Source organism: Magallana gigas, chromosome 9 (genome assembly GCF_963853765.1).
Source record: "Magallana gigas chromosome 9, xbMagGiga1.1, whole genome shotgun sequence".
Classification (NCBI taxonomy): domain Eukaryota; kingdom Metazoa; phylum Mollusca; class Bivalvia; order Ostreida; family Ostreidae; genus Magallana; species Magallana gigas.
The window spans coordinates 35,223,566-35,327,579 of record NC_088861.1 but is presented as its reverse complement, the minus strand read 5'-3'; the positions used below and the strand labels follow the sequence as shown (position 1 = coordinate 35,327,579).

Here is a 104,014-nt window from a genome sequence, read left to right as displayed (position 1 = left end):
TAATCTTAACTGCAAATTGGTATTATATTGCAATCGAGACAAAATGCTAACATTAAAAATGTCATTTTTATGAAAGTAAAAAATGTTTCAATAATCACTTAAAATCACTTTTCACATAAAAAAACGAAACGAAAGATCGCTCGGATTTTCTCGTCAAGTCTCGACTTGACGGAAAAGACCGAACGATGCTCCGATTGTTGAATAAAGCTAGCAGTCACCAAAACATGCCCCGCCTTAGTTACATGTACATGTATAACGTAAATACAAGTATTTCTTTTAAAGGAATGATCAGCATGTGATATAATCAGTCAACTTCATGATAATGTATTGGGAAAGAATATCATATAATAAACATAATAAGGTATATCGCGCTGTTTTGTTGATTTCCGAAATAACGAGGAATATATAAATTTGACTGTTAGTAAGTGAAATGTATTTCCGAATAAGATTATATGAAGATAAACGTGATTTGAATCATTAAGATACTGTATAAATGTTCTAATCTCAAGGCAAACACATAAGAATAATGTGTTTTAGTAATCTACAAAATGTTATAATAATTGAAGATTTACACTAAACTGTCACTGCATAGTAAACAAAGTAGACTAGTGTGATGCGCAATGCGTGCGCACATAGTAAAATTTGCCGGAAGCCTCATACGACCACAACTGTGATCGACCAATCCAATCACATGCAAACACTTTTCAAAATTCGTGTCTTCAATTTCAATCATAAATCACATCTGATTATCGGTTTTGCGAATACATCAGGCACGTAGCATCGTTTTTGAAAGGGGGGGGGGGCAGACTTATCCAAAAAATCTTGACAAGCAAAGAGAAAAAAAAGGAAAAAGGAAAATTTAAAGTTCCCAAAATCTTCAAAATCCTAATCCGTAGGGGGGGGGGGGGGGGTATAATACTTCAATTTCACTTCTCCTTTCCTTCCTTTCGTTATTTTCATACACATTTTTTAAATACTCCCAAAGAAGTGAGGGGGCCAACTCCATGATCATTCAATTTTTTATGTGTAAATTTAAAAAAAAAATTGTTGCTGCGAGATAAAAGCCTGCCCCCCCCCCTAATGCTACGTGCCTGTATATACTAGTAGGAAGATCCATGATTACACAGTCATCCATATAAAATCCACACTAGATTCATTAAGAAAAAGAAAACTATAGGGTAGATGACTTTTGAGTTGAAGTGACTTTTAAAATTAGTACGATTTGTGGATTAATAAATAAATTAATAGGACCGGAATCTTCTGATGTAAAAAAAAAAAAAAAAAAAAAAAACTGGAAAAAAAAGGAAAAAAAGAACAGAAAAGAAAACGTCTTATCCGAAGGTGTGTATGCCGCCGTAAAGCTACATGTACATTGTATAGATTTAGCGCGCTAGTTTTGCCTATCTTAATTTTCAAACTCATTCTGTTGAAATATTTAGTACTCAATCTTTCCCAAGACGTTTTAATATTCATAGCATTAATTGCTTAGCTTGCCTTAATATTTCTTTTCAACAAGCTCGCCGATCTAGAAAATTGAATTGTGTTAAATCCATTGGCAGATCTTCAGTCGCTATCAAGTCAACAACTCTACTTAATGGTTATTACGAGAAAAGATCTCGTTATTACGGGTTAATTTTCTCGTTATTACGAGTTAATTTTCTCGCTATTACGAGTTAATTTTCTCGTTATTACGAGAAAAGATCTATATAAAGTGGTGCGTTTCTGAAAAGAATTTGATTGGCTCACCCTTTTAGTCTATCTTTTTCATTACAGGAACGTTGATTCAATTTTGATTGAAATTTAAAAATAACAACGATCATTATTCATTAATTTCTACATATCAAAATGATTGGATTTGACATTTTATCTTATATGAATAAAAGGAAAGAACTTCATGTAATTTTACTATTCAACTTATATATACATGTATTATAATCCCACTCCGAAGTAAATACCAGGTAGTCCTATAGTCGTAAAAACACAATTCTATTAGTTACAGATAACTTTAATGACTATATAGTTTTAGTCATGGATATGGATACACAGGATTTACCCGAATTTGTGTTTTATATGTTCATACACAACCTTCATGTACATTGAAAATAATTGATAAAATATATTAACATTTTGGAGTCTGAAAACAAATTACACGTATCCTTTTTAATTATTGATATATAGTTCAATGAATTTATTAATCAATCTGCTTTGCTACTTCTTCTGAAATTTCTTTAAAACTGCTTAGTCCGATTTAATATCTATTTATGCGTACGCTTTTAAACGATGATTATGCTAAGTATGTGTATATTAATAGACATTGCAGTAGTTCATACACTTTACATAAAAAGAATAGAATAATGAAACGCGCCATTTTAAATAGATCTTTTCTCGTAATAACGAGATAATTAACTCGTAATAACGAGATCTTTTCTCGTAATTACGAGAAAATTATTTCGTAATAACGAGATAATTAACTCGTAAAAACGAGATCTTTTCTCGTAATAACGAGATAATTAACTCGTAATAACGAGATCTTTTCTCGTAATTACGAGAAAAAAAAATTTATGTGGCCCTATTCGTCTTTCGTAGAAATGGGTTGAGAATTTTTTGATGTCATATTAATGTAGTGTGATCTTGAAAATTGGGTTACTCAGTCCAAATCAAGCGCGTTTTCTTGTTTGATATAAATTGCAATATTTTTGCATAGTAGGGGCGTTTAAAAAAGTTTAGAGGCAATTTAAGATACGGTATCTTTTAAAAAAAGGATTATGGACTTTTTAATAACATATTCAATAATTATGTAAATATTTACAAAAATTAGGTTAAAGTTCAAAAAAACTAGTGCGCTTTAAATTTGTGTGCTCTCCATTGCAAGGTTGGTTTTTTTTACAAGTATTTGTTTGGGAGGAACTGTAGCGTTACGGCAAGTCAAGTTGAATGATATAATGAAAATTTGAGACTTCATATTTCAATCTTCATACGATTACATGAACACAGCTTATTCAAATGTCAATTTTTAAGCAATATAGAGCTCTGTCATTCACACACCCTTTTGTTTCTTTTTCTGGCAAAAAAGACACAAAATATAACACACCTCTCTCTCTCTCTCTCTCTCTCTCTCTCTCTCTCTCTCATTCATCATGGTCATTATCTTTAAGTTAGTCGTTTTTCTAAGCCACACTATGTTAAATGATTTAAAAAATTCTGCAAGGAAGTGTGAAACACAGAGTGAACAGATTATATACTCAGTGACATATGAACCAATATTTATATTTTAAGTGAACGTGGAAAATCATAAAAAATGAATATAAACAATGAAGATGGGTGGATAAGGCGTGTGAAATGCCCATACACGGTCGGACAAGCTACTGAAAATTCAAAATATCAATAAATCTGATATTTTTTTTAAATCATTTAAAACAATATACATTTTACATATCATTGATTTTAAACCTATAAACTTTTTCAATACTTGGACTTTGTTAACTCAAACAGGCGTATACGTATCAAACCTGCAAATACTGTCATATTTTAGAACTTCAGGGCATTCTCTTTTATAGAATGGGTCTGTGCTCCATATTTTATTATAGTCTAAATAAGGTCTAATGGAAAACAAACCGATTTTAATCAACAAAAAACGTGGAGAGATGACCCACTATACATTGAAAATATTTTGTATCCTAACAACTAAGTGGTCAAAGTCACACATAATATTAAAACAGTCTACATTTTTGTGTCTGAAATGGCTCAGTGGTTAGAAAACCTGACATAAGCTAACCTTATATTTCTAGGGTTTTTATGTTATGGGTTCGATAACACTAAAAATTATGGAAATATTTTTTTTCTTATCTTTTGTTATGTATATTAAAAACTGAATATAGTTAGAAATTGTGCTTTTGCAAACTCGTATTATAATGTATCTGAATAGATTTAATTGGGAAAAAATAAATTCAAATTTGTATTTCACTACTAAACCGAATGGGCATTTGCGCCATCTTATTACTCCATCTTCTTTGTTCTCTGAGTTGCATTATGAACAACACTTAAAGAGTATTTCTTCATACCATATGTCCATCACAATATGTTTATACACATGTATAAAGATTAATCGAAAGTAATCGAAAAAGTAATTATAATTACACTGAACTTTTTAGCTGTAATCGATTAAATCACGATTACAAGTACTAATTGAAAATCTCTTCGATTACAGATTACTGTAGATTACTTAAAAAAAAAGCAATCATTACAATCGATTACGATTACTCAATTACGATTACCCCATGCCTGATGTCAACCCGAATTTTCCCGCAGAGTTACTGATCTGCAGCTATTTGTATTCAAACTTCAGGTGCAAGTTTTCAATTCAATTAAATATAGGTAAGTGTGTATTATTATAAAACAATTACTACACGTAACTTCGGTTATGTTGCATTTTTCGTACAGCCATTTTGTGTGTGGATTATTAACCTTACTACCCGCAATAGCCGATATTATAATGGTTTTACACTTAAAACTGGCGCTTTATTGTGGCAATATGTAAATGATATTTTGGTGTTCAATTCTAAAATTATAATTAAACCATTTATCTATGCATGAAATACGTTAAATTTCGTGGTATTTCTACTGTTTCTTATTTTCTATTAACTGTCAAATCTAAGACTTATTTTTTTAAAAACAGTATTCTTAAAAATCCTATAAATTAATTTCACTTTATAGTAAGAAATTAAAGTTTTGTTAAAAAATCAGTTGAATTAGATATGCTAAAAAAGTCAAGAGAGTTTCGACACTTAAATCTTAATTCCCCTATTTAACAATAGATCCCTCGCGGTTCACGTAAAAGTCTTCTTGAGGCCAATGACCGTTCTAAAGTTGAACACACATTGTTTAGGAAACCTTTAAATATGTCATGAAGGTTGATTTCTAGGCCTTCACGCTCCTCTAGACCCTTTTAACACATTTAAAGTGCTTGGAATCTAGGGCAACGTCCTCTGATATATGCAAGCTTTGTGTCGTATATGACCTTAGAATTTCTAAAAATAAAATTGAGTCGTTAAATTTGATTTTTTTTACTGATTAGAATTTAAAAAATTATAAGATGATGTTTAGTACAACGTACGTTTTGAAATATTAGACCGACACATTTTTTTTTTTTTTTTTACAGAATTCAAGGGTTTTATTCTGCTTGACACAGTTGTAAATTACATGAATTATAGTGCAATTAAATGATTTCAACTTGAGGGTCGTGATTTGTTATTTTAATAGTATATCCTATTGATCGTAAGCCCTTAACCCTATCTGTCTCACGATACAGGATAGTGACCTTTTATCACATATATGCCATATACCACGGGTCATTGAACGGAATCCAACATGATATGCCAACGATCCAGAGTGGTATTTAACTGGTTGTAGCACACAGTCTGATAAACATGTACACAGAACAGGTAGGCCTAAATTTTGTCTAATAATCCTTATTGACAGTTATTTTTTTTGCGAAAAAATTGTATTCAATCTATATTGCTCAATAGGGTATTCAATTTGGTCAGCAAGGTATCACATCAGGTTTAAATCTAGGTCCTGTGGTTACCCAAGTGTAGATTGTTATTTTGCACTCAACCCATTCATTTGGCACAAAGAAAACCTCTAGAACACTCTCTCCTATTGTCAGCTATTCTATTGATAGACTTTTAAAAAGAATGTTCACCTGGACAGCACTGGATTCTATAGAGCATCAATTCTGCTTGGAGTAATTTGAGTTTTGTTTTTCAAAAAATGTAATTCAAAAGACATTTCTGAAGAAACAAACAAAAGAGAAAAGCATAACCTTAAGAATTACGGAGATATTTTTTCCTGCAAAAAATCATTAGACATTTTGGTTCTCCAGTTCCTGTGCAACATACAGCACTAAGAGTATTTTTGTGCTGTGACTGTTTAATTAGTTCAGACTTTTATAGCAGTAATGTAGGATAACAGGGAGAAACAAAAAAGGCCAAAATGTGCAAATGTTTACTAGATTAACTCACTTTATCGCTGTCATACCTGAGTAATCACATGACCTAGATTTAAACCTAATGTGATACCTTGCTGACCAAATTGAATACCCTATTGAGCAATCCAACAAGCTATTGAAAACTCTACCGGTATTCTGTAATTCGCTATAACTTGTTGTGACGCTAGAAACGGATGGTTACATGCTACTGAAAGTCCAAGGTTGTGTTAAAATGGTTCTAATTCAATTCAATTAGAATTCCTTATTTTCAGTTTAATTTATTACATGCTCCGACAAAAGTGGAGGGGCGGCAAATCCATATTTCCTTTATTATATATATATGAAAAGTTAAGAAAAATGCCTGCTGCAAAAGATGTGGGGGAGGCAGTCTCCTCCCCCCCCCCCCTTCACCCCCGATGCAACGTGCCTGTGATGTGTACATACGGTTTGTTATGAAGTATGCGCTCAAGAACTATGAATGAGATATTATGGCGCGAAGTCCTGTTTTACCATTCATGCAACGACTGAGATCTTGATCCGATGGTTTGAATGAACTCATCCATTGGCACTGATCCATTGGGAGGGGTCAAATGAATTGTTACATTTGTTTTGTAACAAATACATATTATTATATTATACTTTGGTTCGAATGTTTTGAAAGAGAATTAACACACACACGTACACTTGACTAGTATTTGTTTAATGAGTAGAAACGCGAGTTATATACCCTTTTCAAGATGAACGAAATCGCCCAATCGATCGAAATTTCGGTAACACCCCGCTTCGGCGATTTAGTTCCTCCAGTAAACATTCCAGCTAATAAAAAGTATATAATTATGTATTAGTTCTAATCCAAACTGATGATTCTTTGGCAATGATGATAATCCAACACCAATTACTACACATACATTGTACCGTAATAGACAACATGTAACAACTGGTTGCGATCCCCCTCCCCCCCCCCCCCCCGTTCAAATATGGTGTACATCCCTTTAAACCTGAAAACTCTTGCTCACTGTGTTATTACATCCCATTTAACATTTTCATCAGTTGTGAATCCAATTGCCGACACATTAACCATGCATCTGTTAATATTTTTTGTTAAAAATCTTTATATTGCTTGCTCCCATTGTCTGCACTGTTTCGGAGAAGGCAACCTTCAATCGTCATGATGTCAGGCAATAAATTACTATGGAATCATTAAAATTAGTGGTTGCCAAATTTCGTAGATTGCTTGAATTTTATCGGTTCGCGGGGAAGTATGTTTTGTTTGTTATTTTATATACCTACAAAAGGAAGTATGACTCTTTTATCCTACTTTATTAATTCTTGGACGATGTTAATTCATAGATGAGAGGTTCATGTACCCAGTGCACGAATTCCACGAAAATTTTGTCACCACGAAATCTATTGATTCCACAGTAGGTACACATAAAAAGAATACCAAAAGCCTGACACACACGCTGTACTTGTTTTATTAAGGTCAAGATCGAGTACATGGCAGATGGCTACCAGTTGGTGAAATCCAAGAAGTAAATCCATAACAATAGCTTTGTTTGATATTAGGGTCTTTCGGGGCTTAAATTATTGGTAAACACAATGAAAAATTATGTATCTCAGTATCTCACTGTCACTTTAAATGAAATATGAAGGAAATAAGTAACACATCTCAGAGTTTTGTTCTTTTGCGCAAATGAATTATATCTAGAACGTCTACAGTCTCTCCAAAAGCGGGATTAAACCAGCCGTTGACTTCCTCTATGAAATTACGTCAAATTGAATACAGGTGTCGGAATTTTAAGCCGTAAAATACGGGAAAAAGATTCATCAAATCAATTATCACAGTAATGGTTCTAGTAACATATATATTATCATAATATATTATCATTTATTTAGATACCTTTTACATTCGCTTGCCGTTTCGTTAAGCGTCCGCTAACCATTCATTGTTTGATATAAACAAAAACAAAAAACAAACAAACAAAAAAACCCAAAACAAACAAACAAATAAAAAAAAGCCCCACAAAAAACATTCCACAATTATATTACAAACATCAATTCGACTTATTTAAATAAATGTATGTACATTTTCCCTATCGTTTGAATCTAAAAATAATGAAAAACAAAACAGGTTTGCAGAACATCGTCTATCATCTGATCCTATAAAACAGATAGATAGACTCAGTTACAAATTATTCATTTTATGCAATTATTAATTGAATATCTTAAATTTACCGGTAGGGTGTAAGTATTTTACAAATACGACATCGTTGTCATATTGTAAGTTCTGTATTAAATCTTAAATCTTGCATCAACAATTTTTCGGGTAATAAATCCAACTGAATTAGTTTATTTTTCTCTATAATGCATTTTGAGGCACACATTTATTCAGTGTTTGGTTTAACGTTTCAGAAGTTGGACAGCTTTTCATAAAAAAACCCTAAAATGAAGACGATATTCGAAAGAACCCGAGACAGGTAAGATAGATTTGTTTCCTTGCAGTGTATTTCATGTTAAGCTTGACAATTGACTGATTTAAGTATTATACGTGAATAAGGGTATACATTACTCGAAAATATTGAATTTCTCGTTCATACTAATGGACCAATCGACACTTCTCGGGCCTTTCCGGCAAGCTCGGAAAAACACCGAGCTTGCCGGAAAGGCCCGAGAAGTTGCGATTGACTAATGGACAACTTGGCATAGAGAAGGGTTATTTTTTTTAACCAGTACATGGAATTATATCCAAGGACATTTAACAGAACAGTCTTCGAATTTTTTTGCGATCTGTTTTAGATAATACCAGAATAAGCAAATTTACATTTTTTAAAAGCTGCTACCCACTTCCTCTAAAATAGCATGTATGCCATTAGGAAACGCACATTGATGATAATTTCCAGGTTTTTTAAGGGGAGGGGTCTTCGATTTTTAAGTCTACAGTTTTTTTTCAAATCAAATGAATTTATATTATAATATGATATCACCTGCTCTTTGCAAAAACTCAATATTTTCCTATTATAATAAGTGTGTGTAAAAAGCGGAGTTTTAATCATGACTTCAATGTACAGTGTTTGGGAAGTTGCTAAGTATTTGAATATTTGTAATTATCTGTTCAACAGCCACTGAAGTAATTATAATTCATAGTATTTTTGTTTGTTTGGCGCGTCAGGCTTTCGACAGTGCTTCAATCGCACCATCGTAATTCTTCGCAAACATTCAATGACATTACGATGGTCAAGTCGTTCCAAAAAGTTCCTGGACCTAAAGGGATTTATAATTTACCATACATAGGACTTCTTATCCTTGGACAATCACTAGGTATCTTTTACCCATACAATTTAATACAATATAATAGTATCTTAGTATAGAATCTTGTCTTAATACAAATTTATATTTTCCAAACATTTTTTAAATCGAAAAATTAATAATCCATGTAAGAATTGAAAATCTTGATTTTTTTCATTATTTTTTTTTATTAATTTTAAAAAAAGAAACATTACAGATTTCAAACCATTAAGATTTTATAGAATTGTGTTCAAATTTATTCACTTTATCATCAAAGTCATACTGTATATCTATGTTTTATTTTGCTATTTTCTTAAAGGATGAAATTTTGTTACAAGTATCCGTAAAAATAAATTCATTTTTAAATTTTAAAGGTGTTCTGAACAATTTTGAATACCACAGATTTGCCGCTTGTATTCAAAAACGATATGGTGACTTTGTAAAATTAAGAATTAAAAACAAATGGGCCTTATTTGTGTTTCATCCGGACACTGCGAAAGAAATTTTGTTGAAGAAATCAAAATATCCGATAACTGGGAGTTTGGAGGTTTACAGAGTCTACAATGAACAAAAGAAACTTCACCCACCGATGATTAGTTTGTAAGTTTATTCAAGAAACAATACTTTTTCGATAACATTTGAGAATTTTACATGTATCTTTTCGAATTGTTTATAGATTGTGAGTTTTGAAAAAAGTAACATAATTTGCCGGTAACGTTCACTGCATGTATATTTCTTAATCATTGAATTCACCAAGCTGACCCTGCACCATACATTTGCTTGAAAGACACAGAGTCGGCAACATTTAATCTAAAAGTCCTGTCATATTCATTCTTATCTTTTAAAATGTCTCATAAGTGATGAAAAAGACACGAAACAAGTAAAACTCCCAAAAGTGAGCCACCAACGCAAATGTTAACAACAAGTCAAACTTTACCGTTGAAAGCAAATATTCTGTAAAACACTTGAAATGATATGAAAATATCTAGTGTGTCGGTAAAATCAACACCGTTTACGTTTAGGAAGGGCGAAGCCTGGGTCAATCTACGAAGACCAACTCAAGAACAGATGTTACGACCCACCGCCGTGTCATCGTACGTCAGTAGCCTATCTGATGTGGCCAGCGATTTTGTGGATATGTACCAAAACGAGGGACAAATTGACGATCTAAAATCAGCAATGAGCAAAGTCGTAACAGAAAGTATTTCTTAATTTTTTTTTTTTTTTAAATTCATAATTGTTTAAAATTCAGTGAAGCTAATGTTTGGTTTTTTGATACGTCATTTGGAAGCTTCACGTAAATGGAAATACGAGAGACAAACCGTTTTATGATAAACTCAGGTTTTTCTAGAAATGCCACAAAAATTGAGCCATTACTTATATCAATAACATTGCTCTATCATGTCTTATATATCATTATACGTTAATTTATTAGTTTTCCTCATTAATCATAGTTGCCATATACTTCTACGCTGTGATAAAAGGAAAATACTAATTTATCATCTAGAAAATGTCTCTTTTTTACCAAAGGTACCGGGATGCTGTGTTTCAACAAACGTTTGGGGTGTCTGGAGGGCGCCTCCGTGATTGACAGTGCGTATGTGGACGATATTTTTGAAGCATCAGAAAAAGATTTGAAACGATTCGGACCAGGTCTATATAAATACATATCAACGCCTCTTTACAGAAAATTCGAAAGAGCAGCTGATCATATTTTTGGGTAACGAAAGTAGATAGCTTGCTTTCTGTTAATTTATTAATGTATCAACCGATCTTTCCAATATATGTTATTGTATCAACCGATCTCTCCAATAAATGATATTGTATTAACCGATCTCTCCAATATATGATATTGTATTAACCGATCTCTCCAATATATGATATTGTATCAACCGATCTTCCCAATTTGTGTTATGGTTTCAACCAATCTCCCAATATGTGTCTTTGTATCAACCGATCTCCCCAATATGTGTTATTGTATCAACCAATATTCCCAATAAGTGATATTGTACCAATCGATCTCCCCAATATATGATATTGTATCAACCAATATGTGAAATTGTATCAATCAATCTTCAAATATGTGTTATTGGATCAACTGATCCCCCCATATGTGTTATTTTATCAACCAATCCTCTGATGTGTTTTACCGTAGATCAACTAATCTCTCCATATATGTTTTTGTAAATTGCAGACTGTAGTTTTTCTTAAACGTACTGTCTTATTTCACTCTCGGTTGATTAAGGAGGCTATGTAAGTGCATGATCCACAAATTCCCTACTAGGTCAACGTTACGAGTCTTACTATGATATTTTTGTGGCATTTACTATAATTTTGTAACATAAAGTCCCATATATATATAAGCTTTAAAATTTGATAAAACATTCACATCTTTATAGACTTTCTGTACAGACCTTATATATATATATATATATATATATATATATATATATATATATATATATATATATATATATATATATATATATATTTGGGGGGGGGCATGCAGTCTTAAAATGGAAACAACTAAAACGCCTCCCTATAATTAGGTAAACATCTATTCGTATTTTATTTGCATGAGACTTGACTTTAGTATTATTTTTACCTCGTAGTGTAGCAAATACTGAGCTTAAAGAAGCCACTGGGAAAATAGAACAGGCCAAGGCAGAAGGGCGGCTTCAGGAGTTCGTTAAGGGGCCTAGCCTGCTCTACGCTTTGCTGACTCACCCAGACATGACACCCGAGATGGTCCAGAGTGTCATTTTAGACCTTTTTGTCGCCGGGGTTGAGTCGGTATAAATGTACATAATTTGCATTAGTAAAGTTCATAGGAGTTGCTCCTTTTTCTGTAAACAGAAAAGGCTCGGTGCACAAATATTTTGACTATGAAGTTGTAAAAAAAATATCTCAATGCAGTAGTCAAATTTTCACTTTAAGAAGTTTCATATACACATACAGACGTAATTCAATGTATACCTTTTTTTCTTCAGACCACGAATGTTCTGTGCTTTCTATGGTATGAGTTAGCCAAAAACCAAGATAAGCAACAAAAACTTCAGGAAGAGATAGCAACCTTCGGTGATAACAACGAGATTACAAAAGAATCTCTGTTGCAAATGCCATATCTCAAGGCATGCGTTAAAGAAATCATGAGGTTGAATATCTAAAATAATATTAAACATAATTGTAATATTTAAAAAAAAAAATCATCTAAATCAGACGTATTTATTGAAATTGGCATATATATAGAAAAGGAAATAGTTCAAATTTTATTTGCAATTACAAACGATTCATTTGTTGACTTCCGTAGACAGTACCCACCGAGTCCCAGTATCTGTAGGCAGTTAGAAGAGGACACAGTCATCAACGGATACAATGTCTCCGCAGGGGTCAGTGTCTTTAAATACCTGAAACATGAAGAACCTTAAATTTGCCTTTTTGACTGAATAACAAAACATTATGCAATGCACGATCAACAGTTTTTAAATATAGCTAACTTATTTTGAATTATCTTTCTGAAAGAGTCTATATTTTTCAACATTCAACACATGAAGAATTTTTGTTATCCAGTCAACTAATAAGTGACTCAAATAGATCTAAAAAGTGGCTGAATTGCATAATTCTACAGTTCAGTCACCATTCCAGACATTTCAGTAAGCTTTTAGTTGTCTGAATGGCAGAGCTTAATCACGTGCAGAGAGTTTTGTAATTTATCAAACTTTTATTGATATATTAATAACAAGGAATACGGCGTGTTATGACATAGCTATATTAGAATAAAGAAGATACAGAAAAAATATCAAAAATTCCATAATTCTAAGTTTAAAAAAACGTATCAAAGTATGGATATTCAATTTAACATCGATTTGTACAAGTAAATCTTTAACAGGTTTAATATTTGGAATCTATAGATTTTAACTTTTGTATGCGTACCAACGTCTTCTAAAAGTATCAGTTTTTCAAAAATATTCTCTCTGCTTTTTATTTCATTGAGTGGCTCTGTGCTACCAGAAGGCTCAGTGGCTAGAGCACCAACCCGTTGTTAAACTAAGGCAAATTGGCTTCTAAGGTTGAAAGATCGACACTACCAAACCTTGAGGAATTTAAAAATGTTTTTCTGTTTGGTTTGTTAAAATTAATAGACTTAGAAAAAGAATAAATTGTGCTCTTGTGAAATTGAATTATTTTATTAAATAGATTCTGCAGAAAAAATTCTTATGAATTTTTTTTTACGATTAAAGCAAGGGCTATTTGCGCCATTATTTTTCCCATCGTCTTTATAAGCTTCAAAACTATGGAATCTCTAATTTACTGGGTTATAATACAATTACTTTTACCGACATTTATTTTGATTTATCAATGTAAGAGCAAAATTTACGATAACATTTTCCTTCTAAGAAGACAAATTAACAATAATTTATTTGAAATTTTTCTTCACATTTATCTACACATCTACGCAGAAATCGACTTGAAATAAAATTAAACGATACAGATGTTCTTTTTTTGAGAATAGAGATGCTTGATATCGATTGATAGCGCAGACAAATGACTTAAAATGTTTTTTTTAAAATTAGATTCATTGACAAACCGTCCATCATTCTATCTAAAACACATTTTTATTTGATGTTTTAAAAGCAGTATGTATAAATACTACTAAAACCCTTAACAGTGGTATAAGTGCATGAATATAAAAAAGATAATATTTTTTAAATTATATGAATGATTATAAAAATTGACATAATTGTTCTTGTACTAAAATTGTTGTCGTAAATAATTACCCAGGAAAAAAATATCTATCTTTTATGTCTTTATTATCTTCATAGACGGAAGTACATTTACTTCTCCAAAACATCTGTGAAAATCCAAAATATTTCAAGAATCCAGACGATTTTCTTCCGGAAAGGTTTTTAAGAGATTCAGATTCAGGAGACAACGACATGAGGAATTTGTATCCCTACGCCACACTTCCGTTTGGAATTGGTGCAAGAAGCTGCCTTGGTCGAAGATTTGCCGAAACAGAAATGTACATGATCACAGCAAAGGTGAGTATTTCTTGTTAATATTGTTAAATTGCACGAGTGGTGCTACGAAAAACTAGCAGGAAAATCAGAAAAAAAAACAAACTTATACAAGACTCATAACCTCAGAGAAAGCATACACAAACTATATTAAGGTAATATTAATCTTTGTGATTATGTCCCTTGGACTCAGAATAGATGATCAAAATTTCATTTTCTCTACTCCCATACACTTGTGAGGAAATCTGAATTCATTATTCTGTAGACCAGGAAGTCCTCTACCAAAATTTTTAATTTCATGTACCCCGAGGTAGGGTTTCTGACTCTAGGGCGAGGCCAAAATTGTCCTGTAGTGTAAATGCATTTAATATTTTAAAAATCGTCTTCTTTACTTCTGTTGATACTGAATAAAAGCTGACTGCATATAGAGAAAGGAAATAAAGTTATGTGAAGAATGTGTGAAAAAAACGAGCGGAAACTGCAAATAATTGAAACATCTGCAAAGAAAATGAACGGAAACTGCAATTAATTTGAATTTTTCTACGTCCAAGGGGCATAACTTTGAACTGTTGAAAAAAGCTCGATCGTACCCAATATCAAACTCGGTCTTGATATTATCAAAATTAACCTGTATACCAAATTTCATATCAATGTGTTAATCCCCTGCAAAGAAAATGATCGGAAACTGAAAATAATTGGAATTTTCTACTGTTTTGCTGTAAAACAGTAAGCTCTCCCTTCTTCGAATGGGGCATAATAAAAACATTCTGCATATTTAGAAAAAAAAAATAAAGCTGTCTTTAATAAAATTTTATTTCACCTGCGTGAAAGAAAAGGGGTACGTCGGGGGGGGGGGGGGGGTATATTTGTCTTACTATTTTATTTCGCTCAGGAATTTCAATAAAGGAAATGAGTAAATTCACAACTGTAGAAAACAGTGTAACAGATAATGGAGTTACATGTATCTTCCATTGTTTCTTCATATTGGAGTTATCTTCCTTTGCTTGTTTATATTTAGTGATTATTCATTGAATATAATGAAATTTGGTAGTTGTATGATCAAAAGAGTTATGCAAGTCTTTCTGACAGGATAAAAATGAGATACATATTCACACAAATAATCGAAGAGCTGTGGAACTTACAAAATTGCAAAACATTATGTGTTAATTTGCAAAAAGGTATGCATATATATATATATATATATATATATATATATATATATATATATATATATATATATATATATATGATTGCACAGGCATATATGTGCAAATAATATTTTTGTTCTAATTTTATTGATTTTGTAGTTTTTTCAGCGCTATAATGTGTCCTTGCCCTTTACGACCAATAAGAAATTAAAAAGAAGATACCGAATTTTTGCAACACCCGTTGAAGAAATTAAACTGAAAATAAAACAAAAGAGCAAGGGATCAAAGGTGATCGATTAGTTTTCTTAACGTAATCGTTATCTAAATGCTATGCCATAATGTAAATAAAACCTATGTAATTTGTAGCTGACACATTTGAGTGCAGATAATTGGAAAAAATGTATGTATCATTTATATTTTCATTCAATTGATGTGCAATTAAAACGTATTTTCCAAGAGCATTTTTCGGTAATTATGTTGTATTGATTATTTGATTGATTTTTGTTGTTGCAAATAATATCACATATGTTAATGCATACAGTTTTTGTACGTTTTCGTACAATATTTTTTAATCAATTTCATCAATTTGTTAGAAATAAACATATTGCAATGGGTGTAACTTGCATTGTCAATTAAATCATACATGTATCATTTCTCAAAATGCCCATTTTCAAGAGGGTCTACATCAAATTTACGTGCATGTATTTGAGGAAGAATAATACCACATGTGCATTGAATGAATATATCTTACGATATTTTTTATCAGATAGAGAGCAGTATTTTTGAAACAAAAATTATTCCATGAAACGTGAAGAAGTTTTGATATAGGAAAAATTCCCTCGTATAAATACATATTAATATGTAGATTGGTCACTACTTAGTATTTGTAATAATTTTGATTTTTTTACATGAATGCTATGAATTGATAATAAAACATTTTTATTCATAAAGTTACAACCGGTGGTTTTATCCATTTTTTTTCTATATCTATGTTTATATTTATACATTTTTAATTTTTCATTTATTTATTGTTCTTCATAGTTTTTTTTTTATAGCTATGATGAATATGTACTGCTGAATTGGGATCAATGCTATTTATAATTATCTGAGAAGACTTTCTTATTTGTTAGTAATATTTATTATCAATAAAGATTTATTTGCATTATTACATTCTGTATTTTACGTGTACATTTATATAGGTATGAACTTTCATCCATATTGATGCATCTAAATACAGGTTCTCAAATGTGAGCAATGCTCATTCAGCTTTGTCTTGACACCGCAATCGAAATGCAGATAGTGGATAACATCGAACAGTTATACCAAATTACAAACTGTGGGGTTGCTATGATATATAATTAACGCTTATTTATTTCATTTTTTGTGCCAGACACCTCAAATTGAATTGCTTACAATTAAAATCAAAGTAATGAAGTACTGATGGGAGCTGATTTTATTGATAATTATCTATTTTCAAATTAATGATTCTCACATGGCGGGTTGTTTCTTAGCTGCATTTGAATAATTACCGATATTTTTGTAATCTTAATTTTCGAGCTTTTCTTTCAAGAATTTCGGCCTACCTACTGAAAACCCCATATAAATCATAATGTGTATCAATTTAGGATAGAACTAATACCTTCATACTCAATGATGAATTATGTGTCGTTATCTTAATAATATTTCTGGAAAACCGTATCCAATCAATTCAACAAACAAATAACAAATAAAGTCTACGAAAGTACTTATTCTATCTTTAGATTGAATAGTCTTCCCATGACTCAAAACGCTACTTATGTAGAAATAGCACTTTTACAGTCAATAAAAGCGATAATCGTTGTATTATGGCGTAGGAATACATATTACTACAAAAAATTATTTAGTTTATTTGTACCATTTGAAATCTACTTATTACGAGAAAAGAATCTTGAAGCAACCGTCAAAGATATCGGGCCGCAAAACTTTTAAGGATTCTTTGAACACTGATGTGAAATATTTATTTAGATTTTTAGGTCACCTGAGTCACTCAACTGACCTAATGCAATTGGTCTTCGTCCGTCGTGCAACGTGCGTCTTGCATTAAAATTTTCACATTTTTATTTTCTTCTTAAACAGTACAAGGCCAAATGTTACTATTTTTGGTGTGAAGCATCTCTATTGTAAGCAATATATAAATTGTGAAATTTACTTATTCCCTTTGTGTTTTTCTGAATTTCTATATAATTTTCTTTTGGATTCAGCAATAACAAAGATCAAACTTGATTTATAAAATTGGATTTGAGTAGAATTTTAACTGCATGTCGTTGAGTTAAATATATCAAATTTAAACTTCCCCTGGTGATATCTATATACTATTCCTGTTTTGTTGTTTTAGACTTCAATACTTTTTAGGCGAAAGCGCCCATTGCAATTGCTTTCATGACCTTCTACGTCAAAGGTCAAACTCCTGAAATTGTGGTAAATCTATCGGATGTTATTTAAACTAAGAGCAAACAACTCTCTACCCCCACCCCAAGCTGCTCACCATTCGACCCCCGTTTAAACATCGTTTTTGATAATAGAACTGTGGTATGTCTCTAATTTTTTTCTTTATCGTTTTTAATTATCCATTGAAAATGCCTAATAGCAAAGATAACAAGTGGTAGATCTATAAATTTACGTATTTGATAGTACAGGAACGAACGATAACTCTTGCGATGGCATTCGACATAAACAAAGGATAAACACGGAGTCTGATGCCTGTAGATAAAATTGCGAAGGAAAAAATAGTTCAATTTGAAATTGCGTGTTTATGAGTACAGAAGGAAAATTAATAGGGAAACAGGTAATAAATGGTTTTTAAAAAACCCCAAAAAACAACGGTGTGTATAATTCTATTTAAAAAAGATAATTAGAATGATTCAATGCCAATAAATTATTTGTAAACATACCAACGTTTCGCGTAGTAATCTCAGACAATACTGCATATGCAGTGTAAAATTTTTGTCAACAAACCCACGTTGAGAACAACTGGTGACTGTCCATCTTCGACATACGTAAGGTAAGTTAGGTAACCAATGTGTTATTTCTCATTGTACAAACGTTTGCCTCATCATTTTAGATTTTCATGTTCAAATCATGATGATAACGTTTTCTAATCGAGGAGCTGGTATATTCTTAATCCGAAATTCCTCTGACTCTAATCCCCGCTTGTATATTGTGACGAGGGGGGGAGACATGTCACTATATAAAAACAGGGGTTGGAATCAGAGAAATCTCGGATAAGTACATACATTTTATGAAAGATTTTATATTGTTTGTGTTAGGCATTCATCGATAATTTTGAAATTTCGGTCGATAGTTATGAATGCTGTACAAGGCGAGGCGTATAGAATTTCTTTAAAGATTAAAATTTAGCACTGTAACAATAGAATCGCATAGAACGGAAGACAACGTTTCCCTTTTTTAAACCTTTAATATTTTTTGACATCTTTGCAGATCTATATGTTCATATGGTGATTTTATAATGCGTAACATACTGCACTGTATGATATAGGGTTCATTCATTTTGCAAAAAATTACAATATTCAGCTTTAAAATGACTCATGAATAATGTAAATGGATTTTCTCTAAAAATATCTCAAATATAGCTTTTAAGTATCAAACAAGATGCAATTGATAGGTTAATATAATAGATATTCCAGATAGGCTATTATAAAGATAGTTAATTGAACATTTAAAAAAACCCACATGATTTATCCTTTTACCTATTGTACTCACTTGTATCTCAGAATTACGTTATCATTACTCTATTATGATAGTGACTAAAATTTCCTATGAAAATTTCCTTAGATCATAATTTATATGATAATTTTGATGACTGCATTTTTTTAAAATTTTAAAATTTTCAATTCATGAGAACTTGGACTATATACCGGTATGTCTTTGATCTACCATGTTCATGATTAATTGCAATTTCAAAAAGACTCAATTATATACCTGAGAATGATTATAGATAATGACCTAACATATATCTGTTTGTTCTCTATATATGTTCTGTCAGATGAATGTCAAGAAACTGATAAACATAAACTGACAAAAGGAGACAATGAGAGCCCAACATCATTCCTAATTTCTGGTGAAGGGGAGAGTTGCTAAATTTGGGTGCATAGCAAAATTGAAGCAAAAAAGGAAAAACTTAAGACAGATGCTATAAATGCGGTGTTGGTTACAAGCTCAGCACTTTTAAAGAGGGACAAACATTGCACGTTTGCAACTTCTAAATGGAAGCAGGGCATCTAAAATGTGCTTGAATCCTCATCTTAATGGTCTTAACACCATTTCAAGGTAAGTAATTATAACTAAATTTAAATACGATATTCCTCGTGGTTTTCTTGTTTGAGTATGAACTAATTATATCCATGCTCGGAAGGAGAGCGAGTATATTGTTTGACCATTGTGTGTCTGTTTGTCTATAACACAAATTTTGTCAAAGATATCTCAGCAACAATCGCAGATGCTTGAAATGTTAACCCAGTCTTTGTTAAGGGATTCCATAAAGTAGGGTTCATTTTTCAAAATATTTCATGTCAACTTCCCGTTACATGCAATGTTAGCTATGCTTTTTTGTATACACATCAGAGCAGGGGTATCACTGGTGAGCATTGAAGAATTTTAAAGAGAAAAAATTAAACTTTCATTTACAGTTCAATCACTTCATTTTCCATTAATTGTATGTAATACAGTAAAACTCGTTTAGTACGAACACGGATATTGCGTATTATCGGATATAACAACGTTTTTTAGAGTCCCCGGTCAAATTCTTAACAAATCTTTGCAAAATTTTACGGCTATAACGAATTCGGATATAACGAACTTACGGATATAGCAAACTGATTTTGAGTCCCGTAGAATTAAACAATAACGAAATATAACAATTTTATAGCGAATTTCTTTACAGTTTAAAAAATGTGCACTACCATTTCCACATATAAAATGACTTTGAAATCATCTTGTTACTGTTAAACTTGAGAATATATTTTAAAAAAACTCTATATTGATTACCCTTTTTTCACTACACATTGACCAGATATTTTGTGTATTCTATAAAGCTGATTTCGCGATGGCTATTGCTTCTCAGGTAAGCAAAGCGACACACAGACTTCTTGATTGTGTAAAATACTGTAATCAAGTGATGTACAAATGTAACTTCTGTATTTTGGTGAAACATTATTGTAAAGAATTACCTACAGCAGTTTCAGAAGTTCAGTTTACTTAATTCTAATACTATAATACTCTTTCATTAATTTTATGTCAAAATGAACATTTTAAATAAATCGGCATAACTAATGAAAATGTATACCTGTAATTTCAGCTTGCATATCAGTATCAACTGTTATACGAATGTACTTAACAAAATAAACGTTTTGATGTTTAAATTGCTTTTCTCATTTAATCTTTATTTAAGGCATGATCCAGATTAATCTAGTGCAGTAACTGAGTATTTCCACATTTACTACATGTAGATACCTTATACAGCATTATTGTAAATAATAGCATTTATGTAAATTGTGATATGTTATTTTTATGCTAGTACCAAAAATAGAAGTCTAGTCATAATATAATTGTAATTCTAATTTTTGAGTACTTTTGAGTATTTAGCTGATCTTCCTTTTTGTCTACATTAGCCAATCAGAGTGCGGCATTTAGTCGCGCGATGTTTTGACTCCGTCGCTTTAACTGTCAGCTGTCAACAAGTTTGTAAATACCCACAGTCAACCCACCCTCCTTCCCCTTCATCACCTTTGTAGTTGGGGATTTAATTTGCAATGTATTACACATGTATGTTGCTGTTAGTGTGAAATGCTGTTTTTGTTCAACAATATTTTTGTTGCATGTATATTTGGTACATGTTGATAATGTATACATCTTTGTTTAATAAGGGGGAGGTCATTTGCGCACCTTTTATAACTTACATTCAATGTCTGGTTATTGATATTATGACTGTTTGAAGACCTCCCCTTATTGCCTATTATTTCTTATTAGCAAAAATAAATGGCAGTACATACACACAACCATGTTTTATATTTTTCTATCACCTAGACAGATCAACAATATTACATAAATTGACATATTAGAATAGTGTTGTCTGTTATCAAACTAAGTCTGAAGGAGTCTGAAGGAGAAAATGGTTATAATAACACAATGTCATTGACAATCATGCTTCCGTCTATCAGTACTTTCATTACTTTGATTTACCGTATTGCCGAGCTGTGTGATATCAATAAACTGATTACCAGAATGTATGTACTATCTTTTCTCATGGTTCACTGACATTGTATCCCTGTATCCCTAAGGATATGTGTAAAATTTGCATAGCATTTACAAGCTTCCATCAAAACACTTTTTCCTACTAATTTCTTTACATCATAGTTAACAAACAAAAGAATACAATGAAGCAATAAATGAAAATGGTACGGGAAAAAATCTTTTTTTCATAATCAACAATTTTCTTTTGTTGATTATGCTAATTTGTTGCTCCAGGCAGGATTTGGGTTATGGACAATGGAGCTACTACAGTTAAATTTATACAAAAACAGTATATATTTTTGCGCACACAAAGATGCCAGGCCTTTGGACCTATAAAAGTTATTCAGGATTATATTTCGTAAATATTTGTATATCAACAGATTTTCGAGACAGTTCACTATTTTAATACTTAAAAAACAACTTAAGTTCTAATATATAAAGTCAAATGTCGCAATGAAAATTTGGCATTCAATTTAATTGGCACAGAATATAAAACTAAATTAGTTTTTAAAGTCCAACTATGTTTAACATATTTAACATAACAAACATAGATTTTTTTAATTTGTTAAAATGAAACTGTAGATCCACGGTCCCTTCAATTTTAACATCCCCTGGAGCTTCACTACTGTATCCAGCAAATCTCAGAAAAAAAGAAAAACCCTCCTCCAATAAATTCAAAACCAAAGAATGCCATTTGAGTGAGACCCAGCTAGATGAACGTTTTACAAAAGCAGTTACTATTCAAATTTATGTCACATGCTAAAGATTTTAATCGGTGAAAATGTTTTCGATAAGAAATTTTCCAAATTCTGTTTATTAAGTCATATTCAAGATATTACGCCAGTAAAACGTTGAAGTTAGAATGATTATTATATAATGCCTAATACAGTGAAGTAGCTGCTAAGTTCACAGATATCAGTCAGGTTCAACTGTCGTCCATCGTTCGTCATTTCATGTTTGTTTTCGATTAAATTGTGAATTGAAATATAATGAGAGATTTATATTTCATGAAGATTTTTTGTTATTATGAACAGACCACACATGTACAACTAATGTCTTCAAGTTTGTTTGCGTCAAAGTTTGCTTACAGCCAACAGGTAAAATGATATGGATAAACTTGTTGACTGGTGTATACCCAGCCTCTGATTAAGGATGATCTATGAGTGAAAGCTCTGGACTAACAAAGTGGCGTTATACATGTAACAGTCGCACCTTCAGTGTTTTTCGGAGAACTTACATCAGTGTTTTTCGGAGAAATTATATCATCTTGTTTCAGGCAATCACGTTTTGCACTAAATCATACATCCTCGCTATCAACGGTTTTTCGATTCACCCCGCTCCACAAAAAATAATCTCCCGAAACAAGATGATGCCGGTTCTCCGAAAAATACAAAAAGGATGACTGCTATGACATGCGCAGATCCAGAAAATGTTTCAAAGGGGGGGGGTAGCATAGTAAACCTTTAACCTTAAAAAAAAAATATCAAACCTAGAAAATTAAACAGATTCCCCAAATCATGATATTCACATTCCATGAAGAGGGAGGGGAGGGGGGGGGGGGGTGACGTAGTATACCTACTGCTTCAAATCAATTCATACCAAAAAAAAAATTCCTTAAATCCCAACCATCTCTAGATCCGCGCATGTATGATGTCACTTAATATAATCATAATTATAATTGGCTGAATAACCAGTTTGAGTAATCAGTGTTGACTGTATTTAACCCAACGCACTGATTCATAAACTCTGCATAAACGAGAAACATTACCATGCGATAACACGTCGTAGGGTAAGCGTTTATGAATCAGCGTAAAAATGTTGCTTAGACCTGTTTGGATTGTTGCTGCTATTAACATTGTGATTGTCAGCAGTTTCATGACAAGTGAGTACGACTCCTTTATCAAGTCATATCTAACATATTTCGCCACCAAACGTCTTTAAGTTGAACTTTTCTAAACTCGCATTACAATTTGTTTCCCATTGTGCACAATTCTTCGATACACTATAATTATTTGAAAATTATTTATTCTAAAGATAGAACATTTCTATGACTGCTTCTTTAACTTTTATAAAACGGGTTTCGAGATGTGATGTTTGGCTATTCATCATTATTAAAAACTAATCTCTGATATTGCAGTACATAACAACGCTAAATTTATTTAAGTCTATAAATATAGAATTAAAAAATAAAAAAAAATCCCTGGATTTTGTGGATAAAAGAAAAATTCCATTTTCTTATTCACAAAACATGAACAATTCATACTGGATAATCGATATATCCGTGCATCGCTTCAACTCTTTAACACTGTGTGTCCCCCAAATCCCTCTTTCTCTTGTTGTTTAGCATTTTTCGTCAGGTTTGATTGCAAATTTAATTTGTGTTTCTCTGAAACTCCATCTAATTTTCTTTTTGATTCGGCAATAACAAAGATCAAACTTGGGAAATAAAAATGGATTTGAGAAGACTTTAACTGCATGTCGTTGAATTAAATATATTACATTTAGAATTAACCGGGTGATATCTATATATAATTCCTTTTTTGATGTTTTACACTACCACATCATTACTTTTTTTTACCGTATTATCGAGCTGTGTAATTGCGAGAAATTGATCACATGAATATCTGTTCTATCTTTTCTCATTGTTCATTAACATTTTATCGCTAAGGATAAGTGTAAACATTTGCATAACGTTTACAAGCTTCCATTAAAACACTCTTTTCTACTAATTTCTTTACATCATAAGTTAACAAAAGAAATACAATGAAACAATAACTGAAAATGGTACGAAAGATAAACTCCCTTCTTATCAAAATTAATTTTCATTTTCTTGATTTTGCCAATTTGTAGCTCCAAGCAGGATTCGGGTTTATGGACAATGGAGCTACTACAGTTAAATTCATACAAAAACAATATTATATTTTCGCACATAAAGATGCGCAAGCCTATAAAGGTCATTTAGGATTATGTTCCGTAAATATTTTTATATCAAAAGATTCTGGAGATATTTCACTATTTTAAAACTTAAAGACCACAAACGTACTGATATTTAACGTTAAATATCGCAGTGGAATTTTAGGCATTAAATTTAATTTGCACAGAATATAAACGAATATAAACCTGAAGTAGTTTATAAAGTTTATTAAGTCCAACTGTGCCTAACATGTTTTAGGTAACAAACATATTTTTTTTATTTGTTAAAATGAATTTGTAGATCCACTGTCCCTCAATTTTATCTCCCCGTGGAGTTTTACTACCGTATCTAGCGATTCTCAGAAAAAATAACTTTCTCCCAAATTCATAACCAAAAGAATGTCATTTGAATGAGACCCAGCTAAATGAGCGTTTTACAAAACCAGTAACAATTTAAATTTATGTCCCATGCTAAAGATTTAATTAACCTTAATCGGTGAAAATATTTTCGACAAGAAATTTTCCAAATTCTGTTTATCAAGTCGTATTTAAGATATTACGCCAGTAAAACGTGTATGTTAAAATGATTATTATATAATGCCTAATACAGTGAAGTAACAGCTAAGTTCACAGATTTCAGTCAGTTTCACCTGTTGTCCATCGTTCGTCCTTACATGTTTGTTTTCGATTAAACTGTAAATTAAAATATAATGAGAGAGATATATTTCATGAAGAGTTTTTGTAATTATGAACAGACCACACATGTACAACTAATGTCTTCAGGTTTGTTTGCGTCAAAATTTGCTTACAGTCAACAGGTAAAATGATATGGATAAACTTATTGACTGGTGTATACTCAGCCTCTGATTGAGGATGATGGATGATCTATGAGTGAAAGCTCTGGACTAACAAAGTGGCGTTATACATGTAACAGTCGCACCTTCAGTGTTTTTCGGAGAACTTACATCAGTTTTTTCGGAGAAATTATATCATCTTGTTTCGGGCAATCACGTTTTGTACTACATGTATATAATACATCCTAGCTATCAAAGGTTTTTCGCTTCACTCCGCTCGGCAAAAAAAATTAATCTTCCGAAACAAGATGGTTCCGGTTCTCCGAAAAATACGTTTGAATGTTATGACATGCGCAGATCAAGAAGATTTTTCCAAGGGGGGGGGGGGGGGGGGAGGGTTGGCAGCACTTGCGTCGAAGCAAATTGAAAGTTGGAAAGAAAAACAACTTAATTCCCGAAATCATGAAATTCCTAATCCAGAAGGGGGGGGGGGGGTTAACATTGTATACCTTTAACTCATAAAAAACCCCCAAAAAACCATACCTAGGAAAATAAACATATTCCCAAAATCATGAAATCCCTATTCCATGGGGGGGGGGGGGGGGGGGGTAGTAACTCTAAATCAATCAATCAAACCAAGAAAAAAAATATATTCCGAACCCCCCCCCCCCCGACCTCTAGATCTGCGCATGTATAATGTCACTTCATATGATTATATAATAATAATTGTCTGAATAACCAATTGAGTAATCAGTGCTGATTGTATTTAACCCAACTTACTGATTCATAAACTCTGCATAAACGAGAAACATTACCATGCGATAACATGTCGTAGGGTGACCGTTTATGAATCAGCGAAAAATGTCACTTAGACCTATTTTGATTGTTGCTGCTTTTAACATTGTGATTGTCAGCAGTTTCATGACAAGTGAGTACGACTTCTTTATCAAGTCATATTTAGCATATTTCGCCATCAAACGTCTTAAAGTTGTACTTCTCTAAACTCGCATTACAATTCGTTTCACATTGTGCACAATTCTTCGATACACTATAATTATTTGAAAATGATTTTTCTAGAGATAGATCATTTCTTTGTGTGCTTCTTTTTATAATTCACAAAACATGAAAAATTCATACTGGAATTTTAACTGCATGTCGTTGAGTTAAATATATTACATTTAGAATTACCCGGGTGATATCTATATACAATTCCTATTTTGATGTTTTACACTACCATATCAGTACTTTATCTGTGGATATCTTTCTCAATCTTTTCTCATTGTTCATTAACATTGTATCCCTACGGATATGTGCACAAATTTGCATAGCATTTACAAGCTTCCATCAAAACACTTTTTCCTACTAATTTCTTTACATCATAGTTAACAAACAAAAGAATACAATGAAGCAATAAATGAAAATGGTACGGGAAAAAATCTTTTTTTCATAATTAACAATTTTCTTTTGTTGATTATGCTAATTTGTTGCTCCAGGCAGGATTTGGGTTATGGACAATGGAGCTACTACAGTTAAATTTATACAAAAACAGTATATATTTTTGCGCACACAAAGATGCCAGGCCTTTGGACCTATAAAAGTTATTCAGGATTATGTTTCGTAAATATTTGTATATCAACAGATTTTCGAGACAGTTCACTATTTTAATACTTAAAAAACAACTTAAGTTCTAATATATAAAGTCAAATGTCGCAATGAAAATTTGGCATTCAATTTAATTGGCACAGAATATAAACCTAAATTAGTTTTTAAAGTCCAACTATGTTTAACATATTTAACATAACAAACATAGATTTGTTTAATTTGTTAAAATGAAACTGTAGATCCACGGTCCCTTCAATTTTAACATCCCCTGGAGCTTCACTACTGTATCCAGCAAATCTCAGAAAAAAAGAAAAACCCTCCTCCAATAAATTCAAAACCAAAGAATGCCATTTGAGTGAGACCCAGCTAGATGAACGTTTTACAAAAGCAGTTACTATTTAAATTTATGTCACATGCTAAAGATTTTAATCGGTGAAAATATTTTCGATAAGAAATTTTTCAAATTCTGTTTATTAAGTCATATTCAAGATATTACACCAGTAAAACGTTGAAGTTAGAATGATTATTATATAACGCCTAATACAGTGAAGTAACTGCTAAGTTCACAGATATCAGTCAGGTTCAACTGTCGTCCATCGTTCGTCATTACATGTTTGTTTTCGATTAAATTGTGAATTGAAATATAATGAGAGATTTATATTTCATGAAGATTTTTTGTTATTATGAACAGACCACACATGTACAACTAATGTCTTCAAGTTTGTTTGCGTCAAAGTTTGCTTACAGCCAAGAGGTAAATGATATGGATAAACTTGTTGACTGGTGTATACCCAGCCTCTGATTAAGGATGATCTATGAGTGAAAGCTCTGGACTAACAAAGTGGCGTTATACATGTAACAGTCGCACCTTTGTTTTTCGGAGAACTTACATCAGTGTTTTTCGGAGAACTTACATCATCTTGTTTCGGGCAATCACGTTTTGCACTATATAGTACATCTTCGCTATTAAAGGTTTTTCGATTCACTTTGCTCGGCAAAAAATAATCACCCGGTACAAGATGATGCCGGTTCTCCGAAAAATACAAAAAGGATGACTGTTATGACATGTGCAGATCCAGAAAATTTATCCAAGGGGGGGGGGGGGGGTAGCATAGTAAACCTATAAGACCAAAAAAAAATCATACCAAGAAAAATAAACATATTCCCAAAATCATGAAATTCACATCCCTTGGAGAGGGAGGGAGGGAGGGGGGGGGGTGTGACGTACTATACCTACTGCTCCAAATCAATTCATACCAAGAAAAATCCCACCCATCTTTAGATCCGCGCGTGTATGATGTCACTTCATATAATCATAATTATAATTGGGTGAATAACCAATTTGAGTAATCAGCGTTGATTGTATTTAAACCAACGTACTGATTCATAAACTCTGCATAAACGAGAAACATTACCTTGCGATAACACGTCGTAGGGTAAGCGTTTATGAATCAGCGTAAAAATGTTGCTTAGACCTATTTGGATTGTTGCTGCTTTTAACATTGTGATTGTCAGCAGTTTCATGACAAGTGAGTACGACTCCTTTATCAAGTCATATTTAGCATATTTCGCCATCAAACGTTTTTAAGTTGAACTTCTCTAAACTCGCATTACAATTCCTTTCACATTGTGCACAATTCTTTGATACACTATAGTTATTTGAAAATTATTTATTCTACAGATAGATCATTTCTTTGTATGCTTCTTAAACTTCTTTAAACGGTGTATTCGAGTTGTGATGTTTGACTATTCATCATTTTTTAAACCTTATCTCTGATATCGCATTACATAGCAACACTAAATTTATTTATGTCTTTAGATATTGAATTAAAAAATAAAAAAAATCCCTGGATTTTGTGAATAAAAGAACAATTCCATTTTCTTATTCACAAAACATGAAGAATTCATACTGGATATACGATATATCCGTGCATCGCTTCAACCCTTTAACACTGTGTGTCCCCCAAATCCCTCTTTCTCTTGTTGTTCAGCATTTTTCGTCAGGTTTGATTGCAAATTTAATTTGTGTTTCTCCGAAACTCCATCTTATTTTCTTTTTGATTCAGCAATAACAAAGATCAAACTTGGGAAATAAAAATGGATTTGAGAAGACTTTAACTGCATGTCGTTGAATTAAATATATTACATTTAGAATTAACCGGGTGATATCTATATATAATTCCTTTTTTGATGTTTTACACTACCACATCATTACTTTTTTTTACCGTATTATCGAGCTGTGTAATTGCGAGAAATTGATCACATGAATATCTGTTCTATCTTTTCTCATTGTTCATTAACATTTTATCGCTAAGGATAAGTGTAAACATTTGCATAACGTTTACAAGCTTCCATTAAAACACTCTTTTCTACTAATTTCTTTACATCATAAGTTAACAAAAGAAATACAATGAAACAATAACTGAAAATGGTACGAAAGATAAACTCCCTTCTTATCAAAATTAATTTTCATTTTCTTGATTTTGCCAATTTGTAGCTCCAGGCAGGATTCGGGTTTATGGACAATGGAGCTACTACAGTTAAATTCATACAAAAACAATATTATATTTTCGCACATAAAGATGCGCAAGCCTATAAAGGTCATTTAGGATTATGTTCCGTAAATATTTTTATATCAAAAGATTCTGGAGATATTTCACTATTTTAAAACTTAAAGACCACAAACGTACTGATATTTAACGTTAAATATCGCAGTGGAATTTTAGGCATTAAATTTATTTTAGGCATTTAATTTAATTTGCACAGAATATAAACGAATATAAACCTGAAGTAGTTTATAAAGTTTATTAAGTCCAACTGTGCCTAACATGTTTTAGATAACAAACATATTTTTTTTATTTGTTAAAATGAATTTGTAGATCCACTGTCCCTCAATTTTATCTCCCCGTGGAGTTTTACTACCGTATCTAGCGATTCTCAGAAAAAATAACTTTCTCCCAAATTCATAACCAAAGAATGTCATTTGAATGAGACCCAGCTAAATGAGCGTTTTACAAAAACAGTAACAATTTAAATTTATGTCCCATGCTAAAGATTTAATTAACCTTAATCGGTGAAAATATTTTCGACAAGAAATTTTCCAAATTCTGTTTATCAAGTCGTATTTAAGATATTACGCCAGTAAAACGTGTATGTTAAAATGATTATTATATAATGCCTAATACAGTGAAGTAACAGCTAAGTTCACAGATTTCAGTCAGTTTCACCTGTTGTCAATCGTTCGTCCTTACATGTTTGTTTTCGATTAAACTGTAAATTAAAATATAATGAGAGAGATATATTTCATGAAGAGTTTTTGTAATTATGAACAGACCACACATGTACAACTAATGTCTTCAAGTTTGTTTGCGTCAAAATTTGCTTACAGTCAACAGGTAAAATCATATGGATAAACTTGTTGACTGGTGTATACTCAGCCTCTGATTGAGGATGATGGATGTTCTACGAGTGAAAGCTCTGGACTAACAAAGTGGCATTATACATGTAACAGTCGCACCTTCAGTGTTTTTCGGAGAACTTACATCAGTTTTTTCGGAGAAATTATATCATCTTGTTTCGGGCAATCACGGTTTGTACTACATGTATATAATACATCCTAACTATCAAAGGTTTTTCGCTTCACTCCGCTCGGCAAAAAAAATTAATCTTCCGAAACAAGATGGTTCCGGTTCTCCGAAAAATACGTTTGAATGTTATGACATGCGCAGATCAAGAAGATTTTTCCAAGGGGGGGGGGGGGGGAGGGTTGGCAGCACTTGCGTCGAAGCAAATTGAAAGTTGGAAAGAAAAACAACTTAATTCCCGAAATCATGAAATTTCTAATCCAGAGGGGGGGTGGTTAACATTGTATACCTTTAACTCATAAAAAACCCCCAAAAAACCATACCTAGGAAAATAAACATATTCCCAAAATCATGAAATCCCTATTCCAAGGGGGGGGGGGTAGTAACTCTAAATCAATCAATTCAATCCAAGAAAAAAAATATATTCCGAACCCCCCCCCCCCCCCGACCTCTAGATCTGCGCATGTATAATGTCACTTCATATGATTATATAATAATAATTGTCTGAATAACCAATTGAGTAATCAGTGTTGATTGTATTTAACCCAACGTACTGATTCATAAACTCTGCATAAACGAGAAACATTACCTTGCGATAACACGTCGTAGGGTAAGCGTTTATGAATCAGCGTAAAAATGTTGCTTAGACCTATTTGGATTGTTGCTGCTTTTAACATTGTGATTGTCAGCAGTTTCATGACAAGTGAGTACGACTCCTTTATCAAGTCATATTTAGCATATTTCGCCATCAAACGTCTTTAAGTTAAACTTCTCTAAACTCGCATTACAATTCCTTTCACATTGTGCACAATTCTTTGATACACTATAGTTATTTGAAAATTATTTATTCTACAGATAGATCATTTCTTTGTATGCTTCTTAAACTTCTTTAAACGGTGTATTCGAGTTGTGATGTTTGACTATTCATCATTTTTTAAACCTTATCTCTGATATCGCATTACATAGCAACACTAAATTTATTTATGTCTTTAGATATTGAATTAAAAAATAAAAAAAATCCCTGGATTTTGTGAATAAAAGAACAATTCCATTTTCTTATTCACAAAACATGAAAAATTCATACTGGATATACGATATATCCGTGCATCGCTTCAACCCTTTAACACTGTGTGTCCCCCAAATCCCTCTTTCTCTTGTTGTTCAGCATTTTTCGTCAGGTTTGATTGCAAATTTAATTTGTGTTTCTCCGAAACTCCATCTTATTTTCTTTTTGATTCAGCAATAACAAAGATCAAACTTGGGAAATAAAAATGGATTTGAGAAGACTTTAACTGCATGTCGTTGAGTTAAATATATTACATTTAGAATAACCCGGGTGATATCTATATATAATTCCTTTTTTGATGTTTTACACTACCACATCACTACTTTTTTTCACCGTATTATCGAGCTGTGTAATTGCGAGAAATTGATCACATGAATATCTGTTCTATCTTTTCTTTTATGTGCACAAAATTGCATAGCGTTTACAAGCTTCCATTAAAACACTCTTTTCTACTAATTTCTTTACATCATAAGTTAACAAAAGAAATACAATGAAACAATAACTGAAAATGGTACGAAAGATAAACTCCCTTCTTATCAAAATTAATTTTCATTTTCTTGATTTTGCCAATTCGTAGCTCCATGCAGGATTCGGGTTTATGGACAATGGAGCTACTACAGTTAAATTCATACAAAAACAATATTATATTTTCGCACATAAAGATGCGCAAGCCTATAAAGGTCATTTAGGATTATGTTCCGTAAATATTTTTATATCAAAAGATTCTGGAGATATTTCACTATTTTAAAACTTAAAGACCACAAACGTACTGATATTTAACGTTAAATATCGCAGTGGAATTTTAGGCATTAAATTTAATTTGCACAGAACATAAATCTAAATTAGTTTATTAAGTCCAACTGTGCCTTACATGTTTTACGTAACAAACATAGATTTTTTTTTATTTTTTAAAATGAAACTGTTGATCCACGGTCCTTTAATTTTAATTTTTCGTGGAGCTACACTACCGCATCTAGCCAATGTCAGAACAAACACCCCCTCCCCCCCCCCCCCCCCCCATGAAGTCAGAACCCTAGAATGTGTTAATTGAATGAGACCCGGCTAGATGAGCTTTTTACAGAAGCAGTCAAAATTTTTCAAATTCTGTTTATTAGGTCATATTCAACATATTACGCCAGTAAAACGTTTATGTTAGAATAATTATTATATAACGCCTGATACAGTGAAGTAACTGCTATGTTCACAGACGCCAGTCAGGCGAACTGTCGTCGATCGCCGCTTGTCAGTACATGTATGTTTTCAATAAAAAATGTAAATTAAATATCAAGTGAGATATATATTTCAGTTAGAGCTTCTGAACTTAGAACAGACCACCCATCTAATTAATGTCAACAAGTTCGGTTGCGTCAATACCTGCTCACAGCCTGTAGGTAACATGGACAAAACTTGTTGACTAGTTCACCAAGCCTCTATGGTTGATAGATGATCTATGAGTGACAGCTATAGAGTAAAAAAGTGAAATCATAACAGTCGCACCTACAGTGTTTTTTCGTCGAACTAACGGCATCTTTGTTCGGGTCATTACTGTTTTGCGCAGCACTATTGGGTCTACTAATTAATCGCGACTACCAAAACGTAGGTAAATGTTAACTATGACCACACAGACGTCAATAAGTCATTAAAACTGTACAAAAAAGTAATACCCGAATGTCATCTATGCGAATACATTAATTTACATTTAAAATTACTTTCGCGTGTAATTTTGTATTCAAGTAAGTTCAGGGACGTTTAATATATTAAACAACTGACCAATCGCGGTACACTTGTTAATTTGACATCACACTTTCCTTTTTGGAGGCATACAACATGTGTGTAAAGAAAGAGTTGAATCAATCAATTTTTTAACATTTTGCATTTCATAAATAAATGGAGCATAATCTTCAAACAATTACTATACTCTTAAATGCAAATCCTTATAAATATTGTAATTTAGCTTGCAATTTTTTAAGCGTATGTTTTTTTTCTAGAGTGTTTAATTTACAACTTTAATGTGTTTGACATCGGAAAGCATACCTAAATCTGGTTTTTTTAAATACAATAAACAAATCAGTAAGATCTTCCGAATACAAATTAAGGGGGTGATTCATTTTTTTTTAAGTGCTGCTACTTCAATAAGATATATAAAATGAAATCACAAGTACGTGGAAATTAAGCAAATGACATTCAAATTTCAACTTGTGCTCATTTTGCATATCTATTGTTACTAATAAAAGATGAAAATCTACTTAATAAAGGCAGAATTTAGCTTCCATTAATTATTTTTACAAATCACGGGTGTACTCGTGCAAAAATAATAACCATTGAAATTTGTTTCTAGCCTCAATGCGGGGGAATTTTTAATAAGTATTACATGACTGTCAATTTAGGAAACCACAGTAACATTTTTTTAAAATAAAAGATGCAACAGTTTAGGAACGTTTAATTGCCTTGATATTTTAAAGGTAAACAACCGAGAGCCAGGCCATATTGCATGTAACTCTTACCGTTTTCATAAGTGACCATCGGACTTTTTAAATTAAAACTTCTTAAAAAAATAACGCAGATAAACATAGTGTATTTATTCAAACTTATTTATTACAAACGTAATTCTCTGTGATTGGAATTCTTAAAGCCTCTACATATATAGTTCAACAATTACCATTTAATTACCGATTAAAGTTCAAGTTATTATAGCAATGTTAATTGTTCATGTGATATCAAAATATACCATGATTCTTGCAAAATGTTTGGGTCTTGATAAATTTACTGTGATCTGATTAATTGATGCTGTTTTTAAAAAAAGAAAAACTTTTTCAATGGTATCAATGGTTCAGATTCTACAAATCTAATTGTATTGTATTAATTTATTTTTTTGAATTTAACATCTATGATAATGTTAACACTGTTTTAATTTAAATGTATACTGTTCAGTTCATTTCAAGGAGTAATTCAACCAAAAGCCTTGATATTCCTTTCCATTCAACTATTTTAGGTGACCTTGCATGTTCAGGCGGCAGTGCAGAAATCGAGATTGATGGCTACGATCCAAGGGGTTTCAGATTTCCACCTAAAGGTTCCAATGGCTTTCCTGTGTAAGTTTTACAAATATTTCGCTTCTCATTGTTATAAGTTGACCTGAGACAAAGCTCTAATATAAAATCAATTAGAAATTATGTTTATAGAAATTCAATAATTTTTAAATAGAGCAAACGGAAATTGCATGAAAATAATTTCAACGAAATATAAAAATATATGTTTTCTTTTTCAAAGTAAAAAGTTATTGGTATAAATTGTTAGAAATTGTATTCTTTTCTTACCATTAAGTTCAATTCAAATGGTTAAGACAGATTTGAAATCATTAATTGAGATCAATCATGTTGTTTCGAATCGATTAGCATTTTAAGATAAACATTTAAAATATCAAAAAAAAACTATTGAAATAAAAATAGCTTTAAATCTATTTTACACATTATATATAGATTTATTTTGAAATTTGGTGCAAATGGCATGTTGATTGAAGTTGCTTGAAAGAATTTTAATATGTTGATATTTGAAAATCATAAAAAATAGAATTAAATATATTGGAGATATAGGCCATTCGTGCTTTTCTTGATGAATGACATATGTAATTTACTTATTTATTTAAACTCCTCAAAACATTAAACAAAACGAATAATTAATAAGCAAATTTTAAAATCATTAAAGCCACAACGGAAACTCGCGTTGATTGATAAATAATGCTTACACATAAATCCCCTACTTCAAAAATATGCTTTTTAAAAAGTAAAGGTACATTATCTTAGGAATAAATTAACAGAAAAAGTATATATTAGTATTCATATAAATGGACCGGACTCCCGGAACATTGGTCAAAATGAAGCATTGCAATTCTAATAGAAAGTGCAATTTGGCCAGGAGTTCCCTGTAATTTTAAATGAATATAATTATTATTAATGAAAGGGTACATTAATTTCATGCATATTTTTTACAATTTCATTTTTTGATATGCGATTTTAATCATATGTTATGGTATTTCATTGTAATGCTATGAGATTTGTATGCTATGCTTGAGAAATTGAAAAGAAGGGCCTAATAATATGATGTTCTATGCTGTGCTATGACATTTGAACAAAAACGTCTCCATACACAGAAGAGCTCCACATATTTCGAATTAAAATGATAAGAACTTAAAAATTACTACTTATCTGCAATGTGAACATTTATTTAAAAACACACTTAAAACCGAGTTAATAATCATGTTGTATGATATGCTATGGTGTGCTATAACGGATGAAATTCTATGTGATTGTATGCTATGGTATGAGATTCCAATGCTATGTTATGAGATTCCATTACAATGCTTTGACATTTCAATGCTATGCTTTGTTATGGTGTATGATGTAAAAGATATGCTTAAACTGACTGTACATGTATATGGGAATAACTTTCTCCAAATGTCCGTCCGTCTGTCTGTACAAAATTTGTGTCCGGTCCATGTCTTTCTTAAGGATGAACATTGGAAGTTCTTACTTCACACAAGGATTGCTTATGAACTGAGGGTGTGTAATGACCTTGACTCAAGCAAGATCAAGGTCACTGGCAGGAAAAGGGGACAGTTCGTGCCCAGTTCATATCTTTCTTATGGAGAAACATTAAAATTTCTTATCACACAAGGATGCCTATATATGACCAAAAGGTGTGTTCGAACGTTGACTCAAGGCCATTTGGTATAGGCTAAGATCACTGGCAGGATAAATACAAATTTAGTGTCGGTCATACCTTTTTTTTTACGGAGAAACATTGAAAGTGCTGATTTGTTAATATTTCTTAACCTGAGCTTTGGTAATCTTGATAAGTTCAATGGCACTATAAGGAAGCATCTATAATTTTCATAAACAAAAATACTTGAGTTATTATTCTTTTCTTAGCGGGGGTATCATTGTGAGCTTCCTCACAATACCTTTAGTTTAAGATAAAAATTGAAGCAATATTCAGATGTTTAGGCTCTGTTTACTCGATTAATAAACTTTTTATATCATTTATACCTAGATAGGAATGTTCCCAAAGTAAATTTGTGCGTTTCCCTCGATGAATTATGATAACAAAAACTAAAGTTTGAGAAGTTTTCAGTCAACTTTTTAAAAAATATCTGGAATTTTTTTTCTATTCTGGTTCAAAATTTAATACAATAAAGAGAAATGATGTGTTTATTTTAGGAAAAAAATTTTGCTTATATTCCTACCCCTTATATCAGTAAAAGCGTGCTTGTAAATCAAAAGATATTCAACTTGATTTTTAAAAAAGATATGTAATTGGTATAATTATCTTCAGAAACAACTGCAGTTATGTGCATACTATGTTTTTTTGGGCTGAAAATATAAAATTAAAAAAACTATTTTAACTTAAAAATCATAGCAAACAAGCGTATCAATTGTTTTAGAAATATCTACTGGATGCGACAATTACCTTGGTGTGAATATCGTAATATGACATAGAGTTATCCTTGTAATCAAATGGAAAGTCTCGTTAACAGTGTCTTAGCTCATTTGATTTGAAGGATCTCCTGTTGTCCGTCGTCCGTCAGTCTGGCTGTAAACTTTTTTTTAATCATTCTCTAGAACCACTAGGCCAAATTAACCAAACTTGGTACAAAGTCTTTTGATAGGGAAGGCAGTTCTAAATATTTTTTTTTTAAATTAAAAGTGCCTTTCTTGAAACAGTGAAAATAGGGTGGATGTCTTTTTAACAAAAATCTTCTCAAGAACTAGAAATGCCAATATTTGCATCATTGTTTGTCTTTATAGTGAAGATTTTTAATTGAAGATTAAAATTGTTATCGAATACGGGGACCCTAAAAAGGTTCAAAGTTAAACATACAGACCCTGAAACGCACTTAGTCTGCTACACCATATGCACGTTTATCGCACGCTCGCTTCTCATACGCTATACGGTTTGTACAATACAATACGTTTATCGCACGGCACGGTACGTTTTTCATATGATACGATACGTTTCTTGTACGATACGATACGTGTTCTGTATGCTTTCCATACGGTTTGTACGGTTTCTGTACGATATGAATTAATGACCAATTACATGTAAGAATCAAAATTCGGTGGCCACGCATAGTCACGGATTTTCCTCGTACTTGATAATTTGATAGACTTTGGTTAGTAAAAAAATGCCATGGTAACCGAGGGTAAAGATGTAAAAATGGCATTTTAATGCTTATTTGAGAACATATTGTGAGTAATGTGCAGAACTTGGGGTTTCCAGGGTAGAATATATTATTAAAAATAGTTGTCATTTTTCAAAAGAAAGAAAAAAAAATTCATGGAGAAACGTATATTTTTAGAGTGTTTCCATGGTTACCTACCAGAAATTTTAAAATCTGTTTTCTTCATTTAATTTGAATAAAAAGTGCAAATCTTGGATTTTTTGGTAAACACTAATATGATTGTGCAATTAAGAATTTAAATATGAAAATTGAGAACCGTTGCTATGGTAACAAGCTTAAAAATAAGGAAAATTATAATATTTTTAGGCATAATTGAATGGATATTACTCCCTTATAATGAATAAATATATAAAATCAAATGGTGAGAAAAAATAAAATGTCCTTAACTTTAATGACACTTGAAAAAAATCTGAAATTTTCTAAAATTAACTGCCGTTGATATGGACCTTTCAAAAAGTAAGAATACTGTGTGATTTTTTACGCATCTTAATTTTCCATAGCAACAACAATTCTCTGTTGCATAACAAAGCTTTTTGTGGTATATAATTATAATTTAGATATATTTTAACAAGTTCCAGCTAAAACAATTGCAAAAAAATTCTAAAACTGGGAATTAAAGCATATCAAAATCATCTTCAATTTCTTAGTTTTTTCTATTTTTTCGCCTTGTTGCCATGGCAACGCATGTCAATTTTCATAATAAAATATATAAAGCATGGACATTGATATGAATGTAAAAATAAATTTAACAGTTTCTTATTTCGGCTTATTAAAAAACCGCAAAAAACTGATTTCAAAAATTTGTAACAGTTTCCATGGCAACATTTTAAAAGTATTGGTTTCCCAATCAATTTTCTGATATAATCAAATAATTGTAAATAGGACAAAGTCTGTTTTATGTCTTTGGTATTTTATATTAGTGGGCAAAACCTTCTAATATGGCTTCAAATTTTTACGTTTTGCTATTTTTCCATCTTTAACCTCGATTACTATGGCAACGGTTACCCCTAGTAACCAACTTTTAGTGCTTTTTTGCGTTTTATACCTAGGTGTGTCCATGTATGAAATATAAGGAAAATTGGTGACTATGCATGGCCAGACCCTTTTATAAATCGTTGATTCTTACATAGAATTGATCTTAATTTCTAATAAAAAAAACCCCAAAAAAAAACCAAAACCCCAAAAACATCTTATTCACATTAATTTTAAAGTATTTAGAATTATCACAAGTTTGAATAAATAATTTATATTGCAATAACAATCTTGAATATGGCCTTATAGACATATACCCGTCGGATAACGTAGCTGTAAAACTTGCGGGACCGGATTCATTACAACAAATGTATTTACATGTAAAAGCCGTGCATAAACAAAGGAAATGTCTCAATCTAAAATATAAAATCCATATTTCACATGATATTGCTATATTTAAAATGTTTAAATTGATAATTTTGATGCTGGTTTTCTGGGAAAATGCATTTTGATTTCAAATACTAATCGGTTTTATATATCAGGACTTTTATTCACTTTATTAGGATGTTAGGATAAACATTTAAAAACTACTTTTAAAATCCATGTATCACTCTTCTCTTGTAGGGTTTTGTCTTACAAACGACTCTATATTTTTCTTAAAATTAAATTACACGCAAACATTACAAGATACATGTAAGAATTCTGAAAAAGGACGAATGAAGAGAAATGCGCTATGACCTGTCTGTTTTAAAACAATTTTTGTTAAGTCACCTGAGTGGAAAAGTTTTGCTAATGATCAAAAGCTACAATGTTTCTCATTCACTTTATTTCTACAATAATTTAAATATTAATTTTCTCCGTTGAAATTGTGGTGCTGTGTACAGGGTTTGGTGTGGGTCCAATTGCACCACAAAGCCGCGGGGACAAAAAGCACGTCCGAGACTTTCAAATCTTTATTCAGAACCAACAGATAAACAGTACGCCGAACCCGATGTTCGAGCCCGACACAAATTACAATACATGTACTACACTTCTCCCCTTTTTCTAAGGAAAATGTCACACAACAAAAGTGTACTGAAATGAAAATTAATCATTTGCTCGAGGATAATGAAACATCACCATCAGCTAAAATAAATATAATTTAAATGTTCAAATGATAATGTCATTTTAAAACGCATATCTGGATGGAGGTTTAATCTTCCTTTCACGCCTAGTTGTGGTATGCGTGGTCGTCCAGTCATCATTCACAATAGTGTCTCGAAACTACCCTGCATAATCGTCTTTTAAATTCATGTCCTCGCCAACATTAGGTATTTTTGGTATGAACTTGACCTCAGTGTTTTTACTTTGGGTGTTTTCCTCACCGTGATTTTCAAGGTCCTTTAGTTGGATTGCCTGCTCCCTCCTCTCATCAAACTCCATGCTGTATTGAAGCTGTCTTCGAGCTTTCGAAATCCATATAGGCACTGTTTCTAAAAGGCAGGGCTTTAGACGATCATGATGTAGTATTGTAAAGCCCTTCTTTGTAATGACTTCATATAATACTGGGTCAAGTTTTTGGGCAACAACTGCTGGACCCTTCCACAATGGCTGTAACTTACGGCTCTTTCCAACCTTCTTAGCATCATCCTTAATGTATACTAGATCACTATGATTGTACGACTAATCGTGTGTACGCAAGTCATTTAAAACGTTTTTGACCTTTCGATGTACTTTTCAAGTTTTCCCAAGCTATATTCTCACACCTTTTCATAGACGATCGCAGTTTATCTATGAAGGGAAAGTCATCTTCCTCTACTGGGTTTAAACTAAACATTACCTCCTGTTGAAGATGAACCTCACAACCCAACATTAGTCTGTAATGTGTAAGGCCAGTGCTGGTGTGAGGAGTACTTCTGTATGCTCCAGCAAGCAGAGGGATGTGTTCGTCCCAATCATCTTGATTCTGGCTGACAAAGCATCGCATCATTTGGAGAAGAGTCCTATTAAATCTCTCTACCAACCCATTTGAGGAGGGATGGTATAGAGTTGTTCTTGTCTTTGCCTAGCAAATTAACTCTGCTAGTCGTTTTATCAATTCACCATCAAAATTCCGCCCTTGGTCTGTGTGGAGTTCTAGGGGTACTCCAAAATGAGCAATGAAGTCCTTCACTAGAACACTGGCTATAGACTCTGGAGTTTGGTCAGGTAGTGGATAACACTCTGTCCATTTAGAAAACTGATCAACTAGTACAAGAATTTATTTATGTCCTTGTTTGGATATGGAGAATGGTCCTAATATATCCAGCTGTATTCTGTTCATCGGTGATCCTGCATTATACTGTTGCATCGAAGACCTGTTTACTTTGTAAGCCTTTTTGGTTAGTGCACACCTTTCACATGCACCCACAAAAGTTGTCACATAATCTGTCATGTCATGCCAGTAGAAAGATTGTCGAAGGCGCTGTATGGTCCTTTTATTTCCAGGGTGTCCTGATAATGGTGAGCAGTGAGCAGTTTCCATTACTTCGACCTTCATTGCTTCTGGCACTATAAATAGTTTCCGGGTTTCTTCAGGAAATTCCCATCTGTGGAATAAGCAAGTATTGCTCAACAACAAGTTTTCTCTCATCAGCCAAAAGTGCCTTAGACCTGGTGACTCGGTAAACATTTCCTCTCGATTTTTTGGAAAGTTTTGCTCTATCCACTTAAAAATTTTACATAGCTCTGGATCATCTCTTTGTTCCTGTCCCAAGTCTTCACTGGTGTAAGCGTTGAGGGATATGTGGGGACCAAGCTCCTCATCATCATCACTATCATTAGATTCATCCATCCTTGTTATTTGGCAAACAGTTTCTGTTTCTTTCATCCTGCTTGGGGACACTGTGTCCTCCAGAGCAAGTATCTGGGTCAGAGACATCACAAGATGGATTCCCATGATTTGTTTGGTTTTCCAAAAGTACTAGATTGCTATCACTTTTGACTGCAAGGGGTATGACATCATCTACATCAGAATGAAATCGAGACCACTCCTGGTGAATTTTTATGCAGTGTTTACAAACACCACAAAGTAAGTCAGAAAAGCTTGATCCAACAGTGTAACAGTCACACTTTGATTGTTTTGAAGGGTATCTAGACAGGGCATCTGCGTTGCCATGGTTTATGCCTTTTCTATGTTGGAAAACAATGTTGAATTGGCTTAGGTGTTCTAACCATCGCGCAAGCTGCCCTTGAGAAGTCGTAAAACGATACAGCCACGTAAGGGAGCCATGGTCAGTACGAACAATGAACTGTGTGCTCAAGAGATAGTGTTTAAATTTCTGAATGAATAGCAAGAAGTTCCTTGCTTGTAACACAGAACTTTGATTGTGCTGGGCCAAGACGCTTACTAGCATAGCTAATTACCTTGTCTGAGTCACCCTGCAACTGTGAAAGTACTGCTCCAATTGAGTAGTTTGAGGCGTCAGTATCTCGAATGAAAGTAATCTTAGACAGTGGGAAAGCCAAAACAGGTGGAGAAACAAGCTTCTCTTTTAGAACATCAAATGTTTTCTGTTGCTCAGTTCTCTATTTGAATGTCACGCCCTTCTTTTTCAATAGCTACAGTGGTTCGGCAATATCCGAGTACTTATTAATAAATCTGCGATAATAGTTTGTGAGTCCTAGAAAGGATTGTACGTCCTTGACACTCTGGGGCTGAGGCCAATCTTGTACTTCCCGAGTCAGTTCAGGGTTGGCCTCTATTCCATCTGCGCTGATCCGGTGCCCCATAAACAATACGCTTCACTGAAAAAATGGCATTTAGATGGCTTTAGCTTTAAGTTGCTCTCTCTAAGTTTTTGAAGCACTTCCATGAGGTGCATGATGTGCTCCTGCATGTTGCGGCTGGCGACTTTAACATGATCTAAATAAATCAATACAATATTCCATTGCAGACCTTTAAGAACACACTACATTGCTCTCTGAAATGTTCCCGGGGCTCCACACAGCCCAACGCATGTGCGTGTACTCGAAAAGCGTATAGCTGGTTATAAAAGCGGTTTTTGTCCTATCTGCTTGATCCACTTCAATTTGATGATATTCTTGCTGGAGGTCTATAGTTGAAAAGATGGTAGAACCAGCAAGGGTGTCCAAACATTCTTCAATAGTAGGGAGTTGATACGAGTCTTTCCTGGTGACATCATTCAATTTTCTATAATCGATTCACCATCTCACTCCGCCATCTTTCTTTCTGATCAGAACCACAGGTGATGCCTAGCATGAAGTTCAAGGTACTACAACTCCACTGTCAAGAAGACTCTGCAAGTGTTGTTCTTCCTCTTTTTGAAATCATAGGGTTGTTCGCCAAACTGGTTGGCGCACTGGTGACGCATCTCCTGTAACAATCCGATGGAAAATCTTGGAGAAGCATCCGACATCACTGGCATTTTTGGCAAAAACATCGTGATAATTCAGTAACAATGTTTTTATTTCCTTGGTCTCTGCCTCTGAACATCCCTTTGTTTTATTTTCCATTAATTTCTCTAAATGTAATGGTACAAGTCCGACACTTTCTTGACCCTGTTGACTGCCTTCCATATCACTGGGTGGCTCATAAGAGTTGTTTTGCTCTGTCTCCGCCTCCACTAACTTACCTAAATGTGTACCTGCAGGCAATTTTAGTTCTTGGGGGTTGGGTTTAGGATTTGAGCAGGTATTCGCTCATTTATTTTCACTAGTAAGGATCCAGTGTGAGCACCATTGTTTAAAGATACTGGATCAAGTACTCATACTAGTTGTTGATCGGGTTTATCAACACATCCACTTAGTACTGTCTCACTCATTTGGGGCAGAGTGGTATCTTTTTCAATGGCTAACTCTTGCTACATGCATTGTGTTTGGTAAATCTATATTTCCAATTACGAGTTCACCCCTAATCAACAAATCACCTTGTCTTGTCAAAACAACAGCATCAAGGGCCATCAACAAATCTATCCCGATCAACATCTCATCACGTATGGGTGCAATGCAGACCTTCCAATTAATGGATGACCTTCCCAGATCAACTCACAGTCCAACATCAGTAACTGCAGACATCTTGTTGCCACCTTCTGCATTTATCAGCGTTGTTGTTTTATTACCACCAGAATACTCTAAGCTTCTGTTTCTCACAAAGTGTTCTGATAAGACAGTTACTTCAGCTCCAGTATCAATCACTGCGAGAGTCTGCTCCCCATTTATTTGCACTGGTACTCTAATTGTTTTCCAATTTTCACTTCCAGTCTTGAATAGTTTCTTTGACGTGTCCTTCTCATTTATATTTCCTTTTTTTCTAGGAGATTGTTATAGAGATGTTGGACAATCTCTTTGAAAATGACTATATTCTCCTTACTTAAAAAACCTCTTCTTGGGATGAAGATCTTTGAGATGATATCATTTCTGCTGTTCTGTGCTCTATCAAGGCCTTTAATTCCTGAACTGCCTCATTTAGTGTTTTCTCCTTTGCTTCAGGGGACGCTACTGGTCGCACATTCTCACAAGAACTACCTTCTTCAATGTCAATATTACAGAGATCATTTGACTAGGAAACTCATTCTAGAATGGCGCTGAAATTGAACATTTTCACGACCTATTGTAGCTCTGAAGTTTTGTTGTAGCTGTATAACAAGATCTAAGGCTTCAGTTATAGTTTTCGGCATTTTGTTTAATGCTTCATATCCAATCTTAGCATTTTTATAACCATTTCAGAAGGATTCTGCAGCTATTTCCTCTTGGGGTTCAATGCTTAAAGAGGGAAAAGCTTGCGAAACCAAACCCCGCACAGTCTCAGCAAACTCATTATCAGATTCTCCCTTACTAGTCGTTTTCTTGCAGTAGCAGGTGGGTCCTTTCGGTTGAATCTATCTGACTTAAGTTTTAATAACTTCGGGTAGACATTCTGTACAGATTTTAGTATGCTGCATAGATATTTTGATGCTTGGCCTCTCAAGCATTCTATGAACCGTTTAAGGTGTTCCTCATCACCCCATTCATATCTCTGTGCTGCTCTATTGAAAGGAAGATGGAATCCTTCCCAGTCTCCACTCCCATCAAATACTGGTAACTTTTGCCTTGGTATATAATCATTTTTTGTGTTCATAGATCATACGCTTCAGCTAGACTCAAACTGATTTATTGTATCCAGCACTGGCTGGAACTGTTTGTTGCTTGGTCCAGTTATGGGAGTCGATATAGGTTGTCTGAAGCCATTACTTGTCTGCAGGTTTCTCTGCAAATTTTGACCTGAATATGATGAGCTATAACAATTGGTGTTTGTATTTCTATGGGGTGTTGAAAACCCAAACCATTCTAAAGCATTAATTGTGTTGTCGTTTTCCTTCCTCATCATGTTGGTACAGTCTGGGGCTGTCCCCTTGACTGTTCAACATTTCTGTCTTGTGGTCCTGGTATGCGGGTACCTATCTAGGGCTGTCCCCTCGACTAGATGAACGCCCCAGGACCTGTGTGAGCCCTTCAGTCATGTCCGAGAAAAGTTTTTCTTGTCTCCTAACCATCTCTTTCTGACTCTCTATCGATTCAGACAGAAGTCGCTCTTGATTCTTTGTAATGTTTAATTGTTTGTCTATCGTAGCAGACAACAGCTTCTCATTGCTCATCACCAATTGCATTTGTCTATCTAAAACTGAATCCTGCTTACTTATCATCAATTTTGTTGCTTCCTCTAATTTGAGGGTGAGGCTACCTAAGCTCTTGTCAACTTTTTCTAAAACCAGGACAATACTTTGTTCTACTGAAGGAATTACTAAACAAGGATTATTGAAGTCATCATTATCTGTTGTAGCAGTAATTGTGTTGTCAAGTATGTTGTTGCTTTCTGACATAATTGTTGATATTAATTTTATAAAGTCAGTATGTCCTGTGGGTCAACATTCAATGTTATCACATCTGGTGTTGCATCTGACCAGCACTCATTCACTATGTCGAATTCAAATCGCCTTAACTACTTTTCAGATAATCGGTTATCAGGATGAATTCCGTCTTTCAAGAGGTTATAATTAAACGACTGTCTTCCACGACCTCTGACCTTTACAATACTGAAGTGTATTACGACCTGATGAATGATTAAGATCATAAATTTGCTGGTTGAGGCCATTTATTTCCTTAATCAAAATCTTGTCTGTAGTTTCAAAGTTTTCAGAATTAGGGACACCCTAATCCTGAAAGCTTTGAAATAGGAATTGTACAGTTTTGCAGAGAACACTGGAATTGTAATTAATTTTAGAAAACCTTGTTTTGAAATGACAAAATTCTTTAAAACTGTTCTGAAATGTTTGTCATTGCTGTGCCTAAAGAATTATAAGTTAATTCAATTTGCCTTTGTTTGTGACCAGAGCCCCTGTGTATTTTCTTTAATATCACAAACACCTAACCAAACATACACTACTAAAGGCTTGCTACCCCTTGAGAGCTATTACTCTATCGATAGCCACTGCAGATGTAGCTCTTGAAGATGTGAAAAAAGGAGGGGTATTCTACTGTTGTGATGCACTCTTAAACAATTTTCTAAGCTATTAGACACCAGTACAGGCAACTTGGTAATGGGACTTGGAGGAACTTGGAATGGGTTTTTGTCCAGAAATTTTGTGATACTTGACAAGCTCTTTAATAAAAATAGTCCCACTTGATCTATTTTATCTTCTACTTTTTTTTCTCTAAAACCACAAAATCGAGAAATGACCCCTAACAATATTGTAAAATTGCTGTTGGGGGGGGGGGGGGGGGGGGCAAGATAAAAAATAATGATCCCTAGAAATAAAAAAGAAAGCATCAAAAATAAAAATACAGATGAGGATTCTCACAATCTGATAACAAGTTTAATATACAAGAAAGCACACAAAGAACAGAGGAGTGGATTCACACTACCCTGGATGCATGCACGACGTCAGAACTAACGCCGATCAATTCCTACAATTGAAGTGACCTAATCTCGCACAGATTCCGACAAAACTTACAGTATGATTAAAACGCATTTCTGACACCAGTGTGGTGCTGTGTACAGGGTTTGGTGTGGGTCTAATTGCACCACAAAGCTGCGGGGACAAAAAAGCACGTCCGAGACAATCAAATCTTTATTCAGAAACAACAGATAAACAGTACGCCGAACCCGATGTTCGAGCCCGACAAAAATTACAATACATGCACTATAAAATTACTTTTTTCGCATTGTGAATGAGAGATAGAGAATGAGAGAGAGATAAAAGAGGGAGAGAAACATGTACGTACATGTATTAAGTTTGACACGCATTCGTTCAGAAGGGAACATTACATTTGTACGATATCGAATCAGATTACATTGTACACCACTGCGAGTTTATCCGTTGATGAATAAATAATTTCTACTAAGGTTAAACTGGGATTAGCATTATAACAATTGGAAGTTTCCGTAAAATAAACGTACAACGTTCTCTCTCTCTCTCTCTCTCTCTCTCTCTCTCTCTCTCTCTCTCTCTCTGAAATTCTTTTCTGCAAATAAACCTTCTTACTACATGTAACAATGTTTAACCTCTTATTTTTGCATTTTTGTATTTTTTCTGCATTTTCGCTACCTCGGCACCGGCATTAATCACCAAAATAAGCATTTTATTTTCCGAGATTCTCAATAATTATTTCAACGTTATAAAATGTCAGTAGAATATTCATTTTGTGTTTTTACATTTTCTTTTAAATTCCATGAATCCAAATACATCTCATATGCCATCACTATATGGGATAAGAGTTCCCAGTTAATTGGTAATCTACATCGCATTTACTTGTGTATATCTAAAAAGATGTGTTCCTTAAATTGGTCTGGATCAACAGAAACTACACAACATAAACACAACAGTATACACACGCTGCTACACAGCAGTATACACACGCGCCGCCGGGCTTGTAAGGTGAACAGGTGACCGCGGCCAGGTGTAAAAACCGGGAACTTGTGTATATTGTTCTTAACCTGAAAAGTTGGTATCTTTACAAAGATAAAAATCACATGAAATGAAAGAAAATCTAGAATTTTCTTTATGTCTGCATTTTTTTAAATAGTTAGAATGGAAATTTCAGCTCATTGACCGGTACTGGTCTTTTATGCATGTTTAAAATATATATATGTTAAGAATGAACTTATATTTTGTGGTCAAATTAATTTATCATTTTGATATTTTTTTAAGCAAATGCAGAAATAAAATTCTCCGGCCATTTTACACACCTCCCCCCCCCCCCCGAATTGTTGTTATTCGTTACGTACCGGGAAGTAAAATTCTCATAAAAAGCTCTTATTTTCTCGCACGCTTTTTATACGGCTCTTATACGCTTTTTACGATAAAATACGTTTCTTATCCGGTATCGAACTTTTTTCATACGATACGATACGTGTAACAATATGAAGTATATTTGATCGGGCTCGATGTTTGGCTATATTCTGTAATGGACCTACCTGAATAAACGTAGTTTAGAGTTAACACAGACTTTTGTATATTGTATGCTAAATACGATAACGCAGCAATATTGAAACATGGTGTCAGAAGTCGAGAACCTGTGTGTATCACCTGTGCTTGCGGAACATTTGTGTAACTAGCCACATTAAGTGATAAACATACATTTCGTTATTCTTGAAAACGCGCCAAAACCGAAACAATGGAAAACGTACTACAACCCCCCGAAACGATGGATTTCGATGGAAAAAGTGGAAGGAAGAAGTCCAGCTATACGTAGATATTAGCATGGATAAAAAACCGGAAACTCTAATGGTAAAACTCCTGCTGTACCTCCGAAGCCGCAAGGAAAGGGAAATACACAGTACAATGAACTTCCAAACAACAGACGAGCACGGTAATAAAGTCAACATCGAAGAAAAACATATAACAGTAAAAATGATCCTTCCCGAATTTGACAAACATTGTGATCCAAAGAAAAATTAGACAGTATAGCGGTACAAATTCTACAGCCGAAGTCAACAGTCGGGCGATACATTTGATAAATTCTTGGCAGACATTAGAATCTTGGACAAATGCATACTAGTATGCAGATTAACAGGGATCTCAAAGGCCCAGAATAAGGACATAGAACCTCGGGCAGCTGGCACATCCGTATATGCTGTGAATTTTCATAAGAAGAGCTTCAGCAAACCAACACCACAGCGACACCAGCCACAACACTACAGACATGATCCAATCCAGTGCAAGTACTGTGGGAATCGTCATGACAAAGCATGTGGACACCAGTGTGGAAAATGTCACAAACCCCACCACTTTGAGAAAGTGTATAACTCAGTCAAATCAAGTGTTCACCATATCCAAGAAAAGGATGACAATTCTGACTCAGACGACTACTACTCCAATTACAGCGTAGACCTTAGATACAGCAGTGAATCAGTTAATGCCATCAACCAAGGAAATGAAAATAAAGTATTTGCCTCCATGTCAGTGAATGGACAGAATGTTAAATTCCAAGTAGACAGTGGTGCAACATGCAATATCATACCCAAAAGCTACTTGAATACCATCAATGTCATCACAGAGACTGACCAAATATTATCGATGTACATCAATACAACCATCAAACCACTGGGAAAATGCAATATGAAATTCATGAATCCAAAGAATGGGGGAAAGTACAAAGCAGACTTTGTTGTACTGGATGGACCTTGTCAACCAATTCTTGGTTCAAAAGCATCACAAGCATTAGGACTGATCAAGGTTCAGAAGGAAAACATCATTGAAGTAAAAGAATCAGACACGTTGACAAGAGAAAAAATAAGCAGCGCATATCAAGATGTCTTTACAGGATTGGGGATCTTGGAAGAAGATTACCATCTGCGAGTGGATCCAACTGTAAAACCGGTCATCCATGCATCCCGCAAAGTCCCACTTGCTTTCAAAAAGGGGCAAAATGCTTCAGCGTTCTCGATGCCAAGGATGGGTTCTGGCATGTCCGCTTGGACTACGAGAGCTCCTTTATGGAATCAACACAGCACCGGAGGAATTTCAGCGTCGCCAGCACCAAGCACTAGTGGGGTACTGGGAGTCAAAAGCATACTCGATGACATACTTGTGATAGGAGAGGGAAAAACATTGGCAGAAGCCCAAATAAATCATGACAGAAACTTTATGCAGCTCATGGAAAGATGCAGAGAGAAACAGTTGAAGCTCAACAAAGACAAAATGAAATTTCGCCTATCAGAGGTCAAATTCATCGGTCATACTATAACAGCTGAAGGATTAAAACCAGACCCCAAAAAGGTAAAGGCAGTCCTTGATATGCCAAACCCAACTGATGTTACCAGCGTACACCGATTCATAGAATTTGTCACATACCTAGCTAAGTTCCTTCCAAAACTAAGCGACATCTGCGAGCCTCTTCGAAAACTAACACAGAAAGATATAGAATGGCATTGGACCTCAGAACATGAATATGCAGTGAAGCAAATTAAAGATCTAGTCACAGCCAAAACTGCGCTACAGTATTTCAATCCAATAACGTAGTTTAGAGTTGACACAGTATATTGTATGCTAAATACGATAACGCAGCAATATTGAAACAATACGTTTCTCACACGATACGATACCTTTCCGGTACATCATGATGAGTTTGAGAGTAGCTAGGCTATTGTGTTGTAAACCCTATCTAAGAAAAAAGTACTTAACAACTTGTTATTGTCTGCCACAGGGCGAAAAACCATCTTTAAGCAAGTCCTTAAAGGTGGCTTAAAGGTGACTTAAAGGAGCTTAAAGGCTATACAACCTTTAAGCCGCCTTTAAGTCACCTTTAAGCAAGTGCTTATAGGTCCTTAATGTCCAAACTTCTTTAAGCCACCTTTAAGCCACCTTTAAGCCATCTTTAAGCATCTTTAAGTGGCATTTACGCTCTCTTTACACTGCCTTTACACTGTCTTTAAGTGGCCTTTAAGTCAATATTGATCAAGCTGAACAATAAAAACAATATTAAATGCAAAAGCTCTTTTATAGAGATGGGAGGGGGTCATCCGAGTGATAATATAATTTCCAAGGAAGGGGGGGTGTTCCAGGCGGTTTTAATCGTCGCTCCATTAAACACAGATCGCTATCATCAGCACCGCTCCGATGGACACAGATTGCCGTTATAAAATTCTTTATAATTTTTTGGGGGTTTCAAAATTATTGTAGGAATGAGCGCAGCCTCTGTATCTTAATATGTGCATAAAACTAATTAAAGTATGTTTGTTTCCTATTATAAATTAATCGGTGAAAAATCTCTCTCTCTCTCTCTCTCTCTCTCTCTCTCTCTCTCTCTCTCTGTTCCTCCGGTTATTAAACAAAATAAAGATAATGAACCAAAAATGCATGATTTAATTTGATAATCGGTTTAAGGTTTGTATTTTTTTTTTCAATTTTCATTATTTCTAACTCTAGATCTGCTAGATACATGTTAAAGATGAAAAGACTCTCAACTGCCTTTGTTATATCGGGCAGGATATTACTGCTTTGTTTGTCTAGACATAGTTTTGTTCGTTTGTGTATATCTAATTAGAGTCTATTGTTTGTCCAACTTAAGAAAACCCCTGGAACTAACACAGAATATACAAGATATACACAACAGTTGTGTCGTGTGCCCAGGTGCATGTTTGTGTATATCTAATTAAAGTATATTGTTTGTCCAACTTAAGAAAACCCCTGGAACTAACACAGAATATACAAGATATACACAACAGGTGTGTCGTGTGCCCAGGTGCACGTCAGGGTTTCTAAAGGCGTTGAAAATCTTAGTATGTACGAGTATACGATAAGTCTAGTGAATAAAAGTTAATTTACATTTGTAATTCATTTTCAAAGTATTATTTCCTAGCTCTGGGTTTCAAAGATGTTACGTCTACAAATTAACGATACATGTATGTAAGAGTAAAATCTTGAGGCTAATTAATTAATGTACCGGTGATCATAAATAGTGGTTGATTATTTAAATATATGTATAAGGGTAAATATGTCAAATATACCCGGCCTGGCACATCATACAATTGTATATACAAGTCAATTGCAATTGCCACATGCAGTAAATACGTCACCGGTAATTGGTAATTTTGTTTGTTATAGAATTGATAGTTTAAAAATCATGTACATACAATTACATGTAAATATTTAAACATATTTGAACGGCGCCGCGATCATGAAAACCGGGAAATTGCGGGAAATTGAACAAATACCCTAATAGTATCAATGCATTTCATAAAAGAAATGATTTCATTTTCTTTCTTACATTTTTATAGCTATAAATTAGATGAACGTATATCTACTCGGTTTAAATTTATTAACTAAGAAAGCCTACTATAGTGAACCTAACGGTTTCCATTTAGGTATAATATATTTTTGTTCACTGAAGACCAAGTTCCGTATTTCATTCTAAATACACGCATGCATGTAATTTATAAATTAGATATAATTGATTGTTACAAACTGAATGGTTTGTCAAAATCTTTTCAAGTAAACACATTCAATACAGTGATTCAATATCCACTGATATATAGGATATAAAAACGCTCAAATATATGTAAGTTGCCGTGGCGCAGAGGAAGTGTGGTGATGCTAGTAAATTCTCGCCGCGGCCGGGTTTTTATTTGTGTTTTTTTTTTCATTTTTCTTTCTAGAACAAAAACCGTTTTAATACCTTTTCTTTCATAAAGTAAATACATTTTGTTGGAAATTAAGCACACTATTGAAATAAAATTTTTTCAATGGCTTAAAGGTGGCTTAAAGGTAGCTTAAAGGTGGCTTAAAGGTGGCTTAAAGAAGTTTGGACATTAAGGACCTATAAGTTGTCCTTAAAGGTGGCTTAAAGGTGGCTTAAAGATAGTCTTTAAGCTGCCTTTAAGCCATCTTTACGCTTTCTTTAAGCCATCTTTAAGCAACACATATAGCTTAAAGGTAGCTTAAAGGTGGCTTAAAGATCGTCTTTAAGCTACCTTTAAGCATCTTTAAGCTATCTTTAAGGAGAACTTAAAGATGGTCATTCATCCTGTGTGCCTTCTTGTCACATGGTCACATTTTATATTGGCTGCTTTCTTTTCCTCAACAGCCTCCCGTGTGCGTACATGTACATGTAACTCCTGAGTATTGACAGTAGAGATTTCGACAGACATGGTAGAATAATATTGCTTACCGTAAAATATGATCAGAACAATTATAATGTAATAGCACAATAACAGACATCAAATATGAATGAAAGTCTTTAACCACAAAAATCTTATCTACGCAAACAAAAAATGCTGAAGTATGAGGAAATTATTTCTTGAAGGTGCCCCAAACCAATAAAAATTGTAAAAGAAATATTTATTAATGTGTAACGGTTTTTCAAGTTACAAATAAAATAATCAGTTTATAATTCGTGAGTTCGCTTAGGTTTCCTCCCTAAGAATCAAGTAAGAATCAACAAATGCAACGAAGACTTCAACTGCCAATAGAACACGCAGTAATAATAGGATTTTCCTAGGGCCTACCTTGGCTATTTGATTGTAGAACAACTAACAAGAATCAACATACAAAATTAACCTATAATCAACTATCCGTAGACTGTGGATTTAAACAAACAATTCTGTTTGCTACCACTGTGCTACACAACCACTATCAATTCACCAATACACGGTCAGTCGAAAGTCACCAAGACACAATCGAAGTCACAAAGACACTATCAAGTCACTAAGACACAAGTTACAGAAGCAGGGTTAAGAACTGAGTGGTCTAGCTAACAATTATGTTGCTTTCCGACACAGCTCAAATCCCTGTTCTGTAGAACTCTAACCGAAGAGTTTCGCCAGAAGACCGGTTGAGTCGTTCAACGGCAGAGGACTGACTAAGAATGATAGGGTGGCTGTATATATACCCTGCAAGTTCTCACTGATTGGTCTAATCATGCATCATTTCTATTGGGTATACTGATTATCACTGATTGGTCAAAAATGGGGGCATCTGATTGGTTAAACACATGATACATTTCAATCCGGAAGTAAAATCATTACATTACCCACGCCTTCGAAAAAATATGCGTCCTCGCATTCCAAAATAAAACATAAGTGTCAGAAAACATTTATTAAAAACTGATATGATAATAGTGATTGTTTAAAGGTGCCTCCTACTAAACATTCGTAATCTTTAGTAATAGTCAAAACTGTTTTAGTCATCTGGTGTGCCTGGGGAAATCTGTTTGAACAGAAGTACAATGGTCATTTCATTGTAGACTCTTCCCTGAGAGTTAGCTTAACTTTAGGCATGATCTACAAAGAATAGAACTAACATGAACAGTAGTCATCAAGATAGGCTGGTCGTTTTGTACGTCTTTTATTTGTTGTCATGTCACTGTCACGTTTCTTGTCGTCAATCTGATTGGAAGCGGCTGCTTCTTGCTTATTAGAGGTAGCTTCTTTGTATTGCTCTCCTCTCAAAATTTGTTTCACAACTGGTCGGATTCGATCAGTATGTATGACCTGATGTGTTCCTCTGGCACCACAATTGACTTTGTATGTTACGTTTGAACATTTTTCAATCACCTCAAAGGGACCCTGCCAGTAAGAAAAGAACTTAGGCGATGTTCCTGCTTTTCGCCTTGGAAAATACACATAAACTTTATCGCCTTTATTAAATGATTGCCAATTGAGTTTCCTGTCGTGGTACCATTTCTGCCTTTGTATATTGTCGTTCATCAATTTTCTCACGATGGTATGGGCCTCTTCTAGTTTTTCCTGCAGTTCCCAAACCCATCTGTTTTGAGGAATTCTTTTCATGGATGATGGCATCTCATAAACAATATCAAGAGGTGTAGCAACTTCTCGACCTAACATCATCATGTTTGGTGTCATGCATGTAGTTTCGTGGACAGCTGATCTGTAGGCCATCATTACGTATGGAAGGTGATCGTCCCAGTCATTGTGATGTTCATCAACATATGCAGATAACATATTGGCAAGAGTTTTATTAAATCTCTCAACCATACCATCCGATTGAGGGTGGTAAGGGGTTTTATGAGTTTTCTTGATGTTAAATAATCTGCACATTTCTGAAAACAATTGGCTTTCGAATTGAACGCCCTGATCAGAATGGATCACACTGGGTGTCCCATATCTTGTAATGACTTCTTCCACAATTATTTTAGCAACAGTTGCTGCCTCCATATTCGCCATTGGAAAACTTTCCGTCCATTTTGTAAAGTAATCCGACACAACTAGCTATATCAGTGTCAACTGCTTGTTTGTCCTTCAACGAATCATCATCTTTAGATGGTGGGCATAAAATAGAATTCACCATACTCTTTTCTTCAGGGCACACGTTTTTCTACAGGGTATTCTGCTAAGTGCGTCTGCATTTTTATGCTTGTTACCCGCTCTATGTTCAATGATAAATTGAAAATTACTCAGACTTTCAAACCATCTGGCAAGTTGACCCTCCGGATTTTTGCAGTTCAATAACCATTTTAGAGAGCTGTGATCTGTTCTCACTAGAAATTCTTTACCATACAGATAGTGTTTGTAATATTTGGTAAAGTAGACGACAGCTAAAAGTTCCTTCTTTGTGACGCAGTACTTGCGTTCTGCTTTTGACAATGTTCGACTAGCGTATGCAATTACCCTCTCCATACCATTGTGTACCTGGGAAAGAACTGCTCCAATTGCCACATCACTCGCATCTGTGTCCAGTATAAATGGTCTTGAAAAATCAGGATGCGCAAGAACTGGTGCTGAGATGAGTGCTCGTCGTAATGAATCAAACGAATCTTGACATGGTTTGGTCCACACAAATTTTGTTCCCTTTTCCGTCAGTCTATTCAAGGGTTTTGCTATTGTAGCAAAGTTTGGTATGAATCGTCTGTAATAGCTACAGAGCCCTAAAAAACTCTTTACCTCAGTAAGGTTTACGGGGATTGACCAACCTTCTACCGCTGAAATTTTAGATGGGTCTGTACTGATCCCGTTTTCAGAAACTACATGACCAAGGAACTGTACAGTTTTGTGAAACAGATGACATTTCTTCGCCTTTAGTTTTAAATTTGATGACAATAACCTATCAAATACTTGTTGGAGGTTGTCTAACATGTTTTCAAATGTTTTCCCAATAACAATAATGTCATCAAGGTAAACTAAACATATCTGCCATTGCAAACCGCTCAATACTGTCTCCATCAGCCTTTCAAAGGTTGCTGGGGCGTTGCAAAGGCCAAATGGCATTACGTTAAAGTGAAATAAACCCCTCTTTGTTGCAAAGGCAGTTTTCAGTTTGTCAGAGTCATCCATGTTAACCTGCCAGTAACCCGAACACAAATCAAGGGTTGAAAACCACTTTGAACCTGAAAGACTGTCTAAAGAGTCATCAATTTTAGGCAGTGGATAGGCATCTTTGACAGTGGTGGCATTTAATCGCCTGTAGTCCACACAGAAGCGAAATGATCCATCTTTTTTCTTTGCCAGAACCACTCCTGAAGCCCAGGGACTTGCTGACTTTTCTATTATGTTTTTATTCAGCATTTCATCTATTTGCTTGTTTATTTCACTCTTCAAGTGATAGGGAACACGTCTAGGGGGTTCCTTCAAAGGTCTAGCATCTTGCGTGTCGATAGTGTGTTTTACTATTGATGTGCGTCCAAGATCTTTGTCTGATTTCGCAAATACCTCAGCGTATTCGATTAAAAATTTCTTTAAAGCATATACTTCCTTTGTTTTTAGATGCACCGTTGACCGTGCAAAGAGGTCCTGCAAATGTGATGGTAAATCGTCACAGACCTTTTCTTTAGGTTGAGAGGAATCAATCACTGATTCGACATTACTTAAATTGGCAATAAATGTACCAGGAAATATTATCTGGTTGTCTTCGGAAAGGTTCATCATTCTCACGGGGATCTCACCATTTTTCAAGTAGCCAACTGACCTTGCTACTAAAGCTTTTCCAGATTTAACAAATTTTTCAGCTGGTTCCACTAAGCCCAATATTTCTTTGTTCTGATAGCTCTCAGGGAACCCCGTAACACAACAATAAGTAACGACTTCGCTTCTTGGAGGTACCACTACTGTTTCTTTAGCTGCTATTCTAAAACAGCCTATCTTGCCAACAAATTCAACTTTGTAGCACATGTCCTGCACATTGAAGTACCCGTTTGGTACATCAACAGTACATTTGTATTTTTTCATGAAATCCAATCCTATGACCCCATCAACAGATAAGTCCGTAACAATAACTTCCTGGGTGTCAGTTGTATCGCCCATACTGATGTTTATCAATGTTTTCCCAAAAACTGTAAGGTTTGTTCCACGTGCTGATGAAACTACGTGATCAGTGTGAAACAATACAGGTTTTGTTTTGATGGTTTCATATACTCTACTTGATAACACAGACAGTGTAGCCCCTGTGTCAACCAACAAATTTGTGTTAACACTATGAACGAGTGCTTTTACATACATGCCAGCTTCGGGATCATTTTGATGAATCCCAACTTGAGAACACCTAGACCTGATGCTCTTAAATGAGTTCTGTACAGGACGTCTTTTACCATAGGTATTGTTTCGTCTCTGAGACGATTGTGATCGAGAACTTCTATCATATCTAGCAATATTAACATTTCCCTGTGGACACTCTGCCTGTAAATGATACTTTGATCCACATACATAACAGTTTCTGTTGCCAACAGGATTGGGTTTTTTGATATTTGTGGACGTTTGGGATATGTTTGACTTCATTGCATTCTTTTCGGAGGTTTACTATTTCGTTCTTAAGTTCTTCAAAAAGCTTATTTGAAGGAGAATCTGCAGATGTCACTTGAACACTTTCAGACTTATTTGTTTGCAATGGTCTTAAATGAGACTCGGCCTCTAGCATTTTACGATCTGATTTTACAAATGCTTCTAATTCTACAGCATGCCGAATCGCATCATTGAGGTTTAATGGCCTTGCTTGTTTTACCCGTAACCTCATATCGGAGTCTATAAGAGCATCTATGAATTGCTCCTTTGCCAACGTTTCTCTAACATCTCCTGGATCTGTAGGATAAGCTAGGTTAGTTAGCCTTTTAATTGACTGTCCGAGCTCTGGCAAAGTTTCTGCTGCTATCTGTTTGCGTTCCCTCAATTGGGTTCTATAGAGATCGTTTTGATTTGAGGGTGAGAATCTTTCTTCAAGGGCAATCACTAAAAGTGCATAATCGTGTTTCTGAGTGTAAGGCAAATTTCCTAAAATACCCTGAGCCTGACCTCTCAAGGAAACTGCTAAATAGAGTCCCTTTTCTCGCTCATTCCAATTATTAAGCATGGCACATGCATCAAAATGTGAACGATAATCCAACCAGGATCCTGTGCCATCAAATGTTGCAGGTTTGATATGTGACTGAGACTTTTTATCTCCTAAGTCTCTCGTATTCTTATTTTACTCAACTGCATTAAACCGACCAGATTTTCTGCGATGTGTAATGTTACTTTCTGGTTCGTTTTGTGATAATGGGGTTGACGCAAAATGATCTTGGTCGTATTTGTCATAAGGCGACCTTACACCCGGCATCAACTCATCTTGCCATGATACTTTTGCAGTAGGGCGTGTTTTAGGCTTTACATCGCCGTGATAGTCTATAACTGAAGAATCCGACACAAATCCCGAATCTCGTGGTTTTTTATTCGTTTGTGGCTCATGAGTGTCAGAGTTAACTTTATCTATAGCACTAGCGTTATGAATATTGAAACTTTCATCTTTTAACTCTTGAAGTTTTTGTTCAATAAAAGATATCTCTTTGTCTATGTCGTCTATGTTAGTCATAGCCATGTTTTAGATAATGCCACCATAAAATGTCATAAACAATCGTCGATAAAAATGAAACAATTACATGGACTTTATTCAACAAATTATACAACCTCTTAACTTCACTAGCATAAAAACATCTAATAAACTGAAATTTACTTCATATCTATTTCACGGCGATCACTACGTTTGAAATAAAACAAGAGATTTTACTTGATATACAAACACCGCTGCCACCAAATTTGTAACGGTTTTTCAAGTTACAAATAAAATAAGCAGTTTATAATTCGTGAGTTCGCTTAGGTTTCCTTCCTAAGAATCAAGTAAGAATCAACAAATGCAACGAAGACTTCAACTGCCAATAGAACACGCAGTAATAATAGGATTTTCCTAGGGCCTACCTTGGCTATTTGATTGTAGAACAACTAACAAGAATCAAAATACAAAATTAACCTATAATCAACTATCCGTAGACTGTGGATTTAAACAAACAATTCTGTTTGCTACCACTGTGCTACACAACCACTATCAATTCACCAATACACGGTCAGTCGAAAGTCACCAAGACACAATCGAAGTCACAAAGACACTATCAAGTCACTAAGACACAAGTTATAGAAGCAGGGTTAAGAACTGAGTGGTCTAGCTAACAATTCTGTTGCTTTCCGAAACAGCTCAAATCCCTGTTCTGTAGAACTCTAACCGAAGAGTTTCGCCAGAAGACCGGTTGAGTCGTTCAACGGCAGAAGACTGACTAAGAATGATAGGGTGGCTGTATATATACCCTGCAAGTTCTCACTGATTGGTCTAATCATGCATCATTTCTATTGGGTATACTGATTATCACTGATTGGTCAAAAATGGAGGCATCTGATTGGTTAAACACATGATACATTTCAATCCGGAAGTAAAATCATTACAATTGTTATTCATATAAGTGAATTTGATACAATTTACAATTTAATCATTTGCAGGAAAAAAGCAACTTCAATTTTCAAAATGAAAGTACTTTTGAATTTCAGTCATGTGTTTCTGTCTTCTTCAAAGGCATTTCAAAACTGTAGACACGTAACTATTTTGCATGAGTATTGCGAACAAAATGAAAAAGAACTATCAAGACAATTTATCAAAACGTTAAACAAAATAATCGAAAACTTTCAGAAATCAAAGAAAACATGTATAACTACATTTATTGAATATACACAAATCAAACAATCGCAAAGTGAAACCTTTCCGACACGGCTCGGACAACCTATGGATCTGTCTATATTGTAATAATTCAAACAATTCCGAACCCGATGACATATATTTAATCTGCCAAATTCGTCCTTGTGGCACAAATATGGTTAAAAAGTGCCGGTGGATCTTGCTACGATGCGAACATAAAATATGAATACTAGTAATAAATGATAAAACCATATGCATTGATTTTTATCCTTCTGCTGTGCAAATATTCGATTGGTTAAAAATCTAAATTGTATTTTATACACAGGACAACGACATGTGTCTGGAAATTCATTACAGAAGCAGACCTGCGAATTGTTCTCGGTGTTACGGATATAACGAAAGATGCAACGGATACAATAACTCTGAGAGATTCAAACGGTATGAACTTTAAATATTTATTAAGAAAATGCATCATCAATAGCGTTGTTTCTGGTTGAAGGTCGCTACAAGAAAACATTTCCACAACAAGGAATGAAATGTTATGTTTTAAATAATAAGTCTAACATTTTAGTAAGTCTAGTGTATAGTCAAGATTACATGTATGTTCAAATTATTTTGATTTTGATATCATACCGGTTAAAACAAATATACCGGTATAAATATAATTTGATTTACTCGGTAAACATCAAATCTATGAATAAGCTCGCGTAGTTTTTCAGGAAATGCGTTTTTTTTTTAGAGTAATGCTATATCTGAGAGGTTTAACGTGGCGATTGCGATTATTGTTTTCTCCTGATCTAAGTTAATCTAAATCATTTTCATGTGTTTTGTTTTAGCAGTATAATGTAAACTTTTCCTGTTTTATCATGTCATTTTGAATAACTTTGTAAAGCGCTTAAGAGTTATATTATAGACATATGACATGTATCATTTTTATTAAGCTTGACATCGTACAAAGTATTCATTAATTCTGACTATCAGGGGATATTTTGCCAACTACATCTGTCGCTGTTGGAACAAGAGAAGGTTTCGAAATTGTTACCTCCACTGGAAATTCTATTTCCGTACAGCTCGACACAAACGACTCTTCTAACGACGAAGAAATATATATCTACGTCATTTCTGGTGTTGATTCTGGTATGTATGCATAAATGAATAGAATACGCGTATATATTCTTTATACATGTACATGTATGTATTCCCGATATTCTGTAACATTTCTTGTGTCATCAAACATTTGTAAATCACACCCCTCCTTAAAAAAACCCCTACAAATCGAAGTCTAGGATTATCTTATTGAACCCCCTCCTATTTCAAATTCTTTTTTGAAAGAGGGTTCAGAATATTCTGGCTGCGATATATTGATCCCCCTTCATACTTCCAATACCAATTAGTAAATGGGTTCAAAATATTATGGCCGCGATGTTTTTAACCCGTCTCCTATTTCCAATTCCCTTTGGAGAGGGGTCCAAAAAATAATGGCTGTGAAATATTTGAACCCCGACTTCTTTTCATTGCTATTCAGAAGGGGGTTAAAAATATTTTGTTTGCGATATATTACAACACCCCCCCCCCCGCATCTTATGTTCATTGCTATTATGGCTGTGAAATATTTAAACCCATCCTAATTCATATTCCTTTAGGAGATGTGTTCAAAATATTATGGCTAGAGAATATTGAACGACACCCCATTTATTTCAAATTGGAGAGGTGGATCAGGATATTGTGTCTATGAAATTTTTTAAACCCCCTTAGATCTTATTAGAAACTTCATGGTTTTGGTATACTCAGTTACTCTATGTTTGTCACCAGGTGGGAGAAAGAGAGTTAACACCTGTGTATTGTATATACACAGGGTTGGAAAACATTCAATTCCCATACAACCATTATAGTATCCCTAGTATGTAATACCAGTAATGAGGGTTTTCAAAATATTATAGCTGCAAATTATTTAATCCTCCATTGATTTTGAATTCCCACTAGAGAGAGGGTTCAAAACGTTATGACTGTGAAATAATGAAAACCCTGCTTTTTCTTTGGCTATTGGAGAGGTGGTTCAAAATTTTATGGCCATGAAATTAGAATAATTGCCATCTACCTCCTTGATTTCAAGAGGGGTTTCAATATATAATTGTATTATTATAGCTTTACGTGAAGTATTGAAACACTTTCTTATTTTGAATTCTCATCAATGACCCCCCCCCCCCCCCTCCCTCCCATACCAACTTCAGGCATATACATACAAAAAAGGGCTAAATTTGGAATTCCTTTTTTTTCGTTTTGGGTGGGGAGTCAGGTAGTATAATGGTGGGTTTATTTGTCAGTCTGTAATAAATTAAACATTTTATAAATACCAAACGTATTGTTTTGGTGAATCTTTTTATTACAAAGAACAATGAATGTCCTGCATGGAAGATATTCTAAATGGTTGTCCTAAGGTGGGAGAAAATGGGGCTAACACCTGTGTATTGCGTATACACATCGATGTTAGGTAAACATTTATCAGCTCCCATCATAACTGACATCAGCCAGTATAGTATCCTAGTATAGGGGTATATATCGCGGCCTGATATTTTTCACCGCTTCTCTACTCTCCTATTGGAATTGGAATTAGGAATATATAGATTAAATAAATTGCGGCCATAATATTTTAAACCCACTCTACAAAAGCAATTGAAAAGCAGATTCGTGTTCAATATAATTATCGCTGCCATTATATTTAACCCCGTCACCAATAAGAATTGCAATTTGAAGAGGGGTTGAATATATCGTGTCCATAATATTTTCCACCCTCTCTCTTATTGGAATTTCTAACTGGAAGTGTGTGTGAAAACGCGGCCATCATTTTAAAACTCCACTCCAACTGAAATTAGAAATTGGATGGGGGGTTAAATATATCGCGGCCATACTATTTGGAACCCCCTCTCCAAAGAGAATTGAAAATAGGTGGGAGGGGAAGTTCAATATATCACTGCCGTTATATTTGAAACTTCCTTTCAAATGGGCGTATTAAATAAGTAAGGGGTTTAATATATTGCAGCCATAATGTTTTGAACCCCCCCCCCCTCCCCATTGGAATTGAAAATAGGTGGGATGGGGGGCCTCAATATATCGCAGCCATAATATTTTGAACCCTCTCTCAAATTGCAATTGGAAATCGGGGGGGGGGGGGTCAATATATCACATCTTAAACACTTTGGACCCCTTTTCTATGAAATTTCAATCGGAATTGAAAACCAGAAGGGATAACTATATCGCGGCCAATACAATTTTTAACGCCCCTCTTTACTCCCCAGTTGGAATTTGCAATAGGAGGGGGTTCAATGAATCAAAGCCATAATACTTTAAACCCCCTCTCCAAAAGCAGTTAAAAAAGCAGAGTTATGTTCAATAAAATTATCGTTATTATTCTTTTTTTTTTTGGGGGGGGGGGGTCAATAAAACTGCAGCGATATTTTGAATATATCACAGGGTTCAAAATATTATATGACACCGGTATACGTGTTGTATCGTTTTGAGTAATGCAACCCGATTAACAATGGCCTTTAAATACACTCTGTGTGTTCCAGGGACATGTCCGGGCACTTCCACAATATCAGCGACAGATGAATATCAAATAGTAACCTCAAGTAACTTTCCAGACAATTATAACGGGTAAGTAATTCATACATTCTTTACAAGCGCTGTATTTGTTCTTTTAATCTTAAAAATACATTCATGAACAAAAATGTTTGTATTGTGTTCTTTCGTAGAAATGTGTTAAATAAATGAATGTGTTGTTTTACAGAAACGAAGTATGTACAGTGTCGATAACAGCCGACGAAAACAAAGTTATATCGTATGAAATACTTTTTAAACAAATAGAAGACTCAACAACGTTTGATGAGTGTTCTGAAATTTTTGAAGTTTTCGACGGTATGTTGGCTACTCTTATCCACAGACAATGTTTTACATGATACCCCCTCCCCATCATTTTACCTGATTAGAAACATCCAAGGCCAACTAACACTTATCTTTTATGTGCATAATATTTAATTGCTGCTGTTACTTATTCGTCTTTCAAAATAGGGTTTCGCGACGGACACTTAAAAAGAGAAAGCATGTATCTCGTATGCATCAGCCGGTTCCGTTTATGTACAAATGACGTTCCAAATAACATTACAGACACAATAACATCCGAAACTTTCGAGAATGTTTTGATGCTTATAATCAAACATAAAAATTACGTATCTTAAAACCAAAAAAAAAACCGAAGCCCCATCATGCTACACAACATAGCTTCAAGTTTATTACATTATTTTTTTAGCAAAGTTTAAGGATCAAGAAATGTCCTAAAAGACATAGTTACAGAGATAAGAAAGTTAACAAGAGTTATCATTCTTTTTTATTGACCAGCTACATGTAATACACTCGAACAAGATTTACAAAGATATCAATGATTAAATCGATAAATTTCAAAATCGATGTCACTTTCAAACAGAAAAAAATAATACCGAAAGAAAAGAGAAATGTTTTTCAAATTGTTTGATGTAAACATTTTCAAATTTTGTCCATGGTTTCAATATACAATTACAAAGAATATAGGCGAGGAAGACAGGGATTTGTGTCTTTTTTTAATATCATATAAAAAAAACCATGTTTAATTTAAAAAATGCCTCACTGTCTTTAAAAAATATGCAAAACAACTACCGTTTTATAATTAAAAAGTTGGAGTCTGCCTCTCTCTTAGCTCACCTGAGCCAAAACTGTCGTTGTCATAAACTTTTCTCTTTTTATCTTTTTCACAACCATTTAGCACAAAGAGGGTGTGGGGGGGGGGGGGAAGGGGGGAGGGGTTATATCGACTAAATAGAGAAAACTTAAAAATATCTTCTACTAAAAAACTGTAACATGAAAAGAAGCTCAATTCTACCAACCGCTCCCGGTCTGGAAAAAAACGCAAATAGATGAAAATGAGAGTTATTCAACATGTGGCTAGCTTTTGTATATTCTTTTCACACAAATTCTGTTAAAAAGTGATTATTATTAAAAACAGTTTACTTCTGGTATTGTCACCTTACTTGCATCGGACTTTCTCCAAAACACGTTACATGTAACTGACCTTGGAAAAAGAAGTATGCAAAATGCACGTCGACATCGAGAGCCGCAATTTTTACATGTAGCCAAACGGCACCATTTCACATTACGGGGCCGGAGCTGGTGTCAAATATTAACAGATGTAGGTAAAGTGACTGTAGTAAAATGGCCGAGAATTGTTTTAGAATTAAATGTTTCTACAGAATTAGTGTGGAAATAAGATATCAGTCCAAAACATTTTTTTGCGCCGTATATTTCCAATTTATTTTTTACTTTTGGGGGCACTCTGGCTCCCAAGTCGTCCATTCGATTTTTTCATACCAGGAGCTACAGACCTGCAGCTAAATTTTACTTTAAATTTACGTGAAGAAAGTTTCTTTTAAAACCTTTATTAAACAAGATATTTTCTAATAATTTGTCCAGATTTACTAGCGGAAAAAAGAAACTGTGCATTATAAAATTTAGTATAATTTTTCTATATCTATTGTTTGTATTTATAAAATTTAAACAGTCGATAATGGTAATTTTTTGGACAATATCGGATGGTAACCGTCCGGGTGCACGGACTTTTTCATGGTTAGTAAGCACCTGTTGTTTATTGTAGAATTTGTACGCACGAGTTTTACGGGCCAATACCGTTTGGAATAAGAACCGTTAAGGATTTGTTTAAACTGTTTATGTTAAGGAAATCATGTTAGTTTCAACAAAATGTACCCCTATGTCATGCCACAACTTAACGAAAACCAACGTAATCGTACTGTTGGGATGCTGCAAGCTGCAATGGCACAACATACTGTAGCAAGACTCTTTGGAGCTCATCGGAACACCATCCAGTCATTATGGAGACGTTTTCAACAATCTGGAAACACTCAAGATCGACCGCACTCTGGACGACCTCGTGTGACGTCACGTCAACAGGACAACCACATTAGACTTGTGCATCTGAGAATTCGTTTTCAGACAGCAAGTTTGACTGCCCGTAGCATTCCAGGGCTTCGACCAATTAGTCCAAGAACGTAATCGTCTGCGCGAGCAAAACATCAGACCAAGACGTCCAGCGGTGCGCCCAGTACTGCTTCAACGACATCGTATCGCCAGACTAGCGTGGTGCACACGACATCTGCCATTCAGAATACAGGACTGGGCCAATATTCTGTTCACTGATGAATCCAGTTTTCCTTTGGATAGCAGTGACGTCCGTTGTAGGGTATATCGTCGCGTTTGGGAGCGTTACCAGGACACTTGTGTTGTGCAACGTCGACAATTTGGTGGAGGTAGCGTTATGGTGTGGGGTGAAATATCAGCACGTGGAAGGACCCCTCTACAAATTGTCAATGGAAACCTTACCCCCGTTTCCCCCGATTTGTTGCCGATCGAGCACGTCTGGGATGAAATGGAAAGACGTTTACGCCGTTTACCAAATCAGCCAGTGACATTGGCTGATTTAGGCCAGACTTTAACCAACATCTGAAACAACATCCCTCAAGCATTTCGGAACACTTTAGTGGCATCGATGAGGCGTCGCTGACAAGCATGCGTGAACGCAAATGGTGGTCACACGCGTTTTTAATTTTGTTAATTCAATTTCAAATAACAATGACTTTAGAGTGTGCTGAAATTGACGTTATTCGACGTTGACATTCATGTGTTATGAGACGTTGTTACAAATAGATTGTTAACAGTATTTCAAAAAATAAAATTGGTTCATTGTAGTTTTTAAATGTTTCTTTTCATATATTAAATAATGCACAGTTTCTCTTTTCTGCTAGTATATTTTGCATTTGATTATCTAAAGACGGTATAAACCTTCCATGACCACTTTTGGCTTCTATTGCTTAGGTCAGCGATGTCTTGTCTTAAAACCTAAATTAAATTTAAAATACAGGGGGGGGGGGGATAATGTTTTTAGCAATTATTGGGATTAAAATATTAGAACGAAGTACTTGAGCGATAGTAAGAGCACTGTAAATTCCTTTTTTCACGCGAGCACTTAATTCCGCGATTCTGCTGTTTTGTATCAAATCGCGATCACCAATTCATTGTTATTATTTCCTATAGCTCAATCTGTCTGAAAAATAAAAGCGAAGTTTTAAAACCCGCGAGGGTTGCTTTTCGCGATTTTACGCGGAAATTAGTTCCTTACGTTTCATTAGTAATCTACAGTATCTTTTTATATCCCCTTAATTTCTACTTTACCAAGTTTACAACTTAATAAGCGATTTTCTTAATTTTTTTTCTCGTGTATAAGCGTGATTTTGTGTTAGATAAATATCTATTAATCAGTTGTAACCTTTACAGGGTCAACATTGGAAAACAGAATCTTTGATACTTGCAACCCATTCTTACCCGGAAGGTTATCCAAATTGAAAACGACAAGTGTTGGAAGAACTCTAGATCTTCGATTCGTTTCAGATTTTTCTGACGAAAAACGTGGATTTGTGTTGCTTTTTAAACAAGAAGGTATTTATTTAATAGCTAGTTAAAGATCAACAAAACTTCCTTGTCTAACCTAACATTGCATTTCCTATTCGAATTAAACACTTCTGAACCGTATATAAAAAAATTGATTTATAGAATGGAATCTGTTTTGATCTACATGTATTACAAGTGATCACATCCATATTGGGTATGTCTCAGGACTTAAAATAAATGTTTTAGACACCTGAGACGCCCACATTACAATGCTTTGTTGTAAGGGAAGATAATTCAGAATGATTGAAAGTTAATGTTAAAAGAAGGGGAAAACTGGGGGGTTCTGGAAAAGTGTCCTTCCATAGAGTTACTATGAAGTATCCTCCTGGTATCCTCCGAGGGTGTGAGGATACCTATGACGTCATCTAAGAAGTTTAATTAACGACTGTTAACTAACCCCTAACTGTAGACTACCCCCTGAGTGTAGACAACCCCTTGACTGTACACTACCCCCTGACAGTAGACTAACCCCTGACTGTAGACTACCACCTGACTGTAGACTAACCCTTGACTGTAGACTACCACCTGACTGTAGACTAACCCTTGACTGTAGACTACCCCCTGACTGTAGAATACCACTTGACTGTAGACTAAACCCTGACTGTAGACTAACCCCCTGACTCCCTTTGGCTGTGAACTACCCATTGACTGTAGACTCCATTGAACGTGGCCTCGTTTGTTTACATTAAGTCGCTGTAAAGCGAAACACAAGTGAACGCAATGTGTGTTGTTATGATTGATATCGCAACATCTATTTATAGAGTACACATGAACCGGTAAAACTTGTCACGACAAGTATAATAGACAAGATTAAACTCGTTCAAAAATCAATTATGTGACGCCATGTTGGATATTTATTTTTCTTCTAAATATGCTTTTAAAAAGTTTCATTTTCATGCTGTTTATTTCAAGTCTGTTTATTTAAATTGAGCTTAATAATGATCATGAATCCCCACAAGTGGATCGTAAACCCTTGGCTAGCGAAGAAGAAGCTTTCTAAAAAGCAGATCGGTTATTTTCAAAATGTAACAGTGGCATTATTACGATGATTTATCAAATATGAGCAATCTGTAAACAGTTTATGACATATATTTCTTAAATGTGATATGGCATACCAGTCAAAACGTTAATCCAAACTATACGTACAAAGTTTTATTCAGGATTGTACTTAAAATTGCCACACAAAAGAAAATATCGGGCACACTTTTATTCACGACCTTAATGTATTGAAATGAGTGAATCCAAGCGTGACCCCTGAAAAAGTATCTAATCTCGATAGCTGGTGATTCAATCTGATGTAGTATAACTATCTTAGGGTTAACTTTGTTTAATTATCCAATCAGATTTAAGATTTTATACAGTCACTCGTACGGCTATAAAAAGACTGAAGATAATCAAATTCATCACTTTGTGGTGGGCAAGACGGTCAGGTAAGTCATTGTTTTCTTTTTAAAATTAGACCAAGGATAATTTAAAAATACAAATTAATCATATTTTGTAATGTTAAGATTAATAAATTTCTCTAAATTGCGGTTGTAAATTTTAAAACTTTAGATATACGGATATGCTTTTTTCGGATTGGTGGGGAGGGGGGAGGGTAATTATTTTAGATAAATAATGTGCTCTTGTATAAGTTCCATTTCAACAATTGGAAATATATTGAATTGTTTCATCTATATTTTGTAGAAACAGCCTGTCAGAGATATTCCTGTATCTAACTCAGACGTCAGACAACAGAGAAAACATTGCTCAGTAGTCTAAGTATTACAAATCACATATGGATATGAGTTTTAAAACTGGATGATTTAAATATATATAGATTTATAGAGAGAGAAGTAAATTTTAAAATATGAGACATCGCTGCATATGAATGCGGTGTACCTATATAGGGCGGTGTTACTGGCTCACAACGGACAGGAGAGCGTTAATGTCTTCTTCATTACTGGGAAGACCTGTCCGACTTACTTCATATGAACCTACTTCGGTGGATGGAGCTCCGTTTCTGGTGACAGGGATGTCGATGACCGTGCAATTGTTTTGAAACTGCTGTTTCTTAATCAGACAACTTTCGTTTCCTTATTCAATATTTTTACTTAATCGAAATACTTCGCTAAAATTATATTATTTACAGTATTAATTTGATTTTCAGAACAACAAACCATTTTTTGCAATGAAGTCTATCATCTGTAATTTGTCTGGGACATCATTTACCCGTTCATCATATATGTATTGACACTTAAGATCAGCTTATAAATGTTCTAATAGAGATGCATATAAAATTGTGGGACCAGATGACAGTCTTAAAGAAGATCATGTGACATATCGAGGAGATAATGATACATATGTATGCAAGAATTGGGTGCAGATCGTATTTGCGACGTTGCGACGTTGCCATGTTACGGGAAGGTTCCAAGGTGCCGCACATATTGCTTGGAACCTTAATATGAAACAACTGGAACGTATACCTGTATTATTTCACAACTTGAGAGGGATGTGACTCTTGCATAATCATGCAAGCTATAGGAAAAATGAAAAACAAAAAGCTGAACTGCATTTCACAGAACCATGAAAAGCACATATCTTTTTTTTATGGGAAAACTGGATTTCATTGACTCCTTTCAATTTCTGTCAACATCTCTAGAGAAATTTGTGCCAAACCTTTCAAAGGAAGGCGTAGAGAAGTTTAAGCATCTCCATCATTACATTGAAAAGCGGCACCCAGGTCACATTAACGAATGGATGAATTCACTCATGCGCAAAGGGGTGTACTCTTACGAATACATTGATAGTATGGAAACATTAAAAGAAAAATGCCTTTCAAGGAAATCAGCATTTCACTATAGTATTGACAATCGGGAATTGTCCGAAGCCGAATATTATCACCCACAATTTGTTTGGAAAACAATTAAGACATCCAGTTATGGAGACTACCACGATCTCTTCATGGAAACTGACGTCATTCTTTTAGCTGATGTATTTGAAAACTTTACAAATCTCTGTCTTCGTATTTATGGACTAGATCCAGCACATTTTTACACAGCACCAGAACTGGCATAGCAAGCGGCTCTTAAAATGAAAGTCATTCATTTAAAACTTTTTTTACAGATCGTGACATGCATCTATTCATTGAAAGGGGTCTAAGGGGAGGTATTTCTATGATATCGCAAAGATTAGACAAGGCTAACAATCCATATATAGAAGATTACAATCAGAGCAAACCAAACAATTACCTCATATATCTAGATGCAAACATCTTATACAGATGGTCGATGAGTCAAGCTCTTCCAAGACATGGGTTTACATGGCTTTCCAGGCAGGCAAAAAGATTCGTTCGATACTAACCATATCAGTGAAAATCAGTGAAAATTCCGAAGAAGGCTACATTTAATCAGTAGATCTTGATTATCCAGCAGAATTGCATGACCTTCACAGTTATTATCCGTTAGCATCAGAATCATTTGAATTAAAACCAAATATGCTATCATCCTACCAGCAAGAGCTACTTAAAGATCTCAATCTTCATGGAACAAAAACTCGGAAACTGGTTCCGAATCCACACAACAACAAAAAATTACGTTATTCACTACAGGAATTTGCAACTATATTTATCACTTGGAATGAAGGTCACTAAAATTCATCAAGTGCTTGTGTTTTAACAGGAGCTATGGTTGAAAAACTATTTTGACTTTAACACGAACATGTGAAAAGCAGCTAAGAATTACTTTGAGAGAGACTTCTACAAATTAATGATTACGGTGTGTTTGGAAAGACTATGGAGAATCTCAGGAAAGGGGTTGATATTCAGCTCATTCACGTGAGTAAAGGCTTCTCAAGGTCACTGAAAACCAGGGTTCAACTAATTTAAGAAATTTTGCCTAAAATCTTATGTTTGGCCTCATGATTTACAGCGTCACTTGAAACTGAAACACCCAATCAAAGAAAAGGGACATACCACAAGTTCCAACCAGCAACAGGAATCTACCATGTTTATTCAGCAGCAGCAGCAGCAGCAAAAATTATACATCACTTCAAACAAACAACTGCAAGAGGGAGCTTATTCAACACAGCAAAAGATATATGACACAAAATAAATACCAGGAAACACATCTCAAGCAGCAGCAGCAGCAACAACAGAGTTACTGCAAATGTATCTGGACCTACCTCATGTGGAAAAAACGTATTTTGTCAAATTGCTATTTCAGAATTGTTCAACTAAAATTGATCCCTCACCAGAGCGAATAATTTCGCTGTATAAACGGTGGCAACCTATAAATGACGTCATAAAGAACACGGTTTCCCCCGGTGTTGAATTCATTTAAGGGATACTAATGGATCTGGAAGAGGATTTGTTTCTTAATCTTCGGACAAGGAATGTACTGATTTTAGATGATATGATGTCAAGCGCCTCCAAGGAAACCCGAATCAATGAATTGTTTACGGAAGGGAGTCATCACAAAATCCTCACATTCATCGCTGTTAACCAGAACTTGTTCTATATGAAGGATCCAACCCAAAGACGAAATAGCCATTATCTTGTTCTGTTTAAAAATTCGATAGGTAAACAACAAGCAAGGACATTGGCTCAACAGATGTATCTTGATAAATACCAGAATTTGATAGGACATTTCAAAGAAGCAACGGAAAAATCTTATGGATATCTTTTAATAGATTTAACACCAACAACGCCTGAATCGTTGCGCATGCGTACTGACGTTTTTATTGACATGCTTATAAAAGAACACAAACCAGAGAAAAAAAGAAATTTGCAAAGATCATCCAGAGAACAAAGGACGCAACTAGATAGCTCTTGTGAAGTAAAGAACCCAACTTGTGAAATCACGGATTCTTCTTTGGGTTCTGCGATGGCATCTTGTGGACTTGTATTTGATAGTTCGCATGACCTTCAACAACAAATTAAAACATGGTGCTCAGAGAACGAAAATCGTAAACGACAACTACCTCTTGATGTTTATGAGAAACCACTAAAATGAAGCCACGAATCCTTCAGTCAGATGAATACCGAATGAACCATGAAGACGATTTGATTATCCTATTATATCACTCACTTACTTATCATTTACTCGAGGAAATGATGTATTTAACAGATGATGAAGAAACAGATAACGAAGAAACGGATGGCGAAGATGATGATGAAAATGATAACGTAGATTCTTAGGATGAAACAGGGAAGGTGGTGAATGAATTGTCTATAAATCCTTGTGATATAGTACTGTTTATTCATTTTGTTTCTGTGGATTGACGAGAAAACATGTCATGGGAAAACTATTTACATGAAATTTTTTACAATCCAAAGAATGCTGGAAGATTTTTGAGCTAGACAAATTGTCTCGGTATGTGAGAAAAAGATAGTAAATATGTTATAAGTGAATATGAAATCAGAAAATGGTTGCAAAAACAAGAGGCTTACAGCTAAGAAAGACCCAAACGTATACGTTTTCAACGAAGTAAAATTATGGTGACTGGCATAGATGACCAGTGGTCTGAAGATCTAATGGATATGACCAAGTTTGCTAAGTACAACAATGGATTTATGTATGTACTGGTCGTCATTGATGTCCTATCAAAATATTTGTGGATGCGTTCATTGATAGACAAAAAGGGAATATCCGTTGCCAATGTGTTACGGGAAATTTTTCTAGAAGGTAGAGTGCCCAAGAGAATACGAAAAGATAAGGGACAGGAAGTTTGTGCTACGGAAGATGAAAAGGTTTTTTTTTAATGAAATAACCCATCTATATGCTCAGAACGAAACTTAAGCTGCGATTGCAGAACGTGTCATTAAAACTGAAAAACAAGGATTTATCGTTTTATGACTTATCAACACGGGTATCAATATACAAACAAACTTCAAACATTTGTCAAAGGCTAAATAAAACATATCACTGAACAGGTGGGATGGCGCCTAAAAGTGGTAACAGTGGAAATGAAACAGCCGTATGGTGGATAATGTATTGGCCAAGGGATCATACAGATATAAAAAAAACAAAGACTGTAAGAAAACCGTTTTCATTCAACATCGGTGATTACGTTCGACTCACCCATCTCAGAAATCCATTTTCTCAGAAATACTGTTAATTCCTTATATTACGCGAGTACTTAATTCCGCGATCCCGCTGGTTTTTATCAAATTGTGAGAATATAAAATTGCGAACGATGAACTTTTCTCCTTATGTCTTATAGTTTTTATCTCTTAGAAAATAATGGCGAGATTTTAAAATCCGCGAAGATTGCTTCTCGCGATTTTACGCAGATATCAATTCCTTGCGTTTAATTAGGAATTTACAGTATGATGAAAGGTGAAAGGGTGAGATATTTGTGATTTCTCAGAGGATTTTACGTGGTGGTTTGCCTGTCTATAGAGTGCAGGATTTTGATAAAGATGAAATTAAAGAAACTTTTTATCAATCAAAACTTCAGAAAGTAGGTGTAAAAGACGACGACCTATGGAAGGTTGAAAATATTTTAAAGACCAGAGGAAAGGGAAGAAACAAACAATTTTTTGTCAAATGGCTTCATTATCCAAAGAAAATCAATTATTGGATTATTGGATTAACGCATCTGATGTATCTAACCTATGAATAGAAGAGTGTACTACCCTGGAAAGGTCCAACTTCAGATTCCGTTATATCGAAAAAGCCTACATGTACACAGATTGCTAATTATGATATGAAGGATGGTAGACTCCTATAGTAAATTTTGATATTGTACATTATAGCTTTTGGTGTATGTAATCGTACAATGGACGTGGGGTGACTCTCCAACTCATGCTTCATTATTGTAACGGGGAAAAATATCATACTAATAAATGTTGTCTCTTGTATTTTGTTGTGTTCATGTTTGAATCAATTTTGTTGTATCTATTGGTTTCAGCGAGGAATTTGTAACCACATCCTAGGAGTTTTCATTATAATATTAATTTAGAGGTTAATTCAAACGATCAATAATAAGAACATAAAGAACATAAAAGTGTTTGAAGGTTACTATAAAGTTAAAAAATTAACTTTGTATTAGACTCTATGAGGCAAAAATCATATCAGTTTGAAATTGTTAAATTAATAATTTCAATTTAATTTTTTTTGTTTATCTTATTAACAAATAAGATCAAATTATAATTGAATTAATATTAATTCTATTTATTTCATTTTAATTTTAATTAATTAAAAACTATTAAGTTTTAAAAAATATAAACTGGCGTCATAGGTATCCTGACACCCTGGAAGGATACAAGGAGAATACCCCAAAGTAACTCTATGGAAGGACACTGGTCCAGAGTGGGTTCTTTTAATCAATAATCAATAATCATTAATCGAATTAATTGACACCTGTCTCAATTTTATTTAATAATTCATTACTCATAATCAATCAATTTGTCAATTTGTTAATTAAACTCATTAGAAGACGTCATTGGTATCCTCGCACTCTGGGAGGATACCTGGAGGACACTAGTCCAGAACCCCCAGTTTTCCCCTACTGTTAAAGTTGAACACCGCTCGTAAAAAAAGCGAAGAAATATATGGACAATAATGGTTAAAAACTATTAAAACACCAATGGGCAAGAACAAATGTCATTTTTGTAAGTATCCTCTTACACACATACACACACACACACACACACACACACACACACACACACACCACACACACACACACACACACACACACACACATATATATATATATATATATATATATATATATATATATATATATATATATATATATATATATATACAGCAAATGGAAGTTTACTATATTTGAGATCCACCTGCGCCCAGGGGCTTGAACGCACGACCTATTGAACCCAATCTCCTAGCAGTGAACGGCCACTGTTCCAACCACTAGGCCATCTTGGCAAGACAAAAATCTTGCTTTCAATAACGATTGTAACCTAGCGTGCGGATCGCGCACTACGTGGTCGTCTGGGAAACGACAATTTAAGAGGATAGGGGCGAAACACATTGCATAGATATGTATAGATATGTACATATAATTAATACAAAAATTGCAATAACTCTCAAATTTACATTGTTATTTTAATTTACAAGTTATCCAATTTGTCAATACCTACTTTTACAAATTGCATTGTGTTGAATCAATCTTTTAAAGAAAAGTCCCTGACAAATTGAACTATCATTTGCTTTTAATTTTGTAATGCTTTATCAAATGAGCTACATTCACATATAAAAGAACACAAAAAATAAATTATTTATATTATGACGTAATAAATGACCATCTGGAACTAGTGTCAAGACTCTCATTACGTCATTAATGTAATTATAAACAAAGTAAGTCCTCATATGCATACATTATTTGAACAGCAGCAATACGCACCCGTATTTATTATAGCAACAGCTGACTCCCTTGTTAGCTCACCTGAGCTGAAAGCTCAAGTGAGCTTTTCTGATCACAGTTTGTCCGTCGTCCGCCTGTCCGTCTGTCTGTCCGTCCGTCTGTAAACTTTTTGCATTTCAAACTTCTTCTCTAAAACCGCTTATCCAATTTCAATTAAATTTAGCACAAAGAAATCTTATGGTAAGGCAAATATAAATTGCAGAAATGAAAGACCTATCTTTATTCAAAGCTGAGAAAACCTTGAAACTGTAGAAAAAGGGGGGTGCATTTTTAAAAATCTTCTTCTCAAGAACTACTGAGTCAAATTCAACGTAGTTTAGCATAAACTATCCTTATGGGGAGGAAAATATAAATTGCAAAAATTAAGGGCTAATTCTGTTTTGATTTATTTACGGAAATGATAATAAGACAGAGAGAGTGAGGGTCAATCAGTTTAACTTCGGGTTCGGTATTCCATATCTCAAAACCCTCTTTGAAACAAAGAAAAGGCCATTTTGAACGTATAAGAAATGGGTCAATCTGACAAAGATGAATTTGGTTGTTATGGAATAGTTTGATTGCGAAAGGAATATTTGAAATGTGCAAGATACATTAATGCCAATTTTGTGAAGTAAATTGAGCTTAAATATTCCAATGCGTTGACATTTTTACCTTTGACGGTGGTTTTAGCTTGTTTTGATTTTCGTTTCGTTTTCGTGAATTACGGTTTGTAACTTAGGGGAACTATCGCCTGTATTTTGTAATTTTTACGTACCAATCAAACATAGACATCGGAAAGTACCTGTAAGACAGCTGACTGTTACTTGCGGAAAATAAGATACATTAACAGTTACGGCACTTTAACAACTAGAATACAAATTCTAATGGTAATACGGTATGGTTTTTGCGTAAAAGTGGATTACTGCAATGTGTTTTAGGCTAGATGTAAGTATTTTTCGTCTATTCAGTCTAAACGGAGATTAATTTTGCTGATGGAAATACTAAGTGCGTGTACATGTAGCAGAGACATAAATAATTGTTAGCTCACCTGAGGTGAAATATCACAGGCACTTGTTTCATACAGGAGGTCTATTAACTATACACAATATTGTGTATAGTTAATAGACCTCCTGTATGAAACAAGCGCCTGTGTGAAATAAACAGAGAAATATCTTTAAAAATATTCTTCTCAAAAATCAATCGGCTAAAAAGCTTTAACTTGTGTAGAAGCATCCTCAAGTAGTTAAGATTCAAGTTTGTCCAAACCATGATCCCCGGGGGTACGATGGGGCCCGAATGGGGGATCAAATTTTTAGATACAAATGTATAGAGAAAAATCATTAAAATCTTCTTTTCAAAAACCAGTTAGCCAGAAAAGCTGGAACGGCATGTGGAAGCATCTTCAGGTAGTGTAGATTCAATTTTTTTTCAAATCACGATCCCCGGGGGGTAAGGTGGGGCCACAATTGGGTGTCGAAATTTTTACATAGGAATACAGAGAGAAAAATCTTCTCAACAAAAACCAGTAGGCCAGAAAAGCTGTAACTTGTTTGGAAGCATCCTCAGGTAGTGTTAGTTCGAATTTGTTCAAACCCTGATCTCGGGGGTGGGGTGCAGCCACAATGGGTGGTTCGAATTTTACATAGGAATACATAGCGAAAAATCTTTAAAACATTTTCTTCTCAAAAACCAATTGGCCAGAAAAGCTGTAGTTTTTGTGGAAGCATCCTCAGGTAGTGTTAATTCATTCTAGTTTTTTTAAAACATGATTTCAGGGGATAGGGTGGGGCCACCATGGGGGGGTCAAATTATGGTGGTCCGTGTAATTCGGTATTATCTCTACGTAATAGTTGATTAATGCAACATGTTCTATTAAGATGTTCAGCAATTTAAATTTAAACGGAGATAATTTGAGTTTTCTCTTTGTTTTAGTGCAGTTTTCTCTTGTTTTAATTGTTTACAAATTCCTATAATTTTACCAACCTGAGAGTCAAGCTTCGAGTTATAAGCAAGATACAGAGCTTTGCGCACAATGCTACTATATGTGTGTACACAAAGCTGAGGTCATCCTTAAGTTTGTTTATATTTTAAATGCAGCTATGCTGAATAGGAAATACCAAGTTTAAAATGCTTAAAGCTAACATGAATTCATAAATACGCATTATTTCCCTTTTATCTCCGATTACCGCCATATTAGTTGTCGATTTCTATTGTTCTGCTCATCGCTACACACCCCCTATATAAGGCCGAGAGCACTATTCATGCTTCACCGTATTCAGGAATTTCAGACATCCGATCACGTTACCTTGGACGAAAAGACTTGTAAAAACGCGTTTTGAACAAAAATAATATGACAACCACTGCACTAGCAAGATATATCCAATAAACGACGAAACCAGACAGACTGAAATCCAGGCGCAGATACTTCGAAAATTCCTCGATAATTGTAGACCGTTTTCCTGTGTATGTTAAAACATCGCACATGTGCAAACCACACACTGTGGCAGATCGAGCAATGTCAATTATCTCATGGATTTTTGTAGGAACGGATGGAAACGTTGTTACTTTCTTGGATATACTATCATTTAGCTACTGTGTTCGATGTAGTGTCGCCGGGGTTTTATAGAAGATGCAGACGTTATGCAGTCTGTATGAACGACACACGTGTTTGATGTGCATGCGAAGTAAGGCAGCACTGTCTGTGCAATATATTACGGATACCTTGAACATACTTTCAAAGAATAAATATATTTTGTATTTCATTGATTGTTGTTCTCTTTATTCTTTATTACTACATTTTACTACAATGTGTAGTTCAAGCATTTAGAAGTCCGTGCAACGTGAGTGCCTCGTTCGGAAAGCAACCGACCGTAACTTTATCAACCGGTATATATACCCCAGAGGCAGTAGAGGAGCGATCTAAACTAATATGGCGACCAAAATGCTTTTATTATTCATGTCAGCTTTAAGTTGAATGTAATAAACTCATGTGAACAAAAACATGACTCAAACCAAGCTATGTATCTTGCTTATGATTCTGCGATTGACACTGAAATTTTGGTTGATCAATAGAAATGTCTTGCTAAAAGGATGATATGCTGTAATTACTTTCTGGTGCCCCTTCTTCAACGATGAATTGCATAAAATCCACACAAATTTTTGATAGTTTTTCGAACACAAGTAAATGAAAACAATGCCTTTTAAACAGTTTCCATAGGCCTGACAAATTATTATTATGAAAATAAAAGCATTATCGGTGTTCTTAAAAAAATATTGGAATGGAAAATCATCTTTGTTTGTACACATTTGTTGTTTTTTAATAAAGATAAAAAAAATGGATGGGCCTTGGTACAATAGAGCGACATGCCTGCCAATACATTAATTTGAATTATAGCTCTTTAAGATATGTGACAACATTTTCAATTAAGTTTATTTTCTTCAATCAAGTGACTCAGGATATGAAAGGTCATACGAAATAAATTCATGCCTGGTAAATGACAAATGTCTATAATGGAGAAGGCCAATTAAATTTTTCAATGTTTTTGACTCGAGGAATTGAGCGCATTCATTCTGGTGCATTGAAGTACACTTTTCTTCTTTGACATCTAGAATTTTTTAAAATACAATAGGTAGCAAGTAGTGGATGGAGAAAATGTACTTTTATGCTCTCATGTATTTTAATCGTTTTATAAAGTGATGGGGGGGGGGGGGGGGGCTTAAAGAAAGGGAACTGGAAGTTAACCGTGAACACCAACTGAAAATTTAATTGTTTATATTGCATATGATCTTATTTTCGGTAAAAATGGTATTCCGTGAAGGTGAATATGTCAAAGATTAGGTATATGAAAAATAAGTGAAAATTCGGATATTAATTTTTAGTTAATCTACCCAGGGGCCACATGGAACAATATCCTTTGAACGCCCATATAAAGCAGTGTTGCTCAGGTGAGCGATGTGGCATATTGGGCCTCTTCTTTTTAAATCAGATCAAAAAATAAGCAATTTAATTATGTGGTATATAATGCACGGTGTGCATTAACATTGTTGTACCAAAAAATGTTTACAAAATACTTAGCCAAAACTTCATAAAATCAATTTGCAGCTCGTTACTTTCACGTATCTATTGGGCAAATTTTTAGACGCTACAAAGATATCTCATAAACCAGAATTTAATATTGCAAACGCCATTTATCAAATAAAGAATTGAACTCTATAAACAATATACAGATACAAATATTTTTTAAGGAAAGGTGAACGTTGTCATTGTGCTTTTATAACGTTATGATAAAATAAAACTTTGTAGGAGGACTGTAAAAGAAAAACTAAAAAAAAACGTATTCCGTTGAAATTTTATACATTGAGTATGCTATCCTTGTGGATATTTTTCTTTATTTTTTAATGTATCCATTATACCAAATCAGTCGACAGTTATAATACTCCAAATATATAGCAGTATTTGGAACCCTTTAATACTCAGAGATGACCCTACTTAAAACAAGACTTATATTAGAATTTAATATTTCTTACAAGTAAGTTACAAAATGACATTACTTATCACATATTACAATTTGAGATACAAAGCTACTGTATTATTCTTTACTCTGCTTCGAAGCGCGGAAAAAGACTTTTTCCTATACAGTGGTAGCAACGTTATTGTTCACAAACGACACGCACGATTCTGATACACGAAGGATTACGCACAGTACACAATCGATTACATACGATACACGGACGATCACCATCTTACTGAATTTTCACGATACACAAACAATAACGATAAAACACAAAAACGAACGATTATATACCATTAAACACGCAAAAAAAATTTAACTTTTAAGATTAGAATAGAGAAAACGTATTGCTTTAATTTCTACTACAATATGCCTTTGTGTTATTGAACAGCGGCAGGTATTTTTTTACGAGTAAACAATATTATATAGGATTCAAACACAAATAATTTTTTAAGTGTCCATAACCAATTTTAACTTATACCATAAGTTAAAGAAAATTAAGAGTAAAAATAATAAAGACGATACATGAACTACACAATTTTTTTTACATACGTGTAAATGTTTATGTAATCCAATTCCCCTACGTTCAATTTATTTATGCGAGAAACAGGTAAATTGTTTTCCCTTATTCAAAAGAATATCGATTTTACACATCCCATATTTCCATAATTCACGGTATATTATTTATTCTAAATTTTAAAGCGTCTAAATTGAATTTCTTCCAAATGTTTATACAATGTACCAGAGAGGAATGCGTATCGTGTTCTCATTTGAAAGAAAACTTAGGGGATAACTGTTAAGTTTTAAACGGGGAATGGGTAAGTGTTAGGATGTGTGATTATGCATCCTGATGAACTTACATAAATCAATATTTTAAACAAAATATTTCATAACAAAATTAAAAAAAAAAATTAACAGAATATTCAACAAGAAAAAACCAAATAAACAGAAATATACAAATTAAATAATTAAAGGAAGAAAACGTCTATTTGGTCAGCCCGGTTCCGGCGCACGTGGTATTGAAGAACCCTCAGGTGAACACGTGGTTACAGTCAGGTATAGGTATATCGGCAACCACCAGAATTAAGTTGAAGTAGAAAGTTCACATGCTGCGCGGGTCTATCGAGGCTGCATTAGACGAAAGTTTTCTTTGGTAATGTAAATGACCCATGGCCTAGTCCATGCTGATTGGAAGTTTCTTTCAATAAACTCAATATGCAAAATATAAGTTTTCAAATGACACAAATTATATAAATATCAAACTTTCACAATTTTAAGTTAAAGCATGTATTTGCATTGACGATCAATAATTAGTAAAACTGCGAGGATCACCCTCAGGTATAAAGTAGTTTTAGAGACAGTTTTAGAGATGTGTCGAAAGGGCCGCCGTAGTTCATTCACTCACTGTAGAACAGCAATCTCTGAAAAATATCCCATTAAAATGGAAACGGCTACTTATAAATACAGGAGACGGAAATATTTCAGCACCCAAGAACCCTCCTTCCCTGACGGGTATTGAAGTTCTGTCGGGACGGGAAATTTAACAGCAAAATAATGCAAAAGAGTCCCTGATAAAATAAACAAAATGAAAAACATACTACCGAAAAGTTATTCAAACACGTGTGGTTAAAACGTACAAAAATGGGTTGTTTAAATACCTGATGTTTTTCTAAAACAGGCCCCTGAGCACTAGACGGGATGACGACCACGTCTATCAACTGATGTTCCCGGGTACAACCCATGCATACTTTTACCAACTATTTAAGGTATCAACGAGGGGCTCCCCACAGGATTGATATGTTACCACGGTAACCAAGGGTCAAAATATGAACACAAGAGGGTCTCCAAAGGGTAAAACGGAAGGGTGAATCAAGGGGAAATATAATTATACACAAAGAATTTAAGTTTGTTACAGTAAGGTTGACTTCTTTCTTTCAATTAGTCTTTCTTGCTTATATGATTAAAATTATGTGTCAAGATATAATAAATGCTTGATCATGGTTGTCTCTAAAAATTGAAGTAGAAGGAAGAAATAAAAAAGTAGAAGGTGGTCTGGGGGTCTAGCTTATAGCTAGATTGTGTTTGGAATGCAAAAATAGCCGGGTAAATAAATCACTTTAGGCGGGGGAATACCCCGCCCCCGGGTCTTAGCGACAACCCTGCTTGTGTAGGCTGATACAAAGGTATGCTTTACTAACTCGACCGAACAAAGGATTAAATGAGTTGTTCAATTACTTACTATTTAACGACGAAAAAGAGAATATTTCAAAATGATCGGCTCTGAAATGTTACACACCAACAATTGTCAATGTTTTTTTTTTTTTTTTATATAAAAAAGAGTTTCAAATTCCAATGCATTGTTGCATTCTTCAAATAAAAAACTACGTGTTGTTGTTGTTAGTGTTAATCTTGGAATTCCTTAAAAAAGTTACAAATCGAAAAAATCAATCACACACGCTCGCTCACGGTAAATGCACAAACTAATTTTTCTGATACACGCACGATCCCGCACGTTACATGAACGATCACCCACGTTACACGAACTATTTAACACGATTGGCTAGTCAACAATAACGTTGTTACCGCTGTATATTCCTACATTAATTGTACACTTTAATATAATTCTTAAAAATAACCAGATAGTCGATTTTTTTTAACCTTTCAAATTAACTAGATTTAATGTAATTTACATATGGTTAAAAGATAAAGAGTTTTGCTATTATGTTTTTGCTGCAATAAAAAAAAGCTTAATCGGACCACTTATGTTATGTCTCCAGTTTTAATTGTGAAATTCACTGCTCATGGGGCAGACGTTACTGCTTACTGCAGAATAAAGGGGACAAATATGGACATATATAATGAACTTTTATAACTTTTATGCTTTTTATGTGACTTAAGTCACTTGGATAACCTATTACCGTGGGTGTCCATGTGCGTTAATAAATTTAAAGATATGGTGCTCAGGATACCATCAAGGCCTGTGGGCCTGCTGTTTAGTCAATAAATAAAAAGAAAAATAAGGTTAATATACTTGTTTGTTTCCGAGTATCCGGTTTTTTCCTGGAATGCGTAACAGAGATGTCAACATGTGTTTAGGTTTTTTACAGGAATGTACACGTACATGTATGTTAATTTTTGAGTATCTGCTTACATGTCTACTTTATTTTTACATTTACAGATGTTAATGAATGCTTGGAAAAAAACTGCTTACCAAAAGATATATGTTTTGAACCCGAAAGTTTGAACGAGTATGAGTGCAACGGACATGCTGAAACTACTGAAAAACGTAATCTTTAAACATTACAATTTTTTCCTTAGATGCTAAGGCGCATAAGATTTAAACGTTTTTTGTTTATTTGAAAGACATGATTTTATATTTCCTTTTCATAGTGTTTAAACCGAATGCCTGAAAGATTAAAAATCAAATTCACGATTTTTCCATTACATATATAACATTTCCAATATATAACTTTAAACAAGAGGCCCAGGGGCCATATAGCTCACCTGAGCAACAATTGCCTTAATTTTGATAAAATTAGCATTACAGTATCAAAATATCTTGACAACTAAATACAGTAGATCTTGCTAAAAAAAATTGAAAATCTGTCAATTTTTATCCACCGCTATTTTTTTTGTAAATACCAAGCCCCTTTTGTTGTCGTACCTGTAAGAAGATTTTTCTCTATTCCTACATACCCCCCCCCCCCCCCATTTCGTGGCCCCACCCTTCTCTAGGGAATCATGGTTTCATCAAACTTTAATCTGTATAACCTGTGGTTTCACACTAAGTACTGAGTTTTGGACCGAAAAATTTTCCAGAATATTTTTAAAGATTTTCTCTATATATTTCTTTGTAAAAATTCAAACCGCCATCACGACCCCGCCCAACCACTAGGGAATGTGATTTTGCAAACTTGAATTTACACTACCCGAGGATGCCTCTACACAAGTTAAAGATTTTCTGGCCAAATACTCTTTAAAAAGAAGATTTTTAAAGATTCTCTCTATATATTCCTATGTAAAAATTCATCCCCCATTGTGGCCTACCTCTACCCTTGGACTATTATTTAAACAAACTTGAATCTATACGATCTGGGGATGCTTCCACTCTAATTTGGGCTTTCCTGGCTTAATAGTTTGGAAAGGAAGATTTTTTAAAGGTTTTCTCTTTACATAATAATTTATCCCCCATTGTGGCCCCGCCCTACCCCAAGGGACCATGATTTGAACAAACTTGAATCTACATTATCTGGGAATAGAAACACACCAATTTGAGCTTTCTTGGTCAAATAGTTTTTTTTTTAATAAATTTTCTCTATATATTCCTGTATAAAAATTTATCCCCCAATCGTGGCCCCACCCTACCCCTGGGAACCATGATTTGAACAAACTTGAATCTACACTATATGAGGATGCTTCCACTCAAATTTGAGCTTCCCTGGCCTAAAGTTTTTAGAGCAGAAGATTTTTAAAGATTTTTTGTGTATATTCCTTTGTAAAACTTGATCACTCCATTGGGGCCCTACATGTACCCTACCCCCAGGGACTTTGATTTGAACAAACTTGAATCTACACTACCTGAGGATGCTTCCACTTTAATTTGAACTTTTCTGGCCTAATAGTTTTTGAGAAGAAGATTTTTAAAGATTTTCTCTATATATTCCTGTATAAAAATTTATCCCCCAATCGTGGCCCCAACCTACCCCTGGGGACCATGTTTTGAACAAACTTGAATCTACACTATATGAGGATGCTTCCACTTAAATTTGAGCTTCCCTGGCCTAATAGTTTTTGAGAAGATTTTTAAAGATTTTCTGTATATATTCCTTTGTAAAACTTGATCCTCCTCTTGTGGCCCCTCCCTACCCCCGGGGACCATGATTTGTACAAACTTGAATCTACACAACCTGAGGAGTCTTCCATTTTAATTTGAGCTTTTCTGGTTTAATAGTTTTTGAGAAGAAGATTTTTAAATATTTTCTCAATATATTCCTGTGTAAATTTTCATCCCCCTATTGTGGCCCCACCCTACCCACAGGGACCATGATTTGGACAAATTTGTATCTACACTACCTGAGAATGCCTCGATTATTTTAATTTGAGATTTTATGGCCTGATAGTTTTTGAAAAGAAGATTTTTAAAGATTTTCTCTATATATTCCTATGTAAAACTTGATCCCCCTCTTGTGGCCCCACCCTACCACCGGGGGACCATGATTTGAACAAACTTGAATCTACACTACCTGAGGATGCCTCAACGCAAGTTTGAGCTTTTCAGGCCGAATAGTTTTTGAGAAAATTTTTGAAAAATACCAACACATTTTCAATAATTCTTTATTATATCCCCTTTTAAGAGGGCGTGGCCCTTCATTTGAACAAACTTGAATCCCTTTCACCTTTTGCCAAATGTAGTTGAAATCTGCCCAGTGGCTCTTGAGAAGAAGATGAACATGTGAAAAGTTTACAACGACAACGACGACGACAACGACAGACAGCGGACAAATTGAGATCAGAAAAGCTTACCTGAGCCTTTGGCTCAGGTGAGCTAAAGAAATACATTTATCTCGGATTGTTAAAATATGCGTGATATCTTGCGGGTTTTGATAGATAGATGTAGTTCTGATACCATTCTCGGGAGTTATGTCTCATCGAACAGTATCAGAAGATACCCATGTGATATGGTCTCTCTAAATATTACTTTTCCTATATTATGTAAAGGTGTATCTATATATAGGGCTGCTACGTTTATGCCTAAATGAGTTCGTAAGAAAGGTAAAATTCATCCCTACAATTTCTTTCAACTAAAAGAATATGAAAATATACATTGTTATCTCCAGTTATATAGACACCTGTTTGAGATATGAGGTTTCTATTCTTTAATGAAACGAATGAAAAATAGCATGTTTGTCAGCTTATGTTACTGAATTGGAATAAATATTTAAACTTCAATTGATATTGCTTAGCCAGCATTTTCTCTAATTTTCATAAATTTTGAAGATATTTCGATTTTTGTTATACTTCCAATATTTATTCATTCCTGGTTTTAGATGTTATAAAGACTTTATATGAGGATATAAAGTGACAAAAAAAAGCTAATGTATTGATCATTTAATAAGAAAGAAATCAAATTATGTGATTTTTTCACATACATTTATTTATAGATTAAGCGCCGAAAAAGCTTATAAAAATGTAATTTGGTAGAAAAATCAAGTTTTTAAAACAATTAATGAAATTTATTTTAAACATGTTGAAAACCCAGAAAAGACTTCTTCGTCAAAGGTAAATGTAAATTTTCATAAATATAATATTTTTGAAAAATAAATCCAATTACTTGCCATAATGGGGTTATCTAGTAACGACGTAAGACATTAGGTATGACTTTTATAAATAATTTTATTCCAAACTCTAAAAAATACATCAGCTAGCGTCAAACCCAATTAAGGTTTGACTCCCCAAACTAACGTCAAATACTGACTTAATTAAAGTTTAAAAAGATCATATAAATATATATAACGTCAAGCAACCTTACGTAACGTTGCACAACCCATTTGGTCGACGATTTTTGGTTACCGGAAGTGGCAGGCATGAAAACAAAACATAGGATAAATATATGATGAATTTTAAGGTAAAATTAACCATATACAACAAATCAAATACATTTGAAACATATCGTAATGATGAGTGACGATTTCGGTTGTTTCTAATTTAATTATCAATATAATTTTACCAATACAAATAAACATACATACATCAAAAATCGTTACAAGACTTTGCAATACTTAATGATAATTTACAAATATACCACCGTATCCGATATATATTGTACACGGTATCAATTAAGCAACAAAATGAGATAGATGAAGCATTACTTAATTTATAGTTTTATTTATTATGGATTAAAATTTCACAGTAGGATTCTTGTCCTGTCCAAACGATGGGTCGGAAGTTGTTATAGATATTCCTGAATTTGAAGCACAAACGTTCTCATTTCCACCGCAAGAAACAGACGGATTTCCAATGTAATTTTTTTTACTTATTTTATATTTTACAACAATGTAGGAATAACAACATTAGGAATATACAATCATCTTCTCTGTTAACTGACTTTTTAAAAGTATATGTAAAAGCAATATCAGAAAAGAAAACATGCAAAAATATCATTGGACACTATATATATCATGTTTTCGTCTACTCAATCAAAAATTCATGCACGCAATTAACGAAATTCAGCTTATATATTTTTGTGTATATCAGCTCTTCTACTTGTACATGGACGTTTAAGGGGGAAGAAGGGTCAGGAATCATCATTCACGTTTTTAACATGACGTTTGAAGGATCCGACAGCCTCAGTGTTGATAATGATGCTGGTATTTTTTAAAAATCTATTCTGAGAGAAAGAGAGGGAGAGAGAGAGAGTCTACTCTACAATAACGATATAATATGTATTTTGTAATACTATTTGAGTTTCTCAAAAAAATTTCGTTGTTTAAACGTGAATTTTTGAAAATCTTTAGCAGGCTTTGGGACACGAACAACTTTCGCAGAACCGTTCATCGAAGCCTCAGATTCTCAAAGTCGGATATCATTTGATAGTTCTATGAAAGTCACATTGACAACAGACGACAACTTCAACAAAATGGAGAGGTTTACGGTATCAGTTATCAGCGGCAGGGATTCTGGTAAGAAATTATCAAGGTCATTGTAATATCTGATATCAAGGAGGATCTATTTTTGTTCGTCTGTGTCTTTCGTCAGGCAATGTGTAACGTGCATTGGTGAAATATGTTGAATATTTTGGCTTTCAATTTTTCTCATAAACTATCAAGCTTAACAAAACTTATATCGATTTCTTTAAATATGCATTATCGTAAATAGTTTAATATACACCTCTAGAACCAGAAAGGTTTCAGAGCCAAAAAAAAATGAGGAATAAAAAGGTAGTGCAATCTTCTTCCTAATTATGGGCGTTTATACCTTGCTCACATCTAAAGTACTTCACTACATCAAAACTCTTTGAGACAGTACGCCATATGATGGTGACTTTAATGGTTTGTTAAACTTGTTGTAACGTTTATATTCGTTGAAAATCATCATATCTCAGTGATTAAAACATTATTCGCGTGAACCGCAGATCATTACTTTGGATCTGTCGAGGTCGTTAGTTTCACGAATAAACGCGAAACTTCTGCGATTAAACGCGTTAGTTTCGCGAAAAAACACGTAACTTTCGCGAATAAACGCGAACTTTCTCGAATAAACGCGAAACTTTCGCGATAAAACGCGAAATTTAAATACGTAAATATTGTTATTTCATAGAAGAAACCCTATGAAGAATAATTACTGAAAACAAATATATTAATTTAAATAAAACAAAATAATATTATAAGAAGATGTATATGAATTAGATTTAACCTTATACAAATTAAAATAAATTAAAGCGTAGGAAATCTTTAAAATCTTAGTACTGATTTTTAAGGTAAGGTTTGCGGTTACAGGGAGATAACTCACACATTTTCATTGTGACGTAACACCAACTACCCTTTATTTCAGTTATGACGTCAAAATTTATATGACGTCATAATTGATTTCAGGTTTTTTTATTTCGCGGGTTTTTTTAGTTTCAATAAAAAAATAAGAGGACACAAGCATTTTATCAATTTCCACGAAAACGAAATCCGCATCATATGGTTTTGAATAGTGTTTTAGAAACATCAGATTACACATATTCTAAGATACGTTTTTCCTGAAATCGGTGGACTTGGAAAGGTTTCAAATAAGACGTTTTTGTTTACATAATAGTAGTCCAAAATTAAGACTTTTGTTGCATTTTATTCATTTTTAGATAGTTCATCAGAAATCAATAAAAGTGAATCATGATATCAATAGTGATATTATTTTCGAACATTTTAAGCATAAATAACCCCCATAATAGTCGCATATAAAATGTACATATTTTCACGAAATTGTTTACATTTCATCAAAATGAAAATTGGAAATCATGAACTTTGACCTTTTGTAGTTATAAAACGGGACGGGCAAAATTCATTTGCATTTCATGAGAAAAAAGACTTTAGTTTAGTGAACAAAATGGTATGTAACATTGGTACAACCTCTAAAAAATGCAAGCCGCAAACCTTAACTAAAAGGACATAATGCATCGCGCTTCTCACATTCTAATGGGCGCTGTATTATTGAAGATAAGGCAGCAACATATTTTAATTATAACAATTTTAATTCGAATTAACCGTTTTATTCAGTATCATTTTAGAATTTAAAGGATATCATTGTTTGAAACGTTATAATATATGTTATATCGCTGCAACATAACTTAACGTCTAGTTTAATATCAGAAAGATAAGTCAAGCTGTGAATTGAAATTTTCAAGCTTTTGTTCAAATCTAGATGACGTAAATTCGTCCTCCAAATTTATCACATATGTCATTTGAAAATTAAGATTTTAAAGGTCTCCGACGGTTAAATTTATATCAATTTTATAAGAAAAAGATCATCGAAGAATGCCTGTTCGAACACAGGTTCGGCGAACAACTGAAAATCGTAATATGATGCTCAAACTTATTATTTAATTTGCACATATAAAAATGTTATGATAAAGTTTTATCAGATTAATTAATATCTATATGCAAAAAAGATAATTTTGTCTTCATAAATCAACATAACATGGATATTATAATAATGAATAATAAGTATTTTATTATATAAAACTTAAAATGTGTTTGTTTTCCATCGTTTTTCTTCATAAGGGTTCTGTATGAAATGACACTATTTATATAATAGTTTCGCGTTAATTCGCGAAAGTTACGCGTTTATTCGCGAAAGTTACGCGTTTATTCGCGAAAGTTTCGCGTTTATTCGCGAAAGTTTCGCGTTATATCGCGAAAGTTTCGCGTTATATCGCGAAAGTTTCGCGTTATAACGCGAAAGTTACTCGTTATATCGCGAAAGTTTTGCGTTTATTCGCGAATGTTTCGCGTTTATTTGCGAAACTAACGCGTTATATCGCAAAAGTTTGGCGTTTATTCGCGAAAAGAATATTTTTTTTACCTACGAAAATGAGCTCAATGGGCTTTCGTATTTTATGATATCTATTATAATCAAGTAATTTTTTTGTTGATTTGAGAAATTCTTTCAAGAAGTAGCTAATGAGCAACCATAGGTCTAGGTAACAAAATTTTCTTAATTCGTCGGCTTCAGAATAAACATGCCCTGTCTCGCTCAATCCTAGAAATTGTTATGACTTCAAATCTTTTAATAAGTTTTATTTGGCGAATGCAAGCGACAGACGAATGATGCTGAAGGTAATCTGAATATAGTCAGCCTTCGTTAGTAGATTTATCAATAACGATCAAATTCTCCATGAGCAGGAGCTGGCCGTTATAAAATGCACCACCAAGGCAAAGTTTGGGTCAATTATTTCTATCCTATCAAGAGCCGCGTCAAAACAAGAATGACATTATTAACGTTGAAATAATCTATTATATATAAAATGCAATATTTCAATAATTTATACCAACAATGTCTGTAATAGAATCAATTTTACCATTCGTAGACCCAGTTTTTTATATCATACAGTATTTAAACATTTTTGGCGTTGCATATAACATTCATCAAACGCAATTCAATCAGTGACATTTATTATCATATCATATCAAAGCCTGCTACAAAATATACATGTGGTATCGAGAAACATGCTGCCATAAAAATTTTTAATTGTATCTTGATGTCATTATGTAATGTACTTATCATACAACATTTGTTAATAAGCCTTGCGGTATTGAATTAAAAATATGAAATGTTAAAATATTAAATAATTATTCAAATGCAAAATATGAATTTATAACATCTGAGAAATATACATTAACAATTTGTGAACATATATTAAATTCAAAGTTTCAAATATATTTGTAGGAACATGTCCTGGATCCAAGACCATTCAAGCTACAGACAGTTTCCAGACAATCACCTCGACAAACTTCCCCAAATCATATGATTTGTAAGTGATGGAAAAATTAATTTGGTATTATGTCAGCATACACATAAACATACATATTGTACATAGTAAAATTCAATATGAAATGGTTATACTTTGTAGACTAACTGTTCAAAAGTCATTATACAAATGATACCAGGATAACCCATTATTACTTATTAGGTTTGTTACTGACTGTTTAAAGAAATTTGTGGGGTCGGTAAAGTCCATAGAAGGCCTTCTATGGACTTTACCGACCCCACAAATTTCTTTAAATAGTCAGTAACAAACCTAATAAGTGTTTTGTTTTGTCGAGGACCGAAAGTTTAATATGTAAACAAACAAAAAATAATATATAACAATTAAATTCATATATTATTTCTCTCATTTTTTACCTTCTTTGTCAGTCGTTTGTGCAAACCTGGATGCCATCGTAGGATCGTAATATTACGTCACGGGCAAAGGGGGGCCACTCTAAATATTTTGGGGCTTAAAATCAAAAGTATGGTTGAGCGTTTGTGTAAAAAATCAGCTCAAAGAACGTTACGGCCGCCATGTTGCCGTATAAATTTTGACGCTCGCCGTGTAAAGAAATTTATAAGGCAATCACGTGACGCGATTCATCCAATGACGTCGAGACATTCTAGTCTGAGGCAACAAATAAAGCTTGGAAACTTCCCATGGACTTTTAAATAATTATATAAGACAATTTTTTTAGCTTTTACAGCGACCCTATATATTGGTGAAACAAAGATGTTGGCACTGTGTTGATTATACCATTAAAAGCGCTATAAACAATTCCTAGTATACAATGTGTACATATGATAACATCGTTAATATGCATTTGATAATATTATATACTGTCTACTAAACAACATATCACCATTATTGATTCTAAAATGTATGATTAAATGTTCAAATCTTGTGTTAAACCCCCTCCCCCCTTGTTGGAACATTTAATACGAGATGGTAGAATATTCAAGTCTTAAGTGCCATTAAAGTAAAAGGTGTCGGTTTGACATGCCTTGACACGGGGTATAGAAATTCTTCATCTGAGGATGCTCTGGTTTTTCGTACAAATACAGCTGATCTCAGTATATTTTTTAATTGACAGCGCACTGCCATAATAGACACTATATGTATAGTTTAGTCAAGTTGTTGAATCTTGTCCTCCACATTAAACCTGTCAACTGAACTAAGTACTTTGTAATTAACAATACTAAATTGAGATATGTTTCAAATAATATACCGACCCATTTTGTTTTGACATATTTGTAATCGATATCAAAAATTTGTAAAGTATACTTAGTTGCATTTTGTTCAAATAAGTTATAAACAGAACTTCAAAATAATGTTCAAACAATAATAGAAATATTATTTTATTAAACTTTCGAACCATTGGGAATCATTATCTCTTTATCAGTGGTTAGAGAAAACAACTTCATAGTCTGAAAATCCTTTTTTTTTATTGTAGTTTCTCCCTTCCGGATTTATGACTTATTAGGTGGATTTTCCTTTTTTTAAGTCATGCTTCAACCTTACTATAAAATAGTTTTCCCTTTCATTTTTCCGGTCATCATTACTATTATGTCATATCTTTCGTTCTACGTCACACTATCTCAGATGGTAAAAATTATAGCATACATGTAAAGTATAGTATAATCACCGAGTTCTTTTCAGAATTAACCATATCTATTCATCTGTGTAAATCATCTGAAAAGAAATGGTTCAGAGAATGTGAAATTTATCACCCATATCCCCTTAAGATCATTTGTTTCAGAGTATTTTCGCTTTCTCCTGAATATCTAGTTCTGTGCTAGGATCAAATTAGAAATGTTTAACCTCATATTCTACCTACAATTATACCTTGTAACAGATAATTTGATGATGCTTTATTTAGTTTAAAATAAATGAAATCAAACTCAAAACACATCAAATTAATTATTAAACATCAGATATACTTATTTGTAACTCTTGCATATATTTTGTCCATTGATACCTTGTTTTGATGATTGAATTGGCTGTTGAATTAAAATTTATATTAAATCAATCTTATTCGGTTTAAAGGACTTATAGTCAATTCTAAAACATCAAATGTATGTGACTTAATATGCATTTTTTCTTCCAATGCCCATTAGTTGAAGAAACTAGACTAAGGTACTCCGACCCTCAATGTTAGAGTATATTCTTTATAAATGAAAAAAAAATTAATAATGGTATCCAAGGATATTTGGAAAGTTATTGCACATTTGCTCTCGATGAATATAATTGTAAAAAATATACAAGCTGGAATTAAATTTAAATAAGAAGTTTTGCACCTACATTGGTGGACCGTGGCTCAAACCTATTTACATATACATAGTCGATCTCCATAGAGACTCGAAACCAAGCATTCTGTTAACTAACTGAGCGTAACATTAACACTAGAACAGTAAAATTTTGTCTATAAAAAAATTCATAGTTCAAAAAAAAAATCCGAATAATTAAGAATTATCGGACGTGACTGAGGATCGGAGATCGTGAGATTAGTATCATTATTTTTAATACATTTATTTTGTCATTTAAAATGTGACCGAACGAATCAAGCAGAACCATCTTAAATAAAGCTTGAACTTTGTGCAGTTGTGTGAGACAGCGTGTATTTTCATTGCTAGCCACTTAGCCATCGACAAAATTTGTATGGCTTTTTAGCTAAACCTTTGCAATGGTGCAAATTTTGCTTGAAACCAGCGTCATCCAGAATTTGTTTTGACACATGAAAGTTGACAAGATTAGGATATAATGCAGGATGCACAAAACATTATAGAAATAGAAATAATTCAGTTAACGAGGCCGAGTACAGAACGAGTACGCACGCTTTCGCGCAGCGTTTCATTTGTATTGTGACGTCATCTTTTTGCTTTGTTGACGCCATTGCGTGATAGTTTCAACTGCAGATATTCAGCGAAATTTGTTGAAAATAGCTCATTTGATGTGTAAAATTGATATTATATTGTGGAATAAACATAAAGTTTCGAAGTATAAGCTATATTTGGGCTCGGGTCGAAACGTGAAGAGGGTTCAGCAAGCCTCACCCTCTGTCACGTTTTCTTAACCCGCCTAAATATCGCTTAATTCATTTATTTCAAGACATTAACAATGTATTTTATATTAATTACCCTTAATATGTGATGTTATATATTTATTTATTACTTAAATATGTCGTAATGTTTTAATAACACAATAAAGATCACAATTTCCGTCTTTGTCAAATAAAAAATAGCCATTATCTGACAAACTTGGAAATTGGGCGTACAAAAAATAACTTTGATAAGACCCCTGGAACAAACCAGGAGGTAAAAGGGTTTTTTTATTTGACAATTTGATGCCTTTTAGCAATAACTTTAATATGTAGAACAAAAAAAGAAATCCCTAGGGCAGAAGTTTAAAAAATGTGCAATTTTGGTACATTTCAAGCAAAATCCCATTGGGACCTATGTTAAAAATTAACAAACTTTGAGATGACCCCTTAAACAAACGGTGTGGTAAATGTCTTATTTTTTAATCTTAAAATAATAATTATATCACTAGAAATTCTTGTAAAAAATTTCATTCAAAAATCTAGGGCAGAAAAAATTAGACCCGGCCTCGTTAAATACTACCTTATCCTATCCTATCCTGCATTTCGTAGCCAATCAGATTTGAGTATATGTTTCCTAGTGATTTGCGAAACAAAGTACAACATTTATAGTATGAATGAGAGATAGTGTGATAAATTCGCAAAACGGTGAAAAAAATTGATGCCCGCTACACTTCTGTTGATTCGGAAAAGCGTAAGTATGCAAATGCTGTAAACAATTTATGTTACACAATACAGCGTGAAATTAAAAGATAAATGATTTTTTTCTTTTGTTTTATTTAAAGACCTTTACAGTTTAATTACTGAAGAATCCAATCGACGAACAATTCGACATATAAATTGTAGACGAATATAAGAAACGGACGCCATGTATGTGTGTGTTTGTGACTTTAAACATTTCTTATTTCTTCAATGTCTGATCACAAAGACGTATATTCGTACCCGAAAATTAAACTGAACAGTAATAATTATGAAGTATAAACTTTAAACGCCAATAAATTTATACTTTAACAAAAATCCACGTCATATAAAAACAAATGCAATATTTATAATGATTCATGAAGTAAAGAATGAGACTGAAAAAATAAGTTCTACTTAGCTAAATTTTGTATAGTTGTAATTACAAATAATTGAACTGTTTTTGGGCTATGCCAAACGTACTTGTAAACCATGCGTTAAATAGGTTAAATCGCGCTTTGTTGCTTTCCAAAAAAGAAACACAAAAGAAAAGAAAAACAATTCGTGATTAAGATCATTATTATTATCATTAATAAAGTTTAAATCTTAAGTCAAACACATCATTCTACTGTTCCTTATTTATAACAATAATAGTTAAGAATTTACATATATCGTTTACTTATAGTCAACAAATGGTGCAAAGCGTAATGTATGCATAAAAAGTGAAATTTACCAGATGTCTTAACAGATATAAGTGTGATCGACTAAAGTCAAATACAAACACTGTAACAAAAGCCAAAATATTAGCACCCCACCCCCTCCAAGAAAAAGACAACAAATACGGAAGAGATATTCTTTGCTCGTTACTTGATTTTGTTTTCCCTTGGACTGAAATATCACACTTTCATTGGTTTAAACATAGCACGTGTTTGCCTCATATATCTCTATATTTGTTCGGTGAGAAATAATATTAGGCAATATGGCCGTCATTGGCCGACGCTTTACTTACTCATTTCGACACGTCATAGTATTTAATACGCAACCCGCATGCCGTAAGTTCTTAAAGTATTTGGAGTAGTTGCCCTTTGAAATTCTTTAAAATCAGAGTAGTTGCCCTTAGAATATTGACGTCACGTTGTTCTGTCTAGAGCAGAACAAAATGGCAGCGTCGAAATTTGCGAGGAAAGGGAGAAAACATATAAAATTGAAAAGCCACAAAACATTGTAAGTAAACATGGGTTAAGCAAATATTTTTAAGTCGCTTGATAGTCCTTGGGAAAACAAAACACTTATTAGGTTACTTACTGACTCACTACGGAAATATATTGGGTTGATCAATCTCATAGACGGCTCGGTTTCGCCTCGCCATCTATGAGATTGATCAACCCAATATATTTCCGTAGTGAGTCAGTAACTAACTAATAAGTAATAGTATCAAGATATCATAGAATTATGCTAACACTTTTTAATCGTTTTACAGCGACGGAGACTGTGACGTCACAATAACAGCTGACGAAGGAATGGTTATTGTTTTCTCTTTCCCCGTTCTTATTGTCGATGATTATCAGGATGCATGTTTTGACTACTTGACTTTGTCTACAGGTACAAGTATAAAATCCTTTTTGGTTGATTTGGTTCTACGGAAACTCATTTTTAGATTTATTAATTTTTATGAAATGCAATAAAAATTGCACGATACATTTGTATTTTCAAGATCAGCCCCTAACTACGGAAGCTTTCGATCTCAAATTCTTTAATTTCTTGCTTGTCACCAACCAATTTATCACATTTGTTATAAATTGATATCAATTTTAAGCTTGGAATTCCGGCAGTACGTGATATTTTATGATGTAGTGAAGTCGGAAATTCGATATATTGATTAGTTAGAGCTTCAAAAATAACTATTATTATCAAACTTGTGTTAATCAAATGGTTTGATTAAAGCAAAGATTAAAATGTTTTCATTATCTTTAACCATATTCTACATTATGTCAATGATTTTTTTTTGGGGGGGGGGGGGGGTAAACAAGTGCTCCCCTTCTCTAATATTATGATTATTTTTTGATATTTTCATTTTTCTGCAATAAATAATATATTCGATGGCATTTCTTTTCGCGTCATTAAAAAAGTCTAAAAACAGAAATAAGTTTTTTAAATTATTTACAGCATTAACTTTTTAACATAGAAATATTATAATTTTATGAAAATATTGCTTAAATTAAAACTTCAAAGTCTTGAGTTTTTTATTCTAAATTTTAACAAAAAGTAATGGCACATAAATAATACCCAGTGATTAAAAAAAAAAATTATTATTCAATATTAAATATACTTTATAACATAAAATAATTGCATGACAACTTTCCTGAAATTGAAGGTAGATAATGAAATACGAATCACACAACTGAATCTGGAATTAGTTTCTGTTTTGAACCGTCAAAAAAGAAGTCAATTTTTATACCCCCGAAAACAAAGTTGGGAAGGGTGGTATATAGGAATCACTTTGTCTGTTCGTCTGTCTTTTCTTCCGTCCGTCTGTCCGTCTGTGCAAAATTTGTGTCCGGTCCATATCTTTCTTATTGAGACACATTGAAAGTTCCTCCTTCATACTAAGATTGCTTATGACCAGAGGGTGTGTCATGACCTTGACCCAAGGTCAATTGGGCAAGATCAGGGTCACTTGCAGGAAGAGTGCAAAACTCGTGCCCGGTCCATATCTTTCCAATAGAGAAACACTGGAAGTTCCTACTTCACTCACAGATTGCTTTTGAGCTTATGGTGTGACGAGACATTGAACTTAGATCATTCGGGCAAGTTCAAGGTCACTGGCAGGAAAAATGCAAAATTCTTGTCAGGTTCATATCTTTTTAATGGATAAACAATAGAAGTTCCTACTTCACACAAAGATTGCTTATGACCTGAGGGTGTGTCGTGACCTTGACTCAAGGTCATTCGGGCAAGTTAAAGGTTATTATTCATAAAAATGCTTAATTTCTGTCTGTGCCATGTGTTGTATTAATGGAAATTATATTTTTTTTTTAAATTAACAGTTGTTATCGATAGAACATGGACGGTTAGCTAGATAGCATCCATTATTTGTTATCATAAAAAATATTTGAGCTATGATTTTTTTCTTAGCGGGGATTATCATTTGTGAGCTTGCTCACAGTACCTCTAGTTTAGATTTATTCATCAGCGTGAAGTGAATGATCATTGCAATGAATAAATGATTATATTAACCACTTAAGAATTTGTACATTAATATTTATGAAATTAGAAATGTTAAATTTCCCAAACCTAGGTACTTTTATTTAGGACATTTTACTTTATACAACTGATCAAAATATATTACCCTATAAAAAAGAGGAATATCTGGGTTTTAGACAACACACAGCAAAATAAAGATTTTTTTTCTTTACATAGATAAAGATTATATAAATGATTCAAACAACTTGATGTTCATAATAGTCATTGCATTTTACGACGTTATATATCTCCAAATATATTTATGTTAAAAGAATGTTTAAAAGTTTGTCCACTAGTAGCTAATAATCGTCTATCCTCTTCAGAAAAGGAAACGTATTATACATGCCTTCCATTTCAAAATGCAATCAACAGCCAAACAACGGGAAATAATCTTCGTATCAAATTTAAATCGGATGATGATGAAGAATCTGAAGAGTATGGATTTGCTGTAACTTTCAAGCAAAAAGGTATTAAAATGAAAATTAAAAAATAACAAACCCTGATTTATTGACCATAAAGAGTATTAGATAAATCAATGTTGAATTATCAAATCATTATTAAACAGCTGAACAACAATCTTGTTTTAAATGATGAATTTTAACTTACTTAAACTCCTGCGTGCAGCCATTGAAGAGTGCAAACAGAATGTCACAGGAACAGAGTCGGGTGTATGTGACATGAACGCTGTATGTATCAACACAGATGGATCGTTTGAATGCGAATGCAAGGACGGATTTACAGGAAGTGGCCTTGCGTGCATAGGTATAAGCAAGCATATTATACAATTGCTGTTGCAAGTAGTTGTGATGTAAAATACCTCAAACCATTTATAATATGTATTTTAACTGTGTCACTAAAGTGAGTAATTGTTTTGTGCTTTGTTTGTCAAAACTAGAGCATTCCCAACTTCCTTATTGGAAATCGGCAATATTACAAAGACAACATTTATGTAAAGCTGTTTTCTGATAAGAGATACTGGAATATTAAAATCATTAATCTCCTCCCCGAACCTGTCATATAATTTCTCAAAAACTATAAATAACGATAACTTTTTAAAAAACGCATGCTATTTTATTTGCCAATTTTGCAGATTTTTTGTTTATCGTAAAATGATAGTCGAGAAAGATAAACTCGAGACAAAAAGAAAAATAGTTGATATATAAAAGAAGCAGGTAAAAAGATAATCAATCTCTTCACCATATATATTTCTGATCAATCTAATTCTAAACGTTAACAATTTTTAAGTTACATACATTTCATCATTATTTCTGTTAAAGCATCGACTACCATGTCAAGAAAGAAGATACTGCTGCCCCTGTACCTAGTCTGGTCCCTGGGGACAACTGTCAACGGAGCAATGCTCTTGATTCTACTGTACAAAATGGCTGCTGCACGGAATAGCGATATTTGGTAACCATTTGGTAACCAACGGAAAGCAGTTGTCCATCTATCAGATTAATAAAATGTTGATAAATTTCTGGTTTATTTCTCTTCATCTATTTGAATCTAAATACTACACCCATACATATACACATTCACACTCAAATAAATGTTAGTTCTATAATGGGCGATCCTACATTTGTATAACAATGAAATCCGTGTAAAATTAAAAATTTTAAAAATGTGGTTGTTTTACCAAAATGTTCGTTCTATGAGTAGTATTCAACTTTTGCAGAACGAGGAGTACTGTTTGATTTTGTAATGAGTTATATGGATTTTGTCGGCTGAATGAAAAATAAGACTTTGAAAAGAAAATAAACAAGTTTAATTTGAATAAGAATATTACTAAACAAAACAAATTAATATTCCCACTCCACCTTTTCACTCCATTCTCATTCGAATATGACTTCCCAAATATAATTCAATTAAAAAAGTTAACAAATATCTGATATTATCAACTTAATTCCAAACTTAAAAGTACTTTTGATCACAGTGCATCAGAAATAAAATGGTAATAAAGTGCAAAAATGTTGTTTTAGAATCTGTTTCAACCAATAAAACGTTTGTTGAAAAATTACTCAAATATTGTCTCAAAGTTCAATATTAAAAAAAAAACGTAAAAATACATGAACATTAAATTTCAGCTTTGCATAAAGAAAAATTAAATTTTGACAACAGTCGCTTTAATACTGGTAACCCCAATTTGAAAAGGATGCCAGTCACGTAATACATCAAGGACACCATGCTACTGTGACGCCCCTGCGCTAGTCACACTGCCTGTATCTCGTGCGTCCTTACCAAAAATTCTAGACTCACAGGTCTCTTGCTTGCAGTTTGCAACCAATTCTCACTAGTACGCCTCGCTCAACGCAGCATGCGTCCCCGACATTCGTCTGTTACCCAAGACCTTCCATAGCGAAAGTTCACATCTTGCGCCCACAGTCTGAGGTACAGGGAATTGAACCAAACACCTCTTTGCACTGAAATATTTCACTGTGACTAACACTACTGAATTCAAAATCCACTGATATTCCCAAAAATTGACTGTCATTGTCTGACATCTACTGTATAACCACTGTACCCTACTGTAAATCCACTGTACACCCACTGTACAGAGCTACTGTACCACACTGTATCCCACTGTACCCCACTGTACAGAGCCACTGTACTCCACTGTACTCCACTGGACAGCACAGTACCTACCCACTGACCAGCACTGTACCTCACTGTACACCACTGTACGGGGCACTGACCAGCACTGTACCCCACTGTACACCACTGTACAGGGTACTGACAAATACTGTACACCACTGTAACCCACTGTACCTAGTATGTTTTTATAAGTTATTATGAATTGAATATTTACTTTATTTGAGACCAAAATCTGGATTTGTTTTGATTCTTTCCTATTGCTTACAAGAGATAAAATGGGCTTCTATTTCTTTAAGTTCATATATAATTACATGGGCGGTCAGAATTCTTTCCAGGGAAAGGGCAGAAATACTTGTTTTCTGGGGGAGCTTAGACATATTTTGGATAGTTGTACTATGTAAGTTTAAAAAAAATTAAATTATCCTTTGACCCCCCCCCCCCCAATCCTCCGATCCACGCATGTATTTATCTAAAAACTCGGAATCCAATTATCATACAAAATATAGCAACTTATTCAGTAAAAAGGGGAAATACTTTTATATATTTCAAAATCAATGATTAAGTAACTAAATATTTAGTTTTTTTTTACAATGAATTTCATTTAATCAATATTGTCAAATAAATATTAGTATATATGTTACATTAAAGTTTTAAAATTAAGAGAATTTAAAACTATGAATTACAATTTATAGATAGTTTTAAATTATCTGAATTTTAAAACTTTAATGTAACATACATGTGGAGGAGGGACAACTTTTTTAACGATAAAAAAATTCCACCATATTGCTCAATATACTGACTTTTTTTTCAAAAGAGAGAAGATAACTGGTCTGGACTTTAAAATGTCTTTGAAGTTTTACTTCACAGGAAGATCAGCGAGTCAGTATCTGTGTATAGTATACATACTTTCAGTAGATCAAAAGGTGTGAATGTCCCAATATTCAATCTTGTAAATTGTCAGTCTGACACCTTGTTCAAGATATTATGTAATTCCCTTATAAGGGTATTTGTGGTCTTTAGATGATTAAATCCATTTGAAATATATTTTTTTATAAACCTAACATGTATGAATAAACGAAATACTCTTTATATTAATCATTTTAGATGCGTTTTTTTATTAATTAAATCAAGTCGGAAATTAAACATGTTGAACATTTATAAATCCTCACCCCCCCCCCCCCCCCCCCCCCCCACCACCACCACCAGTCGCTGATATCAAAATAAGTATTGTGTTAAATTAAAAATGAAATATGGTGATAACGAACAGTGTTCAAATAATATTTCACCCTATTACGGTACTTTTATTTATATACTTTTGAATTTGAACACTGTTCATTATCAGCACATGTATACGTAATACATCTACATGTATCTTCTCTTGCACAGCTAAGAATGTTCCCATGATATACATGTAGTGACATAGTTTTAATAAGAAAAAATACACCCCCTCCTTCACTCCATCCCTCCTTCCTCCCTCTCTCTCTCTCATGTTGCAACTATTCTCCTCCAAAGTCAGGAAGGCATACATAAGCCCCCCCCCCCCCCCCCCCCCCCGCGCAATATTTTTGCTGCATCACAATTTAATTTTAGCATCTCTTCAATTATAAGCGACACCTCAATTAATAGGCAAAAATGTTTATTTTCTCTTTCTGTAATAAGTGAATTGTGTAAGGGTCGGATAAATGAGAAAAATAGTTTTATTAATCAGTAATTGAAAATACGCAATTTATTTTTTAATCATGTTGAATGTATATGACCTAATAAATTTCACAACGATGAATGCGCATGCAGCCCAAAACATGCATACAAAATTTTCTTTTTTAAAACAACTTATGAGCTATTAAAGCTGTATTTACTGATTATACACTCAATTGGAACTTGTTGCATGAGAACGTCACTCCATGGAAAACGAAGTCCATTAGTTGTCATCGTATAATGGCTGCCTTTACATTCAAGTGAATATTTTTACTGATCGAATGGTTTTCTTATACAATTATATTTGTTAAAATTAACGTCTTAAACAATGTCAAGTGCTAAACACAATGAACTGAGTTAAATCTTTAAAGAAGAATTAGTTTACTGAATCTTTTTAATTGTGCTTTACACACGTGCTTGGACGACATTTCCGTATAAAATCGCGTCGTATGGTCATTAAAACAAAAAGATATTCAAACTATGACGAATTCTGACTAATTATTTATTACTTGTGTAATATTTGCTTCATGTGTATAGTGATTAGCAGCGTTCACGATCGCAGGTAGACTTCCAGCCCCGGAGGCTTTCACACCTCTAGAAATTAAGCCCCGCCCTCACCTGAGATTTACCACCCGGTAAAAAAGTTTGGCCTTTAATACGATCTTTCGTTTTTTCTTCTGTTTTTTTTCTTCATTGACTGAAACCAGTATATTGTATCATAGCAAACATTTCAAATCTTCTATAAAATCTCTCTCTCTCTCTCTCTCTCTCTCTCTCTCTCTCTCTCTCTCTCTCCATGCTAACGTACGAATATTTCAGTATTTAAATAAAGTACTACCGGTAACATGTAATGTACCATAGCTGCGGTAAATTTCTTTTGATCTTAACTGTGGGTATCTGTACATAACCACTGATACCCAGTAGGCGTGGTAAAACTTCACTAATAAAACCATGACGCAACACATCATTTGCATATTTTTTTTCATTGCAATTTATCCAACAAAAAATGACAAACAAATCTAGTGCGTGTTTCGCCTATCAGGCTGTATGGGTAAACATAACTAGTTCACACACGGCATTTAACAAATAAAAAATACTCAACACTTAAGACTCTTTCAAAGGTTGAAATATACTTTACAGTTATTGAACATGTTTTTACAATCTCCACACTTCGGATTTTCAATTCCATCCAAGATTTTGGCCTTTTTGTTGACTGGTTCATTTGGCTCCAATGCATTGGAAATATCACGCAGCATCTCTTCACTCGGACGCTTATATTTACGGACACTCTCGATGGATCTATGTCCTGTGCGTTCCATGATTTCCTGTTCCGGAACCCCGGCTTGGTAAAGAGCGGTGCGCTTACCCGAATGATTAGAGAAGAATCCGGGAATTCCGGCTTTGTCGCACATATTTTTCATAATTGTAGATAATTTGTTGACTGTTTTCTGTCGAATTGAGCAAATCTTTCAAGTCATTATCATTAACAAAATGTT

The 104,014-nt window shown here is 33.9% G+C and overlaps 2 protein-coding genes and 1 long non-coding RNA gene across 3 annotated transcripts; all 3 read left to right on the top strand.

Annotated features, from left to right (window-relative positions):
* Positions 1–5,310: 5,310 nt before the first annotated feature.
* Positions 5,311–9,300, top strand: LOC136271634 (uncharacterized). Its single transcript, XR_010709575.1, has 3 exons — positions 5,311–5,441; positions 8,399–8,463; positions 9,156–9,300. It is a non-coding gene; the product is annotated as an uncharacterized lncRNA (long non-coding RNA).
* A 353-nt stretch (positions 9,301–9,653) lies between these two features.
* LOC109617113 (probable cytochrome P450 49a1) lies at positions 9,654–15,888 on the top strand. Its single transcript, XM_034476004.2, has 8 exons — positions 9,654–9,871; positions 10,294–10,472; positions 10,802–10,991; positions 11,884–12,064; positions 12,262–12,425; positions 12,582–12,660; positions 14,095–14,313; positions 15,597–15,888. The coding sequence occupies exons 1-8, from the start codon at positions 9,861–9,863 to the stop codon at positions 15,735–15,737; spliced, it is 1,164 nt and encodes a 387-aa protein (XP_034331895.2). The 5' UTR covers positions 9,654–9,860; the 3' UTR covers positions 15,738–15,888.
* A 7,554-nt stretch (positions 15,889–23,442) lies between these two features.
* On the top strand, positions 23,443–99,690 carry LOC109618080 (tolloid-like protein 1). Its single transcript, XM_066072284.1, has 16 exons — positions 23,443–23,607; positions 34,677–34,776; positions 60,120–60,232; positions 60,776–60,931; positions 63,364–63,448; positions 63,582–63,709; positions 67,169–67,330; positions 83,384–83,491; positions 87,116–87,224; positions 87,460–87,572; positions 87,720–87,884; positions 91,132–91,216; positions 96,469–96,590; positions 98,555–98,698; positions 98,856–98,993; positions 99,509–99,690. The coding sequence occupies exons 1-16, from the start codon at positions 23,541–23,543 to the stop codon at positions 99,643–99,645; spliced, it is 1,932 nt and encodes a 643-aa protein (XP_065928356.1). The 5' UTR covers positions 23,443–23,540; the 3' UTR covers positions 99,646–99,690.
* The last annotated feature ends 4,324 nt before the right edge of the window (positions 99,691–104,014 follow it).

Bases quoted from the DNA above. Each gene is read 5' to 3' on its own strand.
- LOC109617113 (XM_034476004.2), top strand. The intron at 10,992-11,883 runs GTAACGAAAGTA...TTTACCTCGTAG, and splicing joins GCAGCTGATCATATTTTTGG to TGTAGCAAATACTGAGCTTA. The intron at 12,661-14,094 runs GTCAGTGTCTTT...TTATCTTCATAG, and splicing joins GATACAATGTCTCCGCAGGG to ACGGAAGTACATTTACTTCT.
- LOC109618080 (XM_066072284.1), top strand. From the start codon at position 23,541: ATGTTGCTTAGACCTGTTTGGATTGTTGCTGCTATTAACATTGTGATT. The intron at 34,777-60,119 runs GTAAGTTTTACA...TTTTATACACAG, and splicing joins GGTTCCAATGGCTTTCCTGT to GACAACGACATGTGTCTGGA. The intron at 87,225-87,459 runs GTAATTTTTTTT...TGTGTATATCAG, and splicing joins GAAACAGACGGATTTCCAAT to CTCTTCTACTTGTACATGGA.